Source organism: Haliotis rubra, unplaced genomic scaffold (genome assembly GCF_003918875.1).
Source record: "Haliotis rubra isolate DU_JTF1 unplaced genomic scaffold, ASM391887v1 Scf1405, whole genome shotgun sequence".
Lineage (NCBI taxonomy): Eukaryota > Metazoa > Mollusca > Gastropoda > Lepetellida > Haliotidae > Haliotis > Haliotis rubra.
In genome coordinates, this window is record NW_025765343.1 from 1 (window position 1) to 131,755 (window position 131,755).

The window sequence follows — 131,755 nt, forward strand, 5'->3', positions numbered from 1 at the left end:
GATAGCGCTTCCGGTGAGTAAATTGCCGTGACTTGACGTTACTGAAATGGGGAAGCAATACTGCTGCATATGTAAAAATCACCGGGGTAAACAACTCGGTTCCCGGACGATATCCCTCCATTCTGTCCCACTGAGGAAGGATTTAAGATAAGCATGGCTTCGCTGATTACGACTTGTGAGAAAAGATTTTCTTTTAGTAAACACACTAGGGTGTGCTCTGATCATTTTGAGGGATTATGGACCTTCCTCAGAGATCACCATACCATCACTTTTCCCGAACAAGAGTTTCAGCAGTAGTTCAGTAAGTTACTTTACATGTAAATGTCCTGTTTACAGTAGAATTGATAAATAACGAAATGATTTTGAAATATTTCCTTTTACTAGCATTTAGTTCGAGTTACAAAGGACCAGTTATGAACATAATTATGATAATTTTCAGTGTAGATTGGTTTGCAGGCAACCCATGGAAAATAGCAAACTACGATTTTATGCTTACCTGAAAAAAATCTGTTTAAATTAAATGAATTGAATCAAAATTTTCATTAGGTTTTATTATAAGTGGTAGCTTAAAAATAGTATGATAATCTTATCAGTGCTCTAAAAAAAAATCATAAAATTATTTCTGTTTTTCTTTTTATTGTGAACATTGTTTTTACTGTAACTTTATATTGAGTTATTTTCATGAAGAGGACATTAATATTCATTGTCAGAATCTAACCAAGAAAAACACTAATTTGAACAGATAACTGATGGAACTGACATGGCTCTGACAGCTGTCAAAGAGGAAGATGGTGCAGCCAACACCAATGATGGTGAAGACAACCAAACAACCATTCATCAAAATGAAAGGTTTGTTGATGTAACCACTTTTATTTTGCTTATTATGACTTAACATTAACCAGTGTAAACTAGTAAACACAATTCTTTTTCTTTCAATGCGATTTGTTCAAATTGGGTAAAAGAACACATGTTGTTAAACATATTACCTTTATTTAGCCTGTATTATCTCCTAATTCCATTTACTTGATCAACAGGTCTTTTGACAAGCTTTCTGTGTTCTTGCATGACTACTGTGGGCCCATACCAGAGAACACTATTTCATCACAAAGAAATGCATCCTGTCAGACTGCATCCGTACAGAAGTGTTCCACTTCTACTCAGACAGATGAAGGTTTCTTTCAAGCCATCTCTAGTCAGGGCAAAGCCATCAGCACCACAGCAGACCAGTGCCTGTACACAAACAGACTTCACTCTCAGACTTGTGAGCAAAGTACACAGGTGTTGCTACCATCACTCACATTTGCAGATATAAAGACAGATCCTGAGCTAGTTAACTTTACACAGGATTAGGAGATGGAAATACATTTTCATGTATTTTTGACGAATTGTCTGAAGCTTATGAGAGAGATTATCCATCATCAAAGTTTGGAAGACCAAACTCATTGTCACTAATAGATCAGTTTTTTATGTTATTGATGAGACTTCGACTTGGGCTTTTAGTTGTAGATATAGCTAACCGTTTCCATGTTTCCAGAACAAACATGTGCCTCGGACAATTAACAGATGGATTGATCTCATGTACAAAAATCTGTCATTTCTGATTTCCTGGCCAAAACGAGACATTATTGATGCTACTATGCCAAAAGGATTCAAGGATATATACCCACAAACACGGGTTGTAATAGATTGCACAGAAATATTCATTGAGAAGCCTTATTCAGTAGCAAGACAATCACAGATGTATAGTCACTATAAAAGCCATATTACATTAAAAGGTTTAATTGGCATTACTCCTAATGGTGTAGTCAGTTTTGTGTCAGATTTATGGTCTGGAGCTATAAGTGACAGACAGATTACTATAGAATCAGGTATATTAAACTTGTGTGAGTTTGGAGATGCAGTAATGGCTGATAAAGGATTTCTAATATCTGACTTAACTACCCCTAAAGGATTACACTTAATCATCCCTCCATTAAAACGTAAAAGAAAGCAATTGACATTGGAAGAAATTCAGAAAACTAGACGAATTGCAAATTTGAGAATCCATGTAGAGAGACACATGGAAAGAGTAAAAAATTTCAGAATATTACAAGGTATCATTCCCATAACTATTTCCAATTCTGTGAACAAAATATGGAAAATCTGCAATGCATTGACAACATTACTACCACCTTTGTACCCCCATAACCAGGATTCTGATACAATTGATGTACATGTGTTTGATGAAAATGCTTGATTATTTGCAAGATAAGGTGTTTATTATGAATACTGGGATTATCATTGATAGTGTAATCAATCTAGTCTGAGATGATATTTTTCATTCCCAAGAAATGACTGAATGCTTGCTTTTCATGGGGTGGTGGGTAACCTAGAAGTTAAAGTGTTTTTCGCCACGAAGACCCCTGGTTTCGGTCCCCACATGGGTAGCCCATTAATGGTGTTCCCTGCTGTGAATTTTGCTGGAATATTGCTAAAAGCTGTGTAAAACTAAACTCACTCATTTTTCTTAATGTTGGGATAACTGAACTCTTTCAGTAATAATAATCTATCTTATTTCCAAGAAGCTCATGTAAAAGTAACTTCTGATCATCTTTAATTATGTTAATTGTACAAATGACATATAGTTGTATTTACTGAAATGTTTTATTTATGTACAAATTGAGGCAGAACAATGTACAAGTGGTGCACATTATGACAAGTTTCATCATTCATAAACAATGTACAAATGTAATGACCAAATATCATCAAAGGCCTTTAATAAAGGCTTTATACTCCAACAAATGTTAAAAGAAATAAATTCATACATCAATTTATATCATCAACTTTTCTTATCTTTTTGCAGCTTTATATTTGAAATAATGAAGATTTTCCATGTCCCTTTACGGTAATCACTGGAGTTATCCGCCCTTTGACTAAAAAAACTCAATTTTGTCACTGTTGATGTATGTTCTATTGACGATATATGTACTATTATGTAGTTCTGCATAATGTGAAATTCTAAAAATTCGTTGGAACAATATATGAATATGAATATGAAAGTTGTTACATGATGATAATTATTACAATATCATGATTTGAGAATATTTTCAAATATTTTCAATCAGTAATAAGTCACTTGGTGTAATACTTGTGAAGATAATTAGTACAGTTTAAGTCCACGATGCACTCGCCTGGAGAAGAGTTCTGGCACAATTGCTGTCACATAAAAACGCTTCAGTTTTGAAACATTTCCTCCCATTTCAATTTATCAAATGCAATTCTCTGAATTGAAATACCCTTCAGTGTCCAAACTACAAAGTCACACCATTCTCTCTGTGCAATAGCCATTTGACCTTGAACTTGAAAGTAATAGGGGTGATTTTCTTTAAGTTTCAAGTTCATATTTTCATCCAATTTGCAAAAGAAATCCGTTTGTGAAGCAGCCTCTTGTGGTTTAAGATCCCTGAGTGTCGAGGGACATTTGATCTCAAGTAGTCCATATAATGAACAGCACTTTTCACAGTCAACACAAGACACCAGGCCATCAGGACTAGCTCCCAAATAGGGATACTGTGGATTTACAATGTTTACCCTAACATTAGGATGGTCTTTAGTCATCCTGAGAACATATAGTTGTCGAGCAGCTGGCTCATGGGAAGTGCCCCATCTCGTATGAACTGATGAAAAATCTTTACCGTAACCCAGAACATGGTGGACAAGTCTATCTGGTTCAGTAGTGGATCTCCGTAGACAAACGCTGCCAAAATCAGAACTTGTTATCCTCTCTTTCCTTGCCTCCTTCCAATTCTCCTGCTTCTGTTGTCCCCTAGTAATGCTCTCAATAATTGTTGACTCTTCTTCAGTAACTTTGATAGTTTCAGCATAATTTTCAAACACATTCTGACAACTCTGAGAGGAAAGATCAACACTATCACAAAAGCAAAAGTCAACTGGTGGTGCATGTAACTGTGGAAGTCTTACATCATCCATCTGCCCTTCATCATTTACTACACCTGTTGTGACTACAAATCCACATTTCTTTTTGTTTTCATTACTTATTAATTTTTTTCCTAAATCGGTCCACATTTATGCTTGTTTTGGGCATACCTGTATTGGGACACATATCACAGGGTTCATCAATATATGAAGACGTTACTGTGCAGTTAGTTTCTTCTCTTTTCCTCTTTAATACACTCCTTCTCCCACTTGACATTAGATGTAGGTCGTCGGGCGGTCAAAGGAGCAAGCTTTTCGATCGCTGAGGGATCATCCATTTACATTTGGTAGAGGTACACGAGAGTTGTCCTGCTTCCTTCTTCTGTGATATATCCACCAAGGCATAGAGCAGAGCAGAGACATGGTTGCAGGCTTCTCCAGCTCTGTAAAAGAATAGTAATTAAGTTTGTGCTTTCAGTGTTTAGTTGACTCATATTACCCATCCTAGACATAAATCCATCAGTGAACACTAATAAGAAGAATATAATGTTAACTGCAAACCTTTTAGACAATAATACACAATGAATAAACAGATTATCAGTACAAATTATTAGCATGTAATATGTTTCTCCTAATCAAGATCTAATTACAGTTATGTAATGCCATCCTTCATCAAGATATATATATTTAGATTTAAACGAAGGTGTAAAAACAAAAAAACAAACAAAAACCAAAAACCACAACGAATTTATCTACTATCAGGGAACTGTAAAGTGATTCATGTTTATCTGAAATACTCTGAAAACTTACCCAGCTGCACAGGTACAGTAAGCAGAGTTGATATGGCCTGTTACTTTAGACAGGCAGACCCAGACGTGATGGTCAGGATTACTCTTCTTATCTGTTGTTGGTAGAGATGGTATAACTAAACATCTGACAAACAGATGGTCACAGTCGCCAGAGATACCGTGAACAGCTATGCTGTGGACGCGCCGGTCTTCATAAAATATCGCTGCCTTGAGTTGACGAATAGCTTTCATGGGTTTACTGTCCACAGTTCGATGGGTGCTCAATACCAGGTAATTGTATATGTCCCTCTCTGTGAATAATGGCAGCAACTCTAGATCATCGCTCCATCCAGTAATTAATGAAAGAGGATCAGGCATCTGATAACCACTGGGCGCACAAAGCTTTGATGTTATTGACAAAGAAATACCGAGGGTACCAGAAGCTGTTAGATTGTCCAACCACAGAAGTATTTTTCTGTAATTTCAGTGCATGTGCACCTTTGCACGAGCTATGAGTTGATCCTTAACTCCTGTTACCTTTTGGTTTCTGTCTCTTAAGTATGTTCTAAGTTCTTTCATGTTCATTGAATCAAAATTTACATCACTGCGAACAATGCTAACGCCACTTTTTTCTCCGCCATTTTGATGAAACTACTCACCGGAAGAAGACAACGCTCAGGGAGATAATTCTAAAATATTATGTAAAGGGAGATAACAACACTTTGGGAAAGTCGTATATATGGTCGTCCCAGCTAACATCACGTAACTCAGCCAATAATGGCGCAGTAAAGTCAGAAAATCAGGTCCACTTAATACATTACGGAACTGGGCCTGTACTATTTTGCACATTGGCGTTGAACTGGACCAGTACAGGCAAAGTAGTATGGCCCAGTACACAGCCGTAATGGTTGCACATTGGCCCTTTAAACTTTGGCCGGCACTGGCCCAGTTTATACAGTGAGTCATCATTAGAGAAAGTTCCATTGACTTGTTAATTAACCCTTTGCAAGAATAATTTTCATAAATTTAGTTTCGGTCAAATTGCTTTCAATACTTATCTACAAGCTGGGAAATCATCTCAGCTACATGCACAATATTTCCATTCAATTTTCCGATAATTATTCAGAAAACTGCAACTATGTAAACAACTTAGACAATACCTTAGATGATACCAATCAGGTTTAACATGGCTGTCAATGGGATAGATTAAAATTAATTTGTACTTATGGTGCTTAATCAGGTAACTAATCAATAGAAAGATGAAAGAAAACTGTGTATACATGTAAAACACAAGTTAATCAATATATGAGTTTAATTCATATAGGGACGGTGGGGTAGCCTAGTGGTTAAAGCGTTCGCTCGTCTAGCTGAATGCCCGGGTTCGATTCCCCACATGGGTACAATGCGAGAGGCCCATTTCTGGTGTTCCCCTGCCGTGATATTGCTGGAATATTGCTAAAAGAAGCGTAAAACCCAACTCGCTCGCTCATTTAATTCGTGAAACAAGATGAAAACATAATGCATCATTCTTTCATTGATTCAGAGTTCATTTTTCTCGAGCATAACATACCCCAAAGCGAGCTGAATTCAACGTTCTGGTGTTTTTCAGTGATTGTGTTGCTGGCGCTATATCGGGGGAGTACGTGCACGATCGTAGAGCACAAGCAATTTCATCGGCAGGGCAGATGCCAAGTCACTGTCGTGAGAAGTTGTATTGACAATTGAAAACCGGAAGTTAAGTTGTTTAAAAAGCAAACAAGCATCAATATTATTTACCCGAGATCGTTCATACCACTTCAGATGCAAAATCAATTGCCTTTATAACAAAAATAGCAAGTGAAAATTCAGTAAGATCATTCATCTGCTGGTGACAGGCAATATTTACATAGAAAGCCACGTTATCACAACACTCCCTCGCAGTGCGGAGCGAAAAGTATGGCTCATCGTCGAAAACCCATACAAAATCCACGGATGTGGCGAATGGCAACAGTTTCGCCGATACGATGTCATCAACCTTATTTTTGTAGGAAACACTTGATATTTTTGTGTGAAATAGATGAATATATCCTTTATCACCCAAGGTTAGTAAAATTGAAACTTCAAATGACATTACAGATAAAAATTACGTTTTTGTCTTACATCGTCGAAAACCCCTAATACCGAGACTAACACTGTAACAGATTCAGAAATTTCAGTTTTGTCATCATGCACCTTGTCGTCTTAGTTCAGTATTTTTTCCAAGAATTGCCAACATATGTGAATAACCAACTCTGTTTTGTTCTGGATGATCTTGTTCAAAATTCAGTTCATCTGATACAGTCTCTTTTTGAACTTCAAATATTTTCAAATTTGCATTTACTTTTGATTCAATTTTCGACGTGTCGTCCAGTATGACACGATTATCAAACAACACTATAATCTTGGCCATAGTATTGAATTTATGTTCTTGAATGAGGCATGTGAACAGGTTATCATGATCTTACAACATGACATACATACTAAATGTTTCAAAATGCCCTTGTCCCTCCGAAATTCATACTGCATGTTATTGTTACAAATTTATCTCAACACTTAACCTTAGTTGAAAAAGTAGTCTCTATAAGTGATTTACACCAAATACTGTTATTTTTAATGTCACAGTGAGTCAATTTACATTCAGAAATGTGGAAAATGTCACATTCTACTTTTTGGCCACCTCTCTTGAGCAGACGGCATGGTTCTGATGATCTCCCACAATTCACCAGACAGGAAGTGAACTGCCTGTATTGGGCCAGCAGAGGCCCAGATAAGCTGAGTATCCGGGTAAAATATGCATAGAAAATTTCCAATTACGCATTGAAAAATAATTGTTGCGTACCAATTACACATTTACAATGTTAGATACGCAAAATGTTTAAAACAAATGCGTACGGAATATATTTATAAAAAATCGCTTGCGTAATGAAAAAGACATCGATTGTTATCAAGTTGTACTATTAGTATAGGACTAGTGTTGTACTGTCAGTACAGGATGAGTGATTTTTTATGAAATCATTACCATTATATTTAAGTTGGTTTTGATTAGGTATGACACAAGGCAGAACATACCTGCTTAGTAAACTTACTCAATGACATAATACTTAGGTGAGTAAAATGACTGAAATACGCACATGTTTGAAAGCTGTGGATAACAGAAAATGAAATACCCAGTCAACATTCATAATACCCACACCAAAAAAATACAGTGGGTACAGTACCCACATGAGCTAAATCTTATCTGGAGCTCTGGGGCCAGTACAGGGCCGGTACAGTATTGCGGTGCAGTATTTAGGGTAACCACTCATATGTGGTCCACTACAGTTTTGCCTGTAACAGGCCACTAACGGAAAACAAGTATTGGTCCAGTACTGGCTCTATACTGTTGTACATTGTGCCAGTACCAACGGTAAAAACCAGGGCTCCTTTCATAAAGCAACCTTTACTAAGGCAGGGTTTACAGGACGCATGATTCCTGCGTAATGAACGCAGAAATTTGATGAAGTACCCCAAACTAAATTCCTGTGCGTCCTTGTGGACGCAATATAATTTTTTTCTGGGAAAGAATTTTCTGAGTTTGTAATGATATCCCATTTTAAAATATATACATTCTGTTTACAATCATTATTCTAACAGGGTTCGAAATACCCCTATTTTAGCATGCAATGGCACGGTAAATATTGAAATGGCACGGATAAAAAATGTCCTCGGTGCCCTTATGGCATGCCTAATTTTTTAGAGACATGACTCACCTTTAGTCATTTAATCTCCAAAACAAAATAAATAACGCAAGTAACAAACAAGCAAAACATTTATTGACTTTATCGCCCAGGAAATCACTGGAATTCTGATAGATGATGTAAAGAAATCTGGTTGCTTGTCCATTTAGAGTGATGTGTACTGATAGTTCAGTTATTGAGCAGGACATTGTGTTTGTTAGATATATTGAACAAGTAGACCTGTTTTGGGAAAACAGAACGAATGAAGCTTAAGAAAGCCATCTTAAACAGAAGACATAATAGTGATAACAGAAAACAGGTTACATTTGTTGTTTCCTAACAACAAATTTCAAATGATCATCATCATTGCTACAGTCGTTTAATCTAAAAACAGGTGGGCACACTTGATTTCTGAAAGGCACATTTAAAATATTTGCCTGGTGCTAAGGCACACCTCGAAAAGAAAGTATTTCTATCCCTGTTCTAATGACATTTAAAGTGACACATATTATAACATAATCGACAAATGGTAAGCATCCATGATAATTGATTTCATGCAAATTGATGGACTCCCAATTTTGGAAATGGACTCTCAAAATACATATGCCCTGAGTCCCCAGGACTCCCAGTTTCGAAGAGCTGTGTTAAACCCTGCTAAGGATAACCTTAACTGCCATTCTTTAATATTGCACTAAGGTTACCTTAGTGACTTACGATCACCTAAGTGCTTTGTGAAAGGAGTCCCAGAACGATGCCAGTACTGGCCTAGTTATGTGATGTTAGCTAGGTTATAATTGCAGCGGAGCGGTGGGGTAGCCTAGTGGTAAAAGCGTTGACTCGTCACGCCGAAGACCCGGGTTCGAATCCCCATATGGGTACAATGTGTGAAGCCGGTTTCTGGTGTTCCCCGCCGTGATGTTGCTGGAATATTGCTAAAAGCGGCGTAAAACCAAACTCAGTCAGTCAGTATAATTGCAGCAGATTTTCTTGTCAATGATAGGTCCGATGTGACATCAAGTCCATTTTCAAACAAACTGAAGACCCTTTGTCCCTGACCTGCCTGCCATTTTACACAAAACACAGAACTATGTGGAGGCTGCTCCCATGTGCCTAGCCTTGCTCCAAGGTTGTATGGAAGGCTAAGCCCAAGGATGTGTAGTAATTCTATCCTTTAAGAGGCAAGTCTAGAAAAGCGGATATTACTAAGGACGCCAGACTGTTAGAGATTATCTTTTTAGAATTTATCAATTAAACTATTAATTATTACCTTAGAGGCTTGTGCAAGTTTAAGAATGCCAGCATGTTAGAGATTGTCTTTTTTAGAAATTATCATTTATTACCTAAGAGACTTGTGCAAGCCTACCATGTGTCGTGTTCAGGCATATACTTAGTCTGTCATACAGACCCTGAAACAAATATATCCAAGAAAGCCCTTGCAAGTCTAGAATGTGGCAGGTCAAGAAATTTGGGTCAGGCAGATTTTATTTTTACATTTTACACCTTTTTTTCTGCTAGAAAATCCATTCTTAGAAGTATGAAAATTCATGCACATTTTGAGATTCAAAGTTGCATTTTCTCTGGTGTAAAAAAAAAGAAGAAAATTTTAGGGTTGGGTGGAATTTTAGGGTCGGGCAGTAACGATAAACGAGAATACAGTGAAACCTGTCTAAACCGAGACCCCATTGGACCAAAGTAAAATGACGGTTTTGACAAGGTGCCTGATTAGACAGTGATTAGCATTTTCTAATATGGCTGCCATTTACATCGTCAATCTCTTTATTTCAATAATGCCTTTGATCTTTTGTAATTGTGGCCAGAGGAGTATATTGGATTAAGGGACCTTGATTGGACTGCTCATACCAATGCTGGTGTAGCACTAGAATACAGAATGGACAGGTGCTGGACTAGACAATGTTTTAATGATCATAATAAATGGCGGGACCAAAATTTTATGCTGGTTTTAACAGTGTACCGGATTAGACAGGGGCCGGTGTTGGCAGGTTTCACTGTATTTGTTTTTATGGCCATATATTTTGTGATTATAATTGGGGCTCTATGCCTCAAGGCAAGGAGACCTATTGTAATCGTTCGGATTATTATTATTTATTAATATTGAATCTGTCTAAAAGGGGTGTAGTGTAAAATGGTGTAAAGTCAATTAAGCAGCATCACATGGTTGCATGCACATAGCTATGCAAGTGAAATGATCTTGAATGCAAGGTGACAGTTCCTTTTACCTCACCTCTAAATGCTCAACATCATATACAGGTGTTGCCTTGCTATTTTTCAGATTGCTGGATAGACAGAGAAAGCGTCATGCCCAGTCAAAGTAGGATCTTGTCACAGCCTGGTCAGGGTATGCCACAGGATATGCCAGTGGATAACCCACCAGGTGTGCCAGGAGATATGCACCAGGATAACCCACCAGGTGTGCCAGGAAATATGCACCAGGATAACCCACCAGGTGTGCCAGGAGATATGCACCAGGATATCCAACAGGATAACCCACCAGGTGTGCCAGAAGGCATGCAACAGGATAACCCACCAGGTGTGCCAGGAGATATGCACCAGGATATCCAACAGGATAACCCACCAGGTGTGCCAGGAGATATGCACCAGGATATCCAACAGGATAACCCACCAGGTGTGCCAGGAGATATGCACCAGGATATCCAACAGGATAACCCACCAGGTGTGCCAGGAGATATGCACCAGGATATGCACCAGGATAACCAACCAGGTGTGCCAGAAGGCATGCAACAGGATAACCCACCAGGTGTGCCAGGAGATGTGCACCAAGATATCCAACAGGATAACCCACCAGGTGTGCCAGGAGATGTGCACGAGGATATCCAACAGGATAACCCACCAGGTGTGCCAGAAGGCATGCAACAGGATAACCCACCAGGTGTGCCAGGAGATATGCACCAGGATATCCAACAGGATAACCCACCAGGTGTGCCAGGAGATATGCACCAGGATATCCAACAGGATAACCCACCAGGTGTGCCAGGAGATATGCACCAGGATATCCAACAGGATAACCCACCAGGTGTGCCAGGAGATGTGCACCAGGATATCCAACAGGATAACCCACCAGGTGTGCCAGAAGGCATGCAACAGGATAACCCACCAGGTGTGCCAGAAGGCATGCAACAGGATAACCCACCAGGTGTGCCAGGAGATATCCAACAGGATAACCAACCAGGTGTGCCAGGGAGTATGCACCAGGACATGCCTCAGGTGCTCAGTGTTCCTGTACAGGAGACCGCAGAAAAGGGAATAGGACTTAGAGGGGAGGAGGTTGTTTATGTGCGTGAGGAACAAAATGGGCAGACAGTGTTAGAAGCTGAGACAGTGATACCACCTAGGGATGAAATGCAGGAAGGGACACAGTCTGGAGGTGGAACTCGGCCTGTGGCACATTCTGGAGATGGAACTCTTGCAGGGGCACAGCCTGAAGGTGGAACTCGGGCAGGGGCACAGTCTCGAGGTGGAGCTCGGCCTGTGGCACAATCTGGAGATGGAACTCTTGCAGGGGCACAGCCTGAAGGTCGAACTCGGGCAGGGGCACAGTCTGGAGGTGGAGCTCAGGCAGGGGCACATTCTGGAGGTGGAGCTCGGGCACAAACTGATGCTGGAGCAGTGGCAAGGGTAAAGACTCAAGGGAGAACAACAGTTTGGGCACAAGCTCAATATCCAACACAAGCAGATTCAACGCCGCAACATGGAGTGCAAGACTGGGCACTGCCTCAAGAAGGAGCTGAGGCAGGGGCACAATTACAAGATGGAGATTTGAAACTATTTATTGATTCATTTCTTAGATGGTTACTGCCACCAGGTGTAGCCATAGTGAACCTCTCCGAAGATCCAAATATTCAAAGGATTAGTAAGTGTGACATTGTCCTGTTTTTAACAAGCATGCAAATACGAAATCCTAATGTGAGCATTTTGTAGTATAGATTATTTTTAAACCAAAATTTCTCTTTTATCAAATCTGCTTGTTCAAAAGTCAGTTTTTCCTCATTGATATATTTTTATTATTTCAGGGTGTTTTTCATAATTTCAGTTATTTTGTATTTTTTCATGTTATAATGTATTTTGGAAATGAGTATTTTCCTGTTACTTTGAATTTTTCTCAATATTCAAGTTATTTCTTAACTCTTAAATTATTTTTTTTTTATTATTTCGATAATTTATTTACAAATCCTAATTTTATTACATTACTTTTTTATTATTTTCTCTTAATATTGATTATTTTCTTATTATTTCAAGGTTGTTTTTAAAACTGGAAAATTTGAAATGATGTGAATATAACTGAAGTAATGAGAAAATGCTTGTAATTTTGATTTTATAATGGAAATAGTCAGATGAATAAAACATTTGGAGTCACTCAAAATGACTTGAAACCTCGAGAAATAAGTTGAAGAAACCCAAAAAGAAATTTCGAGTTTTAAATAACTTTGTATAGCAAAAACAAATAATCAAAACTACAACTGTACCAACGTAACAAGAAAAATCTCAAAATTTTAGAAATTTTGGTCTAAAAAGGTAGTTTATGCCACAAATGTGGCACCATGTGGCCTTTGTATGCTAGCACTTTGTTACAGTTCTTTCTCACTGTTATCTGTATCATTCTGATATTGTTAAATACTGGTTTGGAATTGATAAAGATATGTGGCAGTGTGTGGTCCTGTGCATAGAGCTCAGTTCACAACTCAGTTGAGCATGGAGAGTCCTTGGATGGGTGACCGCAGGTTGCGCAGGACTTCAATCCTGCCCAACAACGAAGCACATGTGATACATGTGGTCTCACCTTAGCCAAGTGAGATTGTAACCGCCTCCATGGTGTAGTGGTTAGAGCGTCCGCCCGGAGAGAGGAAGGTCGCGGGTTCGATCCCCGACCGCGTCATACCAAAAGACGTTAAAATGTGGTACTTGTTGGTCCCCGTCTGGCGCTCGGCATGAATGGGTACAACAAGGAATGGTCGGCTTGGAGTCAGTATAATGTGTCTGAGTGGGGTATTCATGCTTCACTGCGGCATGGTATGTCAGTGGGCTAGCACTATAAAACCAGCTTCAGTCTGGGCAAGTACAAGCAGCAACACATACACATGCATGCACGTCGTCATATGAGCGAAATATTCTCAGGCACGACGTTAAACCCAATTTCACCTCACCTCACCAGTGAGTTTGTTCATAAATTGCTGCTGTTCATCCAGCAGAAAATGGGTACCTGGTGGGATAAGTCATAATAACCATCTTGCGCCTCACAGGCAGCTTGGGTTATCTGGGGTAGTAATATCAGTCATGTTGTATGCATTAGGAGCATACCTGGTGTGGAGTTTGCGCTATAAATGGATACATTAAGTTTTTTATGTGTTTTCTGTATACGTGTGAAAACACTGCGTACTGCAGTATATATGAATTTTCTATCAATCTTCAGGGGAACTCTGTATTCGTCACAGGAACGTAAAACTGATGACCAACTACTTCAGCGTAAACTTCGTACGCAGCACCCCCCTGTACCAGTATCACGTTGAATACAACCCTCCCTGCGAGTCCAAGAGGGTCAGAACGGCGCTGTTGTATGTTCACCAAGAACTTATTGGTGATGTGCATGCTTTTGATGGCACCATGTTGTTCCTACCGCCATTTACCAAATGAGGTAAGAGACGCATTCTAGTCTGTTATTATATCGCTGGTTATCGCTCGCAATTGATTGATAATTGAGCTCAGTAATGGATCAATAATCAATTGTAATCTTAAACCTCACCACAAAACTAATGTGTGCAAATACAGGACACAGTAATACCATTGTACAAATAAAAGAAGAGTTTAGTTTGATGGCTAATGGCAGCTGTAATACATAATTGAATTTGAATTGGGACCAGACAGTCCAGTGATCAACAGCATGAGCATCGATCTACCCATTTAGAATATGAAGACATGTGTCAGCCATATCAGTGAGCCTGACCGCCTGATCGCCTCTTACGACAAGCAGGGGTTAATTAAGAGCAATTCTAACCTGGATCTTCATGGGTGGGAAATGACAGAGGCACTCATTAAAAGTGTCTAACAAAACCTATTAGAAGGTCGCGTCACCTAACCTTTTGGACTGACCAATCAGAACATAGCTTATCAAATCGCGAAAGTTAACATTCGCACATATCGTTTGAACCTTTACCTCAAAAACTCGAATGATTCCGAATGCTATTTTCCGCACGATCGCTTCCGAGTGATACACGCAATGAGTAAACAGTCGCTGAAAATAGCGTTTTGTCAGTATTCAAGGATGTCATCTTTGCGAAAATATAAGCAAATAGTAACCATGTCATTAGAAACCCATAAGCGTATATATTGCAGGTCAAATATCTCTATTTTATGCAGATTTACGTTTGTTGATAGATCAGTGTCAGCAGCCAGGGAAGAGAAAATCCCCAAACCGTTTTGTAAGTCCCGCCAAACCCTAACAAGTAGTTGTTGTCTGATTTGTTGAATCCGTTCAGCCGTCTCGAGTTTGATTGGACGGTCATAAGTTGCTCAAAGGTTAGCTGACGCGACCTTCTACTAGGTTTTGTTAGACTCAGTATAGCAGTGTAACGAATAATACAGAAATTTGGGGTGCGTCCTGTGGACACACAATATTTGAAAATGATTCATCCAAAAAATACAAGTGCGGCTTAAGTAAATATAATGCAATAAATACTGTTATCGTTCACCGCAGTTGCGCAAAAGACTATTAAGTGAACCAGTTTAAATCCACATGCATTAATATTCCTGATTGGTTGTTGTAATAAGTTCAGCCAATGATGTCGTGTTTCTAAAAATCTTTCATTTGGTAACATTCAGTTTCGGTTTTTGTTCATGTTCGTGAATGATCGTGTCTCAGAAAATATTTTCGAGCTTATTTAAACAGTTTATTAACATGCAAACTATGTAAGTACATTTAGCTGAAAACATCAAACACCCAAATCTGAAAGGGGGCCACCTAAAATTAACCTGGTGGGGCATTTTGACTCTCCTATCAAGAACTTGGGCCCACCCAAATTTAACCAGGTGGGTTGGCCCACCCATAAAAATTCCTGCTTGGCTCAAAATGATCAAGGATACTTCCTTTTGAGACACTCCCATGAATTGGTTGTTTATGTCTTGATTTAACACACGTAACAAAAAGAAACATGCATTAAAAAGTTTGATTAGATGTTTCAGGTCTTATGAATATCAATTAATCTCCTGAGATTGATTGATTGACCGATTATTTGATCAATCCCCCTAACACAAGTTAAATGGGAAACATGTTCAGCACCCTAATTATTATATAAAGACTTTAATTCAGATAGGTAGCTATGATTTAGGTAGCTTCTTACAGTTTAGGGACTGGTCCATTATTATGGAGGGACGGAGAGTGGGGTGGTGGTATTGATCTTTGGACTGTGTTATATTTTGCTGACTAATGTCCCTGTTCGAAAAGTCCCAAATAGTGACCAAATATGCAATTATACTAAGCAGCAAAAGAAACGTCAGTTTGGAATTTTCTTTCGCAGAAATGGATTACTGTAAACTCATTTCATGTTTTGATTGTATATTTTTGACAACATCTCCAACTTTACCTGAGCTGAGACATTCTTTCCCAAACTCAGAATTGAACCCAGGAAATGGTCTCAAAACGCAACCTGATCTCGGAGATAATACGGTGTTCTCCATGTTTTTCATGCAACTCATGCTGCACGTGCTGTTCACAAAGATCAGCCCTATAAAATGCACCCCCAAACCTGGTTGAAACATTCACATTACAACGTCAGCAGGATGCCGTGACTCAAGACAGCTCAGAGGAACCAGGCGCTAGGAAGACTTGAAGCTGGCCAAACTGCACAAGCCATTGCCAATCACTTCCAGGTAATCACATCATGGTATGGGGTGGAATAGGCCTGAACCAGAGAGTGGGTCCTGTACTGTTCCAGAAACTTGGTCCAGGAAGAGGAGGCGGCATCACAGCGGTGCTCTGAGACCCCACGCCATACCACATTTCAGCGACGCCACCGAACAACATTTTCCAGCATGATAACGCCCTGGCCCATACTGCCAGAGCTACACGGGACTTCCTACAGCAGAATGGTGTCAACATTATTATGCAGTGGCTTGATATCTTGCTGACTTTTCATTGATTTGTCAAGATATTAAGGACAAACAATGTTTTGATCCCCATATTATGTACATATCTGTAATGATTTGATTATAGTGCCTATCTAATTTTGAATTCATACTGACTGGTGTTTTGCTGCTGAGTATATTTTATTAGAAAAATTAAGATTGTGGTATCACGAATATTGCAAATTGCTCATTACTATAAAGTCACATAGACCTAATTCACATCCCACCCCACCCCTACACATGCATGCACACACATGCACATCACTACAGGAGTCACACAAACACATCACTACATGTGCCACACACACATATATGCACCGAGAGAGAATGAGCGAGAGAGAGAGAGAGACGCACACATATCACTACATGAGCCACACACACATATGAGTCTCTTTGACACACAAACACATGCACATCACTGTATGAGTGAAACTGTTTTCTTGGTGTAGGTGACGGAGGTACATTCAACACGACAGTATGACGGTGTCCAGATCAGGCTGACCATCACGTTGACGTCAGAGCTGCCTCCCGATGCTCCACAGGCCATTCAAGTATTCAACATCATCCTCAGAAGGTATGGAAAAGCTGATTTATCTATTCAATATGTTTATAAACCTATTGCCTCTTGCCTTGTATTGTAGGTAGTGTTGGGAATCGGAAACCAAATCCACTATCGATTATCGGAGGATTGTGGTGAACGATTATCAATTATAATTGAAATATATACATTTTTAATGTAATCACCAATTTTAAGGGTTTTTCCCCAGTTTTTTTCTAATTAATGGGTTTTTTTACATAACTAATGCTGTCATGTAATGAAATGCACACATGCAAAAAGACACTGGAATTGTAATTAAACAATAAAAGTGGTTAAAATTTTACAATAGGCATAGCTTTACGCTGTTGAGCGCATGTTTGTTCGTGAATATTCGTCAAATTTGATTGTTAGTTTACTTCATTCAAGGGTGTTATTCAAAAACAACAAAATTCTGATTAATCGAATATTATAATATGTTTTTACAATCGATAATCGTTTTAATCCTTCTTTAATCCTACATCACTAATTGTAGGTATGTCACCTTCCTAGAGTAACGTTGTGAGAGGTAAAAGGCAAATATTATGGATGACAACTTCTTGTGTATTTTATACACAACCATTCTAGGTTATTTTTTGCCCTTCGTCAGGCAAATTCACCTGACGAAGGGGCAAGAAATAGCCTATAAACTAGTGTTGAAATCTCACAATTGATGATTGCTTCACTACCAAACTAACAATCATCGATAAAATTTGGTTAGCGCCATTTTTCAGATTTTCCTATCCAGGTTGTTATTGCAGATATGTATAACATGATGCAACTTGCATCAGTTAGTGAAGTGAGTTTTCTAAGAATTAAACAAGTTTTCAGGCGCTGACAACTTCAAAGATATGTTCCATCATCAAGTGTGTCAAAGACTAAAACAACAGTTCCAAAATAGTGTGTGGTCGATTATGAGAAAATGTGATCGATTGCTTGGTCATTTGGTCACCGACCAGTCTTCGATTATTTCAATTAATCGAAAACTACTACTAGAAACGTTGTGACATATTAATAAAGAAGAAGTTGTCATCCATAATACTTGAAAGCCAACTTCTTAATGCCTTGAATTGTAAGACCAAGTTTTTACAATTTGATTTTGCCGAAGTTTATAGTTAAATTTATTTCCATGTTATGTTTAGCATAGTAAACCCATATTGTTCTTAGTAAGCCATCCGCTGCAAGTGTTTAATGTTGTTTGTTTGTTTGTTGTTTAACACCGGCTCAGCAATATTCCAGCTATTTGTGGGCAGTCTGTAAATAATCGAGTCTGGACCAGAAAATCCAGTGATCAACATCAATGGCATGTGGTTAACAGTATGACTAGCACTGTCAGCTATATGGCGGCAGTGTGTAAGTCTAATCAAGTCTAGATCAGAAACTCCTGTGTTCAACATTATTAGCATTGATTTCAACAATTTGGATATATAATGAGAACATTTGTCAACCAAGTCAGTGAATCTGACCACCTGATTCGTTAATCACCTCTTACGACAAGCATCTAACAAGCAATTCTAACCTGGTCTTTACAGGTCAAAGATTGTTTAATCTTACATTGATTTTAGTTGTCTGCATGCTGTTTGTCATCTTTCTCTCGTCTGCTGTCATTAATTTCGTTTTGTAACACAACTTTTTTTGTTTCACTTTTAAGGTAATTCAGTGTCTTTTCTGTATATTTGTATTTTGATTGTTAAAAAGTTAAAACTGTCCTCTGAGTCATGGTTTAACTATAACTGATTTATCTTTTAAATCACTGGAATTAAATTGGAACTGGTCAGAGCAATATCAGGTCCCTGTCTGCGGCCAGTGTCAGTAAAAATTTCATGAAATGAAATTAAGAATTTACCATTTCATGTTTATATGCTTAACACACAGAAAAAGTGGATATTTGTAGAGAAGATTGAGCACACGTTTTTAGAGAAAAATTATCATTTTTATTTGTTATGGTTATTTCTGATGTCATAGCTGAAATATTGTTCACTCCTAACTTGAAGGGGCGGTGAAATTGGGGTTAACGTGGTGCTTGAAAATATTCCGCCATATGACGACGCATACATGCGTGAGTATGTGTATGTCGCGGCTGCTTGTACTAGCCCAGACTTAAACTGGTTTTATAGTGCTAGCCCACTGAGATACCATGCCGCAGTGAAGCATGAATACCCCACTCAGACACATTATACTGACTCGAAGCCGACCATTCCTTGTTGTACCCATTAATGGCGAGCCAGGCAGGGACCAACAAGTACCATAATTTAACATCTTTTGGTTTGACGCTGTCGGGATCGAACTCCGCGACCTTCTCTCTCCGGCGGACACTCTAACCACTACACCACGGAGGCGGTCTTCCTAACTTGAAGGGGCAGTTGGGTAGCCTAGTGGTTAAAGAGTTCATTCATCATGCCGAAGACCTGGGCTCGATTCCCCACATGGGTACAATGTGTGAAGCCCATTTCTGGTGTACCCGCTGGAATATTGCTAAAGCGGCATAAAACCATACTCACTCACCTATATGATCGGCTGTGTCTCTGTTGCAGGTTGTTGAGGCAGCTAGGCATGGATCAGGTTCAGAGACACCACTATGACTTTGGCAGTAGTGTCGACATCAACAGTAACCAACGCTCTATGTAAGTATTGTGCATGCTTGAAGGAAACAATCCTAGTCAGCTAGCATGTGGTCAACGGCATAAGCAGCTTTGCGGTTTATTTATTGCTTAATGCCATAATCAGCTATTTTCCAGCTATATAGTGTGTCTGGACCAGACAATCCAGTGATCAACATCATGAGCATCAAACTATGCAATTGGGATACGATGATGTGTGTCAACCAAGTCAGCGAGTCTGACCATCCGATCCTGTTAGTCACCTCTTACGACAAGCATGGGTTACTGGAGACCAATTGTAACACAGATACTCTTCAGCACAGGCTGAGTTTGACCCAAACCTGAAGCCAATATTTCATAATTCATGAAATATACTACTCACACTTTGATAAAGATCACAAAAATTCACAACTTTACATAAACATAGATGTATAATTTGAAATTGTATCCATTTAAAAGTGGATAAATAATGATATGGTAACCTCTCTTTAAGCAGACAACCACTTTATTCTAACCTTATGCACCTGATACATGAGTAACCATAACATGGCACCAATCAGCCATTTTGCAAATCATGGAACGAGTCATTGACAAGTACACAACACCTGTCAGTAGCAGGTATGGGATCCACAATGACATACTGAAACCTAGGATCCATGCTTACAATAAGCTTAGATATTTAAACCAAATTTGACTCCACATCATTAATTTCTGTTGAATCCATGATTTGATCCTTAGCAAAGGGTGAATAGTATAAGTTTAGGAAAGTCAGAATTGCAGAATTTGTAAATCACTTCTAAATTAGTAGAATAAATCATCTTCAACTATCAATTGCCAAATAACACCACAATGACCCAGATATGTTTGCTTAATATCAGTGTTCTATAACTGCCAACTTATGTTTCTTATATAGGCTATAACGTCAGCCTGTAGATTGTTTCTAAACCTCAGTGACCCATGAAGGTATGGGTTAGAATTGGTCTTCAGCAACCCATGCTTAGGGGCATGGTTGGCGTGCTGGCTAAGGCATCAGGCTAGTGATCCAGAGCTTGAGGTGAAGGGATCTAGCCCACATGTGACCGGGTGTAAAAACCTTGGAGTCATCTTTGTGTGCAGACTCTTTCAGTGTCACAACCCCTAGTGTACAGTACACAACCCTGTGCACTTAAAAGAACCCACGAATCCGTTGATATATGACCACATGGTGGCCACATGAATATGTGCAAACACCTAGTTGCAGGTACAGCAGCATGCAGTAAACTTGGACAAAGTACAGTGACTATGTGTCCCGGTCCACCCAGCTGTGAATGGGTACCTCGTAAGGATGAGAAAGCCGTAGTAACTCGGTGTGCCTAGTGGCTGCAAGAGTTGTATGATCCCCGGGGAGTTGAGATTTATAATACAATGGGCCAATGATCGAGTGAAAAACATACCAGCGCCTTCAGCATATACTAGTTGCATGGATATGTGCACTGTATAGATATCCTATAATAAATAATAATATGTAAGAGGTGACTAACGGGATGGGATGATCAGACTCGCTGACTTGGTTGACACATGCGTAGATCGTTGCTTATGATGTTGATCACTTGATTTTGTGGTACAGACGCGATTATTTACAGACGGACCCTATATAGCTGTAACGTTGCTGAGTGCAGCGTTCAGTACAAACCAATAAAAACATCAACCTCTGATCCCTTGCTGCCACTGTATGAAAAAACGCTATATATTACGACTGTAGGAAGTTAAGTTAAATTTGCATCAAACTATTGATGGATTACAATTGTTGAGTCTCCGATAGCAATTAATTGATGGTAGAAACGAAAAACTATTGATGCATCAATTGTTTGTGTGACTATCGATAGTTAAATATTTGACTTCCATTGATAAATGCACAGCGCAAAATACAGGAAGTACCAGATTCGTTCACTTTGATTTACTGTAGAGTTATGTTACCTTTTAAACAAACATGGCGGCAAAAACGGCATGCGACTAAGAGTTTGAAATTGTGAATATCAGTAAGTTTATGCTTTAACTGTTTACTTGACCTGGGTTTCAAATTTCCTGTCAGCTATTAAAAGAGACTGAAACTTGTTTTTGTTTCATATAAACTAAACATTCATTTGGGAAAATGAGCCAATTCAAGGAGAAAAGGAGACAATTCAAGGAGAAAACATCTATTGCAATAGTACTGCCATAGTTGGTCACTATAGACTATCGCTGTTGCAATAGTATGTTGCAATAGGCTTTTCCTATCGCAATAGTTATTTCCCCCTCAATAGTCACCTTAGAGCTAAGATTACTAATACAAAGGCATCCTGTTATCATATCAAAATATGTTTGACTAAAATTATCCATATTCGGAAATAAGAAAGTAGAAAAAATTGTTAATAATTATCAATGTGAAAATTGTGTTATCAGTAATTAACTTTTGTGAAATGAAAAATGTTTAATTTTCTTAAACGATATTCAAATTTAGGACTACACGTATATACATGGTCTGCTTTTAAGTTATATTCAGGATGCTGTTTTGTTGATAATCCATATAAAAACATGTCATCACCAGTGATGTGAAATATGGTCATTGCTTTTAGACATTTTTATCATTTACTTCTGTTACTTCTCTGAAATTTATAGCTAATCGATCAATTTTCAGTTAGCGATTATTGATCTCTATCATCCAGATTGATATAAATAATAGATATAAATAATCAAGTTTCTAATTTGCAGACTTCAGGTAATCCCAGGTGTGGCTGCCTCCATCCTGCCCTTTGAGGACCGGGTACTGCTCAACGTGGATTTAACCCACAAGGTCATACGGACGGATACATGTCTGGACGTTATCAACAGAGAGTACATGACACAAACCAACATGGATGATGTCAGACGTGCGCTGATCGGCTGCACTGTCATCACCAGGTACAGTGATTCCTCGATATCAACACAGGTTGCATTTCGGTAAACCTCCGCTAACCCCTGGAGCCATTCCTTAGATTCTTGCAATTACAAATTACCTCCCCTTGATTTCATTCAGCTGATTGTATTTGCTATGCTACTCAGACTAAACCCGTTTAAATCTGGTTTAGAATTGATCTTCAGCAACCCATGCTTGTCTCCTGTGAAGATCCGGTTTAGAATTGATCTTCAGCAACCCATGCTTGTCTCCTGTGAAGATCTGGGTTAGAATTGATCTTCAGTAACCCATGCTTGTCTCCTGTGAAGATCTTGGTTAGAATTGATCTTCAGTAACCGGGTAACAGGATCGGGTGGTCAGGCTCGCTGACTTGGTTGACACATGTCATCGGTTCCCAATTGCTTAGAACGATGTTCATGCTGTTAATCACCAGATTGTCTGGTCCAGACTCGATGACAAACCATGGCAAGCATAGCAAGTGCAGAAATGAATGAGTGAGTGAGTTTAGTTTTACGCCGCACTCAGCAATATTACAGCTATATGGCGTCTACATGAATTATATCGCATCTCCATTGGGAGTATACATGATTACATTTGCTTGTTGGTTTGTTGTGTAACGTCCACTCAGCAATATCCCAGATTTATGGCGGCGGTCTGTAAATAATCAAGTCTGGATCAGACAATTCAGTGATCAACAGCATGAGCATCGATCTGCGCATTTTGGGAACCGAAGACGCGTCAACCAAGTCAGCGAGCCTGACCACCCGATCCCGTTAATCGCCTCTTACGACAAGCATGGGTTACTGAAGATCAATATTCTAACCCGGATCTTCACGGGTAGTCAACCAAGACAGCAAACCTGACCACCCGATACTGTTAATCACATATCCCACTTTGGGACATGGAAATGACTGATATTGATATATATAATGTGACAAGGATCAGCAGCTCACAAGACTTTCTCCTAGACTCCACCAAACTTTACATACATGTTAGATAATAGTTTTGTCATTTACTGATTACATTAATAATTTATGGAAATATTATTTTTTTTGTCCTTTCTATGGAAACCTGACATGCTATTGAACCAAGCTTGTATATAGCTTCAGAGATATGCTCTGGACAAGATAACCATCAAACACATTTTGCACCGTCTTGTTTCCATGGAAACAGCAACAAATATAATTCTGATAATCTTCAAAATAGCTAAAGGCACATTTATGGGTAATTATTAAAATGGATGTGAAGTTTGGTGAACCTAGCATGTAGGTTGCTCTGGACAAAGTTTTGGGATGAACGGACGGAAGGACAGAATGAATACTATATATACAATCAGCCATTGTTGTTAGTGAATTATGGAGAACCACTGAAACGATCACTTTCAATCAGCACAATTCATCGAATACAAGACAGTTAATAGGAAGAATTTGAATTGATATTGATGCACTTTTCAAAATTATTTAGGCCTTCTAACAATTGTCCAATGTCAATAATCGCTTTCATACTTACGTTTTTTAATTCTTTAGAGTGATAAATCATGACTAAGTATACTGAAAGAGATCATAGGAATCAAAATATCAACACGTACGTTACATTTCAAGATGTTTAATGAAGAGTATCAAGATTCAAAAAGTTAAAACCGCAAAAGTATTCTTCACATTTTCACTTTAACTCAAATGTCTGAACATCAGAACCCGTGAAGATCCAGGGTAGAATAGGTCTTCAGCAACCCATTCTTATCATAAAAGGCGACTAGGCTTGTCGTAAAAGGCGACTAACGGGATCGGGTGGTCAGGCTCACTGACTTGGTTGACACATGTCATCGGTTCCCAATTGCGCAGATCGATGTTCATGCTGTTGATCACTGGATTGTCTGGTCCAGACTCGATTATTTACAGACCGCCTCCATATTGCTGGAATATTGCTGAGTGCGGCGTAAAACTAAACTCGCTCACTCACTCACTCTGAACATCAGAGGATATTGACAAACAAATAAATAACTTATTTCATGTTAACCACAAGCAAACTGTAACCCATTTTTATCACTATCCAGATCAAAATACGCCCATACATTTGACTTTTTTATCTTTCTCAATGTCTATCAATTGTCAACAAGATAGTTGCCAAATCATTTTAAGAAGTGGAGTCTCAAATGATGTATAATATCAGACATTAACGGACAATCTTGCTTAGACTGGCAGTCTGACAACGAAACCCCACCACCATCATCAAGGTGGTTCAAATTTGAATGATGGCTGAGAAAAGGCCATGAATGAAAGAGAAAAGAAAAAGAGAGGAAAAGACAAACGTAACCCAAATAAAGTTATCTCCCCTTATCGAGTCCTAGAAAATGGACTTGAGTCCAGCTCAGTCCGACTCATCCTCGAGTACCTGTGGAAGCCCTAGCTGAGAGTGGCGTAAAACTAAACTCACTCACTCAGTCTAATGACCAATGGGAATGTATTTTAAACGGGGCTCAATGTTGGGTTGGCGGCCTGTCCCATTCATAACAAGAGAATTTGATGGAAATATTCAACATTGACAAAATTGATTGACATGCAAAAGAAAACTGGGAAGTATCTGTTTGATGAATAAGATGTCTTTAGGTCCATTATATAGTTTGGGGGAAATTAAACTTTGACAATCTGACTTACAAATGAAAGAAAGCCCTTAAATGTCTTCTTGATAGTCTCATGAAGATTCGTGTAGTGGTTAGAGCGTCCGCCCGGAGAGCGGAAGGTCGCAGGTTCGATGCCCGACCGCGTCATACCAAAAGACGTTAAAATATGGTACTTGTTGGTCCCTGTCTGGCGCTCGGCATTAATGGGTACAACAAGGACTGGTTGGCTCGGAGTCAGTATAATGTGTCTGAGTGGGGTATTCGTGTTTCACTGCGGCATGGTATCTCAGTGGGCTGGCACTATAAAACCAGCTTAAGTCTGGGCTAGTACAAGCTGCCGCACATACACATACACACGCATGCACGTCGTCATATGAGCGAAATATTCTCAAGCCCGACGTTAAACCCAATTTCACCTCACCTCATGGAGATTCAGCTTAGAGTTGGTCTTCAGCAACCCATCCTTGTCGTAAGAAGCAACTGACATGATTGGGTGGCCAGGCTTGCTGACTTGGTTGACACATGAAGTCGTATCCCAAATGTGTTGATCGATGCTCGTGCTGTTGACCACTGGATTATCTGGTCCAGATTCGATTATTTACAGACTGCCGCCACTAGCTCTACTATTGCAGAGTGCGGCCTAAACAATAAACAAACAACTTTGACAAACTGACTGACAAATGAAAGAAAGCCCCAAAAAGTCTTCTTGTCAGACAGAATGTCTTCATGTCCCATAAAAGTGGCTGTAGAAAGACCTGTGTATTACCAAGCATTTCTCATAATATGAAAAAAAAGGGATTCCTCTTTCCGTATTTGATAGGCTGATAAAATTTCTGATAATAATTAATCAGAGGAATGGATTAGAGGGTTAAAGTACTGTCGGAAACAGAAAAAAAACTGAATTTGGACTGTTACTCTAAAATTTACACAATTGCAAATAGCATATGTTGAAATATCCCACATTGGCCTAACGTGGCGTTCAGTGGGATGCGTAACAGGATATCCAGAAAAGCATGTGTACTCGTAAAATCGGACCGTCGACTGACCTGGCATGAAATGCATGTGCTGCCTACAGGCACAAGGGGTTTGGCATTATTTGTAATTAGTGCATCATGGGAAAATTAAGACTGTGATTCATTTAATTCATACAGGCTGCTCATATAAACGCAACTCAGATTGTGATATCCGTGCACAGGTACAACAATCGAACCTACAGGGTGGATGACGTTAATGACTCACTCACTCCGACAGACACGTTCAGACTCACCAACGGTACCACCATCACCTTCCAGGAGTACTTCCAGCAGGTATGCCGTTGCCATGGTCACAAGACTTCCTTATTGAACTTCAAAGAAGACTTATACAGTGAAAAACATTTATTAGATAAGCATTGCTTCTGTTGAAAACTGATAACTGAACTTGCCAGGTTACTAAAACAAGCAGAAACGCTAACTATGGTAATTTAAACCAAACTGCTGGTTTAAAATTGGTACCCAAGTCGATGGATCATTTCAATACACTTGCTGTCGACATTTTCAGATTTGGGATTGAGAGAAAAACAGTACTTATGTTCTAATTCTCTTCGATCAACCGAACATAAAATATTTATTTTGTATAACAAAACACACATTAGGGTTATGTCTACCGCAGCTCAACGAGCAGACGAGCAGGTTTATTTACAAAGTACATGTGCAATGTTTACGCGATGCGTAGGCCGTACATTCGTCTTCCTGCAAAACAATGTATGCAAAATTAACTTTAATTAGCAGATAGTTGCAATATTTAAGAGAATGATTAAAACACTTAATACACGTTAGGATAAAACTCCAATTCACAGTAATTTGCATATTCGTTTCATATGTTCATATATATATATATCTAATTTTAAAGAAGAAAACTTATCTTGTAAATTTCCAAGATATCGTCAGATGTCTCCAGCTCCGCCGTCCCATTCATGGTCTACTGGCTGATAATGACTCTTCAAAAACACTTGAGCTTACACAAAAGTACCATAAGGTTTCAACTGCCAAACAGCATGAACAACTTCCATACGGAATCATTTACTCAGTCAATATAATGGAGATAGCTGCTCGCCTGCACAGTGCGAAGACCTCGAATGATTGTTCATTCTTCTCCATACACCAAGAAACCTCTCTCACGTCATTGACTTCGTGACACCACTTTCACGTGCAACTCAACCCTGCTGCGTTAGCCAAACCTGTACCGTATTTACCCAAAATAAATTCATTTAGGATGAGATCAATAGGGAAATACATATCTTTGGTACTAGGTTTTACTCTTTTGAACTGAGTACAATGTCAGGATGATTCTGAATTTCAGGTAATCCAAATCTTTAGAAAAAAAACATGCATATTTTCAATTGGTCTGTATGTCATGCTTGTTCCCACTGCAAGTTAAAAACTGGCAAATATGAAAAATGTCAGAGTGACCTATTCTTCCTGCCATTTACAAAACTAACAATGTCAGTCTAGGATGGGGTTTAGCTGTTTAAGCCTCCGTTCACCCAGCAGTAAATTGGTACCTGGTGGGAAACCAGTACTGACTGACGGAGTTTACTTTTATGCTGCTTTTAGCAATATTCCAGCAATATCACAGCGGGGGACACCAGAAATGGGCTTCACACATTGTGCCCATATGGGGAATCAAACCTGGGTCTTGAGCCTGACGAGCCAACACCTAAACCACAAGGCTACCCCACCACCCCTGGGAAACCAGTAAGTCATGTGACTAAATCCATTATGTTGTATACGCTTAGAGCATGCCCATGCAGTGTGGGGGCGGTGGGGTAGTCTAGTGGTTAAGGTGTTTCATCGTCACGCCAAAGGCCTGGGTTCAATTCCCAATACTGGTACAATGTGTGAAGCCCTTCTGTTGTCCCCGCTGTGATATTGCTGGAATATTACTAAAAGTGACATATCACTCATTTACCCTATGCTGTGTGGAGTTCAGGGCCTAGATTTTCGAAGCTCTCTTAGTGCTAAGATAGTCGTAAGTGCCATACATTAAAATTAGCTTACGACTATCTTAGCGCTAAGAGAGCTTCGAAAATCTAGGCCCCGGACTACATAGGTCGACTTATTGATATTGTTATGCCTTACATCGTTGTTTACTCTTGAGTTCTGTTGTTGATCCAGCAATACCAGATCACCATAGTAGATCAGGCCCAACCACTCCTGATGTCCAGACCAACTGGCCGGGACCGGAGGCGTGGACAGACTGGACCTATCTACCTGGTGCCTGAGCTCTGCTTCATCACAGGTAACATCTTTTATGTTTTATCATTATTTAATGTTTCTTCAGAAACATGTAGACCATCAAGTGCTTCTTGGTTTCACCATACTCTTGCATCTGTTTTCACCATACCTGTGTTTCTGGGTTTCACCATACCAGTGCTTCTGGGTTTCACCATACCAGTGCTTGTGGGTTTCACCATACCAGTGCTTCTGGGTTTCACAATACCAGTGCTTCTGGGTTTCACCATACCAGTGCTTCTGGGTTTCACAGTACCCATGCTTCTGGGTTTCACCATACCAGTGCTTCTGGGTTTCACCATACCAGTGCTTGTGGGTTTCACCATACAAATGCTTCTGGGTTTCACCATACCAGTGCTTGTGGGTTTCACCATGCCATTGCTACTGAGTTTCACCATACCAGTGCTTCTGGGTTTCACCATACCAGTGCTTCTGGGTTTCACAATACCTGTGCTTCTGGGTTTCACCATACCTGTGTTTGTGGGTTTCACCATACCTGTGTTTGTGGGTTTCACCATGCACTTGCATGTGGATTGCACCATACTCATGCTTCTGAGTTTCACCATGATGTTATCAGACCTGCATCAAAAGAGACTCTCCTTTCCCAGCTCACTCACTCACTCCCTCACTCACTCACTCACTCACTCAACCCGGCACAGATATCAGTCTTCTTCTCCGTGTACTTTCTATAGGTTATGGTAGGGAAGCTAAAGCACCTTGTGTCGTCATAAAAATGGTCTGGGTATAATTTAGGGTCTGGATATTTTTTAGCTCAAAATTTCTTGAAATATTGCCTCCAAATTTCATGATCCATATCTTTTTGTTCAGCGTATAAATTTGCACAGAAGAAATAGGTATAAATTATAATGCAAAAAAGAAAGAAAAATGCAAATATGGTTGTGCATCCAGCAAATAGAAAGATAATGGTAAATCTAGCAAATAGTTTATTTTGTCTGCATGTATCAGGCTAGTCTTAGAACCCCATGGTTTCAATAGTGTATAGGACTGCCTATAGTGAGTGAGTTTAGTCATACACCGTACTCAGAAAATTCCAGCTGTATGGCGGCGGTCTGTAAATATCAAGTCTGGACAATCTGCGCAATTTGGAACCGATGACATGTGTCCACCAAGTCAGCGAGTCTGACCACCCGATCCCGTCAGTCACCTCTTCCGACAAGCATGGGTTACTGAAGACCAATTCTAAGCTTGACCTTCACAGGTAAGGCTGGCTATAGAGATCAATAATCAGAAACATCGTTGATGGGAAAAATTATTAATGGTCATCAATATTAAAATGGTGACATCGATACTAACATACATAGCCTTTTGATAGAATTTAAGTTTTCATTTAATCATACAATACACAAAGTTAGGATTTCATTGACTGCTTCTTAATTATGTTCAGGATGCTGTTATGTTTGCAATCCATACATTAACATGTCACCAGTTAGCAGGGGTGTGAAATATCAGTGTAACTTAGGCTCAGTATTATTCATTACACTGCTATACTGAGTCTAACAAACCCTAGTAGAAAGTCGCGTCAGCTAACCTTTGAGTGACCTATGACTGTCCAATCAAACACGAGACGGACAAACAGATTTAACCAGTCAGACAACGATTACTTGTTAGGGTTCGGCTGGACTTACAAAATGGTTTTGGATTTTCTCTTCCCTTGTCGCTGACACTAATCTATCAACAAAGGAAAACCCGCAATATGTAACCTGCAATATATACGCTTAGGGGTTTCTAATGACATGGTTACTATTATGTTATATTTCCACAAGATGACATCCTTGAATATTGACAAAAACGCTATTTTCAGCGATTGTTTACTCATTGCGTCCTCCATGTGTATCATTCGGAAGCGATCGCGCGGAAAATAGCATTTGGAATCGTTCGAGTTTTTGAGGTAATGGTTCAAATGGTATGTGCAAATGTTAACTTTCGCGATTTGGTAAGCTGTGTTCTGATTGGTCAGTCCCAAGGGCTAGCTGACGCGACCTTCTACTAGGGTTTTTTAGACTCAGTATAGCAGTGTAACGAATAATACTGAGCCTAAGTTTACTTAGACTGACTGACTAACAATGAGCAGTGGTGTGAAATACATTCATTTCTTTCAGTCAGTGAGTTTAGTTTTACGTCACTTTTAGCAATATTCAAGCAATATGACAACAGAGGACACCAGAAATTGGCTTCTAACATTGTACTGAATGTGGGGAATCAAACCCGGGTCTTCGGCGTGATGAGCGAACTTTTTAACCACTAGGCTACCCCTCCACACCTCATTTCTTTCAGACTTTTTTGGCACTTTTGCTCGAAGTTACTTTTCCTATATTTATCAATAATCAGTCGATAGTTAGTTAATGATCATCGATCTTTATGATCTATATCGATAGCGGCCCTAATTGTAATATTGGTATGTGATTTGTTCCAGGTCTTTTTAAAGGTCACATGCAACCAAAAAATCAAACATAATTAAAACACAATTATCACTTCTTCATGACATATAATATGCATTGCTGATTATGAAAAAACAAATAAACAAAATTATAAGCGTATAATCGCAAATCAAAAGTGCAATATTTTGTACTTGGGTTTTACCTCCCTCGAAGCGAAGCAGCGGGATACGAACCCAGTCAAAGCGGGTGGGTGTGCACTCAAGTGTAGCGGCTGGTTCATTAGCAGATGCCGCCTTCCGCGGGTCATTGTGTGTGTATATATAGAAAGTTGGGTTTTGTAAATACATGCTCATTTTTTGTGTATAACATTTTGCAATCAACAGACATCATAACATGTCATGTGTTCAAGTATCACACCTGCCTGTCTGTGTAATTACATAATGTGACAGAGACCGAACTTCGGGCCATAAATCAATGCGTTTTGTTTATGGTGTATAGCCTGATTGGTGTTAAGTTCAAATTGCATGTGGTCAGTGATCGCAGTTGTGTATTGAATATTGTCATTAGCAGACAGGCAGGCAGACACACTGGTGTCAATAAAACAAGACATTGAGTTTTGTCTGTGACAGCGACATATCTATATCACAGTTAGAAATCGTGTCAACTCTAAATAATGACATTGCTTTTAAGTATCGAACTGAGAAAGTGACTTCGGTAAGAAGAGCGTGTGGTGAAATAGACAAATGAAATTATATAAACAGTTTATTTACTGTCATAACATACAAAAGCTTCGGCCTGTGAGATATCAACAAAACATTATGAAACTAGCTCACACCAAAGCCTTCACGGTATTCACCAGACAGCCGGCTTCCAAGTTCTTGTGAACCTATTTCACTGCGCGCGTGCTATGGCGCAGCCAGCTGTTGAAACCCGTATTCCCCAGAAAAGTCTGGGGAAAATTAGTGAAAGCGTTTGAACTCGATTTGGCGTAGCGTTTTTTTTCATCGGCGTTATTTTTCAACTTTATAAGTTGAATTTGCATTTTGGCTTTTGTTTGGTAAGTCCATACGAAGGTATCAGAATCTGCAAAGTTGTGTTTTCACGTTGCATGTGACCTTTAAAGTGAAGATCCGGGTTAAATTGATCTTCAGTAACCCATGCTTGTCGTAAGAGGTGACTAACGGGATCGGGTGGTCAGGCTCACTGACTTGGTTGACACATGTTATCGGTTCCCAGTTGCATAGATCGATGCTCATGCTGTTGATCACTGGATTGTCTGGTCCAGACTCGATTATCTACAGACCACTGCAATATAGCTGGAATATTGCTGAGTGCGGCGTAAAACAAAACTCACTCACTGTCTTGGTTGACACATCATATTATCCCATCGACTGATGCTCATGCTGTTAATCACTGGATTGTCTGGAACAGATTCGATTATTTGCAGACTGACACCAGGGTTCGAAATACCCCATATATTAGCTTGCCATGGCACGGTAAATATCGAAATGGCACGGATATAAAATGTTCTCAGTGACCTTATGGCACGCCTAATTTTTTAGAGACATAACACACCTTTAGTCACTTAATAACCAAACAAAACACTTATGCAAATGACAACCAGGCAAAAACATTTATTGTCTTTATCGCCCAGGAAATCACTGGAATTATGATGGTTCATGTAAAGAAATCTGGTTGTGTTTTCATTTAGAGTGTTGGGAGTACTGATAGTTCAGTTATTAAAGAGGAAATTCTGTATGTTAGATATACTGAAAAAAGTGAACCTCTCACACAATTCTTAGCTATTAAAGGTGTTGGGAAAGCAAAACAAATGAAACATAAGAAAGCCATCTTAAACAGAAGACATATCAATGATAACCGAAAACTGGTTACAGTTGTTGTTTTCTGACAATAAATTTCAAAAGATCATCATCCTTGCTACAGTCATTTATTCTAAAAACATGTGGGCACACCTGGATTCTGAAAGGCACATCGAAAATATTTGCCTGGTGCCCTAAGGCACACTTAGAAAAAAAAGTATTTCTATCCCTGGACACTATATAGCTGGAATACTGTGGAGTGCAGCATTAAGCAAAATACAAACAAACAATCTTAAATAATGGGAAGTAGTAACGTTTACGTCATGTCTTCCCTCAGCTGTATGCCTGCAGTGTTATTTCTTCTGGCCTCCTTCCCGAAAGGTGCGATAGAGTTTGCTTGTCACGCCGAAGGCTCAGGTTCAATTCCCCATATGGGTACAATGTGTGAAGCCCATTTCTGGTGTCCCCCGCTGTGTTATTGATGGAATATTGCTAAAAGCAGCCTAAAACTAAATTCACTCACTCACTCTTGTTCCCAAAGGGTTTGTTTTTGTTGGTTGTCTAGTGCTACTCTCCGTTAGTTCATAGCTATATGACAGTGTCCTGTTAATACGCTGGCTGAAAAGATTGATAATCAGAAATCTCCTTGACAGAAAAAATTGTTTATGATTAACGATATGAATATTGTGTCATTGATAATCTCGTACATAAGTTTTTGTGATGAAATAAGGTTTCAATTTACTCACACAATACACAAAGTAAAGTCTTTATCCATTTTATCCATGGATGGTTCTCAATAATGTCCAGGATGCAGTTAGTAATAAGGAGCAGTGGGGTAGCCTAGTGGTTAAAGCGTTCGCCTGTCACGCCGAAGATCCGAGTTCAATTCCCGACATGGGTACAATGTGTTAAACCAGGGTATGAAACACACAAAAATTTCAGCCAGACCACAGGGCTGGTTAGATGTAAATCTTGCCAGCCCTGACCAAAACTAAAAATTATTTAGGTTTGACAAGCGATGTAGATTATCATCCCCAATTGAAATTCATCATATATTTTAATGAGTGAATTGATAATGATTTTATTATCCTGAAATATCATGAATATCTTCATTTACATGCCTAAATTTTAACCCGACCATCGGGCAGGTGAATTTGTGAATCTGGCTGTCAGTGTTGAAAATAACCCATCCCGTGCCATCGGGAAGGCAGGTATTTCGAACGCTGGTTAAACCCATTTCTGGTGTTCCCCACTGTGATGTTGCTGGAATATTCCTTAAAGTGGGACAAAACCCCCTCACTCACTCACTCACTGTTAGTTTTTCACACATAAACATGTCACACTGATGTGAAATAAGTTCATTTCTTTCAGACGCTTCAACCATTTTTGCACAAAGTCGCCAAAATTTATTGATAATTGATCAATAATTTGTTAACAATTATCAATCTCTTATTGTTTATTGATGACTAACCGTATTTGTTAATAATCATGTCTTGACCAGACCATACAGTGATTTATGTTGTGATAATACGTTGTGTACCCATCAATGTTTTGTTTTGTCAGAAACCAACAAACACGGCATGAACTTGAAAACTGGGGCTTTGGATTCTCTGAAAGACTGTTAGAAGTGCCTGGGCATGTCTTTGTTAAAGAAAACATTACTGGTTTCGATAATGCCTACGTAAGTGGATATTTGCTTGTAAGAAAATCTTTTTTTCCTGGAATATCTATTCTGTCCTGTTGTTATGCAGGCTGTTTGATTTGACTATTAGATGTCATTATACGTTAGTGATGTGATCGTTCTGTGTGAATTCTCTCTACTATATTTTTACTGTAACAAAAATAATAATAATAATATGTGAAACAGAGGGCTTCCTTTCTGCTGGCCAGTCATTTCCCACTCGCAATCGCCAAAATGTTATTCTTAAAGAAAATATTTGAATGAAACATCGATTGTGCAATGAATTTACAGAGACTGTCCAACACCTTGTCAGTGGATGCCCATCTTTGACACAAACAGCATATCTTAGACGATATGATGGCATGACTCGTTGTTTGGTACGACCCTGAACATGTCCAGGGTATCATGAAAAATGACAGCTTTAAACTTCTTTGGAATAGGCCCATATACAGACTCAGAAGAATTCCTGCCAACAAACCTGATCTGGTCCTTTTTGATAAAGTCGATGAATTTGTTTATATCATTGAATATTCTGTCCCTTTGACAGCAATGTGATTGACAAGATTCAGGAAAAGCATGCTAAGTATGCCTTCGAAATGTCTCGCTTGCATCCCAAGTACACTGTCGTCAGGCTCCCCATTGTTCTGGTGCCATTGGTTTGGTACCTCCTGATCTCTTGGCACAGAAGCACTTATTGCAAAGATGAATATTCCGCTGAAAAGATATTTTTTCCTGGTACGATAAATTTGTTGAGATATGTAATCGGGGTAGCCGAGTTGTTAAAGCATTCGCTTGTCATGCCAGAGACGGGTTCCATTCCCGACATGGGTACAATGTGTGAGGCCCATTTCTGGTGTCTCCGAATAAATGATTCTAAGACCGTTCACCATTGCTGTGGTGCGTATCTGCTACGCTTTCTAAATTATTTCCTACCGTATCTTGCATATATTTTATCCGTACATACGCCGATACAACCCTTATCTGGAGCCCTGCATATGTTACACCTGTGAAGATCCGGGTTAGAATTGATCTTCAGTAACCCATGCTTGTCATTAGAGGCGACTAATGGTATCAGGTGGTCAGACTCACTGACTTTGTTGACACATCGTATTCCAATTGCATAGATCGATGCTCATGATGTTGATCACAGAATTGTCTGATTCAGACTTGATTACTTACAGTCCACCGCCATACAGCTGGAATATTGTTGAGTGTGGCATAAAAGTCACTCACTCACTCACGCACTCACTCACTCACTCACTCACTCACTCACTCACTCACTCACTCACTTACATAGGTTACACTCTTTTGGTTCAGTTCATGTTTTTCTGTCTTATAGATTCATTACAACCCAAAGTGTGCAAACTGGCTTCATGGAATGAAACACCAGAAGCTCTTGGTGACTGTTGCCCTTAGAAACTGGCTCATGCTGTTTCCAAAGAAACACGACCAACTAGCTCTCCACTTTGTGCTGTTTCTCGAAATATCAGGACGAGATATAGGCATGCAGATCTCACATCCAACCAAGTAAGTTGTAAATCCTAGCTTCAAGTGGATTAGGATTGGTCTCTTAGCAACCCCCTACCCATGACAATCAGGGTTAGATTTGGTCTTCAGCAACCCATGCTTGTTGGGTGGTCAGACTCGCTGACTTGGTTGACACATGTCTTGTATCCCAGCTGCATAGATCGATGCTTAAGTCTGGACCAGACAATCTAGTGATCAACAGCATGAGCATTAATCTATGCAATTGGGATATGATGACGTGTCAACCACCCGATCCCATTAGTCTGTTACAAAAATGAGTTGCTGAAGACCAATTCCAACCCTGATCTGGTGATATGGAATATTCCTTACACTTACTACAAAAACTGCAAAATTCAATTTTCAAGACAAAGGGGTGTGAAAATATGATTATTAAGGACAGATTTCTTACGAATTGATGGATATAACAAATCTTTTTGAGGTATTGGCCATTTGTTGTATATTTTTAGTCAATATGCTTATAACAAACTATGGTTTTAAGGAGCTAAAATAACATCCACTTTGAGATTGTTATAACAGGAGTTAATTGTACCCATTTTGCTAGCAAAGTACATCATGGAAAACCAGGTTCTATGGGTAGTCAACTTCTTCTCTGCAATGAGTGCGACATTTCGGTGTAGTTGCTAACAGGGTTATCAGAGACTTGATTGATAACGGTGTTAGTACCAACACCGAAACGAAGCTGACTGTCCATAGAACTTGGTTTTCCTTCAACTGTACAATGTCTAAAATGACTCTCAAAGAAGATATACAACATCATTGAGCTTGATCACACGGTGACTGTTTAGACTAGTATCTGCATGGTTGTTTGATCGGCATTCTAAAAGTTGGCGAGTCAAAAAACGTCTTGTTTATTGTGTTAAGCGACATTTCGATGTAGATTCTTACAGCGTTACCAAGATCAAAGTGACTACAACCAAATGGTGACAACAAAGTAAGGACCCCCCTGGATGTTATGTACAAAATCAGTGACCCCCCCCAACACACACACACCATGATATTTATTGCATTATATTTTATGTAAATGTGTGCAAAAGTGATGACACACCCCACCCCACCACCCCACCACACACCACACCACACCACACCACACCACACCACACCACACCACCCCACACCACACCACACCACCCTGCTCCTACTTCCCCAGAACAAAATGGGTGACCCCCTTAAAATCACGCATGCACGCACATCTTGACATAAACGATCCCTTACCACATTTGCTGTCTAAAACACTGGTGTTTTTATCAGGATTGCCTTGGATGACGACCGGAATGAAACATATCTGAGGGCTTTGAGGAACTCTGTGACCTCTGACATCCAGATGGTGGTATGCATAGTCAGTGACAAGAAGAAGGACCGATACAATGCCATCAAGAGGTTCTGTACATGTGAGAGACCAGGTCTGTTGGATAGTTTTGCAGGGGATCAAGTCAAAAATATGAAAATAAAATAAACAGGATTTGCACGGGCTTGAAAAGCTGAAATTCAGATAGTTCAAACCGAAAATTTCTATATTTCGTTTTAGCCTTCAAAAGGTCCTATTTGCCAGTTATTTGATCTATCTTACATTTAGCAAAACTTGTCAAGTTATGTTTTTGCGGGATGCTAGTGCATAAAAATACCTTGAAATGACAGTGGGTGCTACTTAATCTCCATCGTGATGCAAAACTTTCCCATGCTGCGATTTAGAGTTATTTCCCTCTGATGGTTGGTCCCACATTTCACCAACCTTGTGTGTATTCAAGTACTTATGTGTTAAATGTGTTTCTATGGTTTCTTAAAATTCTGATTTGGGCCCTGAAAAGCCCCTAAAGAGGGCTGAAATTTGATGGCTAATAATATGTACGAACCCTGAAAAAGTATATATATTTTTAAGGGCACAATGTCACGCTTTTTTGACAATATTTTGGTCGATAATATATATATTTGGGCATATGCACTCACTTTTGCTCCCTATTGATACAATAAAAGACTTATTATCCCTTACGACTTGCCTGGAATTGACAATTGAAACTTCGAGGTGAACAGCATACAAACAGATAACACTTGCCATATATGGAATGTAAACAATTGTCTGCATATCAAAACTGTCGACGACGCGGTGTTGTCGGTGTTTCCCGGACTGGCCTCAATCACTGGTTGCGTTATAGGACATTCGTAAAGAGCGTTCCAAAGGTCATAACTCTATGGGGTTCGCTTGAAATAAAGCTCGGTTGGTAGAAGGCGTGAGAGTCAATTTAATGCAACGCTAATGCATTAATTAACTTTCCAATTTCATAAATCTTACCATTATTTAGGGGAATAAATTATATGGTAGCTTCCGTGGGAACAGATAATTGGTGTTCGTGAGAGAAATACCAATTCAGCATCAGTAACCCATGCTTGTCGAAGAGGCGACTAACGGGATCGAGTGGTCAGACTCGCTGACATGGTTGACACATGTCATATGTTCCAATTGCGCAGGTCAATGCTCTTGCTGTTGATCACTGGATTGTCTGGTCCAGACTTGATTATTTACAGACCGCTGCCATATAGCTGGAATATTGTTGAGTGTGGCGTAAAACTAAACTCACTCACTCCCCCATTTTTCGGGAAGCACAAAATCAGATAGCTTAACACAATTTCCATTTGTCCCCGGATCTCTTCCGAAATTCTGTCTAAAGATGATGGTAACTCTATCAAGGTTTGCAGCTATCGCTGCTCTAAAATCACTCATTGGAACAAGACCCTGATTGTCAATATTCTTTGGCTGAATATATCCTCATAAAGGGGGCAGTGGGGTAGCCTAGTGGTTAAAGCGTTCGCTCGTCACACCAAATACCCGGGTTCGATTCCCCAAGTGGGTACAATGTGTAAAAGAAGATTTCTGGTGTCCCCCGCAATGATATTGCTGGAATATTGCTAAAAGCGGCATAAAACTAAACTCAATCACTCCTCAAAAGAGTGACAACAAGGGTCCACATTGAAGCCATCCTTGACCTTGAAAAATATTACCATGTACTTGTTTGAACCCAAATGGCCCACCTATATGGTCAAGTAGCAAGTGCATCTCTATGGTGGTTTGATCCCATGACCCCATCACACCAAGAGTCATTGAAAGATGGTACTTGTTGTTAGCCTGCCTGGTGTTTGGCATTAAGGTGTAAGACAAGGACTGGTCACTTCAGAGTTATTATACCCCTGCTACGAAGTACCGGGCGTATACAGCGTTCATTCTGTCCTTCCGTCCGTCTGTCCTTCCATCCTGAACTTTGTCCGGAGTATACCTCTTAAAGTTTATATGCTAGGTTCACCAAACTTCACACACGTTAATCATGAACCATAGATGTACCTTTTGCTATTTTCAATTTTCTCAGAATTTTAGTTTTTTGCTTTTTCCATGGAAACACGACTTAGTGCAAAATATGTTTGATGGTTATCTTGTCCTTGGCAAATCACCGAAACTTTTCATGCTGGATTCACCAAAATTACTGTTGAACAATATTGCTAGAATACACAGGTTGGAAAATACGAGAGATACTATCCATTTAAGTTTTTGTCTTTTCCATTGCAGTCCCATGTCAAGTAGTTATACAGAAGAACCTGGCTGTGGCACGGTTGATGATGAAAATGACTAGAAACATAGCAATACAGCTCAACTGCAAACTTGGAGGAGAGGCATGGACGGTTCATATTCCTGTAAGTATGTGACCTTTGAACATCCAGGTTAGAATTACTTCTTTCAGAGGCATTTAGAAGTTGGAGCAGTCAGGAAGGATAATGATGTATATATGAACAACTTCTTTATTACAGTGAGAGACGTTTCGGTGTAGGTTCTAACACTTCCTTGAGAACGATGTTAGAACCTATACCAGTGTGTGTGTGTGTGTGTGTGTGTGTGTGTGTGTATGCGCGCATGTGCACCCGCCCGCTCGCATGTGTGTCTGTTTTCGTATGTGTTCAGGGGCAGTGGGGTAGCCTAGTGGTTAAAGCGTTGACTCGTCAGGCCAAAGGCCCGGGTTCGATTCCCCACATGGGCACAAGGTGTTAAGCCCATTTCTGGTTTTCCCTGCCGTGATATTGCTGGAATATTGCTAAAAGCGGCGTAAAACTAAACTCAGTCAGTCAGTCAGTCAGTCCTATGTGTTCATATGTTGGTGATTGTGTGCACGCATGTGTGTGCCTGTGTACCTCTGTGCCTGTGTGTTTGTACATGTGGGTAATTGTGTCTATGTGTTTTTATGTGCCTGTATACCGCTCAGTGCCTGTGTGTTTGTTGTGTGTGCATGTGTACCTCTCTGTGCCTGCATGTTTGTGTGGGTGATTGTGTCTGTGTGTGTGAGCGTGGGCATGTGAACCTCTCTGTGCCTGTGTGTTTGTTTGTGTGGGTGATTGTGTCTGTGTGTGAGCATGTGCATGTGTACCTCTCTGTGCCTGTGTGTGTGGCTGTGTGCCTGTTCTTCATTGTATATATACATATTTATCCCCCGCCGCGCATTTAGCGCGAAGCGGGGGATATCGTATTAGGCTCTGTCTGTCCGTTGGTACGTACATACGAATTGGAATATCTTAAGAACCTTTGACTAGATTCTTTTTATACTTGATACCTAGGTTCATCACAGTATGCGAAATGTCCCAGTCAGATTTAGTGACCTTGCCCTTCATTTTAAGGTCACAAGGTGACTTTAACGTTTTACCCTTTTCCGCGAGATAATTCAAGAACTGTTCGCTGGATTTTCTTCATATTTGACACCAAGCTTCATATAAGGAATGCGCAGGGCCCAGATGATTTTGGTGACCTTCTCGGAAGGTTCAAGGTCACAGCGACACTTTGAAGATTTCAGTATGTTAAGATTGTCAGCAAGATATCTCAAGAACGGTTCACTGGATTTTCTTCATAGACTTTAAAAACTTTATTTCAATGTTTCCTTGATAAACTATTGCTTTATTACTATCTTTTGCATATTTCATACACCATGACATTCATGTTAAGGTCAAAGTCAGTCTTGAAAATATTTATGTGTTTGAACAGCTACAGAGCAAGATATCAAGAGAGGTTGACTGGTCATGTTTTTGTTGACGTTTACATTCATCTTAAGCTGTGACCTTCACTTTAATTACTTTTTAAGTTTGATTTGATAATTTGCGGCAGGGGATTATGTCATCTTAGTGACAACTGCTTGTTGTAAAATAAGATACAGTCCTAATACAGATTGCAATGCCCTCCGATTCCCCCATGATGAATGACAGGTGTTCGAGACCTACCTTTCACTAAATCTGTCAAATGCACAGATTTTATAATGTCTATAACACAGTAACTCACCTGGTTGTAGACCTCATCATGGTCGGCTTATACATCACATCGTTAACTGTTTCAGTTTGTTGTTCCTGTCATGGTGATTGGTATCGACACCTACCCGGACATGTCCATGAGGAACTGGTCCGTGTGTGGCGTGGTTTGCAGCATGAACACCATCTGCACTCGCTTCTACAGCAGAGTCATCTTCTATGAAAGTCATGATGAGCTGATCAATAGACTGATGCCAATATGTAGAGGTAAATCATTGGTAGTAATGGACAGGTAACATCCCAGAATTGTCTGGTAGATATAAGTGTGAGGACAGGTAACATCCAGGCATTGTCTGGTAGATATAAGTGTAAGGACAGGTAACATCCTGGCATTGTCCAGTAGATGTGAGTGTAAGGACAGGTAACATCTTGGCACTGTCAGGTAGATATAAGTGTAAGGACAGGTAACATCGTGTCATTGTCTGGTACATATAAATGTAAGGACAGGTAACAACCCGGCATTGTCTGGTATATATAAATGTAAGGACAGGTAACATCCTGGTCATTGTCTGGTAGATATAAATGTAAGGACAGGTAACATCCGTCATTGTCTGGTAGATATAAGTGTAAGGACAGGTAACATCCTGGCATTGTCTGGTAGATATAAGTGTGAGGACAGGTAACATCCTGGCATTGTCAGGTAGATATAAGTGTAAGGACAGGTAACATCCTGGCATTGTCAGGTAGATATAAGTGTAAGGACAGGTAACATCCTGACATTGTCTGGTAGATATAAGTGTAAGGACAGGTAACATCCTGGCATTGTCTGGTAGATATAACTGTGAGGACAGGTAACATCCTGGCATTGTCAGGTAGATATAAGTGTAAGGACAGGTAACATCCTGGCATTGTCAGGTAGATATAAGTGTAAGGACAGGTAACATCCTGACATTGTCTGGTAGATATAAGTGTAAGGACAGGTAGCATCCTGGCATTGTCTGGTAGATATAAGTGTAAGGACATGTAACATCCTGGCATTGTCTGGTAGATATAAGTGTAAGGACAGGTGACATCCTGGCATTGTCTGGTAGATATAAGTGTAAGAACAGGTAACATCCCGTCTATTGTCAGGTAACTTCCTGGCATTGTCTGGTAGATATAAGTGTAAGAACAGGTAACATCCCGTCATTGTCTGGTAGATATAAGTGTAAGGACAGGTAACATCTTTTCATTGCCAACTGTACATCTGACAGTATCTTAATCTATTTAGAGGGTCTGAGAAAGTACCAGCAAAGACGTGGTGTTCTACCTGAAAATATTTTCATCTATCGTGATGGTGTCAGAGAGGGCCAACTGGATGCCGTAGTCAGTCGTGAGCTGCCACGGGTCAAGGAAATCTTTCAACTGTACAGGGAGAACTACAGGTAAAGTTTCCTCTCTTCTATCTCTCTGCTAGATGTCCACATTGACCCAGAATGTGTTGTCAGGAGAGTACTACAGGTAAACCTCCCACACTTCTATCTGTCTGTTAGATGTCCACATTGACCCAGAACATGTTGTCAGGAGAGTACTACAAGTAAGCTCTCACACTTCTATCTCTCTGTTAAATGTCCACATTGACTCAGAACATGTTGTCAGGAGAGTACTACAAGTAAGCTCTCACACTTCTATCTCTCTGTTAGATGTCCACATTGACTCAGAACATGTTGTCAGTAGAGAACTGCAAGTAAGCTCTCAGAACATGTTGTCTTGTAACCTCCACACTTGTATCTCTCTGTTAGATGTCCACATTGACCCAGAACATGTTGTCAGGAGAGTACTCCCACACTTGTATCTCTCTGTTAGATGTCCACATTGGTAAACCTAAACCTCCCACACTTGTATCTCTCTGTTAGATGTCCACATTGACCCAGAACATGTTGTCAGGAGAGTACTACAGGTAAACCTCCCACACTTGTATCTCTCTGTTAGATGTCCACATTGACCCAGAACATGTTGTCAGGAGAGTACTACAGGTAAACCTCCCACACTTGTATCTCTCTGTTAGATGTCCACATTGACCCAGAACATGTTGTCAGGAGAGTACTACAGGTAAACCTCCCACACTTGTATCTCTCTGTTAGATGTCCACATTGACTCAGAACATGTTGTCAGGAGAGTACTACAGGTAAACCTCCCACACTTGTATCTCTCTGTTAGATGTCCACATTGACCCAGAACATGTTGTCAGGAGAGTACTACAGGTAAACCTCCCACACTTGTATCTCTCTGTAAGATGACTTGGGTAAAGGAAGTTTTGCTTAGAAATGTTATATATGTCATTTGCCAATCTGAAAATAGCTATTTCACTTCAAATGTTGTTGTTTTTGTGTTTCAGTCCACATTTGTCATTCATTGTGGTGAATAAGCAAGTCAACACCCGGCTGTTCATCAGGACCACTGATGTGGAAAACCCTCCTCCTGGTACAGTGGTGGACTCTGTCATTACCAAACAGGAATGGTGAGCTTAGAGATAGGAGATATAGCTTAGACATGAGAGATGCAGACATGGAGATATAGCTCAGACATGGAAGATATTGCTAAGACATGGGAGATAAAGCTTAGACATGGGAGATATTGCTTAGACATGGGAGATATAGCTTAGACATGGGAGATATAGCTTAGACATGGGAGATATAGCTTAGACATGGGGGATATAGCTTAGACATGGGAGATATAGCTTAGACATGGAGATGTAGCTTAGACATGGGAGATATAGCTTAGACATGAGAGATATAGCTTAGACATGGGAGATATAGCTTTGATGTGGGAGATATAGCTTAGACATGGGGGATATAGCTTAGACATGGGAGATATAGCTTTGATGTGGGAGAAATTTTCGAGGTATCTAATTTTCGAGGTTTTCGAGGTTAGAAGCGCAACCTCGAAAATATTATATCCATGAATTTTTCCGAACTTCAAACCTTTGGGTTAGATTTCCTATCGATAAGCATTTCAACTGCTGGCAACCAATGACTTCCTGACATGCGCATTAACTCTTTAATGCCTGTCTACAACTAATCTTAACGTTCAGTGACCCTGAACGGCCTGAATGAACAAACAACAGAAATGCGGTGTCGAGATTATTTAATTGTGTTGTAATTGTTGGTCCAGAATAACATGCATTATAAAAAATAGGTAATTCAATCAGTGTGTTACATGTGAAGTCAAACCAACTGTCAATACACTCGATGTCACTCTCTGGCCAAACGGACCGCATCGGCGATGCCAGGTTTGATGAATGCGCATCTTTAAGGGGATTGTTTACACAAACATCCTGGGGCTGTAAGGCATCCGTGCTGTTGGTCAGTTTCGCTAAAGAGGTCAACTTGTCAGCTTTCTAACAACAACATAGTTTCAGCAGAGACCCATCATACATGCTTATAGTTAGTTGTTAAAAAAACAATATCGTCTGAGAAAAAATGGCGTCATGTTTGAACACTGCCGACAGAGTGTTTCATGGGTAATTTATCACAACAAAGGATCAAAGGGTTGTTTTCATTACTATTATTTCTGCCATGGACTGGTATACCGGTAGTTATAACAGTCAGACGGCAGTTATCACTGGCTACTTGTCGATAGTTCACTGAGTATTAATCCGGTAAGTCATGTTTCTGGGCACTTTCTTCTAACCTCGAAATTAAAATTGTCTAAAATATTTATATATTTTAGGCCCCAAAACCTCGAAATTTAAATCACCTCGAAAGCTCTGGGGGTCTCAAACCTCGAAATTTTAGTACCTCGAAAATTTGGGAGATATAGCTTAGACAATGGGAGATATAGCTGAAGACATGGGAGATATTGCTTAGACATGGGAGATTTAGCTTAGACATGGGAGATATAAGCTTAGACATGGGAGATATAAGCTTAGACATGGGAGATATAGCTTAGCTTTGATGGGGAGATATAGCTTAGACATAGAGAGATATAGCTTAGACATGGGAGATATAAGCTTAGACATGGGACATGGGAGATATAGCTTAGACATGAGAGATATAAGCTTAGACATAGGAGATATAGCTTTGATGTGGGAGATATAAGCTTAGACATGGGAGATGTAGCTTAGACATGGGAGATGTAGCTTAGACATGGAGATATAGCTTAGACATGGGAGATATAGCTTAGATGTGGAGAATATAGCTTAGACTATGGAGATATTGCATAGACATGGGGATATAAGCTTAGACATGGGAGGAGATGTAGCTAAGACATGAGAGATATCAAGACATGGGACATGGGAGATGTAGCTAAGACATGGGAGATATAAGCTTAGACATGGGAGATATAGCTTAGATGTCGGAGATATAGCTTAGACTTGGGAGATATTGCATAGACATGGGGGATATAGCTTAGACATCGGAGATGTAGCTAAGACATGAGAGATATCGCTTAGACATGGGAGATGTAGCTAAGACATGGGAGATATTGCTTAGACAAGGGAGATATAGCTAAGACATGAGAGATATTGCTTAGACATGGGAGATTTCGCTTAGACATGGGAGATGTAGCTAAGACATGGGACTTATAGCTTAGACAAGGGAGATATAGCTTAGACATGGGAGATATAGCTTAGACATGGGAGATATTGCTTAGACATGGGAGATATAGCTTTGATGTGGGAGGTATAGCTTAGATATGGGAGGTATAGCTTAGATATGGGAGGTATAGCTTAGATATGGGAGATATAGCTTCTAAAGTGTGAGATTTCAGATGCTGTTGGGTACATCGTTTTCAGGACCATACATATCATTTATGTTTTGTGCACCTATCCCTAATTCAAGTTATTTGATCATTCATTGTTCTCATTTGAACCCAAACAGACACAAACGAATGCTTGTCGTTGTATAAGGGCATTTACCTTGAATGCAGTATAAAACCCCATTTCACTTCACCTTGTTCTTTGACAGTCACAACTTCTTCATGGTGAGCGACTCAAGGGGCACGCTGTCGCCAACCCACTACACTGTCATCTTTCACAACTCGGGTCTTCTTCGAGAGTACCTGCAGAGATTTACCTTCAAATTGACCCACCTGTACTACAACATGCCGGTCAGTGTCAGCTAAGAGTACTACTAATTGTACAGGGGGCTATGGGATAGACTTGTGGTTAAAGCGTTCGCTCATCAAGCCAAAAACCCCAATTTGATTCCCCACATGGGTACAATGTGTGAAGCCCATTTCTGGTGTCCCCCATCGTGATTTTGCTGAAATATTGCTAAAAGTGATGTAAAACTTTACTCTCTCACTGACTAATTGTACAATCATTGTATACAGATATTTGTCGCGGAACAATCATTGTATACAGAAGCTGAACAAATTATGCAATATATTTTATGATTTTCAAGCTACATTTACTGCTAGTGCAATGTAAAGAATTCCCCGCCAATATGTTGGTGGAATATTGCTAAAAGTGGCGTGAAACTAAACACACTCACTCACCCTTTGTCCATTAATGAAATGCCCTCTGTGTTTCAGAGGACCATCCGAGTACCTGCCCCCTGTCAGTATGCTCACAAACTGGCCTCTCTAGTTGGGCAGAGCCTACACGGGGAACCGTCAATACACCTGGCTGACAGACTGTACTACCTGTAGTCAGGTCACGTCGTTAGTCATCTGTACACCTGTCTGACAAACTGTACTACCTGTAGTCAGGTCGCGTCGTTAGTCATCTGTACACCTGTCTGACAGACTGTACTACCTGTAGTCATATCACATCGTTAGTCATCTGTACACCTGGCTGACAGACTGTGTACTACCTGTAGTCAGATCACTTCGTTAGTCATCTGTACACCTGGCTAACAGACTGTACTACCTGTAGTCATATCACTTCGTTAGTCATCTGTTCACCTGGCTGACAGACTGTACTACCTGTAGTCAGATCACTTCGTTAGTCATCTTTATACCTGGCTGACAGACTACTACCTGTAATAAGGTAACCTGGAAATATGTAGGAAATCTAGTTGATGTTAGCTGATGTGTGAGATGTTTAAACACGCCACTTGTATTGGCTGGTCATATATTGTAGCAGTAGTGCAGTGTTGTGTGTCCATTCCGTCTTGTTAAGTGTTAATAGAGCATCCTTTTTCTGTTAGATTGTTTCCAAAACTGAATGATGCGAATCTGAGTTGATGATCAAATGACTTGGCCATTTTTAACGGAGACTGTTTCACACCTGGTTGACAGACTGGCATTGTGTAACAGTGTATTTATTTTATAAATTCCCAGGCATAGTAACAGTAGTAATTTAGTACAACTTTCTTATCGTCGTTGAAATATTTTGTTGTGCTTTTTTCCTTTGGTGGTCCGATTAATTAAAATAATCGAAGATTGGTCACAGTGACTAAATCGATCATGTTTTCTTGTAATCGAACACAAACAATTTTGGGACACTTATTTGCATTAACAATATATTTCGCAAGGCTGGTTTTGTCTGTTACATTTCATAAGCACTCGTTCCAAGTCATGACTGAATTAAATAAAGATAAAGCTACTCTGTTTTCAATTTTGCTGTCCTTTATCGTTGATTTAAGACTGCTAAATGTAATTTAAGAACCAAACGCGATAGTTTATCTTAAAGACTCCCAAGAAATTTATGTTTAAAGATGTGAAATTTTCAAATGCATTTTATGCTGTATGCAAAAACAAAACCCAAAGAACTGCATGTTTGTTTTCTACAGTTTTTGGTGCATTAACAAACATAACCAGGAACATTTTATAAGTGATGCTAAGCAGTTATGTTTGATGATAGATCAGTTGTAATGAACCAATCTTCAGTTATGAGATTTTAACCAATTCCCAACACTAGTTTTTTCCAAATTATTGGATGAACAATAACCTTATGTATTGTGTGTATTGTAGCCTATATATGTTGTGTGTATTGTAGCCTATATATCTTGTGTGTATTGTAGCCTATATATGTTGTGTGTATTGTAGCCTATATATGTTGTGTATATTGTAGCCTATATATCTTGTGTGTATTGTAGCCTATATATCTTGTGTGTACTGTAGCCTATATATCTTGTGTGTATTGTAGCCTATATATCTTGTGTGGTATATCTTGTGTGTACTGTAGCCTATATATCTTGTGTGTACTGTAGCCTATATATCTTGTGCGTATTGTAGCCTATATATCTTGTGTGTACTGTAGCCTATATATCTTGTGTGTACTGTAGCCTATATATCTTGTAATTCATAGACTAATAAATGAGATAACTGAACCAGAATTGTTGGAAACTACTTTTCCCATTTGACCCCTGAAGATCCAGGTAAGAATCATCTTCAGCAACTCCTGCTTGTCGTAAGATGCGACTAATATTGCATTCTTGAACTAGTGGTGTTACTACCCGTGAAGATCCGGGTTAGAATGAACCTTCAGTAACCCATGCTTGTCGTAAGAGGCGACTAACAGGATCGAGTTGTCAGGCTCGCTGACTTGATTGACACATGTCATCGGTTCCCAGCAGACCAATGCTCATGCTGTTGATCACTGGATTGTCTGGCCCAGACTCGATTATTTACAGACAGACGCCATATAGCTGGAATATTGCTGAGTGCGGTGTAAAACTAGACTCACTAACTCATGCACAGGGTTAACGTTACCATATATCAGCAACTGTCATGTGGCACATGCACAACTTGCTTGTGGGTTTTGCATGTGAAATCTTTACAACATAACCTTGATTTAAACTGTATTTGTTCCCCACCCTGATATTACTGGAATATTACTTAAAGCGGTGTAAAATCCTATTCACTCACTCAGTCACTAAACTGTATTTACCGGATGTACCTCAATGTTGTGTTTTGGGTCATCTGTTAAAGTTGAAGTTGGTGGTGCTTAACATTTGAGCTGGTGTATATAAACACAGGAGTCAGAATTGTACAGTCGACTCTGAATATGGATTTCGTACTAATTGGTTCTTTCAAAAATAAATAAATAACGTCATTTGAACATATTGTTCTGTGGTTTCGGGGTGCATTTTATAGGGTTGGTCCTTTTGAACAGCACGTTCAACATGAGTTGCATGAAAAACATGGAGAACACCGACAGTGTTACATAGTCGCCCAAGAAATAGCAGTTTTCATTTATCGATATACCCAATTAGTGGCCAAAATCCCAAATTTGCAATGGTAGATATTGTACAAGACGAGCAAAGTACCTTTGTGTTTGTTCAAAGGTGTCAGCCTTTAGGACTTTGATGTTTGGTAATACTTCACAGCCATAGAGACTAGTTTTAAGAATCATTCTGAGCCACATTTTAACATAAGTGATCGGATGTAGGCCAGACTCATTCAGTCTAATAGATCTAAGTGAGTTTACATTCTGTCTTGCTTTCTGACAATACTTTTCACTTCTACTTTTTGTTGAGAGGTTACTTGTAAAGAATACACCCCCAAATACGGTAGATTCTGATAAGGGGATTGGGATGTTACCAATGCTAGAGAGGGCGTTTACATCATAGCCTTTTTTGTTTGCTAAAAACGATGATGGTACTTTTTGATGGGTTACATGTTCGACGCCATTTAGAAGCTATGAAGAGACAATTTCTAGTGATACCTGTAGGCCATTAGGGGATGTGCTTATGAGTGTAGTATCGTCAGCAAGCAAGACAGTTGGAGACCGCCTGCGTGGTGTAGTGGTTAGAGCGTCCCCCCGGGGAGCGGAAGGTCGCGGGTTCGATCCCCGACCGCGTCATACCAAACGACGTTAAAATGTGGTCTTGTCGGTCCCTGCCTGGCGCTCGGCATTAATGGGTACAACAAGGACTGGTCGGCTCGGAGTCAGTATAATGTGTCTGAGTGGGGTATTCATGCTTCATTGCGGTATGGTATCTCAGTGGGCTAGCACTATAAAACCAGCTTAAGTCTGGGCTAGTACAAGCAGCCGCACATACACACGCATGCACGTCGTCATATGAGCGAAATATTCTCAATCACGACGTAAAACCCACTTTCACCTCACCTCACCTCAAGACAGTTGGAACGTCCATACCAAAGACACGGATACCACAGCCAGTTTCTCTTAAAGATGTAATTAGGTCATTAGTAAAAATGAGAAAAAAAACAACAAGAGATATAACCCTACCTTGTCCAACACCTTGTTTGACCAAGTACATTTCTGACCCTCTCGCAGTAGTATGCAACAAATGATTGGCTATTGGTATAATAGTGATGTAACAGTTTCCATGTATTACCTCTAATACCAAGTTCATGAAGCTTATAGAATAAATCATCATGCCAAATTCTGTCGAATACTTTTGCATTGTCGAGAAAGGCTGTAAAGACAGGGGAATCTCTATGGTTATAGTATTGTATACTCTCCATGAGAGTAAATACAGACATTATGGCTCCATGCTCTTTTTCGAAATCCAAATTGTAACTTATCAGGAAAGTCCGGATTTGATTTAAGCAATTTATTTTCAATTCGTTTGATCAAGAGCTTTTCAAATAGTTTACCAAGGCAAGATGTTGGTGTGATACCACTGTAGTTTCGAGGGTCGGTGTTATCATTTTTACCTTTGAATATTGATATTACCATTCCAATCCAATTAAGCAGATAATTCAATTTCTTTTAACATTTGGGGCGGTGGGGTAGCCTAGTGGTTAAAGCGTTGGCTCGTCACGCCGAAGACCCGGGTTCGATTCCCCACATGGGCACAATGTGTGAAGCCCATTTCTGGTGTCCCCCGCCGTGATATTGCTGGAATATTGCTAAAAGCGGCGTAAAACTAAACTCAGTCAGTCAGTCTTTTAACATTTCCTTTTTATGGGATCTTTTTTGACTTCTGAAACAAGCATCGGAATTTTCTTTTCTCATCTTTATAGGCCAAACGCTGTTCAGGTTCGCGAGGTTTACCGGAATTGATCCATGCACGCCTGGCTACTCGCATATCGTAGTGAACAGCATTTAGGCAATTAGATTTCCCAAAAGGTTTAGGTATGGTTTGTAGTTACGGTGAGGTATAGAATTTGAGGAAGCATACAGTAGAGCAGGGCTTATCATATCATTGAAGTAATCTATACTGTCTGGTTGTTTAAAATCTACATGAGAAAAATTCCGACAATACATAATGTCCTCGAATAGTCTTTGGTAAGAGGTAATGTCCTTTTTATTAGCTAATTTCCATTTGGGATACCATAATGAAGATTGATATATAACGTTCCTTTACCAGCATACTTATGGATATAGAGCAAGGCAGGTGATCTGATACTCTGAACGGGCAAGTGTCATATTTGTCTCCCAAAACCCCTACAGCCCATACCCCCTACAGCCCAGTACCCTACAATTAGCTAAAACAACACGCGGCATTTACCTGTCTGGCATAATGAACTGACCCAAAATAGAGATTACAGGGTAGAGTATACAGTGTGAGATTAAGCTGCACAGACTTTACAGATGAGAAGGGAATAAGGTTGTGCTGTTGTTATTAGGGTTTTAATAATTTATATTTAATAGTTGAGATGAATTAAATGTTGAACAGTTACTAGTTTTTTAGCTTCCTGATGTACATAGCCTCCATTTTATTTTGAATAAATTATCAGCAAAACCATATCCAAAATTAGGAGATAAACGTACTGTGTTTGGAAATTAGATGAATGTTAGACCGAATTTATAGTCTCTAAATTTCATTTGAAGCCGAACGCGTAGCGTGAGGTTTCAAATGATTAATTTAGAGGCTATCAATTCGGTCTAACATTCATCACGTAGCCATGGTAGAATTTCACATATCACACCACATTGGGGCAAATATTTCTTCACAAAATTGCAAAAAATGAAAAACAATATGTTATTTGGTACCTCTTGGATAATGGTATGCCTCAGGTAATATCATATAAGATATGTTCAGTATAGTATTGGATGACTACCCGTCATAATCAACATTCAAAGGTTTGGATTGTTTGGTTTACATTTAGACGGGGGCTGTTTTTCAAGGACACACCCATTTTAATCTTTCAAAAACTGTCCAGATATTCAAGCTTGCACCGTCTACAATATATTGAGAGCTGACATTTGTGTAAACATTCAGTATTTAGTTTGAACCCTTGGCATCATGTAGAATGGGGGTGTCCTTGTATGAATAAGTGAAAACATCAGAATAAGTTATGTCCTTATGATTAGGTCATCTAAAACGGGGTGGGTAGTGTCTCCAAAACAAGCTCTTTCAGTAACCATAAATAGGGAAATCACTTTAACAAGCAACTGTAGTTTCAAATTCCATTTTATGCACTTCAATATCTAAGTTTGATTCTAGCGGACTATCTCAAACACACAAAATGTTTCTTGCATATTTTGTTTCCTGAAGTTTGTGATGCATTTATTGCAGATTTAGCGTTTTTTGGGGGTACCAAGATAAAAACACAGACAAAATGGGGATTGTGAGGCTGGGACATAGCAAAACCAATTTGCTTGAGGTTGACAGATAATATGCAGAAAAATATAACATAAAAAAATATTTAATATGTTATGACAGTATGATATTTAATGAAGTTAATTAAACCTCAAGTTCAATATTATTGAACTTTTGTTAAAATAGTTTTGTTGTCATCCATTAAAACCATTCTCTCAAACTCATAGTTTGGTCATTGCTCATTAACCATATTCTCTCGCTTGTGTTTGGGCTGGTCCATTGTATGTGTAACAGCCAGGCGATTAGCAGTGCACTAGTCCATGACTGAGTTTTGGTTTTACGCCGCTTTTAGCAATATTCCAGCAACATCACGGCGGGGGACACCAGAAATGGGCTTCACTCATTGTACCCATGTGGGGATTCGAACCCGGGTCCTCGGCGTGACGAGCCAACGCTTTAACCACTAGGCTACCCCACCGCCCCCACTAGTCCATGAACTTTGTTGTTATAAGTTGTAGGGGTTATGGGATGTAGAGGTATTGGGAGGTTATCTACGATAGCACTGGTAGCGGGGGACAATGCATGTGTCTGCATGTCTATTTGGTTCAAATGTCTGCCTGGCGGGATGCCCTGGTAACACACGTGCTTAGAACGGATGGTATAAGAATGTATTCAATCATACTTTGGAATATATTATTATTTGGCCTACAAGTATATTTATGTGAATTCAAAGGCATAGGTTTGAGAGCATTTATGGGGTCTATATCTGACAAAGCACACTTCAAAGTTGTGTCTCTGTGTGATAAAATATGTTTACATATGTGAGAGGTTAGATCGCCTAAAATAAAGGTGGAACTTTTTTCAGATAGATAGTCCTACAAATCTAACAGCTCACTGAGAGCACTACAGTAAGTTGCATGCAAAACATTGGCAGACGACAAGCAATGACAAAAACATCACAATGGTTGTAACGGCTAAGCTTGATTGCCATGACATAAACAGAATTGACTGTAACGCTCCGCTTTCCACGGGGAGTTTGAATTAACTAACAGTGCCAGACCGTGTGATCCACGTAAGCATGGCGAGTCTGCTTTCAGATAGTTATAAGTTACAGTTTTTAGTTCACAGAAAGCATTAAGATAATGCAAGTTACTTGATGTTAGCCAGTGTTCTTGTATAGCAACAACATCAACAGGCTGTGATATTGTCTGGTTGATGTATTCACCGCCGTGAAGTAGTCCACGTACATTCCATGTTAACAGAGAGAGAGTCATTATGATGACAATGTGGAATAATGGTATTCTAATACAACTGATAACGTTATTGTCCATCATAATATTAATAACTGTTACTGTACGATTCATTCCCGTCATTATATGACCTGAGGCGGTGGGGAGGCCTTATGGTTAAGGCGTTCGCTCGTCACGCCGAAGACCCGGGTTCGATTCCCCACATGGACACAATGTTTGAAGCTCATTTCTGGTGTCCCCCGCCGTGATATTGCTTGAATATTGCTAAAAGCGGCGTAAAAGTAAACACACACACACTCATTATGTGACCTGTTTCTAGGAACATAGTCTCTCACCCGGATTCCAGGTGGCCAAAAGCCTCTATTACCACCAGAAACATAGTCCTCATAATCGTCAAGGTCGAGATTTACTTGTACAGTGTAGGTATCTCGATAGTTGGAAGGAACATTTTTCTTCATCAGGCTGACAAAGATCACACGCACACTTTGATCATGAGTATATTCATGAATGAGTTCCTTTACTGAATCGAACGACTCCTCAGCACTAATGTTATACAGCACAAGACGTTTAGTTGTGACTCTGGGACACCTTGAAGAGCATGATATCGTTTAGAGAGTAATCTGATAGGATGTGTAGTATTGTGTTTGACCTTATTATCAATCTTCTCTACGATGCTTGTGTCCCGTTTCCGTGATGGGTGACGATCAACTTGGTTCCAGGAATCTGTGTTGTCTGTATGTCCTGGATCCATTGAGGGGAGGTCAGCGTCGTAGTTGTCGTATACGAAGCTTATGGTGTTCCCGTTGTCTTGTAGTGGCTGCACACTGTTGTCGTTGATATGGCTGGAATATGACTGGAATATGACGGGGTTCAGGGTTGGACGTAGTAGTTTTGTCCTCCTCCAGATGCGATGTTTGCTCCACCGCTGTTTCAGTTTGTTCTGTTGTTGCAGGTGTCGTTGCTGTCGTCACGCTAAAGACCCGGGTTCGATTCCTTCCATGGGTCAATGTGTGAAGTTCATTTCTGGTGTCCCCCGCCTTGATATTGGTGAGGGGCGGTGGGGTAGCCTAATGGTTAAAGCGTTGGCTCGTCACGCCGAAGACGCAGGTTCGAATCCCCACATGGGCACACTGTGTGAAGCCCATTTCTGGTGTCCCCCGCCGTGATGTTGCTGGAATATTGCTAAAAGCGGCGTAAAAACCATACTCACTCACTCACCACTGTAAGTGTTTTCCTCTAGTCACATAGTTTGTCTCACAGTCCCTGAACCACATTATTTTCCTTACTGCCTAGCCCTCCCTGCAATGCTAAAGCTCTAAATAAATCACTTCTAGATTTCCCCAGGTTCAGTTCTGAATCTCTGGTCTCCCGGGGACTCCTTTACAATTTAAAGCGGTTTATTTGTTACTATCAAAATTATATATATTCAGAGACTAAGCGTTGGTCTACTAGTCACACAATAGTAAATTGATACGTACTGGCTAAATTAATGCCTCTCTTTATCTCTACCCAACTGTATTCTATTTTACATTAAATATTAGGCTTTTTTATCAAAACGTGAAAGCGAGACACTATAATGACATACCTTTGAATTTTTTAGGACAGTGGCTTTGCCTTTGCAATGAAAAGAGGACCCAGGAAAATCAGTGTTTACTGGGCGTCATTACTAAAGTGTCAAATGATATATAGCAATTGAAAAGAAAAGTTTCTCAGAAATAATAAAACTAAGAGTGTCATCACAATGTTTAATATGTTGACAAACGTGACATATCGTGACATACAGACAAAATGTTCAAACAGCGTTAGCAAACATCAGTTTTATAGACCAACCCCCCAAAATGAATATGACAAACATGAAGCACTCGGTCCTTCAATATCTTGTGTATCCTGCTCGTGCGTCCAAGACACAGGTGCACCTTGTTCTCATGCTTCTTACCATGTTAATAAAAAAGCTTGAGGAATCGCATTCCATTACTCTACTAGGGCTGTGCGGAGTCCTTTACACACGTATGTCCTGTCCGAGTACTTCCCAGGCATGCTCAATTGGGTTGAGGTGTGGCGAGCATGCCGGCCACTCTATCCTCTCTACACACTGCTGCCTAAGAAAGTCCGTGACAATACCTGGCCATATGAGGCCTTGCGTTGTCGTCTTGCAGTAAGGGGGGTCGGCCATAAAAGCCATACATTGCTTGCAGGAATGGTACTGCTATAGGTGCCAGAGTCTTGTCCCGATAACCCTGTCCTGTAAGATTACCGCCGACCACGTGCAGTGGAGGACGTCCAGTCGGAATTATCCCTGCCCAAACCACGACCGATCCCCCGCCAAATCGATTACGAGTGGCTACAGTTGCACCTGTGATTCGCTCTCCATTGCGACGAAACATCCTCTGCCGACCATCATGGAAGGACAAATGGATTTCCATATTGACAATTTGAATAAACAATGTGCCATTTCTAACAGAACGTATCGGATCTTAAAGAACGTAATAATGACATTTCAACGACCTGATGTGTTTTTTCATAGTTATGAAAGTTTTTAAAACATTGAGTTGCATATATTTCAAACAAAAACGAATATTTTACAATAGTGTTACCAATAGGATTCGCAATCGTAATGCCACATTATCCGAGTTACTTTTTTGTTTAAATTTAAATTCATCGGTACGTTTTCACTGCAAACAGACTATAGTCCAAAACATGTTATACCACAATCAGAGGTGTAGCAGGCGTATGCTCGAAATCTTCACAGAAACGTCATGAGAAATGACCCTGTGTCACCCAAGACAAGAAGCGGTGTAGCAGGCGTATGCTCGAAATCTTCACAGAAACGTCATGAGAAATGACCCTGTGTCACCCAAGACGAGAAGAGGTCAAAATAAGGGGTTGCAAAGTATAAACTCTTTTCGCAAAACAGTTCCGTTACTGAAGTAACCTCAGCAACGTCAGTAAATTCTCGCACACACTCCAGACGGAATTCAAATACCATCCTGTTTGTTCTTCAGCAGCAGCTGATGGCGAGGCGCCAACTGATTCTGCGACTAAAAGACGCCCATTGAGATGTATAGTGTGTTTCGTGTTCTGTGTTGTAATTGTAGTCATTGGGCTCTGTTTCATTCGTTCAGGGAGAATAGAAGACGTACAGGGGCGGATACAGCTTTTTGAGAAAAGGGTGGGGTGTTTGTGTGTGTGTGTGTGTGTGTGTGCACTCTATTGAGAAAAGGAGGGATGCACACTTCATTTTCACCCGAGTTTCAATGGTCATTTAACAAAAGGGGGGTGAATACCCCACTCAGACACATTATACTGACTCCGAGCCGACCAGTTCTTGTTGTATCCATTAATGCCGAGCGCCAGGCAGGGACCAACAAGTACCATATTTTAACGTCTTTTGGTATGACGCGGTCGGGGATGGAACCCGCGACCTTCCGCTCTCCGGGCGGACGCTCTAACCACTACACCATGGAGGCGGTTCAAATTTAGTGAGTAAGATGAGATAAATTACTTTATTACCCACGTGGTCAACGTATGGTTAGTTGCATACTAATCTCGTACGTCACACGAGTGTCGTATCGCGTTGACCTGTGTCGTAACGCCTTGACCTGAGATTCTAACGATTTGATTGGATAACTATTAACTATTTTTTCATTCATAACAAACACGCGAATTCATTCATTCTACAACTTACATGCATTGTGGGAATGTAAACATTGCGAACATTGCCGTGTCGCTGTTTAATTGTGAGTAGAACTGAGACATTATATCCGTCGAAAAACATAAACACAATGTTTCCACCACTGATGTTAGCCGAATGAAGCAACTGGAAACCAAGAAACGAGGTGCTACGGAGTAGTTTACTATAGGAGGCTGTACGAGGCGATGACAACTGACATGCATCGTGACGTCGGTTACCAAGGCAGTGACGTCATTACAGTGTGACGTCATGCAAATATTGTACTACAGTACAAAACTCTTCCGCAACCTCTTTATGAAACCGGTTTCGGTTTGAAACCAAAAACATAACAAAAATACGCTATTTTGTCAATTTAATGCATGTAAGACGTGGGTAATAAATAAAATACCACACTTTCGCTTGGTCAGATACCATAGGAAGGACACTCGTTTCGTATAATTCGTATGTAATGAGACCGAGTGTGGTATTTTATTTATTACCTACGTCTTACATGCATTAATGAGACCTCGTGTGGTATTCTCTATTTACTATCCAATACTGGTTTCCACGGTAGATATGGCTTGGGTGAGATCAAGCGATTTCTCCAAGTAGATCATTTTGACAGTAGATTTTGTACAAAGCCCTGGGTGCCGTTGTACAAAACAACCTTAGCACTAAGGCTACCTTAAGTTACGGTCACCTTAGCGCTAAGGTCGCTTGTACAACGGCACCCTGATGTCATCAATTGCATGACTCACAATGCCATGACATCACAATGCTATGACATCATAACCTTGATGACGTCACAATGCGACGGCACTGAATGGCAGCACCGTGTTCAGAGATATGTACATTTTTCATTGCAAAGTAATGAAGAATGATATTGGATTTGGTCTTTGGGTTTTAGAGTGAGTGAGTTTAGTTTTACGCAGCACTCAGCAATATTCCAGCTATGTGGCGGCGGTCTGTAAATACTCGAGTCTGGACCAGACAATCCAGTGATCAACAGCATGAGCATCGATCTGCGCAATTGGGAACCGATGACACGTGTCAGCCAAGTCAGCGAGCCTGACCACCCGATCCCGTTAGTAGCCTCTTACGACAAGCATTGGTTACTGAAGGTTCATTCTAACCCGGACCTTCACGGGTTGATAAATAAAATCTCACGTTGTACCCTCGTGTCTTTTGATATCAAATATATCACCACTCGTTGATAATAGTGAAAAAACTACCCAGCAAGCCTCGGAGTTTTTTCACTCTTATCAACTTGTGGTGATATATTTGATATCAAAAGACACGAGGGTGGGATTCTCTGTGTCAAACACTACAGTAATATATAAATGTGGCTATCGAAAAGAAACGATTGGTCTAGTGTCAAAATAAGTGAATATTGATTATTACATGACAAAATGACGGAATAATACATGAAACTTACAGTTTAAATAGTATTGTATATTCACTCGACAGTTGCGATGACTGCTAAGTTTGATTAGAAAATTTTGTCCGTTTTCATAAAATCCCCAGATCCGCTTTCACCAAAATCCTCGGCTACGTTTTGACCTAAATCGATTACACGGTCAACCGTGCTCCATCGAAGGCAAGGCAAAGAGGGAAGAGCCTAAGAGGCGAATGTGTTATCACAATATCGTCGCTGCGCTTTGTTATGACAGATGAAACTGGGATATGTTGAGTAATGGCGACTGCAAGTTTAAAAGCCTTTGTGGCCGAACAGAGATCAAGAGCTATTTGTAACTGTGGAGGATTTTATAAGGACAGAAAGCGTCTCGTTTTCGGAATATTCACTGATGTGAGTATACAAATTAGGTTGTTTTTATGCGTAGCAGATCACATTGGGGTTGAAGGGACGATCAATAGCAATACTGAATATTCTTGCCTGCCCGTTAGACATTTTCTGCTCAGTCATGTGACGCTCGGAGACGTTCGTCTTGCTGACAGATGGGCATTGTGCCAAATTGCCATGCTCGTTATATTTACAACCAGGGATAATCTACAACGTTGTCTCCCTAGCTGCTACAACGTTTCAAATACAAATGTCATTTGTCTTGTCAATGATAAGTACGATGGGATATTCAAGCCCATTTGTTCAAAGAAAATCAACTTTCTGACCTGCCTGACCGTACATGTATAACTTACGGCATTGTTTGTTTATTTGTTTGTGTGTTAGTCTGTCCCACAGTCCCTGAACCACATTATTTTCCCTACTGCCAAGCTCTCTCTGCAGTGCTAAAGCCCTAAATGAAGCAAGTCTAGATTCCCCTAGTCTCCCTCCTTTTCAATATAAATGGGCTTGTTTGTTACTATCAAAATTATATATATTCAGAGACTAAGCCTTAGTCTATGTGTGTGTGTGTGTGTGAGAGAGAGAGTGAGTGAGTGATGTTTTTTTTAAATGGAAAAGCATGTTCAGTGTGAATGACCTCCTAAGATTATTGTACAAAGTAAGTGTCCCCCCTGCATGTCATGTGCAAAATCAATGACCCCTGCCCCCCCCTTTCCGATAATTTTAAGCTTGATTCTTTATTATTTTAATGTAGAAAGTGCTGATCCCCGCTAGCAAAAAATGATGACACCCTCCTCCCCAGAACAAAATGGGTGGAAACCCCCACCCCTGACCCCCATCCCCACCCCATTAAATGATATGCTAGTTATATTATAAGCAGACAATTTATTCTAGTATGTCAATAATATCAAATTTCTAAATGAACAAATGAACACAACTAGATCTGGTCAGGTGAAGATCTATTGGATGATAGTCCATTATAATTATCACAGAATATCACTGTAGGAATATCGTCTTATGTATTCTATAAGCAGGGTTTTAAAACAGAACCCATGAAGACCCTTGTTAGAATTTGTCTTCAGCAACTAATGATTGTCATAAAAGGCGACTAATGATATCGGTTGGTAAGACTCTTCATTTGGTTGACACATGTAGTCATATCCCAGTTGTGTAGATCAATGCTTATGATGTGAATCATTGGATTGTCTGGTCCAGACTCGATTATATACTGCTATTTTTCAGGTTACTGGATAGACAGTGAGAAGCATCATGCCCAGTCAAGGCAGGATCTGGTCACAGCCCGGTCAGGATATGCCTCTGGATATGCCAGGGGATATGCCGCAGGATAATCCACCAGGTATGGCAGGAGGTATGCAACAAGATATGCCACAGGATGTACCACAGGATAATCCACCAGGTATGGCAGGAGGTATGCAACACGATATGCCTCTGGATATGCCACAGGATAATCCAACAGGTATGGCAGGAGGTATACAACATGATATGCCTCTGGATGTGCCACAGGATAATCCATCAGGTATGGCAGGAGGTATGCAACAAGATATGCCTCTGGAGGTCCCACAGGATAATCCATCAGGTATGGCAGGAGGTATACAACATGATATGCCTCTGGATATGCCGCATGATAATCCACCAGGTATGGCAGGAGGTATGCAACAAGATATGCCTCTGGATATGCCTCAGAGTATGTCACCACTTATTCATGTTCCTGTACAAGAGACGGCAGGAATGGGAGCAGGACCTGGGATAGGGGAGGAGGTTGTTTATGTGCATGAGGAGCAAAATCGGACTGAACCGCGACCTATGATGCAAACGGTGGGAGAATCTGATGCAGGGGTACCACCTAGAGATGAAATCCAGGCAGGGGCACAGTATGGAGGTGAAACTCAGGCAGGGGCACAGTCTGGAGATGGAGCTCAGGCACAAACTGATGCTGGAACAGTGGCAAGGCCAAAGACACGAAGGGGAACAACAGTCTGGGCACAAGCTCAATATCCATCACTGGCCAAGACGCCACAGCCAGGTGGAGTACCAGATTGGGCACTGCCTCAAGAATTGACACAGGCAGGGGCAGATTTACATGCTGGAGCCTGGGCACAAACCGGGACTCGAACACAGACAGAAACAAAGTCCACAGGGGGAAGAACAGTTTGGGCACAGGCTCAAGATGAAACACATTCAGAGGCAACACCGCAAAGTGGAGAGCAAGGTTGTGTACTACCTCGAAAAGGAACTCAGACACGGGCACATTTACAAGGTGGAGCTTGGGCACAACCTCTTGATGGAAAACAGGCAGGGGAACAGTTGCAAGGTGGAGCTTGTGCACAACCTCTTGCTGAAACTCAGACAGGGACACAATTACAAGGTGGAGCTTGGGCAAAGCCTCACGAAGGAACACATAAAGGGGCACTGTCACAAGGTGAAGCCATGGTGGACGTCCCCGAAGGTCCACTTCAACCCCAAGCAAGTGTAAAGGGACAAAGTGGGCCTGGCCCACCCACTATGGCTGGACATGCTGGTACTGGGCAGGTTGGAGAGGAGGTTTGGGCTCAGGATGAAGAGGACGTTTGGGCTCAGGATGAAGATGAGGTTCTGGCTCAGGATGAAGAGGAGGTTTGGGCTCAGGATGAAGATGAGGTTCTGGCTCAGGATGAAGAGGAGGTTCTGGCTCAGGATGAAGATGAGGTTCTGGCTCAGGATGAAGAGGAGGTTTGGGCTCAGGAAGGAGAGGAGTTTTGGGCTCAGGATTGGGAGGAGGTTTTGGCTCAGGATGAAGAGGAGGTTTTGGCTCAGGATGAAGAGGAGGTTTTGGCTCAGGGTGAAGAGGAGGCTTGGGACGAAGAGCGAAGACAGAGGGAGGCCCAGGAACAAGAGAGAAGACATAGGGAGGCTCAGGAACTAGGCCGAAGACAGAGGAGAAATCTCTACTTAGAACACCTGAGGGGACAGGGTCACCATCTTGAAAGAAGGGGTAAGTTTGACATTGTCTTGTTTTCAACAAGCATGCAAGTTCAAAATCCTAATGGTGTCCATGTTGTGGCATAAATTCTTCTTTGAACTGAAATTTATCTTTTATCAAATTTGCTTTCAAAACTCAGTTTTTTCTCATTAAGGCCAGACCAATCTTATTTCTTGTTTCATGGATTTTTGTCCTCAGAAAACCGTAAGCACAAGGGGGAAAATAGTAATCACCAGTCAAAGTAATATTCCTTCTATATACTCAAGGTATTTTACTTTTGGCAATTTATGAAGCGTATATGGGACAAAAACACAATCTAAACAAAAAAAGACTTTTTTTGTAAGTTTACATTTGGGGCCAATAAAAACAGCATTATATTTTTTGAGCGGGGAAAATTAATTAATTTTTAATTTTTATTCTTGAAAAAATATGACAGGCGGATCCGTAAAACAAGAAGTATAATTGGTCTGGCCTAAAATATTTTCATTATTTCAGGGTGTTTTTCGTAATTTCAATAATTGTTTTTTTTTCATGTTATAATGTATTTTGGAAATGAATATTTTCCTGTCACTTGATTTTTTCTTGATATTTAAGTTATTTCTTAACTCATAATTTTAAAAAAATTCAACAATTTTAGCCATGCCTATGTTTAACAAACATAACTGCCAGTCTCAGATAGATGTAAACCTTCTAAAAACACAACCAACATTTGTTTTACTCTTTTAATGAAAATAATGACAACTTTGTCGGAAACACGTGACAAACACATCATTAAATGTTTGAATCAGTCATGAAGTACTTAATTTTTTAACACTATTTGTGACAGTGTAATGTTATCTTTAGTATTATCCCACTCACGACTAGATCGGAAGCAGTCTCAAACAGAATGATTTTAAGTTCAAATATCCTGTGCAGATTTTGAAATTTGAATGCAGAATGTGGGCGTGATACAAAGCAGTCACTTCATCCAATCACTCGAGCTTGTCTAAATACACCACGGCCTGGTCACTGTTGATTGGGCGTTGAATTTTCGTCTTGGGCCATGTCCTTGACAATTCATCAACCAATCACTAGCTACCAGGCCGTGGTGTATTTGGACCAAGCTCTCATATTAGAATGAAGTAACTACTAATTATTTTCTTGTTATTTCAAGATTTTTTTTAAAACTGGAAAATTTTAAATAATGTCAATATAACTAAGTAATGAGAAAATACTTGTAATTTCGATTTATAAAGAAAATTGAAATAGTGAGATAATTATTGAATAAACCATTTCAATCTTTAAAAGAAGTTTATGCTACAAAAGTGGCACCATTTGGCTTTCTTATGCTAGGACTTTGTTACAGAACATAACTCACCAGTACACCTGTATCATTCTGATATTGTTGCACCCGTGAAGATCTGGGTTAGAATCGATCTTCTGTATCCAATGCTTGTCGTACAAGGTGACTAACGGTATCGGGTGGTCAGGCTCGCTGACTTGGTTGACTCATGTCATCGTATCCCAGTCGCGTAGATCGATGCTCATGGTGTTGATCACCGGATTGTCTGGTCCAGACTCGATTATTTACAGACCGGAGCCGTTGAGCTGGAATATTGCTGAGTGCGGCATAAAACTAAAACCCATTCACTCACTCTGATATTGTTAAATACTGGTGTGGAATCGGTAAAGCGATGTGTTTTCTGTAGACATGTGAAAGCACTGTACACTGCAGTATATATGAATTTTTCATAAATCTTCAGGGCAAGTCATTAATTATGGCGGGAACGTAAATCTGATAACCAACTACTTCAGCGTGAACTTCGTACGCAGCATCCCCCTGTACCAGTACCACGTTGAATACAACCCTCCCTGTGAGTCCAAGAGGGTCAGAACGGCGCTGTTGTATGTTCATCAAGAGCTTATCGGCGAAGTGCATGTTTTTAACGGCACCATGTTGTTCCTTCCACGCCGTTTACCAAATGAGGTAAGAGACGCATTCTAGTCCATTAAATGTATCACTGGTTATCGCTTAGTCTGTCTCACAGTCCCTGAACCACATTACTTTCCCTACTGCCAAGCCCTATCTGCAAAAAGCTGCTAAAGCCCTAAATAAAGCAAGTCTAGATTTCTCCAGGTTCAGGTCTGAATCTCTGGTCTCCCTGGGGCTCCTTTTCAATTTAAATGGGCTTGTTTGTTACTATCAAAATTATATATATTCAGAGACTAAGCGTTAGTCTAGTTATCGTTCACTACATTCAGATTGATAATTGGGAGCTCGGTAATCGATCGATAATCAATTGTAATCTTAAACCGTACCACAAAACTCATGTGGAAAAAATACAGGACACAATGATTGTACAAACAGAAGAGGCACTGATTAATACTACAATCGAGATCATCGGGACACTGCCTTTTGAGACACGCCCACGAGTATGTGATTTACATTGTTACAGCAGGGAACTGAATCTGTTGTTTATGTCGTTATCTAACAAAATAACAATACGAAACATACTTTCAAAAGTTGATTTAATTTTTTATAAATATCAATTAATCTCTCGAAATGAATTGACTGACCGATGATTTGATCAATCCCCCTACGCTAGCTGAATGGGAAACATGTTAAGCACATATATTTAAGAATTACATTCAAATAGGTTGCTATGATATAACTTTATGTATAGGAGAAAACACTTACTCTCGGTTTTGGTAGAGAATGTAAAAACTTTTCAAAGACAGACATCTTATGAACGCACCACCATTTCTTTTCATGATCACCCCTAAACACCACACATGGGATGCACATGCACTGTGCAGTAGCCCCATATACATATATTCTTGATTTTGACATTTTCAAGAAGGTCCTTAAATCACTGTAGCCCATTAATTTATACAATCAACTTGCATCACACAGTTGTTAGTGTTTGTTTCTCGCCAGTTTTTTTGTTTGTTTGTTGGATAATGAAAATCGAATACATGCAGATTTCACGTCATACACTAATCATCTTTCAAGATGCACTCTCAAAACATTCATTACAAATAGTATCTTATCAACATTGATTGACTCTGATATATCTTAGAAGAATTTCGATTGTAATTTAATAAATGAAGTTCCCCTACTTTTTTTTGAAGAATATATTATGCACAGACAGCTACATTGTATCACTTCAGCAAATTCAGTTATCAATGCATACATGTCGTAAAAATAATCTGTTCTCTTTCTACACTATTTAAGCTACTTGAACACGCAAACGCATGCTGTAAGCAACTAACGGGATCAGGTGGTCAGGCTTGCTGACTTGGTCGACAAATGTAACCGTATCCCAATTCCGTAGATCGATGCTCATGCTGTTAATCACTGGGTTGTCTGGTCCAGACTCGATTATTTACAGACCGCCGCCATATAGCTGGAATATTGTTGAGTGCGGCGTAAAAGTAAACTCACTTTCTCACAAACACATGCACATCACTGTATGAGTGAAACCGTTTTCTTACATTCTGATGAAAACATTTTGGTTGGTGTAGGTGACGGAGGTACATTCAACACGACAGTATGACGGTGTCCAGATCAGGCTGACCATCACGTTGAGGTCCGAGCTGCCTCCCGATGCTCCACAGGCCATCCAAGTATTCAACATCATCCTCAGAAGGTAGGCCACAGCTAATTCACCTTTCAATACACTAAGGGCCTATTCGATTAAGCTAAACCGGTTTTGGAAAACCATGCACAGGATTATGTCGAAACCTAAAACTGGGTTCTGAAACTTCAAAACCATTTCTGAGGCAGGTTTCGCAGTTTCGGTTCTCTCACAACAAACATGGAGGAAACAAAAACGCCAAGTTCAGCTGATCTTGGTGGCAAAATAGAGCAGCAGTTTCTGTAACCAAAATAATGATAAAAATCAACTGAGAACAAGGAAAATATTATTAAAACCCAAGTCTATTGAACATGACTATTTTATGTAACTTGTATACATATAATTACTTGTAATAGTATAATTACATATACGCAAATATTTACTTCCAAAAGCATCTCATCTCTTTGTTATTTGTTAATTCACTGATAAAATGACAAAAAATGTTACCTTCGGCAAAGCTGTCATCGAATTTGTTCCACATATATAGTAGCTGAGACATATTTTTGTCCCCATTTTGAAACCGGATGGTGAAACCATCCACTCGTTTATAGAACTAGAAACTAGTTTCACTTTGAAACCATGTATCCAAAACTAGACACTTGTTAGTAACAGGAGAACCAGGTTCAGAAACCAAAACCAGTTTTGCCAGAATTGAACAGGCCCTAATGAACCTGTTGCCTCTCGCCTATTGTGTGGTGGGTATCCTCCCATCCTAGTAACACTGTGAGAGGTACTACTTTCAAGTGAGACCTGCTTAGACGCTTTTTCATCAGATTTGTAAGAACTGGATTTTTGAATTGTAAGACCAATTTTTACAATTAAATTGTTCAAATCTAATGTAGATTTTTGCCTGGTTAATAATTAAAATATATTTCTGTGTTATGTTTATCATAGTCAACGCACTTTGTTCTACATGAGCCATGGGGGCATCTTTTTAAAAATGCTTGATTGTTTATAAGCCGCACTAAACAATATTTCTGCTTATATGGCAGCGGTCTGTAAATAATCGAGTCTAAACCAGACAGTCCAGTGATCAACCCCTGCCATATAGCTTGAATATTGCTGAGTGCGGCATTAAACAACAAACCAACCAGTGATCAACAGTATGAGCATCGATCTATACAATTTGCATATGATGACATTTGTCAACCAAATCAGCGAGTCTGACCTTCCGATTTCATGAATCGTCTCTTACAACAAGAGGGGTTAAAGACCAATTCGGGGGCACTGGGGTAGCCCAGTGGTTAAAGCGTTCGCTCGCCACGCAGAAGATCTGGGTTCTATTCCCTACATAGGTACAATGTGTGAAGCCCATTTCTGGTGTCTCCTGCCGTGATATTGCTGGAATTTTGCTAAAAGCAGCGTAAAACCAACCTCACTCACTCACTGAAGACCAATTCCAACTCGCATCTTCACAGGTCAAAGATTGTTTAATCTTACATGTAATGATTTCAGTTGTCTGCATGCTGCATGTGGTCCTTCTCTCATCTGCTGTCACTGATTTTGTATCGTAACTCAACAACCATTTTGTTTCTCGATAAGGTATTTCAATATCTATTCTTTTCTGTCTTTTTCATTTTGATTGTTTAAAAGTTAAAACTATCCTCAGAGTCAAGGTTTAACTATAACTGATTTATCTTTTGAATCTCTGGGATCTAATTAGAACTGGTCAGGGCAATATCTTGTCCCTGTCTGCAACCATTGTCAGTAAAAATTTCATAATTTGTACTTAGAAAATTACCATTTTATTTTTGGAAACTTAGGCCAGACCAATTTTATTTTTTGTTTAACGGATTCGCCGGTCATATTTTTTCAAGAATAAGATTTTTTTTTTAATAATTTTCCATGCTCAGAAAATAAAATCTTCATGTTTCTATCGGCCAAATATGTAAACTTACAACAACAAAATTTGATTGTATTTTCCCCCATATACACTTCATAAATTGCCCCAAAAAAAATACTTTTAGTATTTAAAAGAAATATTACTTTGACTGGTGATTTTTATTTTTTATTTTTTTCCCTCCTGCCTTTAGGTTTTGTGAGGACAAAAATCTGTAAAACAAGAAATAACATTGGTCTGGTTTTAACACAAACAATACAAGGAAAACTGTGTAAGCATGACATATTTTGTAGAGAAGACTGAGCACACATTTTTAGCAAAAAATTATTGTTTTTTATTTGTTTTAGTTATATCTAATGTCATAGCTGAAATTTTATTCACTTCTTACTCGACCCATACTGAGGAAGAGGCTGTAATGCTTTCAATAGCAAAGCTACTTATATGCTGTGAACACAAACAACAAAATGGCCATTACTACCCAGGGTAATGTATGCTGCCTGTGAGGCACTAGAAGGTTAATACATACGATATGAAACTGTTCGCTTATGTGATTATATATGTATGTTATGCCATCTATCAATGTTAATAAATGACAAGAAGGATGTATTGTTAGTATTTTTTGTTACCAGGAATATTTTTACATACGATGAAGATAACTAGATCTACCATTTCTGCATGCAACAGTATGACGATCATGACATTTAGTAAACATTGATATTTTCACACAAATACATTAATCCGACATTTTCATTAATCCGACATTTTCGTTAATCCGACATTTTCATTAATCCGACATTTTCATTAATCCGACATATTTCTCTGCAACCACAAGTGTCTGATTAACGAGAGTTGACTGTATATACTCAGTAACAAAAGTTGAGCAACACCCAATGAAACAGTCTAATAAACAGAAAGAAATGAGGATAAGAATCACTGCATCATTTTAGACTCTACTTGGACCATTTTCGATTACAAAGCTGAAACAAACAGTTTTGACGTCGTTACAAAAAGGAAAGCAGGTGCACTACAAAGTGAGAGGGGAGGGTCAGTGATATTCACACACCCAAACAAGAAGAGGTCAGTGTCGAGTGTGTCGGCCCTCAGCTTGCTGTACCGCCACACAACGTTTTCTCATGCTTATAATGAGCTGCCGAACCTGATGAAGGGTGATGTCTCCCCATTCCAGCTAAAGGGCATTGCCAAGGTCGTTGACATTCTGGATGTGGTGCTTCTTCTGCAAGCTTCTCCGAGAATGTCCCAGGCATGTTCGATTGGGGCAAGGTCTGGTGACTTTGCTGGCCATGCTAAGACGTCAATGTTGTTGTGCTGCGGCAGATTTTGAGTCAGGCGAGCTATAAGGTGGTCGTTTATCACAGTAAGTTTTGCCATCCCAATGGATCCCTCCCCAAACCATGACACTTCCCCCCCGTAACGGTCACGCTCCATGACGTTGTCAGGTTGAAAACGTTCTCCTCGACGTCGCCATACACGACTTATGCTATCTCTAAACTGCAGACAGAAACGCAATTCGTCACTGAAAGGGACTTCATTCGCTGAGCAAGACCCCATCTTTGATGGGCACGCGTCCATGTTAACCGTTCTTTAACATGACGTGACCATAATGGTATAGCCTTCAGGGGGCTACGGGCACGGAGCCCAGCAGAACAGAGACGATTACGGGTGAGCTGCGGATGCACTCATTTTCCAGTTGTTTGTCGAAGACTTTGAGCAAGGTCTGGTGCACTGGCATATCTGTTGAGATGTGATGACGTCACAAGATAACGATCTTCTCGTGGCGTCCTTTTACGAGGTCTGCAACCACTGCGTGGGCGGTCTTTCCCTGTTCTAGATTGTGCCTGGCGTGACTGGAGATGTGAAATGGTACTATGGTGGACCTGAAAATGTCTGGCAACCTGTCGTAAACTCATCCTGGCTCTCAGCATTCCAATGGCTTCATGTCTGGCATTTTCTGGCATCCCCCTGTGACGCCCCATTGTGTTAGTACAACCTTGTGATGTGGTGTTTTTCTATCTGACAGTAAGCAGTTCTGACGTGCAATTGTTTCCAAAATGATTTTAACGATTGAATTACAGTGGGACCCAATATTCCGTTAAATCACATGCAGTGTAGCCCACAGGATGCATGTGGGTTTAGTACAACCCAAGTTGGTGTGTTTGTGCGATGTGACATGCCAGTTCTTACCAGACATTACTGACTTCATACTAACATTTCTGGAGTTTACAATTGCCAAGATTTAGGTGTTGCTAAAGTTTTGTTACTGAATATACTAATATGACTTATCCCACTGGGTACCCATTTTCTGCTGGATGAACAGAAGCAATTTATAAACAAACTCACTTGCCTATGGTGACCACATGTATCATATGTGTTTCGTTGTGGGGCAGGACTGAAGTCCTAGAAACACTCAGGAGTCAAGATGTCAAACACGGTCACCCATCCAAGGGCTGTCTGCACCCAACATTGCTTAACTTCAACTGATTTGTGACCTGAGGTTGTACAAAGCAACTTTAGTGCTACTCCCGTTGTAAGTCTATGTTATGGTATAGGAGTTACGATCACCTTAGCGCTAAGGTCGCTATGTCCATACAACCCATGCTGGGCTCAATGTACATGACCACTCACCTCTATATGTGATGAATTTTTCATGAAATTTGCTGCAGACCTTGGGCTGCAGAACTAGATAAGTCCCGTTTTAATATTGATAATATTAACTATAATGATATATTTTTATTCTTGTGTCTGAACGATGAGCTGCATGATCAGCTTTTTCTGTCACAGGTTGTTAAAGCACCTCGGCATGGAAAAGGTCCAGAGACACCACTATGACTTTGAGAGTAGTGTCGACATCACGAGATACCAACGTACGATGTAAGTATTGTGCATGCATGAAGGAAACCATTCTAGTCAGCTGGCATGTGGTTAACAGCATAAGAGCTTTGCAGTTTGTTTGTTGTTTAATGTTGCACTTGGCAATATTCCAGCTATTTGTTGTCGATCTCTGAATAATTGAGTCTGGAACAGACAGTCCGGTGATCAATATTATGAATGTAGACTCAAGAATGACAAATTTCAAGTAACTCGCATCCACAGGGTTTTATTCTTTTGATGGGAAACAATAATACGGTAAGCGTTGATGTACATTGACAAATGTAGAATATACGTTCGACGTTGATCGTTAGCCATTGTGTGAAAGGATAAGTGGATGAGTGGATGAGGTTTAGAAAACTAGAATAAACAGAAACAATTTGTAATATAATTTGACTATAAATATAATGCATTAACAAACTATCATCTAAAATCATGTTTAACAATGTTGAAAACGTTGGAACATTATTTGAACACTTTTAGCAATATTGCATGTAAAAATAGCATTATGAGGCCATGAACTTTTAAACAGACTATTAAACATTATATTTGCACAAGAAATAAAGATGCAAGACTCACATTTGTGTTCCTGGGTGCTACCTTGAAATTTAAGTCAGAGGAGACCTCTTGACAGTATGGAGGCTGCTAACATACTGAAGCATGGGTCCAAGAACCGTATGTGCTTTTTAGGGTCACATGACGGGAAAGTGGTACTATGGGATATGAAACATAACTTATGAAATCTGCAAAAGTTTCTGTGGAAAGCGGATCTTGAACCCTAGATGGCTGGATTACTATCAAGGGAGGTAATAACTGATACTGACATGATGAAGTTACAGGTGAGGTGAGGTGAGGTGAGGTGAGTTTAACGTCGTGCTTGAGAATATTTCGCTCATATGACGACGTGCATGAGTGTGTATGTGTGGCTGCTTGTACTAGCCCAGACTTAAGCTGGCTTTATAGTGCTAGCCCACTGAGATACCATGCCCCAGTGAAGCATGAATACCCCACTCAGACACATTATACTGACTCCGAGCCGACCAGTCCTTGTTGTACCCATTAATGCCGAGCGCCAGGCAGGGACCAACAAGTACCATATTTTAACGTCTTTTGGTATGACACGGTCGGGGATCGAACCGTGACCTTCTGGTGTCCGGGCGGACGCTCTAACCACTACACCACAGAGGCGGTGTTGATGAAGTTACACCTGCACTGTCCTACGGAGACAGTACAGATTAGGAAGACATTTATGATGCATGAAATATGCCTATGAAAATTATGTAATAATATCTGCATTAGAAAATTGTACACACAGTAAATAAAATACATGAATCTTGCATCAACAATGAGCATTAATTTAAGCAATCGGGATACAATGACGTGTCAACAAAGTCCCCCAGCCTGACCACCCGATCCCCTTAGTCCTCTCTATGGGATGGAGGGGTAGCCTAGTTATTAAAGTGTTCACTTGTCACACTGAAGATTTTGATTCCCAACGGGCACAATGTGTGAAGCCCATTACTGGTGTTCCCCACCGTGATATTGCTGGAATATTGCTAAAAGTGGCGTAAAACCAAACTCACTGATCATCTCCAAGCATGGGTTGCTGGACCAGTTATAACCCGAATCTTCACGCTTCTCTGCAGTTTAGAGACAATCTGCAGTCTGCCTATATAGCCTCAGTAACAAAAGTAAGTTGGCAGTTATATATAACACTGACTGTAAGCAAACATCTTGTTCATTGTGGTGGTTTTTTGCAGTCGATAGTTGACGATTATATTTGGATGACTTATTCAACTACTAAGTTAGAAGTGAGTTACAAATTCTAAAATTCTTGTTTCCTAAAACTAATTTCATGAATTAGGAAATATTTGCTACAGATATGGATCAAACATCAGCTGTTGATCAGGTGTAGATATCCTTTCCAGTATGGTATGAAAAAACGTTAGCGCTACGACTGTAGGAAGTCCATGTTAAGATATTGGAATATAGTCACCTTAGAGTAAAGATCTCTTTGTACAATGGCATCCTGTTATCTTAGGGGGTGGTGGGATAGCCTAGTGGTTAAGACCCGAGTTCGATTCCCCACATGGGTACAATGTATGAAGCCCATTTCTGGTGTCCCCCGCCATGTTATTTCTGGAATATTGCTAAAAGCGGCATAAAATCTAACTCGCTCACTCCTGTTGTCATATTAAAATGACATGTATAATTGAACTTTAATTTGCAGACTTCAGGTAATCCCAGGTGTGGCTGCCTCCATCCTGCCCTTTGAGGACCGGGTACTGCTGAACGTGGATCTAACCCACAAGGTCATACGGACGGACACATGTCTGGACGTTATCAACAGAGAGTACATGACACAGACCAACATGGATGATGTCAGACGTGCGTTGATCGGCTGTGTTGTCATCACCAGGTACTCTCCAGTTTCTAACAATTGAAGTTTGTAACCTGAACTCAAAATTTGTTTTTCAGCATCCCATGCTTGTCGTAAGAGGCGACTAACGGACAACAAATAAACAAACTTTATGCATGTATACTCCCAATGGAGATACGATGTAATTCACCTGCACACTGATCCATTTGTGGGTAAATAATTTAGTGCTTGAAGCATGCTGAAGATTGTGCATTTTGCATATTATAAATTTGCAAAGTTTTATTCCTGCAGGTTTTGGCATAATTTGTAATTAGTGACAGAAAATTAAGACAGTGATTCAGTTAATTTTACAGGCTACTCATATAAATGTAAATCAGATTGTGATATTCGTGCACAGGTACAACAATCGAACCTACAGGGTGGATGACGTTAATGACTCACTCACTCCGACAGACACGTTCAGACTCACCAACGGTACCACCATCACCTTTCAGGAATACTTCCAGCAGGTATGCCGTTGCCATGGCCACAAGACTTCCTTATTGTACATCAAAGTGCACAAGTTTTTAGATTTGTGCTTGTTTTTTGTTGAGTTCTGATAACTGAACTACCCTTTAAGATCCGTGTTAGGATTTGTCTTCAGTCACCCATGCTTGTCGTAAGAGGCAACTAACAGGATCCGGGGGTCAGACTTGCTTACTTGACACGTCATCATCATCGTATTCCAATTGCATAGATCGATGCTCATGCTGTTGATCACTGGATTGTCTGGTCCAGACTTAATTATTTAAAGACTGCTGCCACATAGCTGGAATATTGCTGGCATTGAAAACCAAATCAACAAATAATAAACGATAACCGAACTTGCCTCGTTAGCAGAATGATCACAACTTATAATGTAAATCAAGCTGCTGTTTTAAAATCGGTACATTTGTCGATGGATCCTTTTAATACATTTTCTGTGAATTCTTTTAATTTGGGATTGAGAGAAAAAGAGTACTTATCACAAAACGTATTAATACGCAGTGAAAACTCAGGACTGGACCTGAATATTGAAATAAAATATCTTTGATGCTTGGATTGGACCTGAATATTGAAATGAATATCTTTGATGCTTAGAAGATTTTAGAAGTTAATGGATAATAGAAAAGTATAATGCTTTAGTGTAATACTATAGCTTCTTATACCATTGTCAGGTACCGTTGTCAAGCACTCGTGTTTGACAACGGTATAAGAAGCTATACGAAACATCGCATCATAATAAATAAAGAAGTTGTTATCCATAAAGCATTATACTTTTCTTTCATATTAGATAAAATGCTGGCATGACTCTGAATTTCAGGTTATAAAAATCTTTGGAAAAACTATTTTAGCATGTACATGATTTTTATTGCATTTTGTCTGTAATGAATGTTTAGTTGCCACTGCAAGTTTGCAACTGGCCAATGTGATACAGATCGGTGTTACCTATCCTTACTTCTATTCACAGAACTAACAATATCAGATGGGGTTTAGTTGTTTATGCCTCTGTTAACCCAGCAGGAAATGGGTACCCAGTAGTGGTGTGACGATTCGACGATATGAATCGATGCATCAGTACAGTGAATCGATACAATGTTTTACGTCAAATGGGCCACGATACATCGATGTTTAACTTTGAATATTGCTGAATTGTGATATCTGTCAAGATATACCATTTTTAAAATCAGCACAAATTTCATTCTGTTATGTGACTGCAGTGACAGCACCCAGCAACACGCAGATATTAAAGATGTTTTTGATCTATGTTGTCTGTTTATAACAGTATTTTGTTTTATGTATTTTGTACTTGTTTTAAAAAGTAGGACCTGATGTACTTTTTTTTTAAATTAAAGTTTCTTTCATTATTTTAACCATTGTTTTTTATCTAAAGGGGTTTCATAGTTAGTGTTAGAATTAAAGGTTTTAGAATCATGATACATATCGTATCGCCACCTTTATATCGGGATTCGTATCGTATCGCAGCTTAAGTGCACAATACTTCGGCAATATATCGTTGTAACTAAAAGTTTAGTATCGTGATGTATTGTATCGCAGTTTGTATGCCAATACCAGCACTAGTACCCGGTGGGATAAGTCATATGACTACTAACCCTCTAACACCTGACAGACAGCTTGGGTTATCCGGGGTAATAATGTCCAGTATGTTGTATGTGTTTAGAGTGTGCCTGTGCAACATGATGTTCACCGATATATGTGTGGTCTTATTGTTGTTATTATCATTATGCTTTACATGTTTACTCTTGGTAACAACTTCTGTTGTTGATCCAGCACTACCAGATCACCATAGTAGATCAGGCCCAACCACTCCTGATGTCCAGACCAACTGGCCGGGATCGGAGGCGTGGACAGACTGGACCCATCTACCTGGTGCCTGAGCTCTGCTTCATCACAGGTAACATCTTTTATGCTATACTTTATCATTGTAGACCATACCTGTGCTTCTGGTTTCACCGGACGTAGCCTAGTGGTTAAAGCGTTTGCTTATCACGCCAAAGATACCGGTTCGATTCACCACAGGAGTACAATGTGTGAAGCCCATTTCTGGTGTCCCCTGCCATGATATTCTGGCATATTGCTACAAGTGGGATAAAAAACCAAACTCACTCACTTACTCACTCACTTCTGGTTTCACCATACCCATGCTTCTTGGTTTCACCATACCCATGCTTCTTGGTTTCACCATACAAATGCTTCAGGGTTTCACCATAAACATGCTTCAGGGTTTCACCATACCCATGCTTCAGGGTTTCACCATACGAATGCTTCAGGGTTTCACCATATCCATGCTTCAGGGTTTCACCATACCCATGCTTCTTGGTTTCACCATACGAATGCTTCAGGGTTTCACCATACGAATGCTTCAGGGTTTCACCATATCCATGCTTCAGGGTTTCACCATACCCATGCTTCAGGGTTTCACCATACTCATGCTTCAGGGTTTCACCATACCCATGCTTCAGGGTTTCACCATACGAATGCTTCAGGGTTTCACCATAAACATGCTTCAGGGTTTCACCATACCCATGCTTCAGGGTTTCACCATACCCGTGCTTCAGAGTTTCACCATAATGGTATCAGACCTGTTTCACTTGAGGCTTTCCTTCCCCAACTCACTAACACAAAATTGATGATCCCTATCACTTCAGTTCAGTGTATGCACAGAGGAAATAGTTGTAAGTTATCACACAAAAAGGAAGAAAAATGAAAACAGGGCTTGTGGACTAGCGACCCAGCAAATGCAAATGATGGTAAAACTAGTGAATGAGTTTGTAGGTACACCTCTGCTAATCATTATTTTGTCTAAGTGTATCAGTGTAGCGTGTTAAAGAACTCCATGGTTTCAATAGTGTATAGGGCAGACTATAAGATCAATAATCGAAAATAAGATAGGAAATGTTATGAATGATTAACAATATAAAAATAGTGCCATCTATACTATCGTACATGAAAACCATTTGATAGAATTAAGTTTTGATTTAATCACACATTACACAAAGTTGTTTATTCATGGGATGTTGCTAAATCATGTTCAGGAAGCTTTTTTGTTAGTAACGCATGCATAAACCTGTCGCCCCTCACTAGTGGTGTGAAATATATCAGGGCCGGATCCAGAAGGAGGGTGCAGGAGTGCACTGTCCCCCTTCTCCCCCAAAAGGTTTCCCTGAGAAGCATTTCCCCGTAACCTTTGGACTTCATTACCGGTATATATGTGCAGCCCCACCTCCGTGTTCTCTGCAATCCTGGATCCACTCCTGTATATTCCTTTCTTTCAGACTTGTTGGTCTTTTTTAATCCTCCGATATTTAACAATAATTGATCAATATTTAGTTGATAATTCTCGATATCTATGATCTCGATCGAAAGTCTGCCCTAATAGTGTAATCTGTGATTTGTTCCAGGTCTTCCAGATGAGATGCGGCTAGGCTATTTAGTGATGAAAAATGTGGCTGTTCATCCCAGAATCCCACCCAATGATAGGGTTGACAAGTTACTGAGGTTCAGGAACAGGCTTGAAAGGTGAGTTCGCCGATGTCTTGAGAATGGACCAGAGTAGGCTAGTTCCCTGCTGCCTTTGTGTGAAGTTGTTGAAGTGGGGATTGGTTGGTTAAATGTTTTTTTTCTAATTAAAAGTGTGAGTGAGGTTGTACGTTTCTATTAGAAGAGATCAGAAATAGGTTTCTCATATTTTGTTTATCTTCTTGTTTTTTAGCTCCAAATCAGCAAAATAGATCTTTAGCTGTTAGTCGATGATGTTGCAAGTTGATGGTTCTTTCTTAAGCACTGAACCAGTGAAGATCCGGATTAGAATGCTGGTGGTAAGAGCTGATCGACAGTATCGGGTGGTCAGACTTGCTGTTTTGGTTGACACATGTCACCGCATACCATTGATTGATGCTCATGCTGTTGATCACTGGATTGTCTGGTCCAGACTCAGTTGTTTACAGACTGTTGCCATATAGCTGGAATATTGCTGAGTGTGGTGTTAAACAAACAAAGAAACAATCATAGACAATGGGAAACAATGGGAAACAATGGGAAGTATCGGCAGTCAATATTGTGTCATATCTTCCCACAACTGTATTCAGGCAATTTTCATCATTCTGACCTTGTTCCCAAAGTGGGTGGTGGTGTAGCCTTGTGGTTAAGGTGAGATGCAGAAGACCCAGGTATCGATCTCTCTGATCTGTAACGATAGCAAGCAGATCATCCATTGATTTATGTTGTGATGCTACGTTGTGTACCCATCAATGTTTTGTTTTGTCAGAAACCAACAAACACATCAAGAACTTGAAAACTGGGGGTTTGGATTCTCCGAAACACTATTGGTAGTGCGTGGACGTATCCTTATTCCTGAACAAATCATCGGAGGTGGAAATGTCAACGTAAGTGGATATCTGCTTGAAAGAATACCTTAAAAGACATGATGGCATGGCTTGTTGTTTCTACTATCGTGATCGCCATGCCTGTGGCTTTGACTCCGAGGTCCATCCATGGTACAACCCTGACCATGTCATGGAAAAATACGGATTAAACTTCTTTGGAATGCAGTCTCCATATGTAGCCTCTGACGAATTCCTGTCAACAAACCTGATCTTGTCCTTTTTGATAAAGCCATATTGTTGGAATATTGCTAAAAGCGACATGAAAACATACTCACTCACTCTACTGGATAAAACCATGCCATTCAGTCTGCTTGTGTGATGGTTCAGTTCATGTTTTTCTGTCTTGTAGTTCTCTTACAACCCTAAGTATGGACGTTGGCTTCATAACAAGAAGCCCCTGGTGACTGTCGCCCTTAGAAACTGGCTCATCCTGTTTCCAAAGAAACACGACGAAATAGCCCTTCACTTTGTGTGGTTTCTCGAAAGAGCGGGTCAAAAGATGGACATGCAGATCTCACATCCAACCAAGTAAGTTGTAAATCCCTGCTTCAAATGGATTAGGATTGGTCTCTTACCAACCCCCTACCCGTGACGATCCGCGTTAGAATTGGTCCTCGGCAACCCATGCTTGTAAGGTGGTCAGACGTGTTGACTTAGTTGACACATGTCATCGCATCCCAACTGAGTAGATCGATGCTCATTCTGTTGATCACTGGATTGTTTGGTCCAGACTCGATTATTTACAGACTGCTACCATATAGCTGGAAAATTGCTGAGTGCAGCGTTAAACAGCAAACCAACCAACCAACACTTATAAACCTATCTCCCATTTTCTCTGCAGTAGAGTAGGTTCCTTCCAGAATCGGGTAAACCTCTGCCGTGACTTTGCACTGATCATTTCTGAACCCAGGTTTTGAAGTACACGTTTCGAAACCTCATATCAGGTTAAATTTCGTCCATTTCATAACCTACGTTTTGAAATGACCAGTATTTATGATTGATACGACTTTGTCTTGCTATGACTGAAAACTTCCAATATATAGTGGCGATAACTGGTTTCGAACCTGCAACTCTTCGCTCTCTAACTTGGCGGTTTTATCCACTCGCCTACGAAAGATCGCTCTGAAGAATGAGATTGTTTGTCAGTATGAACCATGTGTCCCTCACAAGACGGGGTTTTACAAGCTCCGTCCCTGCTGCTCGAGGGCTTTACAATCCCAACCAAGCCCTTGGAGTCGTGTTTTATCCTTTACTTAGCAACCCCAGGTAGATGTGAATATTGAGATCAACTTGGTTAATGCATATCATTGTACATCACAATTGGAAAGATCGATGCTTATGACGTAATGATGTGTGAAGCCCATTTTCAGGTGTCCCCTGCCATGACATTGCTGGAATATTGCCGAAAGCTGCATAAAATCTAAAACTGACTCACTCTGCTAATTAAAGAACTGTGAAAACATTGTCAAGACAATGTCCCTTGTTAAAAGTTTAATTGATGCGTTAATGTCAATACTCGTGTGTGTTCTTTGAAACCAGTAATTTTATGACCATCCATGTTGCTGAATGACTGCTACCCATGAAGATCCTTATAAGCATTGATTTTCAGTAACCCATGCTTGTCGTAAGAGGCAGCTAACGGGATCGGGTGGTCAGGCTCGCTGACTTGGTTGACACATGTCATCATATCCCAGTTGCATAGATCGATACTCATGCTGTTGATCACTGGATGGTCTGGTCTAGACTCGATTATTTACAGACTGATACCATATAGCTGGAATATTTCTGAGTGTGGCATAAATCTAAACTCACTCACTTACTGAATGTCTGCACTTACCACCATTTTTTTTGCTAATAAAGTGGTGTTTTTATCAGGATTGCCTTGGATGACGACCGGAACGAAACATATCTGAGGGCTTTGAGGAACTCCTTGACCTCTGACCTCCAGATGGTGGTATGCATAGTCAGCGACAACAAGAAGGACCGATACAATGCCATCAAGAGGTTCTGTACATGTGAGATATCAGGTCTGTTGGATAGTTTTGCAGGGGATCAAGTTAAAATATATAAAAAAACAGGGTTCATGCAGGTTTGAAAAAGCTTACAGTTTTGACATTTCCCGTAGTTTCACCCTAAATATGCTTTAACTTCAATTTAGCCTTGAAAAGGTCCTAATGGTCAGTTATGTGCCCTAAAAAGCCCTATATTTAGCAAAACTTATAATTTTACATTAAAGTAATACATAACAAAGATACCTTGCAATGGTAGTGGTTGTTAGTTAATCTCCATCGCCATGAAAATTTTCCCATGTAGCGATGTAGTTAAGAGTTATTTTACACTCATGATTGGTCTCATATTTGACCAACCTTGTGTGTATTCGACTTCATTTGTGTTATATTGTGTTTCTATAGTTTCTTAGAAAGCCCGTACAAACTCCTGAAATTTTATAAGTGATAATTTGTACGAACCCTTAAAAAGTATACAAATTTTTAAAAGCAATAGTGAAGGCGTAATATGACACAGGGGCTTGTATTGCTGAAAATAATACGTCCTGGGTCCTACAAGCGTACACTGATATCCATATACATATAAAGAAGGAAAGGGATGTAACGCACACAAACTTGTCAAACACCCCCCTCTCGTAAATGGGCGAAATCTGGGTGGGAAATTGTGAAATACACAGCCGGAATTCTTATTGAAATAAAGCCAGATGATTTCCCTTTCGATTAATTCCAAAATTATCAAAATCGGTGCACTATTGACCGAGTCACTTTGCTTGGAACTCGGGGAAAGACAACTTTTTTCATTTGTCGCCAAAACCTGCCTACAAAATCATCGCGCCTCTCGGGCCGAAGAAATACTAAGTATTTCAATGGAAAAACCATCGTGAAAAAGACATAACCTTTTGTGTCGCTAGATATTCCGCTTTAGCATTACAACATCTCAAATGAAATGAGTTACTGATTTTACCTGCCATACCGACTTTATTGGAAAATTAAGCGGTGTATCGGTGATCGAGGCCACCATGTTTGTCCTTCACCTTCAATAGACTCAAGCACCAACGACGAGCTACTCTCTGATTGGTTAAAAAATAAAATACCAGTATTATGTTTATTTAGGTGGGCGCGATATTTAGGAAATAAAGTTCGTCCTCGTGCTTTAAATATAATAGTTAAGGGCAAAACTATACTTTATTACAAAACACATTGGGGTAGAAGCGAACTTTATTTCCTAAATAGAGTAGGCGTCGTTGGTCTTGAATCAGGAGTCTATTGAAGGTGAAGGACAAACATGGTGGCCTCGATCACTCGATACCGCTAATTTTCCAATAAAGTCGTGTATGGCAGGTAAAATCAGTAACTCATTTCATTTGAGATGTTGTAATGCTTAAAGCCGAATATCTAGCGACATTTAAAAGGTTATGTCTTTTCCCGACATACGTTTTCCATTGAAATACTTAGTATTTCTTCACGAGAGGCGATGATTTTCGAGAAGCAGGTTTTGGCGCACAAATGAAAAAGTTGTCTTTCCCCGAAGTTCCAAGCAAAGTTACTCGGTCAATAGTGCACCGATTTTGATAATTTTGGAATTAATCGAAAGGGAAATCATCTGGCTTTATTTCAATAAGAATTCCGGCTGTGTATTTCACAATTTCCCACCCAGATTTCGCCCATTTACGAGAGGGGGGTGTTTGACAAGTTTGTGTGCGTTACATCCCTTTCCTTCTTTATATGTATATGGATATCAGTGTACGCTTGTAGGACCCAGGACGTATTATTTTCAGCAATACAAGCCCCTGTGTAATATGATTACATGTATTAAATATTCTTTAAAGGAACTACAAAACCAGATGCCTGAAACATTACACGAGTAGCTTAAAAAATGTTTCAGGCTCAGTTCCAAAATTCTGTTACTAAGATGATACTGTCCCGTTCTATCTCCAATACTATCTCCCATACTATCTCCCGTACTATCTCCCATACTATCTCCCATACTATCTCCCATAATAACTCCCATACTATTTCCCATAATATCTCTCATACTATCTCTCATAATATCTCCCATAATATCTCCCATAATATCTCTCATAATATCTCCCATAATATCTCCGTAATATCTCCCATAATATCTCTCATAATATCTCCATAATATCTCTCATAATATCTCTCATAATATCTCCCATAATATCTCTCATAATATCTCTCATAATATCTCTCATACTTTCAAGGTTTGCAACAATCGCTGCACTAAAATCACTCCATGCGACAAGACCCTGATCATATTTCTGCTGACAATGTCCTCATAAAGGGGCAGTTGGGGTAGCCTAGTGGTTAAGGTGTTTGCTTATCACACCGAACACCCGGTTCAGTTCCCCAAATAGGTACAATGGTGTCCCTCACGGTGGTATTGCTGGGATATTGCTAAAAGCGGTATTAAACTCAACTCACTCTCTCACTCTCTCACTCATTCCTCATAAGACATTTTAGAGTAACAAAGGTCCACATTGGGTCCAACCTTGACCCTGAGAAATGATTACCATGCCCTTGTTTGAACCTAAATTGGCACGTGGAAAGCTCATCTCCATGGAGAGGGGAGGATTGGTGGTTTGATGCCCCGGCACCGTCACACCAAGTGTCATTAAAAGATGGTACTTGTCTTTACCCTGCCTGGTGTTTGGCATTAAGGTGTAAGACAAGGACTGGTCACTTCAGAGTTATGTCCCCTGGCACCGACACACCAAGAGTCATTACAAGATGGTACTTGCCAAAAACCCTGCCTGGTGTTTGGCATTAAGGTGTAAGACAAGGACTGGTCACTTCAGAGTTATATCCCCTGGCACCGACACTCCAAGAGTCATTAAAAGATGGTACTTGCCAAAAGCCCTGCCTGGTGTTTGGCATTAAGGTGTAAGACAAGGACTGGTCACTTCAGAGTTATCATTTATGTCACACCAATACATTACTGCAAGTAAGAGGTTATCTATAGGATCGGATGGTCAGGTTCACTGGTTTGTTTTGAAGCATGCTTGTCATCAGAGGCGACTAACGGGTTTGGGTGGTCGGGGTCACTGTCTTGGTTGACACATGTCATTGTGTCCCAGTTGAGCAGATGGATGCTCATCATGTTGATCACTGGATTGTCTGGTCCAGACTAAATTATTTACAGACCGTGCCATACAGATGGAATATTGCTGAGCAACAAACAACCAACCAACATTACTGCAAATTTTAACATCTTTCAGAGACAGAAATGAAGCCTGTCAAACATCTGTTAGTACAGATGAGTTAGTTATGAGAACAAGGTTTTGTAGAAGGCATGGGTTGGAACAAATGAAAGGTACTATCCATTTCATTTTTGTCTTCGCTGTTGCAGTCCCATGTCAAGTAGTGTTACAGAGGACCCTGGCTGTTTCGCGGTTGATGAAGAGTATGGCTAGAAACATAGCAATACAGCTCAACTGCAAACTGGGAGGAGAAGCATGGGCGTTGGACATTCCTGTAAGTACATGATCTTCAATGATCCAGCTTGGAATTGCTTCTTTAAGAGGCATTTAGAAGTTGGAGCAGTAATGAAGGATAAAATATATCATATGAATGAACGTTTTTATTACAGTGAGAGTGGCGTTTCGATGTAGGTTCTAAAACTGGCTTCATAACAGTGTTAGATCCTACACCACTTGTGTGTGTGTGGCTGTGTGTGTGTGTGTGTGGCTGTGTGTGTGTGCATGCGTCTACAACTCTTTTCCTGTGCTTGTGTACCGCTCTGTGCCTGTGACTGTGCACTGCCCTGTGCCTGTGTACCGCTCTGTGCCTGTGACTGTGTACTGCCCTGTGCCTGTGTACCGCTCTGTGCCTTGGCCTGTGTACTGCCCTGTGCCTGTGTACCGCTCTGTGCCTGTGACTGTGCACTGCCCTGTGCCTGTGTACCGCTCTGTGCCTTGGCCTGTGTACTGCCCTGTGCCTGTGTACCGCTCTGTGCCTGTGACTGTGTACTGCCCCTGTGCCTGTGTACCGCCTGTGCCTTGGCCTGTGTACTGCCCTGTGCCTGTGTACCGCTCTGTGCCTTGGCCTGTGTACTGCCCTGTGCCTGTGTACCGCTCTGTGCCTGTGACTGTGCACTGCCCTGTGCCTGTGTACCGCTCTGTGCCTTGGCCTGTGTACTGCCCTGTACCTGTGTACCGCTCTGTGCCTTGGCCTGTGTACTGCCCTGTGCCTGTGTACCGCTCTGTGTCTGTGTACTGCCCTGTGCCTGTGTACCGCTCTGTGCCTTGGCCTGTGTACTGCCCTGTGCCTGTGTACCGCTCTGTGCCTTGGCCTGTGTACTGCCCTGTGCCTGTGTACCGCTCTGTGCCTTGGCCTGTGTACTGCCCTGTGCCTGTGTACTGCTCTGTGCCTTGGCCTGTGTACTGCCCTGTGCCTGTGTACCGCTCTGTGCCTGTGTACTGCCCTGTGCCTGTGTACTGCCCTGTGCCTGTGTACCGCTCTGTGACTGTGCACTGCCCTGTACCTGTGTACCGCTCTGTGCCTGTGTACTGCCCTGTGCCTGTGCACTGCCCTGTGCCTGTGTACCGCTCTGTGCCTGTGTACTGCCCTGTGCCTGTGTACTGCCCTGTGCCTGTGTACCGCTCTGTGACTGTGCACTGCCCTGTGCCTGTGTACCGCTCTGTGCCTGTGTACTGCTCTGTGCCTGTGTACCGCTCTGTGCCTGTGCCTGTGTACTGCCCTGTGCCTGTGTACTGCCCTGTGCCTGTGTACCGCTCTGTGCTTGTGCCTGTGTACTGCCCTGTGCCTGTGTACCGCTCTGTGCCTGTGTACCGCTCTGTGCCTGTGTACCGCTCTGTGCCTGTGCCTGTGTACAGCTCTTGGATTGTATGTGTTCATGTGTATGTGTCTATGTCTGTGCCTGAGTATTTGAGTGTGTGACTGTATGCATACTTGTACAGGTCCACTACAGATAACAATTCCCTCCGATTCCCCCATGACAGGTGTTCGAGACCTACATTTCACTAAATCTGTCAAATGCACAGACTTTATAATGTCTATAACACAGTAACTCACCTGGTTGTAGACCTCATCATGGTCGGCTTCTACAGCACACCGTTAACTGTTTCAGTTTGTTGTTCCTGTCATGGTGATTGGTATCGACACCTACCCGGACATGTCCATGAGGAACTGGTCCGTGTGTGGCGTGGTTTGCAGCATGAACACCATCTGCACTCGCTTCTACAGCAGAGTCATCTTCTATGAAAGTCATGATGAGCTGATCAATAGACTGATGCCAGTATGTAGAGGTATGTCATTGGTAGTAATGGACAGGTAACATCCCAGAATTGTCTGGTAGATATAAGTGTAAGGACAGGTGACATCCCGTCATTGTCTGGTAGATATAAATGTAAGGACAGGTAACATCCAGGCATTGTCTGGTAGATATAAGTGTAAGGACAGGTGACATCCTGGCATTGTCTGGTAGATATAAGTGTAAGGACAGGTGACATCCTGGCATTGTCTGGTAGATATAAGTGTAAGGACAGGTAACATCCAGGCATTGTCTGGTAGATATAAGTGTAAGGACAGGTAACATCCCGACATTGTCTGGTAGATATAAGTGTAAGGACAGGTGACATCCTGGCATTGTCTGGTAGATATAAGTGTAAGGACAGGTGACATCCCGTCATTGTCTGGTAGATATCAGAGTAAGGACATGCAACATCCTGGCATTGTCTGGTAAATATGAGCTTAGTGACAGACGACCTGCTTGTAATGTTTATTGTTATTTTGGCCATTTACAAGACGTGTCAACTGTACGTCTGAGTGTATCTCAATGTATTTTAGAGGCCCTGAGGTTCCTGGAAATACGTGGTGTTCTACCTGAGAAGATTTTCATCTATCGTGATGGTGTCAGAGAGGGCCAACTGGATGCCGTAGTCAGTCGTGAGCTGCCACGGGTCAAGGAAATCTTTCAACAGTACAGGGAGAACTACAGGTAAAGTTTCCTCTCTTCTATCTCTCTGTTAGATGTCCACATTGAGCTTGAAATAAGTTGCCAATAAACAGTATTCCAGATATATCATGGCATATCAACTCAAACCGATGCAACCGACCACGACTTGGGACAAACCCAAGAGCATGGATGTGGCGTTAACAAACTGCGAAACATATTTGGGGTGAATTCTAACACACAATCTCAGGTTTCTTCTTCTCAAGGGAGGCAACTCTGCATGGTGACCTTGACAACGCTGCTACCTGTGGCCCCAATTGAGTTATGACTGGGGAAAAAGAAGTCTGCTTTACTAATGTTTTTTATGCTTGTCATTTTTGCTGTTTTACGTCAAAGGTTATTATTATTTCAGTCCACGTTTGTCATTCATCGTGGTGAATAAGCAAATCAACACACGGCTGTTCATCAGGACCACTGATGTGGAAAACCCTCCTCCTGGTACAGTGGTGGACTCTGTCATTACCAAACAGGAATGGTGAGCTTAGACATGGGAGATGTGGCTTAGACATGGGAGATGTGGCTTAGACATGGGAGATATAGCTTAGACATGGGAGATATAGCTTAGATGTGGGAGATATAGCTTAGACATGGGAGATATGGCTTAGACATGGGAGATGTAGCTTAGACATGGGAGATAAAGCTTAGATGTGGGAGATGTGGCTTAGACGTGGGAGATGTAGCTTAGACATGGGAGATATAGCTTAGATGTGGGAGATATAGCTTAGACAGGGGAGATGTGGCTTAGACATGGGAGATGTGGCTTAGACATGGGAGATGTGGCTTAGACATGGGAGATATAGCTTAGACATGGGAGATATAGCTTAGATGTGGGAGATATAGCTTAGACATGGGAGATATGGCTTAGACATGGGAGATGTAGCTTAGACGTGGGAGATGTGGCTTAGACGTGGGAGATGTAGCTTAGACATGGGAGATGTAGCTTAGACGCGGGAGATGTGGCTTAGACATGGAGATATAGCTTAGACAAGGGAGATATAGCTTAGACATGGGAGATATAGCTTAGACATGGGAGATATGGCTTAGACATGGGAGATGTAGCTTAGACATGGGAGATATAGCTTAGAAGTCAAGCCTGACCACCTGATCCCGTTAGATCCCGACAAGTATGGGTTACTGAAGGCTCATTCTAATCCGGACCTTCACGGGTGTGAGCATTTAGGGGTGCGGTGGGGTAGCCTAGTAGTTAAAGCGGTGCTCATCACACTTAAGACCCGGGTTCGATTCCCCAAAATGGGTACAACATGTGAAGTCCATTCCGGTATTCCCTGCCTTGAATTTGCTGGAATATTGCTAAAAACAGCATAAAACTAAACTCACTCACTCACTCAGCATTTAGGGGATGACCTGAAGTCTGGTCATCTATAAAATGTTTCTTGACTTGTTCTGTAATAGTTACAACTTCTTCCTGGTGAGCGAGTCGGTGAATAATGGCACAGTGTCGCCCACCCAGTACACCGTCATCTGGGACGACACAGGACTTCGTCGAGAGCACCTACAGCGACTTACCTTCAAGTTGACCCACCTCTACTACAATAGGCCGGTCAGTGTCAGCCAAGTGTGCAACTAATTTTACGATCATTCCAATATATGGACAAATTTGCTTAAATATGCATAAATGATTTTCAAGCTATATAGACTAGTCAAATTTCTCAGAAATGTGAATGCATGAGGCATTTTTGAGTAAAAGCAAGCAAACAACATTTTCTGGGGTAGTTTTTCGTGCTGAATACGAATCTGTTGTTTGCTAAGCTCAAAAATGCCTAATTAGGTCACAAATTGGGTTCAAAGGTCAATGAGTGCAAAATTCAATATTTTTAAAAAGTGTTTTATTTATCATTCTCCATCCATCCAATGAACTCATTTTACAATATATTGATTAATAATGTTACCACAGGATTTCAAAATGTTGGATTTCATGGAAATGCTGAAGGAAAAACTTTGTATTTTTGCAAATATCTCCCTTATGGAGCGACTTTTAGTTTTTGCGTGAAGATCTACTTTTTACAAGCATTTTTGCTCAAAATGCAAAGCAAGGCTGAATTTTTCTCCTTTTGTTGACAGAATTATATTCCAGGCAAACTGTTTAGATCACAAAAATCGCATATTAAAGTTTATAATTACTTCAAAGGTTAATGAGTGTGACAGGATGCGATAGGCATTTTTACATGTATGCCACGCGAATGCTTTTATACTGCTTCACATGCATGTCAAATGAAACTGCTTTCATTCGTGCAGTGAGTTTGATTAATGATTTTAGCAACATAATTACCCACAGAACAGTTCAGGAAATCACAGGAACAGGTGGGAACCCTATCCGATAATGTGTCAAATACATAGTATGAAGATGAAGGCAAAAGTGTGCTATGACTGAAGGATCGAGGCTGTACTAAAAGACTTTGCTATCACATGTTTGGTTTTAGGAATCTATGTGCCGGAGGATTTTGTTAGTTGACGCACTGCACTGGTACTTTTTTATTCAAAAGGTGCAGTGTGTGTGGACCAGGAGAGGTCATCAGTGGCGGTATATACGTAGCACTGGTGTAAGTTTGTTTCTATTCACAGGCCAAGGTTTATCATTTGAGCTTTGTATCATATGTCAGGAAACCAGTCGGTCTAAAAATACCCTCTACAACCAGACAGAACTGGGCATATTGACTGTCTAAGTAAATTTATGTGGGATGCCAAAAGGGCAAAAACTGACAGAAAATGATAATTGGATAATTCTTTGTGCCTCATGAACACAGCAGACAATTCAAATATGTGTCCATTCTCTGCACGGTGACATAACTCCTGACACAACCAAGCCATGGCCATATCAGCTCATTTGCTGTAAGTTTCTGCCCTTTTGGAATCCCACAGAAATTAACTTAGATGTGATAGCATGATTCGGCTGCTATTAAATCATTCACGTCTATAATACATTCAAAGACCTTGTGTGCATATTTTGCATTTGTGCACACTTTAGAATGTATTATTATGGTAGAAACATGGCTCGTCTTCTGCTTGCTTTCGGAGCTGTGACAGAAAATACACAACGTCAAGTTCACTGTTGAAGTACCCCTGCATAAAAAGCGGTATCCTTCATCTGAAACACCAGTCTGCTCATTTCCTTGTGAAGCATTGGACTGTTCCTTGGCAAGCCTTACATTTATTTTTCCCTAATGTGTGTATGCTGAATAACAGAGTTTGTGCCATTTTAGATTAGGGTTGCCGTCAGGAGATTCTTCAAAGAGGAACGAAAGCCTGTCTACAGATAACCGAACTTTGCAATGTTTCAATTTGTGCCTGAGCTGGGTGGCCTCAAAGATGGATTAGATGCCCAGTTATGTCTGGTTGTAGAAGGTATTTTTAGACCGACTGGTTTCCTGACATATGATACAAAGCTCAAATGATAAACCTTGGCCTGTGAATAGAAACAAACTTACACCAGTGCTACGTATATACCGCCACTGATGACCTCTCCTGGTCCACACACACTGAACCATTTGAATAAAAAAGTACAAGCAGTGCATCAACTAACAAAATCCTCCGGCACAAAGATTCCTAAAACCAAATATGTGATAGCAAAGTCTTTTAGCCAATCCTTCAGTCATAGCACATGGCTTGTATGCATTTATGTTCCACTTTTGCCTTCATCTTCATACTCTGTATTTGACACATTATAATAATAATAGTAAAAATAGTGCATTTCTAACGTGCATATATCCATACTGAAGTATGCTCAGAGTTCAGCAAAGTTGGAAAGACATCAGGAAAAGGTGAGTTTTCAGTTTTGATCGGAAGCTAGAGAAGTCACTGGTGTTCCGGAGAGAGAGGGGAAGATCATTCCAGGCTGTTGAAGCTGCGTAGGCGAATGATCTGCCTACGTAGCAAACACTGTTTGCTCTAGGAACAAGCAGAAGGTTTTTGTCCTGAGAACGAAGGGATCTAGCTGGTTTATATGACATAAGAAGATTGGAGAGATAAGCAGGAGCGCATCCAGACAGGCAGCGGTAGGTGAGGCAGAGGAGTTTAAAGCGGATCGGTTCTCGATTGGAAGCCAATGAAGAGATTGAAGAATGGGAGAGATGTGGTCAAACTTCTTCGATCTAGTCGAGACGATACGCAGCATTTTGGATTCGTTGAAGTCTCTTGATTTGTGATTTGTTTGCACCGGCTAGGAGAGAGTTACAAAAGTCCAGGCAGGTCATTACATGGCATAAGGTGAGAGTTTGTGCCGAATCTATAGTCAGGTATTGCCTAATGGAACTGATATTGCGTAGAGCTGCAAAACAGATCCTAGAGAGATGTGGTATGTGATCATCCAAAGAGAGGTCGGAGTCAAGGATGACACCAAGATCTCTTACTTTCTTCGAGAATGGAATACTTTCTCCATCAAAATCAAGAGCATTCAATGAGCACTGGGAGCAACGTTTTGCAGGACCCAGTAGAATGCACTCTGTCTTTGAACTGTTCAATTTCAACATGTTGTCAAACATCCAGCTCTTGGTTTCCTCACATCACTGTTGTAGGTCGTTCAAGGCGGGTGTTGCTTGATCCATGGTGGGTAAGAAGACTTTGTACATTTTAGGAATCATCAGCAAAGTGATGGCGGTCAACATGGTGGGCTTCCATGATTTTCCCAAGATCTTTGATGTAAAGACTGAACAAGACCGGACCTAAGACCGATCCTTGTGGGGCACCACAAAATAGATGAGCTGGATTAGAGTAATGATCCTCTATCAGTACTTGCTGGTGATGGGACGACAGATAAGACTTGCACCAGCATAGAGCTGTGCCATCAATGCCATTATCAGATAGGGTTTCCACCTGTTCCTGTGATTTCCTGAACTGTTCTGTGGGTAATTATGTTGCTAAAATCATTAATCAAACTCACTGCATGAATGAAAGCAGTTTCATTTGACATGCATGTGAAGCAGTATAAAAGCATTAAATTAGTGGCATACATGTAAAATGCCTATCGCATCCTGTCACACTCATTAACCTTTGAAGTAATTATGCGCTTAATATGCATAATATTTGTGATCTAAACAGTTTGCCTGGAATATAATTCTGTCAACAAAAGGAGAAAATTCAGCCTTGCTTTGCATTTTGAGCAAAAATGCTTGTAAAAAGCAGATCTTCACGCAAAAACTAAAAGTCAGCTCCATAAGGGAGATATTTGCAAAAATACGAAGTTTTCCTTCAGCATTTCCATGAAATCCAACATTTTGAAATCCTGTGGTAACATTATTAATCAATATATTGTAAAATGAGTTCATTGGATGGATGGAGAATGATAAATAAAACACTTTTTAAAAATATTGAATTTTGCACTCATTGACCTTTGAACCCAATTTGTGACCTAATTAGGCATTTTTGAGCTTAGCAAACAACAGATTCGTATTCAGCACGAAAAACTACCCCAGAAAATGTTGTTTGCTTGCTTTTACTCAAAAATGCCTCATGCATCCTTAAACTCCACATTTCTTAGAAATTTGACTAGTCTAATATTTGCTGCAACGCTAATATAAGTAAATGGTTAATTTTTTATATTCTTTTTGCAAAAGAATTAATAATCTGAAACTACAAATGTGATTTGATGTCAGCTTCTTTGTCAGTCTGGATTGTGGGGTAGCCTTGTGGTTGTTAACACGATTGCTCGTCACACCGATGACCCAGGTTTCTCTCCCCTCATGGGTACAATGTGTGAAGCCCATTTCTGGTGTTGTCCACCTACAGAGTGGTGGAATATTGCTAAAAGTGGTGTAAAATTAAACTCGTTCACTTTTTGTCAATCAATGAATTGTCCTATCTGTTTCAGAGGACCATCCAAGTACCTGCCCCCTGTCAGTATGCTCACAAACTGGCCTTTCTAGTCGGACAGAGCCTACACCGGGAACCGTCAATACACCTGGCTGACAGACTGTACTACCTGTAGTCAGATCACTTCGTTAGTCATCTGTACTCCTGGCTCACAGACTGTACTACCTGTAGTCAGATCACTTTGTTAGTCATCTGTACACCTGGCTGACAGACTGTACTACCTGTAGTCAGGTCACTTCATCATCTGTACACCTGACTGACAGACTGTACTACCTGTAGTCAGGTCACATCGTTAGTCATCTGTACACCTGGCTGACAGACTGTACTACCTGTAGTCAGATCACTTTGTTAGTCATCTGTACACCTGGCTGACAGACTGTACTACCTGTAGTCAGATCACATCGTTAGTCATCTGTACACCTGGCTGACAGACTGTACTACCTGTAGTCAGATCACTTCGTTTGTCATCTGTACACCTGGCTGACAGACTGTACTACCTATAGTCAGATCACGTTGTTAGTCATCTGTACACCTGGCTGACAGACTGTACTACCTATAGTCAGGTCACTTCATCTGTACACCTGGCTGACAGACTGTTCTACCTTTAGTCATATCACTTCATTAGTCATCTTTATACGTGGTGGCTGACAGTCAGGTCACTTCGTTAGTCATCTGTACACCTGGCTGACAGACTGTACTACCTGTAGTCAGGTCACTTCATCATCTGTACACCTGGCTGACAGACTGTACTACCTATAGTCAGGTCACTTCATCTGTACACCTGGCTGACAGACTGTACTACCTATAGTCAGGTCACTTCATCTGTACACCTGGCTGACAGACTGTACTACCTATAGTCAGGTCACTTCATCTGTACACCTGGCTGACAGACTGTACTACCTGTAGTCAGATCACTTCGTTAGTCATCTGTACACCTGGCTGACAGACTGTACTACCTGTAGTCAGGTCACATCGTTAGTCGTCAATACACCTGGCTGACAGACTGTACTACCTGTAGTCAGATCACATCGTTAGTCATCTGTACACCTGGCTGACAGACTGTACTACCTGTAGTCAGGTCACATCGTTAGTCATCTGTACACCTGGCTGACAGACTGTACTACCTGTAGTCAGATCACGTCGTTTGTCATCTGTACACCTGGCTGACAGACTGTACTACCTGTAGTCAGGTCACATCGTTAGTCATCTGTACACCTGGCTGACAGACTGTACTACCTGTAGTCAGATCACATCGTTAGTCATCTGTACACCTGGCTGACAGACTGTACTACCTGTAGTCAGATCACTTCGTTAGTCATCTGTACACCTGGCTGACAGACTGTACTACCTGTAGCCAGATCACATCGTTAGTCATCAATACACCTGGCTGACAGACTGTACTACCTGTAGTCAGGTCACATCGTTAGTCATCTGTACACCTGGCTGACAGACTGTACTACCTGTAGTCAGGTCACGTCGTTAGTCATCTGTACACCTGGCTGACAGACTGTACTACCTGTAGTCAGGTCACGTCGTTTGTCATCTGTACACCTGGCTGACAGACTGTACTACCTGTAGTCAGGTCACATCGTTAGTCGTCAATACACCTGGCTGACAGACTGTACTACCTGTAGTCAGGTCACATCGTTAGTCATCTGTACACCTGGCTGACAGACTGTACTACCTGTAGTCAGGTCACATCGTTAGTCATCTGTACACCTGGCTGACAGACTGTACTACCTGTAGTCAGATCACTTTGTTAGTCATCTGTACACCTGGCTGACAGACTGTACTACCTGTAGTCAGGTCACTTCATCATCTGTACACCTGACTGACAGACTGTACTACCTGTAGTCAGGTCACATCGTTAGTCATCTGTACACCTGGCTGACAGACTGTACTACCTGTAGTCAGATCACTTTGTTAGTCATCTGTACACCTGGCTGACAGACTGTACTACCTGTAGTCAGATCACATCGTTAGTCATCTGTACACCTGGCTGACAGACTGTACTACCTGTAGTCAGATCACTTCGTTTGTCATCTGTACACCTGGCTGACAGACTGTACTACCTATAGTCAGGTCACTTCGTCATCTGTACTCCTGGCTGACAGACTGTACTACCTATAGTCAGGTCACTTCATCTGTACACCTGGCTGACAGACTGTTCTACCTTTAGTCATATCACTTCATTAGTCATCTTTATACGTGACTGACAGTCAGGTCACTTCGTTAGTCATCTGTACACCTGGCTGACAGACTGTACTACCTGTAGTCAGGTCACTTCATCATCTGTACACCTGGCTGACAGACTGTACTACCTATAGTCAGGTCACTTCATCTGTACACCTGGCTGACAGACTGTACTACCTATAGTCAGGTCACTTCATCTGTACACCTGGCTGACAGACTGTACTACCTATAGTCAGATCACGTTTCATCTGTACACCTGGCTGACAGACTGTACTACCTATAGTCAGGTCACTTCATCTGTACACCTGGCTGACAGACTGTACTACCTGTAGTCATATCACTTCATTAGTCATCTTTATACGTGGCTGACAGTCAGGTCACTTCGTTAGTCATCTGTACACCTGGCTGACAGACTGTACTACCTGTAGTCAGGTCACTTCGTCATCTGTACACCTGGCCTACAGACTTTACTACCTGTAATCAAGTTTCCTAAAACATTGTTCAATTCTAGTGGATGTTAGTTGATGCACCCAATGGAGGCTTTAATACACTACTTGTATTGGCTGATCATATATTGTAGCAGTTGTGCAGTGCTGTGTGTCCAGGTAGTCTTCTTCAATATTATAAGAGGCTTCTTTCTCTATTTGTTTGTTTCCAAATCTGAGTTTGATTCAATTGACTTGTTATGTTTTTACCGGGGACTGTTTCTCATTCAGCTGTGTCTGATGATGTGCAAGTCTGAGTATTGATGTCAGGATAAAAACAATACTATTTACACCCATTACAACCCATGCTTGAAGTAAGAGGTGAACATATTTCCAGCCACATCTGTGGCCGTATGCATATCTCCGGCGTACGTCCTATTCCGGGCGTAAATGTGAACTGCACCCAAGTGCAAATCTACGCCCTACTGCATATCCATGACGTTGGAAAAGTTGCACCTTACTTTACGTCCCAGAGTAGGTGGCGTAAGCAAGGCGTAACTGAGCAATGGCGGCCGTAGTCTATCAACACCGCAGAAGGCACAGAAACCGGATATTCAGAGACAGAACGAACCGTTGGAATTGTTTGACGATCTGCAGCTCCATAGTCAGACTCAGATACTGTTTACTCGTAAACTATTTACCTGAAATACTTTAAAGGTGGGGGTTCAAACCTATACACAGATGGGGTGTGACCTCCTTGCCTTGTCAAAGCTGTCTTTCGATTCAAAGCAATGCAGTATTCAAGTACATTCCATGATATTTCACAAAGTGACTTACCGGTTCATGATGAAATTAAGCCATAGTGTATGTATATCCATAGAAGTATGTTATGAAGGCTCATGGTAAAATGTATGGTTGCAGGCAGCCTACTAAACATACATTTTGAAAATATATTTCTCTTTTCAAATCCAGATTTGAATTTCCCACTGTGTCAGTCAGGTGGCCAGAGTAGGTGCGTTTCCATAGATACAAGCCTGTGAGTTGGCTAAAAGTTTCATTCAGGGTTTCATATTTCAGGCAGGCTGTGAAAATGATCCCCTCCCCTGACCCCATGCTGTGCAGGGTTAGAGCTGTACACATATTTGATGCTGACATCATGTTGAAGATTTTATTTTCAGAAAATAAGTAAAATTTGAAATTTCATATATGCTATTCAAATTAATCTCTTTAGTCATCAAAATATGTAGAGAAAAAGCTATTTCTAAAAAGTTTATTCTAGTAGTAAATTCCAATTAACCTTTGATGATAAGCCAGGTGCCAGGCACCCATGATCACAGTCCTGTTACTCAGATAACATCTAAACTGCTTAAGAGGTTAAGGCATTTAGAAGTTGAGTAAAGAAGGATAACAATATATGGATGCTTCTTTATTTATCATCGGTTTGCTTGATGGCGGTGTTAGAACCCACCATGTTGCTCTAACAGCAATAAAGAAGTTGGTCATCCATATATTGTTAGTCCCTGACCTGTATGTCAAAATGGGAGACATTATTCATGGGGTTTTCGGAGATGGTTCACACCTCGGCCTTTGGAAAACTATCTTGCAACATTGTAGGGGTAGCCTAGTAACTATAGTATGACCAGAAATTATTGAGAATATGTTTAGGAATATGTTTAATTGGATTTCTAGTATAAACAACCTTGACCAGCTATCAAGTGCTTGGTTTCATTAAAGAGAGACAACTCCGTTAATCTTTTCATTAGTTTGTGAAGAGTTATGCCAACAGGCACCTTTGTGTTTTGAAAAATATTGCAAATGGTATATTGCAATAGACAATGATCGGTGTTGTTTTTTATTTGTGCCAAATATTATATATTTTGTCATGGTTAAAGGGTTTTTTAAAGCTTAATCACATAGTGATATTGCAGTATGAAAATATTTCAATAGATATGCAATATATGCTTTTGCATCACAATATATTGCAGTATGAAAATTTTCTGCAATACCCAGCCCTAATTATCTGGTCCAGATTGGATTATTTACAGACCGCCACTGTATTGATGGAATATTGCTGAGTGGCAGGAGCAAATCATGAAACCTTTCTCATTTCGAGTAATGCTGACAAGTCCTAGAATGATGATAAACTTTACCAGCCGACTGTTTCACTAGTGACCAGTATGTTTTTTAATGATCTGTCTGGCATTCTTTTAGGTTTTAACGGTTCGAATACTCCTTGTGTCATCGCTAGAGTTTTCCATCCGAAATGAACGTACATGAAATTGAAAACAAAGGCACAGAAGGCCGTTTTCATTTTATGAAAAGCCATCAATCTATTTGCCACAGGTATTGGGCAGCATAAGCAGCAACATCAACCCCATAGAGGTTAAGAAGTTTTCGATTTTTCATACGACTTTGGTTGATCCGTTGAGTCATGGCCATATTAGATCAACATATTTATGGTAGTTTGGAGTTTAGATATTATATATATTAGACCTCACTGGTAAAACTGACACATCTCTTTATCTGCATCTGATCTATTTCTTTATTCTGAAATGTTACATTTACATATATTTATGGTATTTTGAAAATTTAGATATTATATATATATATTTTTTTTGACATTAGATGACACTCACAACATTAAATGACACATTAGTTTTAGAAAAATAGAGTATTAGGTTAGTTCGTAAGACAGAAAGTTCGGCAAATATGTTTCGATTTTTATTAAAATTATGACACCAGTTTACTTAATTAAACAAGAGTTATAACTAACTGATTTTAGTTCGATATAACCACAGTTATTTCGACTGAAATGTACTGCAGGTGGTCGAGATTAAACAATAGTTCGTAACATCCGTCAGTTCGTTATAAGCGGGTTCGTTCTATTCATGGTATTTTGCTATATTTGCCTGAATATTTGTCATCATCAAATAGAAACAGTACAAAAATAAATAATCATAAGAAAATGCAACTAAAAGGAGTACTCAATTGTCCGATTGTATACTGAATTCCATTAAAACTACTGACAAAGTTTATTTCTTTTAGATTCTTTCAGTTATTAATGTAAGTACTGCCATAAGTATTCATAAGAAAATCAGATTGAGCCGAAATGTAGGTTGATATATTGCCATTCTTCCTTAGTTACATCGTGAATATTTCTGTATTTCTGCTTTTATTAAATAAGTTAAACTTGGTCATGTATACATTAAACACCACTGTTAGTATATTTTGTCCCGAACTTTGAAAGTACTCCTCTAGTTACACAACGGTTAAAAGATGCATACTGGCAAAATTGATGCCCCTCTCAGTGTTTGCAATACTTAGATTTGCCAGTTGGCTACCAGGGCCTGCTCCCGCTTGCAGGCTTTAAAATCTACAGGCCCTGAATGAAATCTTCAGGGCCGTTTTTAAAAGTCAAACCAATAAAAACAAGCTAACTACATTGTACCCAGTTTCACACTGTTCCTACAAAATCAGTTGGCAAAGCCTATGGCACACAGAGGTTTTATTCGTTAAAGACTGATGTTGACATTCCTACGCGTAACGCGCTGAAATACCAGGAAGTGAATCTGTAAGTTGTTGTAACATGATGCATCATGGATTCCCGAACGTAAATAAAGGAAAATATATGGGAAAGATTCCAGTCGAAAAATCTCCTGACAGATATTTTACTGAAGGCCACAAAGGCCTGCAAATATTTGAAACTGCCGGCCAGATACAAGAACAACCGGCGCTGGGACTCCGGGCCGGGGGGATATTTCGAACGCTTGGGCCCCCTCTTCATCTTTATCCAACTGTATTCTCTATGGGTTGTTTTTTTATCAAAATGTGAAAGCTAGACGCTATGCTTACATACCTTGAAATATAGGTGTAGCCTAAAAGAAACTGCGAAAAGTATCCGTCGGAAAGTTAGGCATGAACACATGCACGCAAAACGAGACATTAGATCTTCCACATGGAAGATTAAACAGTGCAGAACCTTTTGAACAATATGGAAACATTCTTAACGTTTAGACATGAGAATTGCCAATTGTTATTTCCTTTGTAACCAGAACAAAGACATATTATATCAGGAAGTAAGGTTCCCATAAGATGATATACTTCAAACAGCCCTTTGTCCCCGGCCATTTGAAAGGCATTTAACGTATAGATAGTATTTACTGCAAGGAAAGTATTTGAAAATAATGCATTGACCAGTGGCATTGCCTTGCAATGGAAACGGCCCAAGAACATCAGTGTTAGCGTGATCTATGACGAGGATTGCAGACATGGGATATCGTTGGCATCAAGGGTGAAGGCACGGTTGTCAAGGTCTGGAATCATGAAGACATGAACACACGCACACGTAAAGCGAGAGGCCAGTACACGATCTCCTCTGTGGAATAGGAATCAGAGCAGAACCCTTTCCAACAATGTGGAAACATTCTTAAATTTTAGACCTATGTGAAAGCCAGATACTATACCGGGAAGTAATTTCGTCATGAGATGTATTTCTAATTAACAGGCACTTGTCCCCGAGCACTTGAACCGCATGTTTATTGGTAGTAGGGCTGCCAATAAGGCAGTAATAGTATCTATTGCACGAAAGGATTTCAAAACTAACCATGAAATAGTGGAACTGCCTTGCAATGGAAAGAAGACCCAATAAAATCAGTGTTAACATTATATATGACGAGGATTGCAGCCATGGGATATCATTGGCGTCAAAGGTAAAGGCACGGTTGTCGAAGTCTGGAATCAAATGCTTGGATTACATTGCACAAGGTGAAGACGGAGGTTTGGAATTCGAGCAAAGAGACGGTTTGATGTCACGGTCAACGTGGTCATTGATAATATGGACAAACCCTGAAAGTAAAACATGTATACATAGCCACAACGTCGCTGTTTCCAATGCCGTGTACAGAAGAATTATGAATGTGATTTACTTACAAACAGAACATTGTCAACATGCTCTACACAGGGGTTTTCCTACCATCGTGGCCAAAGGAGGGAAATGGCTTGATGACTTGAGAGAAAGACTGCTTCGATCACCCAGGGTAATGAGAGAAACCCAATATCTTGACATTACTGAGGAATTACATTCAGCAAATGGGCCTAGGTGCTTGTCTGATACCATTGTGTACCCCAGTCAAAAACACGTTATACCACGATCAGCTGTGAAACAGGTGTATACTCGAAATTTGTACAGAAACATCATGAGAAATAACTTTGTGTCACCAAACATTCGAAGAGGTCAAAATAAGATAAATCGGAAGGGACTGCAAAGTGTAAAATCTATGTCGTTTTCGCAAAACAGTTCTGATACTGAAATTACCTCGGCAACGTCGGTAATTTCTCCTAAACACTCCAGACGGAATTCAAATCGTCATCCCGTTCATTCTTCAGCAGCAGCCGGTGGCGAGACAGCAACTGATTCTACGACTAAAAGACGCCCAGTGAGATGTATAGTGTGTGTGGTGATCTGTGTTGTAATTGCAGTCCTTGGGCTCTGTTTCATTTGTTACGCCATCTTCTACATTGTACAGCATCAGAATTGTGCTCAACCACCTGCAACAGATTCTAGAAGATTAGGCGTAGCACCAAATGGAACCGTGACATAAACAGTCTGTGTACTTCTGAGGGTGAGAAACACGTGTGAGATAATTGGTATCGAACGTATGTGCGAGATCGAATTCCAGGTCCGGAATTGGCTATTCCATGGCGACGATCAGTGGTCAGATGATCATGGTCTACTTTCCTCATTGTAACTGTTTGATAATTTATTCCCGTTTCGGTTGAACTCACATAAGTCTGTGCTGAAGTTTTAGTATACGAATTAATGTTGTAGGGTTTCGTCTTGTGTTAAGCAATGAATATATAAATCAATGGAAGAGAATAAACAGTCTTCGGGCCTATTCTATTTGGCAAACTAGCTGTAAAAATGTGAACATATCTTTCACACCAGTGCACTCGCCGTAAACAAATGCAAATGCTATTTCACCTGAAAAAGAGTTCTAAACTATGACTTGATCATAGCAATCAATCACTCCTTTCTCGAAGAATTTTATCAGTTGTAAAACCATTACGCACATAACAAATAATATTTCAATGTACTAAAATAAATTTGAAATTCAATTTTGGTTTCATTTGACATTCAATTTTGTTTTTGAATAATAAATCTAGGTACCATTCGGTTACATTAGAGTAGTTGCAATGAAATTAAATAATTAACATTATCATAACATATTGTTCTGTACAACCATGTATTTGGAAGGGAATGGGGATGGGGTGGTTGGATGGGTACACATTAGTTTTAATTATTAATCTGCAGAAATCTGCTTGTTTGCTATCGATTGATGACTGGTCTTAAGTAGTCTCATTTTATGAGAAATATCTTGTTCTTGTCGCTACATGGCTACGACATTGCCTCTAGTTGACTATAAATTATCACTTCCTGGGAGTAGTTTTTATGACCAGTCAGGCATTCCGTGTTTTGGCATTTTATCAGGTCGACTTTCCTGTGTTTTCCATCGGACATGAACGTACAATTAACGGCTCACAACTATTTGACTTTATGGTAACGTCGGTTTAGCATCATAATCATCATCATCATCATCATCAACAACAACAACAACAACATTAACTCCATAGACGTCAAGAATTATCCGATTTACATTTTTATGGTATTTTTTTCAATTTAGATATTAATTTACATTTAGTTTACATTAGACACTGATAAACCTGATGCATCTCTTTGTCTAATCTGATTTATTTCGTTATTATAAAATGTAAGAACACAAACATTTGTATAATCTCTATTACATTAAAGTTATAAACATTAGGCTTTCTCTATCAAAATGTATTCCTCACAAACGTTTAATTAAATCTAAACACTATGCTGATATACTTGGGAATGTAGGTGTAGCTTCAGACAAAATCTTAAAAAGATGTTGGTCTTCAAGTTGTGAAAACTTAGACATGAACACACGCACACGTAAAGCGAGAGGCCAGTACACGATCTCCTCTGTGGAATAGGAATCAGAGCAGAACTCTTTCCAACAATGTGGAGCCATTTTTAAATGTTAGACCTGAGATGTGAAAGCCAGATACACTACCGGGAAGTAATTTCGTCATGAGATATGTATTTCTAACAGGCATTTGTCGCCGAGCACTTGAATGTTTTGGTAGTAGGGCTGCCAATAAGTCAGTACTAGTATCTATTGCACAAAGAGGGATTTCAAAACGAACAATGAACAATTGGAACTGCCTTGCAATTGAAAGAAGGCTCAAGAAAATCAGTGTTAACAATATATATGACGAGGATTGCAGCCATGGGATATCATTGGCGTCAAAGGTGAAGGCACGGTTGTCAAAGTCTGGAATCAAATGCTTGGATTACTTTGTACAAGGTAAAGACGGAGGTTTGGAATTCGAGCAAAGAGACGGTTTGATGTCACTGTCAACGTGGTCATTGATAATATGGACAAACCCTGAAAGTAAAACATGTACATACGGCCACAACGTCGCTGTTTCCAATGCCGTGCACAAAAGAATAATGAATGTGATTAGTTACAAACAGAACTGAGCTGTGTTACCACTAACTATACCTATTATAAATTCATTAACTGACCAACAAGTGAGTGATGACAAATAAACAGGTGTAGGTTTACCACCAAACACGGGTTACAACAAGGTAGTCGTAATCGCTGTATTGCATGCAATTTTTATTGGCTAAAAATAAGTAGGGCTCGACGCTGTTTTGAGGATACGAACGTAACTTCCTTGTTGCATAAGAAAAACATACAAGGATTTGCTGTGTACTAAAGTTAAAAACTGTATATAGAGAGATTATTAACCCAGTGTGTTTCCGTATAATTAATATCATATATCAGGAACAAAAATTGTATTAGGCGAGCATAATACATATTTTTTATTTCTAATATTTCATATTAATGACACGGAAACACACTCGGTTAATAATCTCTTTATCATATAATGTTATTCTTAAAATTACTCTAAAAGGAAGCAAATCGCACGTGAATTTATATGAAGAGAATCGAGCATTCGCGTAAGAATACTTAGCGGTACAGCTAGGTGAAGGGCCGTTCATGGCGGCCGCATATGGTTGTGACTAGTCGATAATATAGTGCAAACATAACTCTTGCTTAAAATACGATCTTTCTGTCCAAAAGAACAACAAATTCGAGCAGTAGTTCGTGTATTGACTTAATTTGCAGATATATCAGATTTGGGTCCCAAGTTTATCAGATTGCTTTACTGCACCGATAACGTCCTCCATTATATGGAAAACCTATTTACCTCCGAAAATGTTCAGGTTTTTTTCTAGCAATGACAAGGTGGGGTTGATTTTATTTGCTGATTCAAATAAATCAAACGTGTGTTTTTAATTTCATAGGTCAACTGACATAACATTGTTACCTGACATGATTAAATATCGAGGTCAAAAACACAGAAATAGTCATCAAACCACCCACCCATCAGAAAATCTGAAAAAGGCTCATACTGCTAAGATACTTTAATACAATCAGACAAGAACTACAGGAGATACTTTCAAATAATGGGCATCCACCGTTCTTACTGTCCCATCGTTTAGGCTGAAGAAATTCTGCCAGTGTGGACAGCTGCCCAGTCCCCGTGTCCGTCACGGTCGAGGGATCGAGTAGGGACTGACTGACTGAGTTTGGTTTTACGTCACTTTTAGCAATATTTAAGCAACATCACGGCGGGGAACACCAGAAATGGGCTTCACACATTGTACCCATGTGGGGATTCGAACCCGGGTCTTCGGCGTGACGAGCCAACGACGTGACGACTACCTGGCAGCTTGACAACGTGATTCTATTGTTGGCGCGAAGCATTACTCGCTCTGTGCCTTTTTTAAAACTGGACACTATACTGCCTTCCTGGGGAATACAGGTGTAGTTTCAGAAAATAACTTTCAAGGTGTCGATCCACAAGTTGTGAAAAGTGAGACATGAACACACGCACCCATAAAGCGAGAGGTCAGTACAGTTCAGTTTTTAGCGGAAGAGGAATCAGTGCAGAATCTGTCCAACAATGTAGAAACATTCAAACCTGAGATGTTTGTGAACCACCAGACCAGAACAAAGCCAGATACTATTTCAAGATGTATTTTTGTCATGAGCCATTCATTTGTCCCCGAACGCTTGAAGGACGTGTTGACTGGTAGGAGAGCTGTTGCTAAGGTATTTGATAGTATTTAATGCACGAAAAGTGTTTGAACACGATTTGTGAACCAGTGGAACTGCCTTTGCAATGAAAAGAAGACCCGAGAACATCAGTGTTAACATTATATATGACGAGGATTGCAGTCAAGGGATATCGTTGGCGTCCATGGTGAAGGAAAGGCTGTCAAAGTCTGGAATCAAATGCTTGGATTACTTTGAACAAGGTGAAGACGGAGGTTTGGAATTCGAGCAAAGAGACGATTTAATGTCACGGTCAACGTGGTCATTGATAATATGGACAAACCCTGAAAGTAAAACTTGTATACGTGGCCATAACGTCGCTGTTTCCAATGCCATGTACAGAGGGGTTATGAATGTGATTTACTTACAAACTGACCATTGTCAACATACTCTACAGAGGGAGTTTCCTTTCATCGTGGTCAAAGGAGAGAAATGGCTTGACGACTTGTGGGAAAGACTATTTCGATTACCTATGGTAATGAAAGAGCACAAGTATCTTAACATTCATGATGAAATGCGTTTATATCATTCTAGGTCTGAACCACTTGACTACTCCGGACAAACATTTGTGATACCACGATCAGTTGTGGAACAGGTGCATGCTCGACATATGTATAGAAACATCGACAGAGAAACCGTTATGTCACATGAAGGTGAAAGAGGTCAACACAGGATGAACAGAGAATGTATCCCGTCTTTGCCAAACCATTCCAACACTGATGTAACCTCACCAACGGCAGAAACTTCTCTTTCACACTCCAGACGGAATTCAAAGAATAATGTTTGTTCTTCAGCAGCAGATGATGGCGAGGCACCAACTGATTCCCCAATTAAAAGGCACCAAGGGAAACGTAGAGTCTGTGTGGTGCTTTGTGTTGTAATGTCAGTGCTCGGACTCTGTTTCATTTGTTACGCCATCTTCTTAATTGTACAACATCAAAAGAGTCCTCAACCATCTGCAACAGACTCAAAAAATGACACCATGACATAAACAGTGTGTCTGCGTATTTCTGTGGGTGAGAAACACATGTGAGATAACTGGTACCAAACGTAATGACACAAATGATAATGGTTGTTTCCTGAGATTCTCCATCCAGATATCAAAGCAAGTCAATTTAGTTTTTGAAAATCAACATTGTCGAACTGTCCCCTGTCTGAAATACTTTCTGTGAACGTGAAAGAAGTCCTTCTTGAAACAAGGATTTGGTGGTTCATTTCCTGGGCATTGCAGCATCCTTCGCCAGTGAGTTCTATGGCGCTTTGGATTCATGTAAAGACGTGGAATTGGCGTCTTTGGGTTTAGAGCCGAGTCAAAAAATGACACTAATGATGCGTGCTGGGTCTTCTTTATCTGACACATACTGGTATTACGTATGTTAGTCTTTGATATGCCACGGACAAAATATTGGAAGGAATTTAGATACTATCGCTGCTGAATGTAATGTGGTCCTGTGTGTGAACATGTACCCTATCCGTGTGGCCTGATGTACACCCAAGCCAAGGGAAAGACGTAAACATAGCACTATAGATAAACAGGCAGGCTGCACTCACAAGTGGAAGCCAGCGGCCTTAGGAAACTCGATACCCCTGTACATGTAGAGGAACACAATGGAATACTAGTAACCTATCAACCGACAGACAAATGGCAATCGCAATGTCTGAGGGGCATATGGAAATACATTTACTTTACGTGCAACATATGGGAATGACCCAACATGACGTGGGACATATGGGAATGACTCAAGATGACGTGGGACATATGGGAATGACCCAAGATGACGTGAGACATATGGAAATGACTCAAGATGACGTGGAACATATGGGAATGACTCAACATGACGTGGGACATATGGGAATGACTCGAGATGATGTGGGACATATGGGAATGACCCAACATGACGTGGGACATATGGGAATGACTCAAGATGACGTGGGACACATGGGAATGACCCAAGATGACGTGGGACATATGGGAATGACTCAAGATGACATTGGACATATGAGAGTGACCCAAGATGACGTGAGACTTATGGGAATGACCCAACATGACGTGGGACATATGGGAATGACTCAAGATGACGTGGGACATATGGGAATGACCCAAGATGACGTGAGACATATGGGAATGACCCAACATGACGTGGGACATATGGGAATGACCAAAGATGACGTGGGACATATGGAAATGACTCAAGATGACGTGGGACATATGGGAATGACTCAACATGACGTGGGACATATGGGAATGACTCAAGATGACGTGGGACATATGGGAATGACTCAAGATGACGTGGGACATATGGGAATGACTGGAGATGACGTTGGACATATGGGAATGACCCAAGATGACGTGAGACTTATGGGAATGACCCAACATGACGTGGGACATATGGGAATGACTCAAGATGACGTGAGACTTATGGGAATGACCCAACATGACGTGGGACATATGGGAATGACCCAAGATGACGTGAGACTTATGGGAATGACCCAACATGACGTGGGACATATGGGAATGACTCAAGATGACGTGGGACATATGGGAATGACCCAAGATGACGTGAGACATATGGGAATGACCCAACATGACGTGGGACATATGGGAATGACCAAAGATGACGTGGGACATATGGAAATGACTCAAGATGACGTGGGACATATGGGAATGACTCAACATGACGTGGGACATATGGGAATGACTCAAGATGACGTGGGACATATGGGAATGACCCAACATGACGTGGGACATATGGGAATGACTCAAGATGACATGGGACATATGGGAATGACTCGAGATGACGTGGGACATATGGCAATGACCCAAGATGACGTGGGACATATGGGAATGACTCAAGAAGACGTGGGACATATGGGAATGACTGGAGATGACGTGGGACATGTGGGAATGACCAAAGATGACGTGGAACATATGTGAATGACCCAAGAGGACGTGGAACATATGTGAATGACCCAAGAAGACGTGGAACATATGGGAAAGACCCAAGAGGGTGTGGAATATATGGCAATGACCCAAGATGACGTGGGACATGTGGGAATGACCCAAGAGGACGTGGGACATGTGGGAATGACCCAAGATGACGTGGGACATGTGGGAATGACCAAAGATGACGTGGAACATATGTGAATGACCCAAGAGGACGTGGAACATATGTGAATGACCCAAGAGGACGTGGAACATATGGGAAAGACCCAAGAGGGTGTGGAATATATGGGAATGACCCAAGAGGGTGTGGAATATATGGGAATGACCCAAGAGGGTGTGGAATATATGGGAATGACCCAAGAGGACGTGGAACATATGAGAATGACCCAAGAGGACGTGGAACATATGGGAATGACCCAAGAGGGTGTGGAATATATGGGAATGACCCAAGAGGGTGTGGAATATATGGGAATGACCCAAGAGGACGTGGAACATATGGGAATGACCCAAGAGGACGTGGAACATATCGGAATGACCCAAGAGGACGTGGAACATATTGGAATGACCCAAGAGACGTGAATCAACCTTTGCCCTTCAATTTTACAGTGTCGGTGCAGTTGAGACATATTTGTGACCTTTAAATTATCCCCTTCAAAAGCCTGGAACATAAACATATATTCATGCATTGTGTAGGACAAATTCAGTTTATTTTCGGTAACAAAATTACATACCCTAACCCAGAAATTTCCAAGGGGACCTGCAAACAGAGTTGTGCACCCCTTCATATGGTAGCCCGAAAACTCATCTGGGGTCACAAGTGAGTGAAGTTATGAAAGCTTGGTAGGATATTTGTTCATCAGGACATGCCAGTTTAATATTTGAAAACAAAAGCCCCAAGTTTTGCAGGTCTCACAATGGTGAAACAAACACAGTGCATACATACAAGGAACTACATTAATGTTGAACCTCCATTCGAACCGACAGTCACAGGTTTACTACAACTAGAAGGTAGTTTTGATATTTTAACTCGATGAAAACAAATCTAAATAGCATTTTCTATCTTGGAAGCGAGATAGTGATCGAACCTTTCGATTTATTATAAGGTCCGTCCGACCGCCCGAGACCGGTTAGATTTCTGATGGTCGGTCTAAATTTACAGCTAGCCAGCTCGATGGTCTGGTAAAATTTGTGTACATCTGTGTAAATTCAGCATATCATGATGAGTTGGTCTGGTTAAACCAATTTTTGGCTGGTAATATTTTAAAGTTACCATCCGTGATGTCTTGCTGGCTTTTTTGTTTATTGCATACACTGACTAGATGCTTCCATAACCCATTTAGCAAGAACTGCGGAGTCCGGTGGAAATCTGTGCATTGTGACACCATCACCCGACCCCTGGGAGCAATTGATGGAAACGCAACGATTCAGCATGTCTTTGTTGACGTGAGAAATCAGCAAAATGACTCGCTTGTTACACACTATAAATACAACTAACTGAAAATCCTCCCACACGTTACGTCACTTCCGCTTCGCTGCAGTGCTCTGGCGACAGAGTTACGTAACCTGTCTGTGATTTCGTTGGCGGGCGGGAGTGAAGCACACGACTTTTTGGCTACTTTTGATCGCTCGGTATTAATTAACCACAAGTTTTCCAAGGATGAATTTCGTGTTCCGCTTAAGACTAACCACAAGTGTTTCATATGTAATGGTTAAAAGAGTACAAAAATAAAGTTTATTCGTTCTTTAAGAATTATCCGATTTTTCATACGACTGAGGTTGATCCGTCACTTCATAGTCACATTAGATTCACATATTTATGGTACATGTATTTTTGGAATTTAGGTATTAATTGATATTTATTTTACATTAGAAGTCACTGGCAAAAATGATGCATCTCTTTATCTGTATTTGATCAATTTCTAAATAATGTATTCCAGGTGAACAAATGACTGGACTTGCATATGTTTTTGACGGGTGCTACCGGTGGGGCAGATAGGCTCACCTTTTCACGAACACATGGTATCATTGCTACTTTATTGTGATTCAAAAGCACATGCCCCTTTAAAGCTGGAGAAAATGCTGACATACTTGGGAATATAGGTGTAGCTTCAGAGACAAAAACAAACTTAGAAAGGTTTCGGTCAACAAGTTGTGAAAAGTTTAGAGAAGAAGATTAGTTCAGAACTTTTTTCTACAATATTGCAACGTTCTTGCATTTTAGACCTCAGACGTCAAAGCCAGACACTATATCAGGAAGTATTTTTGTCATGAGATATATATTTCATACCGCGATTTGTCCCCGACGACTTGAAGGGCATATTTACTGGGCTGTTGCTAGGTATTGATAGCATTTATTGAACAAAGGGCACTGCCTCTGCAATGGAAAGAGGACGCAGGAAAATCAGTGTAAACATTATGTATGACGAGGATTGCAGCCATGTCGTTGGCGTCCATGGTGAAGGCAGGTCTGTAAACATCTGGAATAGAATGTTTGGATTACTTTGTACAAGGTAATGACGGAGGTTGAGAATTCGACCAAATAGACTTTTTGATGTTACAATCAACGTGGTCATTGATAATATGGACAAACGCAGAAAGTAAAACATGTATATACGGCCATAACGTTTCTGTTTCCAATGCTGTGCATAGAGGAGTTATGAATGTGATTTACTTACAAACTGAACATTGTCAACATACTCTACACGGGTAGTTTCCTACAATCGGGGTCAAAGGAGAGAAATGGCTTGATGACTTGAGGAAAAGACTTCGTTGATCACATATGGAACTGAAAAAGAACCACTATCTTAACATTCATGGTGAAATGCCTTCACGTTAACCTAGCTCTGCTCCACGTGTCTACCCCGGACAAACACATGTTATACTGCGATCAGTGGTGGAACAGGTGCATTATCGAAATATGTATAGATACATTGAGAAAAAAACCCTTTATGTCACATGAAGGGGAAAGAGGTCAAAACAGGACGAACGGAAAGGGGTTGCAAAGTGTAAAATGTATCTCGTCTTTGCCCAACCATTCCAAACTGATGTAACCTCAACAACATCCGTAAGGTCGTGTACTCATCCCGTTTGTTCTTCATCCCAAATGTCACCCAAAATGAAGAGAGGTCAAAATAAGTTAAATCTTAAGGGGTTTGCAAAGTGTAAAGTCGTCTTTGCCAAACCATTCCGAAATAGATGTAACCTCAGCAACGACAGGAAATTCTCGTACACAGTCCAGACGAAATTCAAATCGTCATCCCGGTTGTTCTCCATCAGCAGCCGGTGGCGAGACAGCAACTGATTCTGCGACTAAAAGACGCCCAGTGAGATGTATAGTGTGTGTGGTGCCCTGTGTTGTAATTGCAGTCCTTGGCCTCTGTTTCATTTGTTACGCCATCTTCTACATTGTACAACATAAAAAAGTTCCTGACCATCGGCAACAGACACCAAAAATGGTACCGTTACCTAAACAGTGTGTCTGTGGGTTTGATAAACGTATCAGTGATATCGAATTCCAGTTTCGAGGTTGGTTATTCCATAAGGATGACCTATGGCCACGTAATGGACTACTTTCTTAATTGTAATGTACCGATAACCTGGTAGTGCTTCGGTCACGTCGAAGGTCAATGTTTTCTTGTTTATAATGTTGTAAACTATTATCTAGTTATTGACTGTCATCATCAACGTCATTATCCAGGGGTAAGACGGTAACGTTTGTGTGAAAGACATACACGGGGTGAGTTGTAATCAGTACGCCGGATGACGCCACAAATCAACGTGTTGTTGTGTATTAATATCCCTTTGATAGTTGGAAAGTTGTATTTTCAATTTAGAAAAAGAAATAATCCAAGTTCTGTTTGACATACTGTGGTGAAAAAATAAGGAATCACATGAAAGCACAAGTGTTCCTATATAATTTTCCAGTTTTCTTCACAAGCTTTGTATCGCATATCGTGTGAAGAAACCTGGATGAAAATAAAGGAACACTTGTGCTTTCATGTGATCCCTTATTTGTTTCCCTCAGTATATTATGAAAATGTGTCACTGTAAAAGTACTTGGCGTTTATAACACAGGAAATTCCAACATAATTGTCATCTGAATATAATGGTTTAAAGAGATGGAACATATCTACACGTGATAATGACGTGATACACGTGATAATGACACATTGAAAGTAGTCTTATGTGTTAAGGCCCTGTTTATGATTATTAATAATTAAGATTATAAAAATATATGCAAATACTCGGATACATTATATTGCAATGGGCTTACCGTCAGACAAATCTTAGGAAAATATGCCTTTTGCCTAGCTCTTGATCAAGTCCAGGGAAGCGGAGAGTCTCAGGTTGTGAGACACATCGTCCCAAATATGAGTGGAGGTTTGTGGTCTTGTGTAAAGAGCGCAGGTCACAAATCAGGAGATGGGTGACCGTGTTTGGCAACTTGACTCAACGAAGCACACATGTGGCCTCACCTTAGGCAAGTTACTGATAATTTATTGATCCCTTTGTAATTTGTGGACACTTAATTGTGATAGAACTATTTTACAATTAACATATTTCTATTTTTCCGTGCAATACGTTTTGCCCATATTCAGGCTAAATGTAAGCAACAGATCGTGTCACTGTACTATTCTAAAACCCCTGATCAAAGTTATTAAATCATGCAAACGGTTTGACGACACTACAAAATCACACAGTCACGTGCAAGGCAACAATAAACGTTTTGTGTTAGGCCATCGATATATAATTGATGAATGTGTGAAACAAAGCAGAATATATTTGTGGATAGCAAGATGTCACCTTGCACGATTCGTACAAAAAAACAGTGTTCTTACAGATTATGTCTTTTTGGTGTTAGGCAAGGTTGTGTCCTAAGTGCTGTCCTATTTTCTTTTTTTATTAACGAACTAGCGTCTGAGATTACCGTTCATGCACCACTGGTGTCAAAAATATATCTAGATCTTACTGAAATAGTTTGATGTGATGTGATGTGGTGTTTTTCTTAGGGTCACTGATTGGTCTTCAAATGCAAATTAATGCTTTAGAGCCCTATTGCAATACATGGGCCTTAAATGTGTGATGAAGATGGAAATTATTTTTAAAATGGACCAAAACTGTGAAAATGAGTAAAGTGGACATATAAATCAACTACGCTTGATATTGTTACTTCGTACCAGTATCTTGGCGTATTATTTAGTAGAACTCTAAATTGGTCCCCCTCTGCCAAAAACATTTCAACTAAAGCAAACAAAGCTACAAAATGCCTTTGAAGCTTTGTAGCTGTGTAGATGTGTAGCTGTGTATGATGTTTACTTTAAAATATTCGAATGTAAGATGTGCGGTTGCTTGGAAATGGTATTACTTTATGCATGTAAACAGTTGCTTGGTTTGCAAATGTCTACACCAAATACAATTGTCCTTGGAGAAACTGGTAGATATCCTATTCCTGTGTACACTCTAAAACGTTTTATTGCTTACTGGTTAAAGCTCCTCTCCATGCCCTCTTCACGCTAACAATCAAAAACCTACAAATCGTTACGTAATCTAGATTTATACGCAAGCGCCGTGCGTAATAGGTTAATTTGGACTTCACATGTGAAAGCAGTTCTATTTAGATTTGGCCTTGGCTATGCATGCATATGGCAGGGAGTCGGAAACAAACAGTATTTCTTAATTTACTTATAAGAAGAAGCAAAGATCGCTTTATACAAGAGCGTCACGCAAAACTCCTAAATAGTCTTTAAAACTTTATGTATGCACCATATCAAAATTAAGAAAGCAAGAATAACCATCTCCCAGTTTCGTTCAGTTTTCCGTGATTTACAGTGTTATCAGGGAAAATGTCAAAACAAACCTACTGTGTGTAAATACTGTAAATTAAATGTCCTTGAAGACGAATACAATGTTCTGATAATTTGTAATCATCACAGTAAGAAAATATATGCCCAGTTATTTTACGAAAAAAACTTCAAGACCCTTATTTATCCAGGTATTGTTACCCGCACATTTAGTGGGGTTATCTGAGCTGTGTTAGCACTAATTATACCTATTATAAATTCATTTATTGACCAACAAGTGAGTGATGACAAATACACAGGTGTACGTTTATACCACCAAACACGAGTTACAACAAGGTAGCACCGTATTGCATGCAATTTTAATTGGCTAAAAATATGTAGGTGTCGACGCTGGTTTGAGGATACGAACGTAACTTCCTTGTTGCATAAGAAAAAACATACAAGGATTTGCTGTGTACTAAAGTTAAAAACTGTATATAGAGAGATTATTAACCCAGTGTGTTTCCGTATCATTAATATCATATATTAGGAACAAAAACTGTATTAGGCGAGCATAATACATATTTTGTATTCTTAATATTTGATATTAATGACACGGAAACACGCTCGGTTTAAAATCTCATGATCATATAATGTTATTCTTAAAATTACTCTAAAAGGAAGCAAATCGCACGTGAATTTATATGAAGAAACTCGAGCATTCGCGTAAGAATACTTAGCGGTACACCAAGGTGAAGGGCCGTTCATGGCGGCGGCATATGGTTGTGAATAGTCGCTAATATAGTGCAAACATAACCCTTGCTTAAAATACGATCTTTCTGTCCAAAAGAACAACAAATTCGAGCAGTAGTTCGTGTATTGACCTAATTTGCAGATTTATCAGATTTGGATCCCAAGTTTATCAGATTGCTTTATTGCACCGATAACGTCCTCCATTATATGATAAACCTATTCACCTCCGAAAATGTTCAGTTTTTTTTCTAGCAATGACAAGGTGGGGTTGATTTTGTTTGCGGATTCAAATAAATCAAACGTGTGTTTTTAATTTCATAGGTCTGACATAACATTGTTATCTGACATGATTAAATATCGAGGTAAAAAACACAGAAATAGGATCAAATATGATATTCATCAAACCACCCACCCATCAGAAAATCTGAAAAAGGCTCATACTGCTAAGATACGTTAATACAATCAGACAAGAACTACAGGAGATACTTTTAAATAATGGGCATCCACCGTTCTTATTGTCCCATTGTTTAGGCTGAAGAAATTCTGCCAGTGTGGACAGCTGCCCATTCCCCGTGTCAGTCACGGTCGAGGGATCGAGTAGGGACTGACTGACTGACTGACTGACTGAGTGAGTTTGGTTTTACGCCGCTTTTAGCAATATTCCAGCAATATCAGGGCGGGGAACACCAGAAATGGGCTTCACACATTGTACCCATGTGGGGATTCGAACCAGGGTCTTTGGCGTGACGAGCCAACGACTTGACAACGTGATTCTATTGTTGGCGCGAAGCATTTATCGGTCTGTGCCTTTTCAAAGCTGGACACTATGCTGCCTTCCTGGGGAATACAGGTGTAGTTTCAGAAAATAACTTTCAAAGGTGTGGATCCACAAGTTGTGAAAAGTGAGATATGAACACACGCACACATAAAGCGAGAGTTCAGTACAGTTCAGTTTTTGTGTGGAAGAGGAATCAGTGCCGAACCTGTCCATCAATGTAGAAACATTCAGACCGGATACGTTTGTGCATCACAAGAATAAAGATACTCAATCAGGGTGTATTTTTGTCATAAGCCTTTTGTCCCCAACCACTTGAAGGACGTATTGACTGGTAGGGGAGCTGTTGCTAAGGTATTTGATAGTATTTAATGCACGAAAAGTGTTTGAACACGATTTATGAACCAGTGGAACTGCCTTTGCAATGGAAAGAAGACCCAAGAAAATCAATGTTAACATTATATATGACAAGGATTGCAGCCATGGGACATCGTTGGCGTCAAAAGTGAAGGCAAGTCTATCAAAGTCTGGCATAAAATGCATGGATTACATTGTACAAGGGGAAGACGGAGGTTGGGAATTCGAAGAAAGAGACGATTTGATGTCGCGGTCAACGTGGTCATTGATAATATGGACAAACCCTGAAAGTAAAACGTGTATACGTGGTCACAACGTCGCTATTTCCAATGCCGTGTCTAGAGGGGTTATGAATGTGATTTACTTACAAACTGACCATTGTCAACATACTCTACAGAGGGAGTTTCCTTTCATCGTGGTCAAAGGAGAGAAATGGCTTGATGACTTGAGGAAAATACTTCTTCGATCACCTATGGTACTGAAAGAGAACCACTATCTTAACATTAGTGAGGAATTACATTCAGCATATCAGTGTAGCAACTTTTCGCAACCACGTGGACCCCAGGTCTATACACGTTATACCACGATCAGCGCTGAAACAGGTGTACACTCGAAACTTGTACAAAAACATCGACAGGGGACTGCAAAGTGCAAAATCGATAGCGTTTAGGCAAAACCCTTCCGATACTGACGCAACCTCAGCAACGGCAGTAAATTCTCGTACACAGTCCAGGCGGAATTCAAATCGTCATCCCGTTCATTCTTCAGCAACAGCTGATGGCGAGACACAAACTGATTCTGCGACTAAAAGACGCCCAGTGAGATGTATAGTGTGTGTGGTGATCTGTGTTGTAATTGCAGTCCTTGGCCTCTGTTTCATTTGTTACGCCATCTTCTACATTGTACAGCATCAGAATTGCGCTGAACAACCTGCAACAGATTCCAGAAGGTTAGGTGTAGTACCAAAAGGCACCGTGGCATAAACTGTGTGCCTGTGTACTTCCGTGACTTCGAAACACGCGTGAGATAATTGGTATCAAACGTATCTGTGAGATCGAATTCCAGGTCCGGGATTGGCTAGTCCATTCGGATGACCTATGGCCACGTAATGGACTACTTTCTTGAGTGTAAGGTAGTGATAACGTCGTATTGCTTCGGTCACGTTCATATATATGTGTTTGTCGAAAACCACTGTTTTCTTGTTTATTAATGTTGTAAAGTTTGATCTAGTTTTGACTGTCATCAACTTCATTATTCAGAGGTATGACGGAAATATTAGTATAAAGGTCACAAAAGGTGTGAGAAGTAATCAGTAGGCCGCATGACGTGTTTTCATGAATTGATATCCCTTTGATAGTTGGACACTTGTATTTTCAATTTAGAAAAAGAAATCATCTTAGTTTTGTTTGACATTTCATGAAAATCTGTCACTCCAAAAATACATGGCGTTTATAACATAGGAAATTCCAACGTAATTGTCATCGGAATGCAATGACTTAAAGAGATGGAACATATACACGTTATAATGACGCCTGTATGACGCATCGGAAGGATTCTATTGTGTTACAGCTCTAGTTTGATTAATAACAATGAGTTTTAAATGCATGTGAAAATACTCAGATAAAAGCTAATACAACTAACTTACAGTCAGAAAAAACCTTTTGTCCAAGCTCTTGAACACGTCAAGGTTGTGAGATACATTGTTCCATTTGCTCGTTAGACATGTGATAAAGTGTCTGAGATCAACCTTTCATAACCTCTGATATTATAGAGAATTGATTCACACCCACGTCATATGTATAATTATTATTATAGGATATTTATATAGCGCACATATCCAGGCAACTAGTGCTTGCACAAGGCGCTGGTATAAATAGAGAATTGATTCTCAACGATTGCTTGGAAAGGGTATTACTTTATGCATGTAAACGATCCCTTGGTTTGCAGGTGTCTATAACAAATACAGTTGCCCTTGGAGAGACTAGTAGGTATCCTATTCCTGTGTACATACTTAAGCGTTGTTTTGCTTACTGGATAAAACTCCTCTCTGTCCCCTTTTCACACTATCCATCAAAAGCCTACATACTGTTTCCTAATCTTGATTTAGACGCAAGCGCTGAGCGTAAGAGGTAACATTGGATTGGGCTACACGAGTGAACACTGTCCCATTTAGATTTGGACTTTTATATACTCAGTTATTTTACGACACTCCCTTCCAAATTCATAGTTATCCAGGTATTGGTGACAGTATACTAAAGTTACAATATTGCTTTGTTAATTCATCATGCTGTTATGAATAGAAATCCACTCTATACTGTTATGAATAGAAATCCACTCTGCTGTATACACATGTACTATGGGCCTGTGGCTTTCAGTTCTGAATAAAGATTGAATGACTAAAGACGTTTAGCTTGAAGTTCTTGAAAGACATTTTGGACGAGTTGGATCAGCATGAATACATGACACGTTTTTTTGGACAACAACTTCTTTTTATTCTTTTTACGACGTTTCGGACGTTTCATCGGGTGAATGATGATGGGGCCAAACTTAGCTATGAAACGTAATAAGAAGTTGTTATTTATAAAATGTGTCGTGTAATCACTTCACTTGCTTTTTGCAATCACAGAGACAACACACGTCAGAACTCACCAGAAAGTGTGTTTGGGCGTGTGTTTGTTGCAATCAGTACACAGTATGGGAGGTGCAGCATATAGCTCTATGATGTGATATGAGTGATGCATGGAGGCTTATTGCAAACCGGAATTCCACAAGTGTAATTGTCACACTGTCAGCACTGACCACGTGTAAGCTCTCAAGGAACATGTTTTCTAAGTACTGCCTTCAGTTGGCGGTCGAGAGGATAGAACGTGTTATATGTGAGCGGTTCGATGGAACGATACCTACCAGATTGTGGCACAGATTACAGCACGGCCCCTTTGGGAAGGGCTGCTTTCGTCGCCTTACGCGCGATTGTTATGTGGCGCTGGATAGCTGGGTTCTGGGGCTACGACGGGAATGTTTTCGTTTGTTTTTATCTAAATTAATAGCCGAGCAATTAAGATTTATGTTATTTTAAGCTGTCTGTCTTTCTTGTAGGAAAGTGGAAGATTTTTTCCACGATTCTTCCAGTAGAATCTGCCTCCGTCGTTGCATTTTGAAGCCTTCTGTCACATCTATACATTGTTGGAAACCTGAGGAAACGCTCTCTCTACATATGCAAACGTGAATATTATGCTGTCGCGCCTTACGATGTTGGCAGGCGGTAATTGTTGTTGCATTGCAAGCATTGATGGGCTGAAACAACGACTGGTCGGTTCAGTGTCACATAGCGGTGTCTGATTAGAGTGTTTCTGTTAAACTGAAGTATGGCATCTCATTGGGCTAGTTCTATCACCACCCTTGAAGGTCCGGGTTAGAAATGATCTTCAGTAACCCTGAGGCAACCCAATTGAGGCGACTAAGGGGATCGGGTGGTCAGGCTCGCTGGCTTGTTTGACACATGTCATCGGTTCCCAATTGTGCAGATCGATTCTCATGCTGTTGACCACTGGATTGTCTGGTCCAGACTCGATCATTTACAGACCGACACCATATAACTGGAATGCGGCGTAAAACTAAACCCACTCACACAATAGCTCTGTAACACACATATTAGTCGAGTGAGTGTGTTAGTTGGGTTTTAGATCGCTTTTGGCAATATGCCAGCTATGTCACGGCGGGTACACCAGAAATGGTCTTCACGAATTGTGCCCATGTGGGGAATCAAACCCGGGTCTTCAGCGTGTTCTCATCTTCTGGATTGAACCATATGGGGAATCGAACCGGGGCTTACTGAAGAACGAACGCTTTAACCACTTGGTTACTCCACGGCCCAATATTGATTCAGACTAGCCCAAACAGTAACATTCAAAGACATGCATATCGCTCTATAAGATATATCAATACTATTGTATGCCTCGTTACCTCACCTCACATCACCTTTCCAATGTAAGTGAGTGATTTAGTTTTGTTTCTACGCCGTTTTTCCAGCAACATCACGACGGGGGATACCAGAAATGTCCTTCACACATTATTTTCTTGTGCGTGACGAGCAGTTACCCCACCGCTCAACTTTAGACAGAACAATATCACACCCTCGCCACACTCCAGGGTTAATCAACAAAGGGCCTCACATATTTATTTCTTTTGTTAAGTTATACTTGGGCTCCCTGTTATTAAATGCTCTCCATTATCGTGACACGAGCAAACATCGGGATACACCTCCAGGGGTGTAGCTGCAATTATGAAAGAAATCCCTTACACATGATTTGGAAAATGAAAGTTGGACAAAGCCCCAAGTACTATCTAGATATAAAGGTTTGCAACCTATCGGGCTTACACGAAAAAGTTGGCTTGCTACGCTCCTGATCTCTCGGCTGTGTACAAAATAAAGTCAACAAATCTATGCTCCAGAAAGAGAGATTTTTCTTTAACCACCAGGCTACGCAACCGCCCCTTTTCAAAGCATTCATGTCTATATATACATAAACCGATAGGGATAGAGTTTCTGGAATACAGAATGATCATCATTCATAGGACTGGTAGCGAAGGCTATTGCAGTCATAAACACTAACCAGCACAATAGTCCCGAACTGTGACTTCACGATCCATCAAGATAGGGGATCAAGAGGTCGGACTCTCATATGACTGATTGTGTCATAGGGAAATTCCCACAGTCAAAAGCAGTGATTATGTTAGAGGAAGTTCTCAGTAACCTTTGCTTCGGTTGTCATTGTAGACTAGCTCTTAGTCCCTTATATGTATACATTAATAGAAAGGAACAATTCCTTATAAACTTAAAACATTCCCAGTGAGATGGGACATTCAGAACCTGAGGAAATCTAGACTTGCGTCATTGAGGGCTTTAGCAATGCAGGGAGTGCTATGCAGAAGGGAAAACAATGCAGTTCAGGGACTGCGAGACAGACTAGTGCTGTTCATGATTGCGTGACATCGTTTCTCAACGACGGGGTTGTTGATTATGATATATCCGGCTTGTTTTCAACTGACTCGATTACTTACAGGTCACTTAGTCTGTTATACCAGAAATAATCTACAGCATATTCTCACTGGTTATACAGACCCTGTAACACATGTATCCAAGAAAGTCCATGCACGTCTAGAATATGTGGCAATTCCAGATTTCCGCAGTTTCTGAAAATGAAAGTCTCAAGTCCCCTTTTCATTATATTTTATTTTTTTATTGTAAAATATGTTCATTTCAGAGACAAGTTGTTAGTCTACAGGCCACTGTGGTTTTCTGCCACACTACAGAGTAACAAACCGTGACGACTGGCGTGATCTGGGAATGATCTTTTCGTCTTGATGTACCACCGGGCCACTAACACGTCATATGTGTAACAATGTGACGCTAGGACGAGGACCAACAATAGACGACTGAACAGCACAAGTTTAATTGAGACACTGAATGCGATGTGTACAAGGTGACACGGTTCGCGAGAAGCATGTGCGAGGCAGGCACATCCGGGTAGGGGGCCGGTCCGGCTCGCCTGGCTCAGTATACATGTAGACTGTGTGCAAGTCTCTTATCATTACATCTCCCCTCTCAAGTACGAAACTTCTCCAACTGGTGGGGAACCATCTGAAACATCTAACATGGTTAAATATGCAATAATTAACAATCCATCCACTCCCAGTCTCACCCATATCTAGTCCAGTCGGCGACGGAGACGGGTGACGTCACAGACGACGACACACGGCCACAGCGATGGAGTTGTAACATCAGCGGTTCAGGCGAGGGTGCGTGATGACAACAGAATATCACGACGATTCCGTCGAAGTTGACTACCACTATCTGTCTGAACATTGTAAGATCTTGGGCCAGCGTCCTGAACGACTGTACCACGTTGTGACCAATCACACCGTCGATGATCACGCACTGCAACTCTGTCACCACACTGTAGCCTACTCAAGGGCTTAGTTGACCTGTCGTAATAGTGCTTTTGTTTTAATTTCTGATTCTCTTTAAATTTAACAACTTTACGAGACCTGAAAACTTGCAAAAGTTTCTTCTGAATAGGGAGATTAGCGAATCTGCCCATGAGAATCTCTGCAGGGGATTGCCCACTATCCAAAGGAGAGCTTCTGTAAGCAAGCAATCCCATATAAGGATCCTGATTTTCCTTACGCAAAATGTTTTTCACAATCTGAACTGCTTTTTCTGCCAAACCATTCGATTGTGGATAATTTGGACTAGACGTGTTATGCTTGAATTGCCAATCATGTGCAAACTGTCTAAATTCATGACTACGAAACTGGTGACCATTGTCTGTAAATACCTCGTCTGGGATACCATGGCGAGCAAACACTGTTTTCATGGCGGTGATGACTCGACGAGACGACGTATCTGTCAATGAGCATACTTCCGGATAGTTGGAGAGATAATCTACAATCACCAGATAATCCTTCCCACCACAATAAAAGAGATCTGCTGCAACTTTCTGCCAAGGGCGAGAAACTGTCTGATTAGGCTGTCTGATGAGGCAGTGGTTCAGGCCACTGTCTGTTCCTGTAGGTTTGACACATAGAACAGTTAGACACAATATCGTCAATGCCATGATTGAGTCTTGGCCAAAATAGAGTTTCTCTGGATCTACGTTTACATTTTTCCATACCAAGATGACCAGCATGAATTTTGTCTAGCATGTACTTTCTGAGTGAGGTAGGTATTACTACCCTAACACCTTTGAAGATGACACCATCTACAACAGTCAAATCATGTCTGTAGTTCCAATACTCACGAAGATTCACGGGACATGAGCTTCTATGCTCTGGCCAACCTGATTCAATAACTTCCATCAAAGTAAATAGCACTGGATCCTTGCTTGTCTCCTGACGTATCTCAGCATAGCATGTCGTGGACACAGGGAGAGACGAGACGATCATGTCAATGTAGGCTTGAACACATTCTTCAGATGACGAAACAGATCCGGGCTTTGATGAAGGACATGAGAGTGACAATGTATCAGCTCTAAACATGAACTTTCCTGCGGTATGTGAGACTTGAACATCATACTGTTGCATTCTTAACATGAATCTCTGTATTCTGAGAGGGCATTCATTGAGAGACTTGTTGAAGATTGAAACTAATGATTGTGATCCGTTTCTACATATATGGACTTTCCATATATGTACTGATGGAAATGTTCACATGCAAAGGTTATTGACAACATTTCTTTTTCAATTTGAGCGTACCTTGTTTCAGCACTGGTAAGAGCTCTGGAAGCATACGCTACAGGCAACCAATCAGAATCATACTTCTGCAGTAGGACAGCACTTAAACCATTCTGGGAAGCGTCAGACGAAATATTGATCTTCCTCCTAGGATCAAAGAACTTCAGGACTGGTTCCTGTTACACAACTTGCTTCAGAGACAACCATGTGTGTTCCTGTTGAGGCAGCCACTGAACATCAACATCTTTATCCAACAATTGTCTAGGAGGTTGCGTCTTCTCTGACAAATAAGGGATGAATTTACCTAGGTAGTTTATCATACCCAAAAACCCCTGGACATCTTTCTTACAGGTAGGTCTCTGCATAGATTGTATTGCTTCAACCTTCGGGACATCTGGCTTCACACCATCACTGCTGATCACATCGCCAAGAAATGTCAACTCGGTGACCCCAAAAACACATTTGTCTGGGTTAAACTTCAAGTTATTCTGACGTGCGATATCAAGAACCTGAGAAAGATGTTTATCATGATCTTCAGGCGTTGAACCTGACACAATAATGTCATCCATGGAGGTATCTACACCTTCTACTGAATCAAACAAGGCGTGTATCGTTTTGTGATATACTTCAGGGGCAGAAGTGGGCCAAAGGGGAGCCGTAAGAATCTATATCTTCCAAAGGGTGTTATGAATGTACAGAGCTTAGAACTCTCCTCATCCAGCTTTAGTTGCCAAAATCCAGCTGATGCATCAAGTTTACTGAAATAACGTGCAATCGAGAACTTTGCAGTGATTTCCTCTCGTGTAGGACGTTTAAAATGTTCACGTTTAACGGCCTTATTTAAGTCTTTAGGGTCGAGGCAGACTCTCAATTGCTTGTTTGGCTTTTCAACAATTACAAGAGGACTCACCCAGTCCGTTGGCTCATTCACCTTGGTTATGGCGTCAAGCTTCTCCATGCGATTGAGTTCTTCCTTCAGTCTGTCATGCAAAGCAAAGGGTACTCGACGACATGCGTGCACAACAGGAGGAACATCATTGTCGAGCTTGATGTGGTGAACACCTGGCAGATCACCCAGACCCTTGAACACGTCTGTATAGTTCTGAAACACTACATCTCCGTCTAAAGGTAACTCAGAACCAACAGAGAGAACACGACGTACCAAATTCAGCTGGCCACATGCTTTCAACCCTAGAATAGACTGAACATCTTCTGTAGTTACAACAAACATGAGATCAATTTGTGTGTTCTTGTGACAAACTCTAGCTGTAAACTGACCATTACAGGAATATCAACATGAGAGTAACCAGTGATTTTAGTTCTGGAGGGACGGAGTCTTTGCTTGTCAAGTAGCCTGCTGAAATCTTTCTCAGAAAGGATATTAGCTTGAGCACCTGTGTCAAGTTTAAGTGGCAAGAACGTGTTATTGATTGTAAGGAGACTATCCAATCTTTGTCACAAACGAAATCTTTATCAATTGAATCCACAAAGAGTTCATCTTGGGTTTCCTCAACAAAGTGAACTTTACTTTTCGATGACTGATTCTTGGACCTACAAACTCTAGCAAAGTGATTCTGTTTCCCACATTTATCACATGATTTTCCAGATGCAGGACATCTTCTAGGAGCGTGCTTAAATCCACAATAGCCACATGTATCAGATTGCTCAGACGAACGGGAACTAGAACTCTGGGGCTTTTTCTGTTAGATTTTCGATGGCCAGATTTTGATTGTTGTTCAACAGAATGTACCGATTGGGAGTCTAGTGGATGAAGTTCATTAACTTGGACATAGTAACAGTCTTATCTAAAGTCAAATCATCTTCACGCAAGAGCCTTTCCCTTAATGCATCACACAAATTATCCTATCTCGGATGAGAGAATCATGCAAATCTCCAAACTCGCATGTTTGTGCTCTGCTCTTTAACTCTGTAACATACTGGTCTGTTTTCTCCCCTTCCCTCTGGCTACAGGTAAAGAATCTGTGCCTTTCAAAGGTAATGTTACGTCTGGGAATGCAATAAGCTTCAAATTTATCCAAAATCGGCTGAAGTTTCATAGCATCCGTATCATTCTCAAAATGAAATGTGTTATAAATCTCCAGTGCATCTTCTCCAATAGTAGACAAAAAAATAGACGACTTTACCTTGTCACCTTCCCGTCCTTGTCAGAAGCAGTCATAAACAACTGAAACCGTTGCTTGAACTTAAGCCAGTTCTCCGCAAGATTACCATTCAACAGCAAAGGCGAGGGTGGATGTAGTTTGTCCATTCTCTGACGAAACCACTTCTGACACCATGTAACAATGTGACGCTATGACGAGGACCAACAATAGACGACTGAACAGCACAAGTTTAATTGAGACACTGAATGCGATGTGAAAAGGTGACACGGTTCGCGAGAAGCACGGGCGAGGCAGGCACATCTGGGTAGGGGGCCGGGCCGGCACGCCTGGCTCAGTATACGTGCAAGTCTCTTATCATTACAATATGTAATATATCTACCATAACATGCCAAACATTGGAAACTGTGATATATACTGAACAACATTTGAAACGCACCACACCAAAATGCACCGACTATGCTCAGATATCATGGGTACATTTCAGTCTGACGGGGATATTTCGTAGTATATGGGTGGTGCGTTTCTAATATTGTTCAGTATATATTTACTCTTTAATCTGATCTAATGAGTCCAACATGATCGTGCATAATGTGCTTCGTGCTTCCTGTTTGTAAGGGGCGGTGAGTTAGACAAGTGGTTAAAGCGTCCGCTTGTCAGGCCGAAGACCCGGGTTCGATTCCCCACATGGATACAATGTGTGAAGTCCATTTCTGGTGTCCCCGCCGTGATATTGCTGGAATATTGCTAAAAGCTGCGTAAAACCATACTCACTCACACCTGGTTGTCACAAAAACAAACCCCAGGATCATTTACTTCAGAGGCCATTCGCACTTGGAAAGAGGAGAAACTCTTTTGCATAGATGTACATAAAAATCAAAAGGGACATCTTCCCTGGAATCTTCTAGTTCGTGTGGCTAAGACAGTGGAAGGGGTAACTGGACTATTGTTGAACATCAGATAATCTATGCTTTGTGTCAGACCAATAGTCAGAATTTGGCCAGTCTTCGGTGAATTTGAATTCGCGTGCGTAAAGAACCAGTGCCTAGATTTTCGATGCTCTGCAGGGCCTAGATTTTCGAGGATCTCTTAGCGCTAAGATAGTCGTAATTTAATGTTAATGTATGGCACTTACGACTATCTTAGCGCTATGAGAGCTTCGAAATTCTTGGCCCAGATCAGCAAGAATGCGAGGATAACTAGTGCCTATAGGGATGCCTGAATGTATTAGTCCCCGGATGTATGTGTACATCTATGGCATCCATGTTTAGAAACAGACGCCCCATCGATCAAGTTTCCCCTTGATGTTGTCGTGTTTCTGAGAATCAACATTGTCTGAAATAATTTGTGTGAACAAGGATTTGGTGCACATTGCAGCATCTTTCTCCTATGATTTTTATGGCGCTTTGGATTCCTGCACAAAACTTGAATTGACGTCTTCGGGTTTTAGAGTCGAGTCAAAACATGACACTAATGATGCGTATTATGGCAGAGGTCTTCCTTATCTGGCACACTGGCATTACGTGTGGTAATATTTGATATGCCACGGACAAATTATCGGAAGGAATTTAGATACCATCGCTGCTGATGACACAGAGATAATGAATGTAATGTGGTCCTGTGTGAACATGTACCCTATCCGTGTGGCCTGATGTACACACAAGCCAAGGGAAAGACGTAAACACAGCACACTGGATACAAACGCAGGCTGCACTGACTGAGTAGAAACCAGCGGTCTTGGGAAACTCGATATCAATGTACATGTAGAGGAACACAATGGGATAACCTATCAGCCAACAGACAAATTGGAATCACAATGTCTGAGGGACATATGGGGACACATTTACTTTACGTGGAACATATGGGAATGGCCCAAGAAACCGTGGAACATATGGGAATGACCCAAGAGACCGTGGAACATATGGGAATGGCCCAAGAGACCGTGGAACATATGGCAATGACCCAAGAAGACGTGGAACATATGAGAATGGCCCGTGGAACATATGTGAATGATATATAAGAAGAATGGAATGACCTAAGAGACCGTGGAACATATGGGGATGGCCCTAGAGACAGTGGAACATATGGAACATATTGGAATGACCCAAGAAGACGTGGAACATGATATAAGAGGACGGGGAATGGAATGACCCGAGAAGACGTGGGACATATGGGAATGACCCAAGGACGTGGAACATATGACCCAAGAGACCGTGGATATGGGATGATACATAAGGGACGGGGAACATATGGAATGACCCAGAGATGAGACGTGGGACATATGGGAATGACCCAAGAGACCGTGGAACATATATGGGACTGAACAAGAAGACGTGGAACATACATCTGGGAATGAATGGACACAGGAGGACGTGGAACATATGGGAATGGCCCAAGAGGACGTGGAACATATGGGAATGGTCGAGACCGTGGGGAAATGGAGATGACCAAGAGGACGTGGAACATATTGAAATGACCCAAGAGGACGCGGAACATATGGGGATGAACCAAGAGGACGTGGAACATATAGGGAATAACACGGAACATATGGGAAGAGGTCGTGGAACATATGGGAATGACCCAAGAGGACGTGGAACATATGGGAATGATACAAAGGGAATGACCCAAGAGAAGACGTGGAACATACAGGAATGACCCGAGAGGATGCAGAACATATGGGGACGTGGAACATATGGGAATGACTCCAGAGGACGTGGAACATATGGAAATGACCCAAGAGGACGTGGAACATAAGGAAATGACCCAAGAGGACGTGGAACATATGGGGATGACCCAAGAGGACGTGGAACATATGGGAATAACCTATGAGGAAGTGAACATCTGAGAGGGGCCCAAGAAGACTTGGAACATATGGGAATGACCCAAGAGGACGTGAATCAACCTTTGCCCTTCAATTTTACAGTGTCGCTGTAGTCGAGACATATTCGTAACCTTTAAAATATTCCTTTCAAAAGTTTCACGGGGAACTGCAAACAGGGAGTGACACACCTCAGGGGGCACACATGAGCGGACCCGTGAACATCCGTGGCAGAATAGGTCTTCAGCAACCCATGCTTGCCACAAAAGGCGACTATGCTTATCGTAAGAGGTGACTAATGCGATTGGGTTGTCAGGCCCGCTGACTTGGTTGATACATCATCAGTTCCCAATTGTGCAGATCGATGCTCATGCTGTTGATCACTGGATTGTCTGGTCCAGACTCCATTATTTACAGACTGCCACCAAATAGCTGGAATATTGCTGAGTGCGGCGTAAACCTAAACTCACTCACTCACAAATGAGCGAGGTTAGCACAGCTCTGAAGGGTATATTACTTTATCTTGACTCACCAGTTAAATGTTGGATTACATGAGTCAAAGGTTTTCCAGGTGTGACCTTGGTGAAACCAACATAGTGCTCACAAAGAAGGAAATACATTAATGCTGGACCTACATTTGTGACAGTCACAGGGTTCTGATCCTCTGATTGATTATGGTGTTACATGGCTTTTAAGCAATGTTCAAGCAACATCATGTTAGGGGACACCAGAAATGGGCTTCACGCATTGTACCCATGTGAGAAATCGAACCCGGGTCTTCAGCGTGATCTTTTTTTTAACTGGATAAACAAACACCAATACATAGGTTGCTAACAACAATAAGTTTATTTGTGACTGAAACATTTTCCATACAATAAAAAACGTATCTTAATTCAAGGTATCTAAAAGTATGTAATGTCAAGATACATTTAGGTTAGGGTAAAGCTTCATAAATAAGGAGCTAACCAAACATGTACGTCATTCCTGAGCCAACTCTTCTGGCAGTGTACAACTGACATGAATGTTCTCTCAATGACATCAAGTATGCAAGCTTTGACTTAAGTCAAACTAGGAACACAACAAGAACATATTGTTCAGAATCATCACTTTTCAGAGACCCAGTGGAATTTTACTATCTTAGTCAGATTAATTATCTCTTTTGTAATCAAAATGATAACAAATATTATTACAAACTAAACACTTACTAAGAGGCCGACCGCCTCCGTGGTGTAGTGGTTAGAGCGTCCGCCCGGAGAGCGGAAGGTCGCGGGTTCGATCCCCGACCACGTCATACCAAAAGACGTTAAAATATGGTACTTGATGGTCCCTGCCTGGCGCTCGGCATTAATGGGTACAACAAGGACTGGTCGGCTCGGAGTCAGTATAATGTGTCTGAGTGGGGTATTCATGCTTCACTGCGGCATGGTATCTCAGTGGGCTAGCACTATAAAACCAGCTTCAGTCTGGGCTAGTACAAGCAGCCGCACATACACATGCATGCACGTCGTCATATGAGCGAAATATTCTCAAGCACGACGTTAAACCCAATTTCACCTCACCTCACCTACTATCAGGCCAAAATCTGTCAATTGAAAACACATAAATATTTTTTTTTTTAACTGAAATATACCTGATGCCATTTGAACAGAAATATACTGTTGAAAAAGAACATCACTAACTCATTGTGGCCTAGCATCTACCTTATGGTCACAAATACTGATAATATAAGAAGCAAGGCCCCATTGCACAAAGCGATCTGGCACTACCATGATGAGTGTAACTCCCATACCCTCACACAGGCTTAACTCAGTCGTTGCGCTACAATCGCTTTGTGCAACTGGGCCCTGGACGTGACTTTTTGTTAACTCGTTTCCGAGCTTTTGGTACATGTTTGCATATTTGACAAGGTCTTCCAAATTCGATGTGGAGAAGTGCCTCCTTATTCATGTCAAAAACATATTGCTGTGGTTTAATGCCAGATTCGAACTGATATGTCTCTAAGTCTGTCATCACCCCTACTGTGCCATACCATTATCTTCATGGAACCTATATTCACCTCTTCACACTCACAACTCATGGAAGTTAACATATACTGAGGGAAAAAAATAAGGGATCACATGAAAGCACAAGTGTTCCTTTATTTTTCCCCAGGTTTATTCACAAGCTTAGTATTACACAACTGTGAAGAAACCTAGACAAAAATAGAGGAACACTTGTGCTTTCATGTGATCCCTTGTTTGTTTCCCTCAGTATATGTATGTAAATAAAGACTATCTACATTGTTAGTCTGTCTAATCTTAGCTGAACCACATCAACAAAAGCAACTAATCAGATCATTTGTCAGTGGTCATGGGACTTCAAAACAAAAGATCATTGTAACTGAGAAAGCCTGAGATAATTTACAATTCTTCATTTAGAAAATCCTTAAAAACAATCACTTATGAAACTAAGATCCTGCTTCCATGTCAACTGTAATGTTATACCAAGGACTGTTAAATACAGTTAAATACAGGGCTTGATTTAAGAGATGTTAACCTACTTGCACCAGGTGCAACCTAAGATAAAAACCTAGTTGCACCAGCCAAATTCCAGGTGCACTGCTTTTATTGCAATATGTAAAGTAAGAAATATGGTATTGAATTATTTAGAAATTGTATTGAGAGTTTACCAACTCAAAACTTGACTTGCACCAGGTGCAAGCTCAGCTAATAGCTAGATTACACTGTGTAATATTTGGGTTGCACCAGTGCAAGTAACAAAGTACTAAATCGAGCCCTGAATTATATCATCACATGCTTAATAATGGTGTTAGCATGTACATCTAAACATTGTGTCTATTGTGATTAACATTAAACAATTAACAACAGCACTGCAAAGTATTAGAGATACAGTGATAGCGGAACGTATGGTATACAAAATCTGAAAAAAGACTGATGGTGCCCTCAAAGAGATACTGGTTGTTTCCTTATTGCGTCCTACATAATAAATGCATGAAAAATATATACAATGTGGCATATTATTAACTGGTTATTATTGACAGTCACATTAAGATATTTATTTCTTGCTTGTATTTATTTCATGATTTACAGAATATATTGTACGATGATCATCACAAATACAGTCTACCTTTCCATATGCACCCAGCCATCCACGCACAATAACTAAATTAAATGAAAATTGCCTTCAACATGAGTAATTATATCTAATCTTAATTTATTGTTACTTTCACAATATACTGACATTAAATTCTTATTCAAGTATAACTAAAATAATGTGCAATACTGTTAGGATGAAAATACAATGGTTCCTTGGCAACAATCAAACATCAATATGTGCTGGTGAAAGTCTTCATGTTGAAATAAAACATCATGATGTTTATACTGATGTTTATAGGTCTGACAACCTAGAATGACATTGTAACTTTGTACATGTCTCCATAAATGCTATTTTTGATCAGTCATATCTTTGGTTATCTCAAATGAAGAACGGGCAGTCCTACAGCACAGATGTATTGAAAATTTCAAATAAATGTCAAAACAGGATCAAAACATTTCAACAAAATATCGTAAATTTTCATAGTGTAACATCTTGAATTTGCAACACACTAGGGTGAAATTTCATCAAGTCATGAAAACTTTCAAGAAACATTTTAATCATGGTATGGCCCTAATTGCCTTCCATACACGTCATACATACCAAAGCTGAAAGATCAATTAAAATTCAGCTTCATACTCAATTCAACTACCATGATGCCTGACAGCATGTACGTCTGTAATTATTGTGACCAATAAACATGTAGTAACTAGTGGTGTTCCAATTAATGGAAATAATCGAAGACTGGTTACATTGACCAAACGACCAAGCAATTGATCACATTTTCTCATTATCGAACACAAATGATTTTGGAACTACTTTTTAGTCTTTAAAACACTTGACGATGGAACATATCTTCGAAGTTGTCAGGGACTGAAAACGTGTTTAATTCTTTGAAAACTCACTTCATTAACTGAAAAGTAATGACTGAAAATTTCTTGAAGACTGTGGGAAGTTTATGTTTATGCTATATTAGTCATCACTTTAAAGTAGCAAGTTGCATCATGTTATACTCATCTACAGTAACAACCTGAATAAGAAAATCTGAAAAATGACGCCAACCAATTTTTTTTCGATGATTGCTTGTTGGTAGTGATGCAATCAACAATTGTGAGATTTCAACCAATTCCTAACTCTAGTAGTAACAAGGGCTTTTACTTTGAACATGTTGGTCTCCAATTTCGTTACCCCATATTCAATTCAGTTGGTATAGAAATATACATAAGATAGAATTTCAGATTCCAAAATAGCTTTCTTGCAATGAATGAATGGCAAAACACGTTGACCGCCAGCATGAGCTGGCTGACTGGCTGAGTTTAGTTTTACGCCCCTTTTAGCAATATTGCAGCAATATCACAGCGGGGGACACCAGAAATGGGCTTCACAAGTTGTACCCATGTGGGGAATCGAACCCAGGCCTTCGGCGTGACGAGCGAACGTTTTAACCACTGGGCTACCCCACTGCCCCCCGCCAACAGGAGTATACTCGTAGTATACGAGTTATCTTTTTAACTATATCGGTGGTATTTTAACAAAAGTTTCACATGTTGGCAAAATAGGCACAAGAAGCAATCGTCTCCTGGTGGTTTCAAAGAATGCCAGGAGACGTTATTTTCTTGTGCCTATTTTGCCAACATGTGAAACTTGTGTTAAAATGTAGCTATGAGATAACTTGTAGTGGCAAATTCGACCAGAATTGATACGAGTATACTCGTGATAGACAGTCAACGTATTAATTTGTAGCATATTAGGTTCATGTGTAGCAGAAGAGTGAAGGGGTATGGTTATTTCAACAGTAATCCAGCAACATCACCAAGAAGCATACTAGCTATAGAATTACGTTTCATACATTGTAACCATGTAGGGAATCGAACTCTGCCTTCAGCCTGACAAGTGAACACCTCAACAACTATGCTACCCACTACCCTTTTGACAGTTCATTCTATTACATTTAGTATTGCTTCAAGTTTTATCAGCAAAAGTCGGGTTTTTCAATCGGGATTTAATTTTCAGACTCTTACACTGTTCCAGGAGCCATTAGTCAAAAGGTTGTGATGACATCTTGGATAATGTCAAGGTCAGTTTTGCAAACCAACTTATAAAAAACAATATTTCAGTATTGCTACAAAAACATTTCGGCAAAAGTTTTTCAATCAGGCATTAATTTGCATCAGGAACTCTAACACTGTTTCAGGAGCCACCAGTCAAATG

General features: G+C 40.5%; 4 protein-coding genes and 3 long non-coding RNA genes across 8 annotated transcripts; 5 read left to right on the plus strand and 2 right to left on the minus strand.

Annotated features, from left to right (window-relative positions):
* The first annotated feature begins 247 nt into the window (after positions 1–247).
* LOC124268934 (collagen alpha-5(IV) chain-like) lies at positions 248–17,133 on the plus strand. Its single transcript, XM_046703961.1, has 6 exons — positions 248–301; positions 743–849; positions 1,035–1,261; positions 10,728–12,326; positions 13,884–14,105; positions 17,041–17,133. The coding sequence occupies exons 2-5, from the start codon at positions 761–763 to the stop codon at positions 14,102–14,104; spliced, it is 2,136 nt and encodes a 711-aa protein (XP_046559917.1). The 5' UTR covers positions 248–301; positions 743–760; the 3' UTR covers position 14,105; positions 17,041–17,133.
* Positions 14,291–29,425, plus strand: LOC124268941 (piwi-like protein 1). The gene is made up of 7 exons (XM_046703964.1): positions 14,291–14,299; positions 17,041–17,165; positions 19,700–19,789; positions 22,496–22,684; positions 26,495–26,606; positions 28,455–28,578; positions 29,400–29,425. The coding sequence occupies exons 1-7, from the start codon at positions 14,291–14,293 to the stop codon at positions 29,423–29,425; spliced, it is 675 nt and encodes a 224-aa protein (XP_046559920.1).
* A 4,927-nt stretch (positions 29,426–34,352) lies between these two features.
* Positions 34,353–47,415, plus strand: LOC124268935 (piwi-like protein Ago3). Its single transcript, XM_046703962.1, has 10 exons — positions 34,353–34,471; positions 35,811–35,998; positions 37,268–37,419; positions 39,573–39,697; positions 41,377–41,554; positions 42,558–42,711; positions 43,665–43,787; positions 46,234–46,375; positions 46,802–46,978; positions 47,093–47,415. Exons 2-9 carry the CDS (start codon positions 35,850–35,852, stop codon positions 46,916–46,918), a joined length of 1,140 nt encoding a protein of 379 aa, XP_046559918.1. The 5' UTR covers positions 34,353–34,471; positions 35,811–35,849; the 3' UTR covers positions 46,919–46,978; positions 47,093–47,415.
* Positions 47,416–59,189: 11,774 nt separating this feature from the next.
* Positions 59,190–93,524, plus strand: LOC124268933 (piwi-like protein 1). Its single transcript, XM_046703960.1, has 20 exons — positions 59,190–59,398; positions 60,635–60,821; positions 61,059–62,384; positions 64,115–64,338; positions 65,877–66,001; positions 70,629–70,718; positions 72,946–73,134; positions 73,493–73,604; positions 75,406–75,529; positions 77,037–77,154; positions 77,903–78,020; positions 78,370–78,548; positions 79,896–80,047; positions 83,394–83,518; positions 85,134–85,311; positions 85,853–86,003; positions 86,371–86,493; positions 87,432–87,579; positions 91,843–92,075; positions 92,811–93,524. The coding sequence occupies exons 2-19, from the start codon at positions 60,662–60,664 to the stop codon at positions 91,957–91,959; spliced, it is 3,759 nt and encodes a 1,252-aa protein (XP_046559916.1). The 5' UTR covers positions 59,190–59,398; positions 60,635–60,661; the 3' UTR covers positions 91,960–92,075; positions 92,811–93,524.
* Positions 93,383–93,765, minus strand: LOC124268937. Its single transcript, XR_006896379.1, has 3 exons — positions 93,693–93,765; positions 93,452–93,640; positions 93,383–93,395 (listed from the first exon to the last, which is right to left on the minus strand). It is a non-coding gene; the product is annotated as an uncharacterized LOC124268937 (long non-coding RNA).
* Positions 93,766–93,842: 77 nt separating this feature from the next.
* LOC124268936 lies at positions 93,843–95,967 on the plus strand. 2 transcript variants are annotated; one of them, XR_006896378.1, is made up of 3 exons: positions 93,843–93,926; positions 94,068–94,175; positions 94,414–95,967. It is a non-coding gene; the product is annotated as an uncharacterized LOC124268936 (long non-coding RNA). The 2 variants fall into 2 exon arrangements; XR_006896377.1 differs by having other exon boundaries at positions 93,867–93,978.
* A 23,750-nt stretch (positions 95,968–119,717) lies between these two features.
* LOC124268939 lies at positions 119,718–120,782 on the minus strand. Its single transcript, XR_006896380.1, has 2 exons — positions 120,619–120,782; positions 119,718–119,930 (listed from the first exon to the last, which is right to left on the minus strand). It is a non-coding gene; the product is annotated as an uncharacterized LOC124268939 (long non-coding RNA).
* Between the last annotated feature and the right edge of the window lie 10,973 nt (positions 120,783–131,755).

Bases quoted from the DNA above. Each gene is read 5' to 3' on its own strand.
- LOC124268935 (XM_046703962.1), top strand. From the start codon at position 35,850: ATGAAACACCAGAAGCTCTTGGTGACTGTTGCCCTTAGAAACTGGCTC. The intron at 42,712-43,664 runs GTAAAGTTTCCT...TTTGTGTTTCAG, and splicing joins CTGTACAGGGAGAACTACAG to TCCACATTTGTCATTCATTG. The intron at 46,376-46,801 runs GTCAGTGTCAGC...TCTGTGTTTCAG, and splicing joins ACCTGTACTACAACATGCCG to AGGACCATCCGAGTACCTGC.
- LOC124268941 (XM_046703964.1), top strand. The intron at 17,166-19,699 runs GTATGGAAAAGC...TCTCTGTTGCAG, and splicing joins TTCAACATCATCCTCAGAAG to GTTGTTGAGGCAGCTAGGCA. The intron at 26,607-28,454 runs GTATGCCGTTGC...TTGTTGATCCAG, and splicing joins TCCAGGAGTACTTCCAGCAG to CAATACCAGATCACCATAGT.
- LOC124268933 (XM_046703960.1), top strand. From the start codon at position 60,662: ATGCCCAGTCAAGGCAGGATCTGGTCACAGCCCGGTCAGGATATGCCT. The intron at 75,530-77,036 runs GTAACATCTTTT...GATTTGTTCCAG, and splicing joins TGAGCTCTGCTTCATCACAG to GTCTTCCAGATGAGATGCGG. The intron at 87,580-91,842 runs GTCAGTGTCAGC...TATCTGTTTCAG, and splicing joins ACCTCTACTACAATAGGCCG to AGGACCATCCAAGTACCTGC.
- LOC124268934 (XM_046703961.1), top strand. From the start codon at position 761: ATGGCTCTGACAGCTGTCAAAGAGGAAGATGGTGCAGCCAACACCAAT. The intron at 850-1,034 runs GTTTGTTGATGT...CTTGATCAACAG, and splicing joins ACCATTCATCAAAATGAAAG to GTCTTTTGACAAGCTTTCTG. The intron at 12,327-13,883 runs GTAAGTGTGACA...ATCAATCTTCAG, and splicing joins TCCAAATATTCAAAGGATTA to GGGAACTCTGTATTCGTCAC.